Raw genomic sequence first — 136,392 nt, 5'->3', positions numbered from 1 at the left:
ATAATGCCACAGGCATTCCCACGGCAACCCCGATGAGCTTGTCTGTATGTGTGTGCGTGTGTGTATGTGTGTGTGTTGCTGTATTTCTAGGTGCTGCTGACGAGAAATACATGGAGAAAAGGAAGCAGAAAAAGCACAGGAAAATGAGAAGAGACAAATCCATGCACATACACACACATTCCACTCAGTCCCACTAGAGAAGCAGCTGCCCAAGTTGGCAGGCCATGTCCCTCTCATTATGCTGGCCAGTCACTCGTGTCTCGGCTCTCCCTCCCCTGCTGCTGCTGCTGGACAGGTAGCATCTGACACACATTAGCCTGCTATTAATGACTTCTGCTGCAGCCATTATCACACACTTAGGGAGAAACATCCCCGGGGTGCCATTTTTGCAGTGACATGCATTATATACTCAAAACCATCCGATTTTCTCAAAGTTTTGCAAGCAAAGCAATGTTTTTATAAAACACCGCTTTGGTGTCATTTCACTGACAACTCTTTCAGGGCTGCACTCCTTCGGTTGATCATCCTCCTGTTTCTCTTCTTCTTTGTCAGTTGTGGGTGATGGTACCTCAAGATAAGTCCAGGATTTCCGTGAGTTGCTCCCAGAGGTGACTCTTAAGGAATGTGGGCGGGTGTGGCCCATGGACCTCCCACATCAAATTGATTGTTTACCCATGATCCCCAAGGGAATACCACTGTGGTTAACATTAATCCTACAAGTCTGTGCACAAATAACATGCATACCAATATCAATATCTCCAACATCAACAGCAGGTGTTCAAAAGCCTTTCTCTGCTCCTTGCAATCTAGTTCAGTGTTTGACAATGTGTCTGTCCAGACTTAGGCATGAGTAGATCCATAGAATAGTATTGCTTACAAAGGTCATGGTCAGTTGACATTTCCCCCTCATTTTTTGTCTTTGCTGAAATCATGCTGTGGTCACAGCATCAGACACAGCATACACACGATTCCAGGGTTCACAGCATTTCATGAAAAGTGCATAGGAATCTCTTAGTGTATTTCATGCCATAAGTGAAATCAGTCTTAGAGTGTTGTTATCTTACTTAACAGATTATTCTAATCAGTAACTTGTCTTCATTAGACACCACGCAGGCACAGACTCACTAAGAAGATTAGAACAAAAACTAGTCTTCCATAGCTGTGTAAACAAGTCTAATAGGGAAATACAACAATATGAGGATTCAAATTAGATAGAAACTCTATCTGTCAGATTTAAGTAAAAATGCCAGATTTGGTCTATTCTAGGTAGTAAAGACTCTGTGCTAGTAGTAAAGACTCTGTGCTGTCAAGGTGTCCTTGACCAACCTGCTGAATCTCAAACTGCTAATTAATAGCTGAAAATGTTACGTTTTGCTAAATGCTACAGTATCGAGTAGAAAAAACAAGTTCCTTATAGAGGTGGCAAAACAATGGCGCTCTGCAGGACTGAAGAGGCATAAATTATTTAAATGTAATACAGATGCGACTTATTACATCAAACTTTTGGCTTATCTGAAATAGAATTAACTTGAAGAAATATTCACAGATTTTTCCCCAGACTTAAGGCAGCAGAACAAGCTGTAAACAGCTTATAAAATTGATATGGCGAACGTGTTAGCAGACAGTTGTCTGTAGAGAGTAGCATTAGCATGCATTTAGAGTCGTGTTATGTCCATCTGGTTTTATCTCCACCAACTCCTGAGGGATATCTGACTCTTTTAGCTGCTAAATACTCCACATTGTTCACCAGCAAGTTGCTAACTTTGTCTGTCTGCTGTTTGGTGGGGGGAGGTGTACAGTTGGTTTATCAAAGCTTTTATGAGGCGTGAGAGAGAACCGCAACAATAAAATTGCAAGCTGTAGACAATGTACTCAAAGATGACAAACAGTTGATGGTAACTACAGACCTGGGTGATAATTCTCTGTGGGTTTGTCACTACAGGAGACAACATTCATATTATAGGAAGTAATATTTACCTGCTCTCAATATAAAAACATTGATTCGTGCAGCTTTAAACATGAAGATGAAATCTAAATATTCCAGATTCTCTTTCTCCATTCCTGGACCTTTATATCTTCAATTTACTTTTGGGATTATGGTATTGATAACTCTAGAAATACAAATAGATTGTCTGCAGTTGAGTTTTATTGAAATATTTCTAATTAATTTCTGTTTAAACTGGACAGAAAGACAACCTAACATGGAGCCCACTATGCTCTCCTGTATAAACTGATCATTAAACCTCTGCTCAGTGGTTAGTTTCTGATAATGTCATATGAGCCAAAGATAAAACAAACCACAGACATCTATTTAACCTGTAAAACCTACATTCCAGTAATATATACTTATTAAGACAATAATAGTCATTGATAAGCAGAGCAGCGGGAAAATGGACCATTATCAGAGTACATCAGTGACTCAGAGACATGGTACCACACAGACAGAAATGCCATTACTGGTGTTCGGAGTGAAGCTCCATCCACCCTCACTGTGTATGCATGCATGTGCCTCTGTGTGTTTAGTGCATTCATCCATTTAATCCAATTTCAATATTTAGGCGAACCTCCAGCTCTGTGAGCCCCCAGGTTTGATAAACCTCTACAAAAGCACCAGGATGCATTTATTTTCCATTCCACCAAAATGTCATGTTAGTGAAAGCCTCACGAGAGAAAGAGAGACAGATTGTAATGAGTGATGGGAAAAGGGAAAGTTTTGTCCTTCATCAGCCCTCCGTTCCTCTATCCCTCCATCTCATTAAGGATGGATAGATGATCAATAGGAGAGAAGCAGTAGAGGGGGATTAGGATTAGAAATCGATGGCTTTGTTTTCTTCAGCCTGCCAAAGATAAACACTGCCTTAAGACACTGACAACGCAACACAGAGACTTTCACAGCTTTTCATCTGTGTGTGAGAGGGCATGACATTCCCTGTGTGTGGACAGACAGACATCTGTTTGCAGCTTCTCATGCTGAGTTAAAAAGAGACGCTTCGATCCCTTCACGAGATCGAGAGAAAGGGGGTTGGGCTCGGATCCAACTTTGTAGTAGTCTTCTACATAGAGATGCAACCAAGACTCTGTTGATATTTTGCAGACTTTTTGGTCAGTACACTGCAACGCCAGGACTGTTGAAACACACATGTTGAACTGCGTGTGGGAGGTGCAGGTTGTGAATGACAGATCAGAGACTGACTGTGAGTTCACACCAAGTCACCGTTTCAAGACTCTCTGAGAATAGCTGAGCCGGAGATGACTGATGAAGAGGTAGTAGGCTATCGTAATAGGCGCGCTGCAAAGAGGAGTGATGCTCCTGAAAACCTGAGTGGGCTGTAAGGAGTGAGGCAAGGCATTCTGGGTAGGTGAGGCTTCACCTCCCACACAGAGATTCAAAAACATACCCCCCTCTTTGATCTCTCTCCTTTCTCTCTCTCTCTCTCTCTCTCTCTCTCTCTCTCCCTCGTTCCTCTTCTGTCTCTCTCCTTTTCACGTGCTCAGGCTGGCACACACACACACACACACACACACACTGCACGCTCGCCCTGTTTGTTGTGGCTTTCGCCCCACTCTCCTTTGAAAGAACAAAGGCATTTGTTTGTGTTTCCTGCAGATGAAAGCGCAGCTTTGTGATGGCCCATTTCACCTCAGGTACAGACAATTTATAATTTTTCTTGAAATTCATCAAATCTTTTTCAAATGAGAACTTCAGAACTTGGTCTTTATGGTAATCTTTTCAGCTTCCTTTATTTTGATTGAGCTTTTTTGTGTGTGTTTTTATGAGAATCATGATGATATTGTCCCTATTCAGAGTCACAGGTGTCTGATGTGTCCCCAACCTGCACTTGGCAGAAAGCAGGGGTGAGCAGAAGCAGACAGAGAAAGACACTCATATCTATCATAGCTATAGCAATCCATTCAGATATGCATGAGTTTGGACTGTGGAAGACAACCAGAGCAACCTCATATGTGCTGGCTGGTCTGCCCATGACACCCTTATTTCCCATCGGAGCTTAAAGAATAAGTCTACTGATATTTTACATTTTGGTTATTGTCCACAAATCCCATGAAAAGGCAAAACCCAACAATGTGTTAGTCTCTCAGTACATTTTATTAATAAATTTTCCAGTCTATAACTCAGCCCCAAGTATTTTGTACCTATATGTAAATCATTAAAAATGAGTGAAGAACACTTGCTTTTGGTTTAAGAATGACAAAATATTTTTTTCAAAAAGCTGGGCACTGTAATTTTTTAGTAAACATCATTCTAAGAGGAGTAAATGGTGTATCTGTTGGGGACTATTTTTACTTGCAGATTAATACATATTTGGTGCTCTTGAGTAATGGCAGCAGGACAGTGTATGTGTGGGATCAGTTCAATATAATCTACAGTTGTAATAAAGGAACATGTCAGCCAGTGTACTTGTGTGGCTCATTAATGTATTAATAATGTATTATACTAGAAGAACAAACTTAAAGAAGCTTGTTCCTAATAATTCTTTACCTTAGTCAGTCAGTGTGTGTGTGTGTGTGTGTGTGTGTGTGTGTGTGTGTGTGTGTGTGTGTTGTGTGTGTGTGTGTGTGTATGTGTTCAGATGTAGAAGGACAAAAAGAAAGGGGAAAATCAAGGAGAGGGACAATTTCATTTCAGGACAATTGGGCAGATGGCTGCTGATACTTGTCCATCACACATTCCATCATGGCCTGACATGGCTGACTTGCCACCCTGAGTGACATTCACAACTCTGGCTTACGCATAGAGCACACACATGCAGAACCGGCCCAAAACTTTAATTTTGGCCAAATTTGATTTGGCCAAAGGTGTATGTTTGGTCTCAACAAACCAACCCCGACACCTCTCCAAAACAAAGAGATTGACCTTTTAATACTGTCAACCAAACATCTATTAACATAAAAGATCTGTATGAATTTACATTACGAAATCCCCATAGGCAAATGTAATATATGTACATGTGTTGAATTTCCATATATGAAATATATGCACATATTAAGTAAGATCATATATGTATATACAAAATAGCCTATATATGTATAAATTACATGTGAAACCTGTTACAAATTGTAATAATATCATACATTATGTCATGTTATAGTAAAGCATAAAATGTCATTGTATAGCAAGTCATACCTACATCATAGTATAGTAAGGCAGAAAAAATCATAGTATAGTGAGTCATAAAAAAGTCATAGTGTAGTAAGGCAGAAAAAGTCATAGTGTGATAGAGATATTATCTTTGGGATGCTGGCTTGATAGCTCCTTTGAAGACAGGGACTCCGATCAGAGAATAGGGCAGAGCAAGTTCAATTCCCAATAAACGTTAATGGCCACTGGTAAAGCACATACAAGTTATGAGGCACTGGTTAGTGGGTATATGTCGGGGTATATATGTGTGTGATCGTTTGTGCAAGAACGCGCGCAAAGGTACACAATACCGCCGACCCACGGAAAATGCATCGGGTGACAACAGACTGGACTCGAGGAAGTATGACATCATCAACTATGGCAAGTAGGTACGGACCAAACTCCCAAAAAATTATGTTAATGAAAACGAAAACGAAGAGACGTTCAGATACATAGTATAGTAAAGCATAAAATGTCATAGTATAGTAAAGCATAAAATGTCATAGTATAGTAAGTCATGAAGTCATAGTATAGTGACGCATAAAAATGTAATGTATAAAATGTAATGAAATATGATAGTATAGGACAGGATAAAAACGTAAGTAAATCTGAGGCATTAAAATTTCAAAAAACGTCATATTATAGTAAGGCATGAAAGTCTCATAAAACTTTATAACATAGAAAGGCATAAAAATGTCAACAAACATTATAAAAGAGTAAGGTATAAAGGAGTCATAGTATATTAAGGCCTAAAAAGTGAGAAAAAGGACATAGTATAGTGTGGCAAAAAGGTGAAAAAATGGATTAGTGTTTAAGGCATAAAAACAGAAAAAAAAACGATGGCTTAGTATGTTATGGAAAAAAAAATTTAAAAAATGAAATGGCAAAAAAGTGAAAAAACGGTATAGTGTGGTATGGCAAAAAAAGTGAAAAAACGACATGTGTAGTATGGAAAAAAAGTGAATAAACGACATAGTATAGTATGGCAAAAAAAAGTGAAAAAACGACATGTGTAGTATAGAAAAAAAGTGAAAAAATGACATAGTGTATTATTGCATAAAAACGTCAAAAAACGTCATTGTATAGTAAGTTATACAGAAGCCATTATATATTGAGGCCTTAAAAGTGATAAAAAGGATATAGTATAGTATGGCAAAAAAGTGAAAAAATGGCATAGTGTATTAATGCATAAAAACGTCAAGAAACGTCATAAAAGAGTAAGGTATAAAAAAGCCATAGTATATTAAGGCCTAAAAAGTGAGAAAAAGGACACAGTATAGTATGGCAAAAAAAGTGAAAAAACGACATAGTATAGTATGGCAAAAAAGTGAAAAAATGACATAGTGTATTAATGCATAAAAATGTGGAAAAAACGTCATTGAATAGTAAGTTATACAGAAGCCATTGTATATTGAGGCCTTAAAAGTGAGAAAATCGACATAGTATAGTATGGCAAAAAAAGTGAAAAAAACGACATAGTATAGTAAGGCAAAAAAGTGAAAAATAGGATAGTGTATTATTGCATAAACAGTCAAAAAACGTCATAATATAGTAAGTTATACAGAAGCCATTGTATATTGAGGCCTTAAAAGTGAGAAAAAGGATATGGTATAGTATGGCAAAAAAGTGAAAAAACAACATAGTATAGCATGGAAAAAAAGTGAAAAATAGCATATTGTATTAATGCATAAAAACATCAAAAAACATCATAATATAGTAAGGCATACAGAAGTTATAGTATATTAAGGCCTGAAAAGTGAAAAAAACGATATAGTATAGTATGGCAAAAAAGTGAAAAATAGCATAGTGTATTAATGCATAAAAATGTCAAAAAACGTCGTAATATAGTAAGTTATACACAAGCCATTTTATATTAAGGCCTGAAAAGTGAAAAAAAGGATATAGTACATTATGGCAAAAAATGTGAAAAAACGACATAGTGTATTAATGCATAAAAACGTCAAAAAAACGTCATAATATAGTAAGTTGAACAGAAGCCATAGTATATTGAGGCTTAAAAAGTGAGAAAAAGGACGTAGTATAGTATGGCAAAAAAAGTGAAAAAACGACATAGTATAGTATGGAAAAAAAGTGAAAAATAGCGTACTGTATTAATGCATAAAAACGTCAAAAAACGACATAATATAGTAAGTTTAACAGAAACCATAGTATATTAAGGCTTAAAAAGTGAGAAAAAGGACGTAGTATAGTATGGCAAAAAATTTGAAAAAACGACATAAAAATGTAAGGTATAAAGAAGCCATAGTATATTAAGGCCTAAAAAGTGAGAAAAAGGACGCAGTATAGTATGGCAAAAAAGTGAAAAAATGATATAGTGTATTAAGGCATAAAAATGTCAAAAAACGTCATTGTGTAGTAAGTTATACAGAAACGAATGTATATTGAGGCCTTAAAAGTGGATACAAAAGGATATAGTATAGTATGGCAAAAAAAAGTGAAAAACAACATAGTATAGTATGGCAAAAAAGTGAAAAAATGACATAGTGTATTAATGCATACAAATGTCAAAAAACGTCATTGTATAGAAGGTTATACAGAAGCCATTGTATATTGAGGCCTTAAAAGTGAGAAAAAGGATATAGTATAGTATGGCAAAAAAGTGAAAAATAGCATAGTGTATTAATGCATAAAAATGTCAAAAAACGTCATAATATAGTAAGTTATACACAAGCCATTTTATATTAAGGCCTGAAAAGTGAAAAAAAGGATATAGTACATTATGGCAAAAAATGTGAAAAAACGACATAGTGTATTAATGCATGAAAATGTCAAAAAAACGTCATAATATAGTAAGTTGAACAGAAGCCATAGTATATTGAGGCTTAAAAAGTGAGAAAAAGGACGTAGTATAGTATGGCAAAAAATGTGAAAAAACGACAGTATAGTATGGCAAAAAAGTGAAAAATAGCGTACTGTATTAATGCATAAAAACGTCAAAAAACGACATAATATAGTAAGTTTAACAGAAACCATAGTATATTAAGGCTTAAAAAGTGAGAAAAAGGACGTAGTATAGTATGGCAAAAAATTTGAAAAAACGACATAAAAATGTAAGGTATAAAGAAGCCATAGTATATTAAGGCCTTAAAAGTGAGAAAAAGGATATAGTATAGTATGGCAAAAAAAAGTGAAAAACAACATAGTATAGTATGGAAAAAAAGTGAAAAATAGCGTAGTGTATTAATGCATAAAAACGTCAAAAAACGACATAATATAGTAAGTTTAACAGAAACCATAGTATATTAAGGCTTAAAAAGTGAGAAAAAGGACATGGTATAGTATGGCAAAAAAAAGTGAAAAAACAACATAGTATAGTATGGCAAAAAAATGAAAAAATGGCATAGTGTATTACTGCATAAAAACGTCAAAAAACATCATAATATAGTAAGTTAAACAGAAGCCATAGCATATTGAGGCTTAAAAAGTGAGAAAAAGGACGTAGTATAGTATGGCAAAAAATGTGAAAAAACGACAGTATAGTATGGCAAAAAAGTGAAAAATAGCATAGTGTATTAATGCATAAAAATGTCAAAAAACTTCATAATATAGTAATTTATACACAAGCCATTGTATATTGAGGCCTTAAAAGTGAGAAAAAGGACGTAGTATAGTATGGCAAAAAATGTGAAAAAACGACATAGTATAGTTTGGCAAAAAAGTGAAAAATTACATAGTGTATTAATGCATACAAATGTCAAAAAACGTCATTGTTTAGTAAGTTATACAGAAGCGATTGTATATTGAGGCTTAAAAAGTGAGAAAAAGGACGTAGTATAGTATGGCAAAAAATGTGAAAAAACGACATAGTATAGTATGGCAAAAAAAAGTGAAAAAACAACATAGTATAGTATGGCAAAAAAATGAAAAAATGGCATAGTGTATTACTGCATAAAAACGTCAAAAAACGTCATAATATAGTAAGTTATACAGATGCCATAGTATATTGAGGCTTAAAAAGTGAGAAAAAGGACGTAGTATAGTATGGCAAAAAATGTGAAAAAACGACATAGTATAGTATGGCAAAAAATGTGAAAAAACGACATAGTATAGTATGGCAAAAAAGTGAAAAATAGCATAGTGTATTAATGCATAAAAACGTCAAAAAACGTCATAATATAGTAAGGCATACAGAAGTCATAGTATATTGAGGCCTGAAAAGTGAGAAAAAGGACGTAGTATAGTATGGCAAAAAATGTGAAAAAACGACATAGTATAGTATGGCAAAAAAGTGAAAAATTAAATTGTGTATTTATGCATAAAAATGTCAAAAAACTTCATAATGTAGTAAATTATACACAAGCCATTGTATACTGAGGCCTTAAAAGTGAGAAAAAGGAGGTAGTATAGTATGGCAAAAAATGTGAAAAAACAACATAGTATAGTATGGAAAAGAAAGTGAAAAATAGCGCACTGTATTAATGCATAAAAACGTCAAAAAACGACATAATATAGTAAGTTTAACAGAAACCATAGTATATAAAGGCCTGAAAAGTGAAAAAAAAGGATATAGTACATTATGGCAAAAAATGTGAAAAAACGACATAGTATAGTATGGCAAAAAAGTGAAAAAGTCGCATAGTGTATTAATGCATAAAAATGTCAAAAAAACATCATAAAAATGTAAGGTATAAAGAAGCCATAGTATATTAAGGCCTGAAAAGTGAGAAAAAGGACGTAGTATAGTATGGCAAAAAAAAGTGAAAAAACAACATAGTATAGTATGGCAAAAAAATGAAAAAATGGCATAGTGTATTACTGCATAAAAACGTCACAAAACGTCATAATATAGTAAGTTAAACAGAAGCCATACTATATTGAGGCTTAAAAAGTGAGAAAAAGGACGTAGTATAGTATGGCAAAAAATGTGAAAAAACGACATAGTATAGTATGGCAAAAAATTGAAAAATAGCATAGTGTATTAATGCATACAAATGTCAAAAAACGTCATTGTATAGAAAGTTATACAGAAGCCATTGTATATTGAGGCCTTAAAAGTGAGAAAAAGGATATAGTATAGTATTGCAAAAAAAAGTGAAAAAACAACATAGTATAGTATGGAAAAAAAGTGAAAAATAGCATAGTGTATTAATGCATAAAAACGTCAAAAAACATCATAATATAGTAAGGCATACAGAAGTCATAGTATATTAAGGCCTAAAAAGTGAGAAAAAGGACGTAGTATAGTATGGCAAAAAATGTGAAAAAACGACATAGTATAGTATGGCAAAAAAGTGAAAAATTACATAGTGTATTAATGCATACAAATGTCAAAAAACGTCATTGTTTAGTAAGTTATACAGAAGCGATTGTATACTGAGGCTTAAAAAGTGAGAAAAAGGACGTAGTATAGTATGGCAAAAAATGTGAAAAAACGACATAGTATAGTATGGCAAAAAATGTGAAAAAACGACATAGTATAGTATGGCAAAAAAGTGAAAAATAGCATAGTGTATTAATGCATAAAAACGTCAAAAAACGTCATAATATAGTAAGGCATACAGAAGTCATAGTATATTGAGGCCTGAAAAGTGAGAAAAAGGACGTAGTATAGTATGGCAAAAAATGTGAAAAAACGACATAGTATAGTATGGCAAAAAAGTGAAAAAATTAAATTGTGTATTTATGCATAAAAATGTCAAAAAACTTCATAATGTAGTAAATTATACACAAGCCATTGTATACTGAGGCCTTAAAAGTGAGAAAAAGGAGGTAGTATAGTATGGCAAAAAATGTGAAAAAACAACATAGTATAGTATGGAAAAGAAAGTGAAAAATAGCGTACTGTATTAATGCATAAAAACGTCAAAAAACGACATAATATAGTAAGTTTAACAGAAACCATAGTATATAAAGGCCTGAAAAGTGAAAAAAAAGGATATAGTACATTATGGCAAAAAATGTGAAAAAACGACATAGTATAGTATGGCAAAAAAGTGAAAAAGTCGCATAGTGTATTAATGCATAAAAATGTCAAAAAAACATCATAAAAATGTAAGGTATAAAGAAGCCATAGTATATTAAGGCCTGAAAAGTGAGAAAAAGGACGTAGTATAGTATGGCAAAAAAAAGTGAAAAAACAACATAGTATAGTATGGCAAAAAAATGAAAAAATGGCATAGTGTATTACTGCATAAAAACGTCAAAAAACATCATAATATAGTAAGTTAAACAGAAGCCATAGTATATTGAGGCTTAAAAAGTGAGAAAAAGGACGTAGTATAGTATGGCAAAAAATGTGAAAAAACGACAGTATAGTATGGCAAAAAAGTGAAAAATAGCATAGTGTATTAATGCATAAAAATGTCAAAAAACTTCATAATATAGTAATTTATACACAAGCCATTGTATATTGAGGCCTTAAAAGTGAGAAAAAGGATATAGTATAGTATGGCAAAAAAAAGTGAAAAAACAACATAGTATAGTATGGAAAGAAAGTGAAAAATAGCATAGTGTATTAATGCATAAAAACGTCAAAAAAATTCATAATATAGTAAGGCATACAGAAGTCATAGTATATTAAGGCCTAAAAAGTGAGAAAAAGGACGTAGTATAGTATGGCAAAAAATGTGAAAAAACGACATAGTATAGTATGGCAAAAAAGTGAAAAATTACATAGTGTATTAATGCATACAAATGTCAAAAAACGTCATTGTTTAGTAAGTTATACAGAAGCGATTGTATACTGAGGCTTAAAAAGTGAGAAAAAGGACGTAGTATAGTATGGCAAAAAATGTGAAAAAACGACATAGTATAGTATGGCAAAAAAAAGTGAAAAAACAACATAGTATAGTATGGCAAAAAAATGAAAAAATGGCATAGTGTATTACTGCATAAAAACGTCACAAAACGTCATAATATAGTAAGTTAAACAGAAGCCATAGTATATTGAGGCTTAAAAAGTGAGAAAAAGGACGTAGTATAGTATGGCAAAAAATTTGAAAAAACGACATAGTATAGTATGGCAAAAAATGTGAAAAAACGACATAGTATAGTATGGCAAAAAAGTGAAAAATAGCATAGTGTATTAATGCATAAAAACGTCAAAAAACGTCATAATATAGTAAGGCATACAGAAGTCATAGTATATTGAGGCCTGAAAAGTGAGAAAAAGGACGTAGTATAGTATGGCAAAAAATGTGAAAAAACGACATAGTATAGTATGGCAAAAAAGTGAAAAATTAAATTGTGTGTTTATGCATAAAAATGTCAAAAAACTTCATAATGTAGTAAATTATACACAAGCCATTGTATACTGAGGCCTTAAAAGTGAGAAAAAGGAGGTAGTATAGTATGGCAAAAAATGTGAAAAAACAACATAGTATAGTATGGAAAAGAAAGTGAAAAATAGCGTACTGTATTAATGCATAAAAACGTCAAAAAACGACATAATATAGTAAGTTTAACAGAAACCATAGTATATAAAGGCCTGAAAAGTGAAAAAAAAGGATATAGTACATTATGGCAAAAAATTTGAAAAAACGACATAGTATAGTATGGCAAAAAAATGAAAAAATGGCATAGTGTATTACTGCATAAAAACGTCACAAAACGTCATTGTATAGTAAGGCATACAGAAGTCATAGTATATTAAGGCCTAAAAAGTGAGAAAAAGGACGTAGTATAGTATGGCAAAAAATGTGAAAAAACGACATAGTATAGTATGGCAAAAAAGTGAAAAATAGCATAGTGTATTAATGCATACAAATGTCAAAAAACGTCATTGTATAGTAAGGCATACAGAAGTCATAGTATATTAAGGCCTAAAAAGTGAGAAAAAGGACGTAGTATAGTATGGTTAAAAATGTGAAAAAACGACATAGTATAGTATGGCAAAAAAGTGAAAAATTACATAGTGTATTAATGCATACAAATGTCAAAAAACATCATAATATAGTAAGTCATACAGAAGTCATAGTATATTAAGGCCTAAAAAGTGAGAAAAAGGATGTAGTATAGTATGGCAAAAAATGTGAAAAAACGACATAGTATAGTATGGCAAAAAAGTGAAAAATTACATAGTGTATTAATACATAAAAATGTCAAAAAACGTCATAATATAGTAAGGCATACAGAAGCCATTGTATATTGAGGCCTTAAAAGTGAGAAAAAGGACATAGTATAGTATGGCCAAAAAAAGTGAAAAAATGACATAGTGTATTAATGCATAAAAATGTCATAATATGGTAAGGTACACAGAAGTCATAGTATATCTAGGCCTAAAAGTGAGAAAAATGTGATAGTATAGTATTGTAAAAAAAGTGAAAAAACAACATAGTTTATTATGGCAAGAAAGTCATAAAATGGCATAGTTTATTAAGGCATAAAAATGTCAAAAAATATCATAATATAGTAAAGCATAAAGCTGGGCCTGCTATAGCCATTACAGCATGTTTCCCTCTTTGTTTGGTTTGTTGCGTTTTAAAACACACATTACATCATATTTTCACTCATCCACACACCTCTGACACGACTGATGACTCTCTTACTCACACACCCCATTTCTTAATTACCTTGTTTATTCATTTGAGTTAGATAAATCATTTCTCAAACCGCATAGTAAAATAAGGCAAAAACATGTCAAAAAATACCATAATATAGTAAGGCATAAAAACATTATAGTATAGTAAGGCATAGAAATGTAAAAAAAAACTTCATAGTGTAGTAACACATAACAACGTCATGGTATAGTAAGGCAAAAAACATCACAGTATAGTAAGGCAGAAAAACGTCAGACTTTAATAAAACTTAAAAATGGAAAAAAAGGTCACATTATATTAAATCCTAAACATGTTATAAAGAAACCATAGTATACTCAGGTTTAAACACCATAAAAATGTCAAATAATATCATAGGCGTTAAAGGCATAAAGGTGTCAAAAAACGTCATGGTATAGCACTGCATAAAAATGGGAAAAAATGTCATAGTATAAGTTATATTACAATAAGACATAGAAATGGCAAAAAAAAAATTGTACATTAATGCAAACGTCATAGTATAGCAAGGCACAGAAATGTCATACAATGTCACCGTATAGTAATGCGTGAAAAGTAATATTATAGTGAGTAATTAAAAAGTAAATGTATAGTCAGTCTTAAAAAGTCATACTATAGTAAGGCATAAAAGTCATAGTATAGTAAGTTATAAACACATCATAATATATTAGGGAACAACAAAGTCACTGTATAATAAAGCATAAAATGTCATAGTATAGTATAAAAATGTCAGACATAAAAAAGTCATAGTATAGTAAGGCAAAAAAAGTAATAGTATTGCAAGACATAAGAAACAAGGCACAAAAATATCATATTGTAGGAAGGCACAAAAATATTATAGAAAGGCATAAAAACATCATAGAATAGTAAGTAACAAAAAGTCATAGTACAGTAAGGCATTAGAATCACCAATTGACATATTGTGCATGTCATTGAATTGCATACATTTTACTTCAGTTTTCCCTTTATATATATCTATATATATGTATATGTATAGAGAGAGAGAGAGAGAGAGAGAGACTATGTATTAAAGGAGATAGCTAGATAAGATTCCAGTGAGATGTTTTGGTTGAAGCCATATTGATTCTTATCTGTTTTATTCCAATTTATTTTTAGCAGCAAAGCCTCTGCAGAGAAAATAAAAAAGCCAGCCCCAATAAAGCAATCAACATCTCATATCATTATGTTTGTGTGTGTTTGTGGAGGGTTGAGGTACGAGGCTTTAAATATGAGCTTCTATTTTACGATCCATCAAAGAACACAATAAAATTCATTATTGCCTATAGGTAGCTCATATACTGGCATGTCTTTGGGCAATTTAATTTTACAGTGCAAGGTAGAGTTTTGAATTTTCAAGTAGCCCAAAATACTGTATGGGATTCTACTCAACATGAGGCAGGATTGAGAATTGTATTTTCTGAGACATTGTGGTGCCATCTAGTGGGCTAATTTTGCAAATAACATTTTACAAATATATTCTCCTTGAAGCTTGTTCGTGAATGTGATCTCATCATAGAAAAACACTCAAATCAACCAAAAAATATTTATTACACAATATAATCTTTATTTTCTTTTACACAGTGATCAGCTACAAACACTGTTGCCTATAAACAGGCATTTTAACTGCAGCAGACTCGAATGATATGATAACTTATAGCAGTTCTTACTGACACGGACAGGAAGTTAGAGTATGCTTAGTCTTGTTTCAGCAAGTACAACCCTGTATGAAAGACAGTAGATACTGTCTGTCTTTTCTCACTAAACTGTATGGAAAAGCTCTGTTTGTTTAATTTGGTAAATTAGGATTAATCCAGCGTCATTAAAGACTGGGATACCTGTATTTCATATTTCTCACACAGCCAACATGCTTATAGCTGGTTCAGACCTTCATGGCTTATAACAACAACTGGACATTACAACTTTTGACGATATGACAAATAGGCAGGACAGAAAAATCTTGCACTTACATGTCTCCCAGTCACACATCATATGCATGCAAACACATGCACACAGAGACAAAAGGGCGTGTACATACTTACATGCATGTGCTTAAGCACGCAGAGTTTATCTACAATTTACAAAAGATAATTTGATTAATTTTTTTCCTTTGCTCTCTCTTGATATCTGTTATACTCCTGAAAAGGTGTAAATGCATGGCTGCTAAATTGTTTAAACTCTGCTTCAAAGATTTGGTATTTATGCACAATAAAATACTCTGTATGTTTATATTTTTATGTTGTTTTTTTTTTTTTAAATGATTACATGTGACCGAAATATCAAAAACAGTTATGAAAATGAGTTTGTCGATAAGGCATTTTGAATACAACCACTCATTGTCAGATCAAAGTTTCTTCAATGGACCACCAAACACCACTGGAAAAACAGGACGCTGTGCGTACACAGCACACAAAACATTAACTGTGTTTGAGTGTGTTTTCACACAATAACTGATGACAAACAACAAAACATATACAATGACAAAAGACCTCAGCCACATGTAGCCTCTTTGATAAAGTGCTAAAAATAAAATTATATACAGCTTTGACATGCCGCTAGTGAAAAATAAATGCATGAATAAACTCAAACTCAGTCAAAAAGAGGAATTGATATCACGTACTGTATGTCCATATTGCATAGCCAGAGCTTGCACAGTGCAGCGAAACTCATGAGCACTAAAAACCTCCATATCAGGCAGCAGGACTGCAAGGATACCTGACTTAACAGCCACCAGAGTCATTCACAATTGCTTTATTTCTCCACTTGATGTCGGTCAGATTGTCCATGAATTGATGATTTAACATTTTTGTTTATTTTTATGTTATGATTCTCCATGCATTTGTTTTAATGTATATTTGTGTTCGTGTTCTTGTATTCTTCAATGCTTCTAAATTCATTCCTGTAGTCTGTCACGGTTGGCAAAGCGAGCTTCCACATGCAGCTTGGGCATCCAGCATTAAGTCTTCATAGTGGCTTCCTGGTGGCTTTATTATTGAAACCTTGCAGCCTCTGTATATGGAGATGGCCTCTGGCTCCACCCATCACTGCTGTCTCCACTGTGAGAGAAGTAGAGCAAGAGAGAGAAACAGAGGATTAAATAAATAGATGCTAGAAGCAACAACTATATCCACTCATCTGCGTTGCATTAACTGTAAATCATGAATGAACTGTACACTTACCGCCTAACTCTCCCCATCTGAGCCCCTTCTGGACTCTGAGCCTGGGTGCAGAGGAGAGTACACCCAGCTCCTATCGTCCTGAGTCTGCTGATGTTAAATTCAACCAGCAAACGGCAGCAGCAGGGGAAAGAAGATGAGAGGAGAAGAATGAGAATTGAGTTGGAGAAAGATATTTATATTATAAATATAGATAAGAACATTCTCCAGACAATGAGTTGTTTAAAGCTGAACTGTGCAATTTAACATGTTGGGAGCGCCAAAGGACCCCCACATTCATGTTTCAACTGCATACAGTGTGCTCATGGTCAGTATGTGATTGGTTATTACTGTTCCGAGGACAATTTTCATTTTTGAATCTAAATCTGAAGACAGTTGTAGGGTTGTTTGCTTATGTTGCCAGCACTTTCAATCACATCTGATCTCTGAAACTATAGCCACACATACTTAATAAAACCAGGTTTTCAGGCGCTTTACAATGTGCCAAGTGCAGCTTTAATAAATAGGTAATTTTCACCGTCAGGCAGAGGATTTCATTCCAGCCAAGCACTGACAACATTAATCAGCTTGTCAGCTCCTCTGTGCTACCTGGGAGCTCGAGGGCAGAAGCGTGAGGGATCACTAAAAATACAAAGTCAATACAAGTGACAGTTAACTGACTGCAGGTCCATGATCCTCAAACATTTAATTTACTGTTTACCGGACCTGTGATACATACAGATGCAAACTCCATTTAAATGCACAAAATGGCCCTTCAGAAGCTGCAGTTTGTACATGTAGTATTTTTTTTTTGCAGACTTTAACACTAAATAAATCATGTGAAATCCACTGTAGTTATCCTTTAAGTACTTCTGAAGATCCATAAGCGGCTGTGCTTGTGACAGTCCCAGTGGAACAGTTACCAGCAATGCCTCTGCATGTGGGAACATCTTCTAGCATTACAAATGACTCGAACTACCTCGGTGGTGACTTACATTGTAACTCAAGCTAGAGTTTAGCTTACGACGGCCAAGAACTGGAGAGTACACCCAATATCTGCCATCTGCATACTGATGGATGGACACACACACACACACACACACACACACAGATGAACACACAGATGCTTGTAATGTGTCGACAGGAAAATAAATGGAATTGAATTATTATACAACAAAGGAGAAACATAAGGGATGGTGTGAAGCAGTTATTACAGAGGCTAGAAAGAAAAGAAAGTGAAAATGGAGTATGAATGCAATGATGTAGATTCATCAGCAAAAATTCACACAAAAGACTGAGTTATGGAGAGCTGTGCATGACATTGACAGGCGCATGAATGCAGATTGACAGATATAAATACATCATGCTGTGCAGGAAAGACAACCCCAGTGTTTTGTTGGTACATTCAAAAGCATGAACTATGACGGGTGGCAGCCTCGTGCTTCGGGAAAAAGCATTTTGAACAGCGAGAGCAACCCCATAGTACGTGCATACCGCAACACACACGCCCTGACCCCTCACCATCATAACTCTACCACGCTGTCCTGACTGGGCCACTGCAAAAGACCCAGTAGATCAAAGAAAAACAAGAAGAAAAAAATATCTTTACTCTCTGGAAGTGGATTCATCCATTAATGGTATAATGTATATGTAATTATACTGTATATTCTTTATTCTGTCGGTCTGGTAAGATAATGGCAGTTCACCTTTCACCTCACTTTTATTTTGTTTCAATTCTGCGACTGAAACTGGTTCATAATCTAACTTTGAACATAAAAAAAAAAACTAAAGCACTGAAACATGATTATGGGAACTTACAAAGTAGATGTCGGACACCTGCACCTCTCCATCCAGTGAGTTGTGGCTGCTGGACACAGATAGTTGATTGCATGATGTACGTGGTGCCCGCTGAGGCACCTGGGGGCTCGGAGGGACAGAGGAGAGAGGCGTTGAGGGGAGATGGTGAGAGGAGCTCTGGGTGGAATAGTGAGGAGATGCAGGGCAGATGGGAGTGAATGCTGAGGCAGGAGGGAGCGTGGAGGCGTTTGCTGAGGTGGGAGGTGTGGATTGTGTGGCTGAACGAGAGATCAGAGGAGAAAGAGTGGAAGACTTAGCAGCTGTGGGAGAGGTGAGTGGTTTGGTGGATGGACGGATGGATGAAGTAAGTGTGGCGGATGACTGCCCAGCTGATTGAGCAGTGGAGGAGGAGGAAGCAAAGGAAGGAGGAAGGGTAGAGGAGGAATATGCGGAGGATGGAGTAACAGAGGGAGGGGTGGATGAAGCAAAGACACGGGGCTGATGATCAGGTGACAGATGGCTGGGAGAGGTCATTCCTGTCATCTGTGTGAGCTCTGTGCTCTTTGGGATTTTACTGTATGAGGCAAGATAAAGAACAAAGTTAAAATACAGTTACACAGGCAGCTATGGACATTAGCCTAGTATTTTCATCCTTTATATGTGTGCACCTGAGCTCCACCTCCACTGTTATGGTGTCCTGCTTTTCCCCATGAATCTCAACTATCTCTTTTTGTGACCTGAAAATACATGAGAAAACAGAGGGTGTGAAAAGCGCAGAGCAGCACATATGAGGAGTGGCAAACTTAAACAATACTCATACAAGTATTCTGACCTGACCACACTCGGTGAGTGCATTTGTCTCCTGTAGCGTGGGTGCTCTGGTGTATCGAAGGGGGTGGTGGGTAAGGAGTTGTTAGAGGAAAGCGTGGTAGCGATAGATGCTGTGGTTGCATCTTCAAATGAAGGAGGAGTGCAGGGTGGTTCTCTCCCTGAGTGGCATGATTAAGTAAGAGATTGTGAGTCATGTGCAGGAGAGATGAAAATATAGAGAAACGAAAATGAGTAACAGAACTTAATTGCTTTAACATAAATCTGCAAACTAAAATTAGACATATACAGAAGCAGAAGTACTGTATGTGTGTTTGTACCACAGAGTGCCTCAATCATTCACTCAAAACTGTCATGTAGTTGTATAACACTACACCTGAGACAATTGCTGTCAGCTCTGAGAGTACTGCTGTCTGTGCAGTTTTGCTTGACACTATATTGGGGATGTTTACTGTAGTTCTATTATTTATGGTGTACCTGTGTACATTATGGTTTCCTAAAGTGTGGTGGTTTTCTCTGCACATCTAGTCTCAATTTCTTCTAGTTTTTTTTTTAGTTTTACTTGTTTTTGCTATTACTGTTATTCTGCTCCTGCACTTTTTTCTCCACAAGGATCAATACAGGTTCACTTAATTTCATTTAAAGAGAAAATGCAACACTCAAGTGCAGACAATTGAAGCTAATAGTGTGCCAAGTTCAGAAAGGGAACAAGGGAAAAACAGCAATCACTTGTTCATTCTATTTTGTAGTATTTTGTTCCAGCAGCACTCACATGTTGCTTAGACATTTCCTCACGACCTTAAATGAGGGCAGCTAGCCTTGATAAAAAATCCCAGACTAATTAGTTCAAGTCTTTTTTTCTTTGAAATTAATCATCCCATTTTCACTTGTAATGAAAAAAGACAACCTGGACCTTGTGGGAAACATGTTTCTGCTTATATCACCTGCACCTGCTCATTACATGTCAAAACTTAATACCACTGTGGACTAACAGAGTTTACAACAAGTCCTACCATTGTCCTCCAGCATGGGGAAGCTGCGAGCTCCTCGTAGGTTCTCCAAGTTGTCAAGGTTTTCCTGCCTCTCATCACTCAATGAGGGACGCTGTCCAGCTGAACTGGTACCGGCACTGGACTTGGACATGGAGAGAGCCCCACGGCCCCTTTTAGATGGAGAGGATCGCAATGCTGTGAAAGCAGGGGAAATTTTACTTGTACTCTCATTCCAGAATTCCAACAATTATTATGGAAGAAAACAAAAATAATTCCTTATTGGCATTGTTGTCATCAAACATAAGAAAGTAGAGGAGTGTACGGTTCATGCACATTTGTAGACTCACAGCAGCTCTTCTTGAAGACAATGGTGCTACAGAACTTGTAGAACCTCTCAGCATAGAAACCAGGTCTGTGAACTGACACCGTGTCCTGTTGGGGGGCAGGGACAGCAATGAAAAAAGGAAACCAGGCATTTTTAATGATGTTGATCTTTTCATTGACAATGGAAATGAAGGTACTCTCTTATTACATGAAAGACAAACATAGAGACAAAATACGGTTGTCCTTGGATACAGACTATTACACAACAGTTGTGTGAAAGCTACTCACCCCATCATGGATAAGGGACTTCCAAGAGTGCTCCAGCTTTTTAATCAGTCTGTCAGACAAGACAATTAAATTATTTAGCTCATTCAGTGACTTACTGTGGTTACCTGGCAACTCGGGGCTGAATCAGAGGCTACAGTGCCACTTGGAATGTCAATGTGAATTTTAAGATCTGTTTTAAAAGACTGGATTTCATGTTACGACCTTCACACCTCTGTATGTCCACACTTCACAGACCCCAGTTCTGTTTCCCCTCCATTTGTATTTATCTAAAAACATTGTGACATGCTTTGGACTGTTTTTTCTCCTTGATCTCTTGCCATCTTTTACTATTTCTTGCAGGGGCACCAAGCCCATCCACTAACCAGCTCCTGAATTTGAAGCCAGAGAGAAATCCAATATTTGTCATTTAACGCATCCTGAGGTGTCCAATAAAAGACTGCCTGAAATCAGTGCAACCTTGCAGAGGGCATATAAGTGTATATACAGTATGTACAGCACTTTCAAAATCAACAAATCATTAACACATTAATTATAATACTTTGGATTTATCACCCTTTCTTACCATTTTTTAAGTTAAGGGCCTCATTCATTTTTCTTTAGGTTTACTTAAGAATATAAAATGTTGGAGGCATGTAGAAGACATCTGGCATTATGGGAAACTCTAAAAGTTCTGTTTATGCTGGAAGAACAGCAACATTTTATGTATTCATTTCCTGAAATTACATTGCACAACTGTAAAACATCTTTAACCTCCTTAACCTTTAACCTTAACCTTTTTTGTTGCCTACCTGTAGGATTGCAGAATATCAATGATACCGATGAACAGCAGAAGGCGCTCTCCTTTACCACCAACAGCTGGAATACCTCCCATACTACAGTCAGAGAGGAGAACATTACCATCATTTGAATAATTTACTGTGATGATAACAGCAAACTTGATGAAATGGTGACATACGTGTCATCATGGTCCAGCGTATCCCTGCACGTGGAGCCTCCCTGTATGGACTCCATTGCAGTGGAATATAAGGCTCTCTGGGCTGCAGGTTTTTTCTCATCTCCACCACCTGCAGGTGAGCCCTGGGACTGAGACTCTCTCTCTGCTTGGGTCTTGTTGTGGACCCCGAGCAGCAAACTGTAGTCCATAATCTTAAAACTCTCCAGAACCTAAAATGAAACACACAGGAACACGACATTTCAAAACATTTCCCAAGCTTCCAAGAAAATGTATAGATATAATTTCACAGCCAAGGGCATGGCCAAAATTAACATGTACATTAAAAATACATAAGCCATATAATCTATTCTTTTATTCTACCTTTTAATTGCTCTATAATTCATCTAATAATAGATAAAAAATAGTTAGATACTTTATGTGTGGTTGGCTGTGCTGCTCTGTAGACTGTTAATCTACTTATGGCTCTCACCAGACAGTCTCTTTGCAGAGTTTTCACCAGAGCACTGTATGTGTCTTGGTCCAGAATGAGACCATCAGGAACGTCATTCAGAAAGTCCAGGTCTTTAAAAGTGGGTTTGGATTTCTCTCTTTCCTTCTTAGAAGCTCGTCTCTTGTATGTGGAGCCCTTCAGGTCAAACTTGAGGTGCATGCGTACAGAGCGTGGTAAAATATTGTTCATCACAACAACTCTGATGTTCTTGCCCCCACACTGGACACAGTAGAGGCCGAAAAACTTAGGCAGTAAAGTTCGGGGGTTCTGGTTCAAGTTCTGGAGCGGGGTTAGTGCAGTAGACATAGGAGAAGAGAGAGGGAGAAATAAAGAAATGTTATTTAGTAATAAGACATACAGTCCTTTGTGGTTTGGCCCTAGTACAGTGCACCTGCCGCACAGCGTGACCCACCCACAGGCCTCAGCCCTGTGTGTCTCTGCTGTGTGCATGCTTAACCTGTTAAGGAGTGCTTAGCCTGGGTCTCGGGCAGGTATAACCTCTCTGCTCTTATCTATCACAAAGTCACCTGCTGGCGTCACTGCTGACTGAGGCCGACACCAAGAGGTAGGATAAAGAGGATAAAGATAAGTACAAGTTTCAGCTGCTGCTTTGCTCTTAAGCATGCGCTCATGTATACAAACACCCTATACACCAAAAACTCTCAATAGACATACCATTAAAAAACCTATGGCAAGGATTTTAATTTTTAAAAAGTGCAAAATGCTAATTTTGTAAAAATTTTTCAAACTCTTTATACTAAATATTAACAGTGTGCAAATGAAATGATTCTAATGAGTGAAAGACTCAGTTTGACTTACCATATAGTATCCAGGAAGCAGTTTCTGTAGGAACTCAGCCTCCTTGTGCAGGACAGTTTTGATGATAAACTCGTCATCACGGGTTACGTAGAATATGGAGCCACTAGCTCCTGGATTTGTCAACTCGATGAGTGGCTCATTACATAGAGAATACTAGACAGAGCAGAGACACAGAGGAACAAACATATATTAAGATTTGAACTGGTGTCTTGCTTTAAGTCATATAATTTGACCAAAATTTTTTGAAAAGGCTGTTTCAGTATAGCCATAAAAGCAGACTTTATTTATTTTCAAGCTTGCTTTACTCGTTTAAAAGGAATAATCTGTCCCTCTGGCAAAGGAGGGCGTTAAAAATGTCATTAAATGTCACCCGAGTTTGTAATTTCATTTGGGTGCTGCAGGGTTGCACTGTTAATGTTGGATCAAATAGAGCTTTCAAATAGCCAACCAAAAGACTAATCTATCTACCCACTCACATGGCACAGCACATCGGCAGCAAAAAGAGAACTTTGTTTTAAAAGTGCAAGGGCGTACTCACTGCTGAGTAGAAAAAGGCGTTCTGAGTGTAGGTGGGAAGTATTACATCTAGATTATTAGAGTGAGTGTAATGTGACATTTATGCACTAACATAGTATTAGTAATCCCAGTGAAGTTTCTAAACTGACTGTGGTAATGCTGATTCAAGCTGGTGCTGAAGATATTGTTGATTATCAGGAATTTTGTTGAACTGAAGTGAACAATATTAAACTTCACATGTAGCAGCCCAACATCAACACTTCAATAGGATCAGCAGGCTTAAATTCACACTGGATATCTTACAGCCATTAAGACTTTGTAAACAAGAGACTTAAGATGACTTAAGGAAAATACAAGAAAGCACCCATTGCTTTTTGTTCATTTGGCTTACTAAGTAATTCAATGTTCTATGGCTTAGGCGAAACAATGCAATTATACCACTACTCGACCCCTCCACCACCAACACAAACACACGCAGACACAAACATAAACTACTTGCTGACTATCTGCTGCCACAACTTGGAGTTTAAAAAAGACATCTTTAGTCTACTAATCTCCCTCTGGCACAGGTAGAATATGAGCTTAGACATGCAGCTGAGCACACTGTATGTCACTGCGTGCGTGTGTGTGTGTGTGTGTGTGTGTGTGTGTGTGTGTGTGTGTGTGTGTGTGTGTGTGTCTGTGTGAGGGGGTGGTGGGTGTGTGTTTGTGTGTATGTACCATGACATGCAAAATATATGAGGGCATGTGCAACAGTCTTTTTTTGTGTTTGTTTGAGCACGATTTTCATTTTATATGTGAGGGCGTTTAATGATCATCCTCACATCAGCACAAGTCTGATGTGACAGGAAGCATGTTTTCTTTGATAACGCCATTGATCATCAGTCAAATACTGTCAGATGGATCCTCACACAAATCTATGTTTGGTTTATGTTTGCTTGTATCATACAGGGTTATCTTTTCCACTCTTACCAAATGAAATGTAACAAGCAAGAGAAAAAAAACTTTTTCAGAACTCTCATTTGACAAATTCCCAATTTAGACAATACAGATGTATGTTTTCGTTGGCTTTGTTATATTCAACAATCAAGTGTATTCAATACAATTTATATACAAAATAATATAATTTTTTTCTTTGTTTTTCTTTCTCAGTCAGTTGTGCAGCAAAACACCAGGAGTTATTTAACTATCAGGTGTTCTGAAGCAAATAATTATTGATGGTGTGCATATGCATTATTGGTGATGTTCTATGTAACAGAAAACATTTCACTTGCACAGCATGTTATAAAGCATTCAGATATTCTAAATGCATCACGAGTCATCCGAGAAAATTAATATCTCACCAAGTAGTCATCTGGTCGTATTCCAAACAGCTCTCGGAAGTAGCGGAAGGCCACAGGAGCGTAGGTTTTAAACCTGAAGTCTGGGAAGTGGTGGGCTGGTGTGAGGTTGCTGCCTTCACTGTGTGAAGCAAGGTGGGGCCATTAGGAAGAGTGAAAGAAGATGAAAGATTATATAAGATACTTCCCACACACATATGCTCATAAATACAAACTACACTCATACAAACGCACCTGGGGAAGAAGATGCTTTCGACCACATAGAAGTCCTGCATCAGCACATCTCTCTCAGGCTTGGAGCTGAGGTTGCCAACAGTATATCCAATGCCCAGCTGGATGGCCCCTTTCAAGGCAGAGGAGGTGGTCTGGAGGTGGAGAACAATGAAAAGAGCAACACACTAAGGTGTGGGTGGAAAGTAGTTGATGAAATCGTGACACCAAGCAAACCTACAAACAGTATATAAGCCAAAAGACAAAGAGAGAGACGGATGAAGAGGAAAGGTCTACCTTCTTGTACGTTGTCTCACCAGAGGCATCTACCCTCCTGTGGCCAATCTTTTTCTCATGGGCTGGGCCCACTCCGAATGGGGACGGCATCTGTCACAAGGAAAGAAACAGGGAGTGCAAATGTATATGTGATATAGGCATTGCATATATTGTACATAATCCAATCAGAAGTCATACACAGCAAACTAATACAGATGAAAGAAGGGAAAGAGAAATTCAAGTGAGTGGGTGTATAGTGTGAAGTCGCCTCTCACCTCTGTTATCTGAGCCTTCTTGGCTGAATCTGTGGACAAAAAAAGAGAGAAGGTGCAGGAGAAACAGGTTCAGAAGTGTCCACAGTGGTATATTATTTAGTGCGATTTAGCAATTAATGATGACTTTGTTTTTGTGATTGGTGATTCTTACCAAGATAAAATAAGTTTAAGGAACATCCACCAGCAACAAGGCAAATATAGATGCTATAGATACATTTCCTATGATGAAGAAATGTGGTAATGTGCAATCAGGTATAATATCTGATCTATACAATCATCTAAATATCCTGAAACACACAGAAAAATGAAAATTCAAACATATAGAATTCCATGACGACTGGAGAAACTTAATCTGCTGATCAAGATGGTGTGATACAATTGAAAGCTCCAGAACAGCTATTAATGGACCTTGTGGTGAGGTTATTGTATCAACATCCAGATCCACATTCTTTAGCTCATTCTAACTTTATTTTGTTTATTTAAAAGGAAGCATGCACAATACATTCGTTGCACTTGATCCAAGCTAATTCGGCAACTACAATACTACAAATTTGACTTCATCAACCTTGTTCCAAATAAATTGGTGGTTAACTCACCAGCAGAGGAATTCAGTGCCTACAGGTTACCAAATGTTTGATAATCCAGAAAGAAAAAAGTCATGCAGAAAAAAACCCTGACTAAACCAAAATCTGACATTCAGCGCTCAGACCACTACAGCATGCGGTCAGTTTTTTCTATTCCTGGATCAGTGAGATTTGCACCAAGAAGGTAAAAACTCTATTGGATTGACTTCCTCTCTAATCTGAGTGCTGCCATTGGCTGAGGTCTCCAGATAACACCACTGTCCAATCACGCACAAGGATTAGAAAGAATCTTTTTCGAACCGACATGAAGGACGCAACTGAACTGTGTCTGTATGTTTCTGTTTATTGAAAAGCATGAGTGAGCAGGAAGGGAGAAAATTAATGGGAAAAGAAACAGTACTTCACAGTACTACAAGTTACTTGGTTTAGTGTACATCATGATGTACATCATGATGTTGAATTTCAGGTCACATGAGGGTGAAGATTAAGTGTTGCTGATTGAGCAGGGATAATGAAACTTTAAACCATGTTAAAGCACACAGCACACACTAGTGTATGTTGCTATCACTGAGCCATGACAAAATACAATAATAGTTCAATTATGATTAATATATAATAATGATTTCTCATTGGTGGTTTGTTAGATACAAACAATATGAAACAATCATACAATCTGAACTGTCAAAATTCAAATTTGCATGCAGCATATTTGATTTAGTTTTCTAGAGCCATGTATATTTGTACCTCTACTCCTCTACTTACATGGCAACTGCATTAATAATAAGGCTTCAGCTATACTAGTGTCTGTGAGGCTTTACTTAGGCACAACAATGCTTAGAGCAAAGGCTAAGGCTAACATACTCACAGTGACAATGTTAACATGCTGATGTTTAGCAGGTATAAGTGTTACCATGGTCACAAACTTAGTTCAGCATTTTAGAATGCTAAAATTTGCACAAACACAAAGTACAGTTGGGGCTCATGGGAATGTCATTTGTTTTGCAGGTTTGCAAATTTAAATGTTGACCTCATAGTGGCGCTAGATGAAAAATCAGCGGCTCACCAAAGTTACTAAACTTCCTGTAGGGTGACATGAATGAATGTAATGAATTTCATTCAATTCAGTGGTTGCTGAGATATCTGGACCAAAAGTATTGGACCAACTGACCAGCATTGCCATGAGCATGTAAATTTAAGAGGTGAAAGGGAAAATGTTGAGCAATATTTTTGGTGCATGAAACAGGTTTAGGAAATTGCATCAAAAGGCATCCCGTAAAATCATGGTTACAAAATTCAGCATTCGACTGCTCAAACAAAAATTAGTGAATCCTCATACAGTAATTTCATTTATTTCTTCTTTAATGCCCTTTAGTGCAGTGACAGGCCGCACATGGCTGCCCGCACCTGTAACCTGATTAACGTTGCATCAAAGCCTGTAAGGCAGAACAATGAGAAGGAGTATCCTGGGACAGGCGCACACACAAAGAGTCTCCGTGGGATTAGGGTCATGCCAGAATAATGTGCCACTGAGCTGCAAACAACAAATGGGACTAACTCACTGTAGCATTTCTGATTATTATGTGAGTAACAGACAACATATAAGATGATGTGCTTTCAATGTCTTAAATTAAAACACTAAGGAAATGTACATGTACTGAAAGCTCACTCAGAAAGGTTATTCTTGTCATGAAATATTTCATGTCAATATTAAGAGAAGTATGCCTTAAGGCCTGTGTGTGTCATAGTTAAGAGGATTAGATTTCTCCCTTATCAACTGAGAAAATGGCGGCCTGTTGCTATGACATTAATGCGACACTAAACACAGGAGTAGATTTTGATGCCTTGAGACTCTCTGCACAGACGTCAAATCCAGTGGATTTAATAATAATCATGTGTACGCAAACATCCACTGTATGCATGTGCATGCACATGCAAAGATAACTTGTTGGGCCTGCTAAACTGATGATGATCAAATCTGCTCTCTTTCTTTCTTTCTGCACATTATATTTGCACATAAAACATCATAAACCTGTCATGCATATCCTGTTGTATTTGTAGCCATGACATCCACAGCGATGCCCACAAGGGATTAGTGTGTGGTTTATGTTATAATTCCATATCAGATTATGCAAGGCACTCTTCAGATTTAGCCAGGAAGAGGAAGAGAGATAGTAAAAGGACAGACAGAGGTTGAGGAGAGGAACAAAATGACACCTGAGAGACTACAGCATGTTTACTATAGTGGATGCTGAGCAGCAGCCCATCATGTGTAGGTGTCAAACAAAACTATAGCTCCTGCAGATACTGTACGTACAACTGTGTGTGTAAAACCTACATGCAATCTTATTATGATAATATGTACCATTTTTCTCATAGCAGCTTGTATTTATCAGGTTTTGTGGGACTGTGTGTGCATGCCATTGCACTTTGTGTTTGTGCCAACCTGCAGTGAGCCACTGACACTTTGGGCCATTTACAACTGAGCAGCAGTCACTTGAATCTTGACACTGTTATCTAACCATACAGTTAATTATTCAGTTCCACAGCTTAGATTCCCCTCACTACAATTTTCTGTATCTGCCTAAGTGGCATTTTCGTCTACATTCAAATATGACTGCATGGTAGGAAGCTGCTCACTTAGGTCCATATTCCTTTCCCCGGTGCACGTACTGCCACCGACAGCTGGGTTTGAATAAGCCCACCGCAGTGGTGGGAGTCTTTAACTATTTGTCGCTCTAACGCTAACTGAAAGACATACGAACCGGTGTCCCCCAGGTCAAGCTGTAAGCAAAGGCCGGCGGCCGCTGCCTCGCTCGTAGTCCCGTCATCCCCGGTTTCCGCAGTCCTCCCGTCCATCTCCCGGACGGTTCCTGACGACGACGCGCAGCCGTGTCCTTCCTCAAAGAGAACCAGATGCGTCGGTATGCGCTCCCAAACAACCTAGAAATGCTCTCATTTTACCTTCTTCTATGTTTACTGCTACGGTTACAGACTACATTGCACTGCACGAATGTGTATTTGCTGCTGTGTATTGCCAAACGCAGCGACACGTTCAGGGCCAGCGGTGCCGATCATCTCTGCCGCTGCTGTGCGTCATCACTCTCACGCAACGGCTGATGCGCGTGCCGCTACGGCATCATCATCATCCTGCTCAGCTCACAAGTGACCGTTTAACCGAGAGAGCGTCAACTCAGCATACACCGTGGCCTACCAATTAGAGGCTGTTCCTGACATTTAAATTTTATATTTCATAAGCTTATCAGCTGTTTAGTAATGAACCCGACACTACAGAAAATAATAAAAAATAGCTGAAAAATTATGCATGATACCAAAAAAATAGCTAGTTTTAAAACATACAGCAAAGTTGAATAAGTGGTGATCACTGAGCACGTTAACAGCAGCAGAGATGCTAATAAGCTGTTGCAGCACTAAGAAGAGTGTCTATGTGCCCTGGATGTGATCGAACGTGATGTGATCTTTTTTTGGTTCCAATCCTATTGACACTAGTTTCACTACTCAAAAGATTTCACATAGTTGGTATCAATACTTTAGGGATGGATCTGCCCACACCTACTACACGGTAACGCTTTATTTTATGGGCCTGCTTACTGTTTGATTGATACACTTTTGATTAATTAAAATCTATTAATTGCTTGGGTAAAAATATCAAATTCAATATCAAAAATATTAAGATTGTCTACAGGCAAACATATACAGAGAATATTCACGTATAAAATTATGAATCATAAAATTTTTGGACATACTGTAAATAAATTGCTAAAATCATTGATTAAATTGTGCTTTTGGATAATTCTACAAAGGAAATTAAAAATGTACTGAAGTGGGATTACTAGCACTTACAAGAAATATTAAAGCATTTCTAAGGAAGGAAACTACTACAAAGCATTACCAATGTAAAACCTTGCATTGTCAGTTATAAAATATCTAAACAAACCAGTTATTACAATAAACAATATATTATAATATTCAAATAACAGGCCACTATAGTAACCAGTCAGAAGCCAGTAGTTGAACTTTAGTGTGACTCAGATTAGAGTACTTTAATAAGTGAATCTAAATTGACAAATCAGTTTCCAAGACAGCATTTATTTTCCGATTTCAACACATGATAAGTCATGGTACAATAAAGGGCCCTTTGGCAAATTAAGTGCAAATAATACTATCAGTAGCACAATGGAAATCTGTGAGGTTTATGGCATCCTTTGTCCTTGCATAAAACATTGACACATGCACAAATGTGTCACTTATCGTTCATAATGAACTAAATGGTATTTGTATTAGAAAAAGGAATGGCTGTTTAGAGGCTGAAGTAAGGTGTGAAATGTCTCTACTTTGGACAACTAGTGATGTCCTCTCTCATGGTCTTCTAGGGATTGGTGTGTGTGTGGGCTCTGGCGGTTAGTTGCACGCTGGGAATCATCAGGCTTGTCCTCCCCAAAATTGGGTTTACAGACAGGCCGTCACTGGTCCAGAAACACATGCACACACAAATACACTGAACTCCATTGGAGAGGTCAGGAGTCAAAGTAACACATAGGACACAGTTGTATTAGAGGTATGTGGGTAGGTCCTTCTCCACCACCTGGGAAGAGAAACAAGCAGAAACTTTATTATGACAGAGATGGTTAATGACACCAGTCCAACACCATGGACAGAGATGAAATGTTCATTACAAAACAGATACATATTTCATATAAATAGCCTGAATAAACTTTTAATGGCTGAAATGAACAGTATTTTAACTTAATCAAAAATAGCAGGAAACTATAATATGCACCAACATTATATGAAAGATTTCATACTTCACAGCATGCACAGAAATATTATTAAAAACTAGAGCAAATGCCACTTACGCTGGGATCATCTGTTGGGCCATACCGCTTCACCACTTGTCCTTCTCTATTTATAAGAAACTGTTGAAGAATGAGACATCAAAATATTAGCACAAACATGGATTTTCATACAACTGTGGAAAGAAAATACAGCAAAATTTGACTGTGAATGATTCTTTTACAGGTATACTGCCAACAATATTAACAAATTACCTTAGTGAAGTTCCATTTGATGTTACTGTGGAGAGACAGCGAGAGAAAAAATGTTATTACAATACAACTTTAATCATTAACACCAATACTGCTGTTTCAGCCTTCATGGAGCACAGTGTGTAGTCCACTTGAATTTAAGTTGGCTGCAACAAAAGCGAGTACTTTGTATTTTTCTCCTTCTATCTTCTTTCTTTATTCTGTAGGTCTCACTCATATTTCAAGAATTCAAATTATATTGACCACACGTTGTTAGACAACCATTGTTGACTGTGTAACTTCTATTATGACTGATAGTGTCCAAGGTCCTACAGACAGGAATGAAGGGAGAAGGCTACCTTAGGACACTGCACAAACCCAGTTCCAGACAAGTGTAAGTGAAGAATGACAAAAAGCAAGATATGCATAACAATAGTTGGGTAAGAACATGCGACATCCTCAGAAATTGGTGTGGCACGATTCTGATTCACATGCTGGATTTGTACTGATCATCATTTTGTCCTAAGCCAAGCTTACAATAAACACTTCTGCCTGAGGTTTCTGAACTCCTGGTGATTCTCTTTCCCTTCAGCTCACATGATTTCAACCTCAGTATCAGAGAAAATTATGCAGAGAATATCTATCATGCAGAGAACAAATTCTCACCCCACTCCTGCAGCATAATCTACCCCTCACTATCCATTTATTTGTTCAGTGTAGATAGATACTCATTTTCACCAAAGTATGGCTAAAATGCGCTCCTTCAGTCTCAGTCCTAAAATGTTCTGAGCCTGTTAGGGGTTCAGGAAATTTGCATGTTACAGCTTGTAATGGCTTGATTTTTTGCATACTAGATGATGCCCCCTTTCCCGTTGCGTCTGAACAAAATATTAATCTTATTTCCTTAGCTCAATACACGTATATCATTTCACAATCTCAAACTTTTCTGAACTCATTTCTGGCATCAACTTCAATAGTTCCTTGTCTGTTCCCAACTCAGCCAAACTTGAAAGATCAACTTTTCCATTAGTGTAGTGTCTTGAGACAGTTGGCTTCTTCTTCTAGGCTATTTCCAGTAAAGCAGGGCTCCATGAAATCACTATCACTGGTTAATAAGGAAATGAATAATGATTACATTCCATTACATACTTCTGGGTATGTTGCAATCCATTTTGCAATTATCTGCCCAAACCTGTTTCACATGGGATTAGCCCAGACTTTCTTTATTGTTTTCTTATGCTACTAGTTGAAGACGTCTGAAATTATTTCAGAAAAGTATGAAATTGAAAAATGATGATGTTCTGAATCCTGGACGAGGTGGCATGAAATTACCCCAAAGAAAAATTGTTACTAATTTTGTGAATGTAATGTCATCAAACTTTTTGTTAAGTAAACAAAAAGTTATAGTAGGACAAGAACTCACTTTCCCAGGGTTCCTTTGCCTTTAGGCTGTGCCTTCATCCACTTCCACAAAGGGTGAGCATTGTCTCCATTCACATCAATTTTACTGAAGAGGTCAAACTCTGCATTGTAACCTCTAGCAAACTCTTTAATCTCTGCGTCAGTCCCCGGCTCCTGGACAACACACGCACACACACGCACGCACGAAAATTAGTAATTCAAATTTTGCAAATGAGCTAATACAGCTTTACATGGTATGAATACAATTATCTGAAATGTATCCAAAATATGCAAGAATTCAGGTTACATGCTTGTTTAAACTTAATGGTGTAAAATCATTTAACTTACTTCTATCCTGCCAGATAACATTATTCTAAACCAACAGTGAGATGCAGGAAAGGTTTAAGATGTAGTTTAACAGTTCAAGGGTCATGAATTGTATTAACAACAACATTGGCAATATTCTTGTGATAAAGCACAAAATAAAGAAAATAAAATAAACAAAAGCTGTGTTGTCATTAGGTTATGATTGTTACCTGTCCTCCAAACTGGTTGCATGGAAAGCCCAGGATGCGTAAACCTTTCTCAGCATAGGAGGCGTGCATTCCCGCTAGCTGAGTGTAGTTTACTTTGGTCTTTCCTCATTTAGAGGCTACATTTACAATGATGCACACATGCCCTCTGGCAGGAAAAACAGAAGAAATAAGAGGTTAAATTAAGAAAATAACTCACAAACAACTACTGTCAATTTGTAAATTCTATGCATGAAAACTGTAATATTCAAATCTATACGTATAAGGCATTAATTCCCTAGCCTGTGGAAGAGCATAAATATATATGATATTACGTTTAGATATACACATATATATTACCTGTATTTCTCAAGGGACACATCATTGCCATCAATATCCTTGGCAGAAAACTCGTAGATGGACTTGGCACTCTGCCAGTCTCCCACCTGAGCACACTGCATAAAGGTGAAGAATGAAGACAAAGGTTTGTCGGGGCTAAAGTCCACGAAAGCAAACCAAAGGGCAAACGTAAACTCAAGCCGATACACGCAAGATGAGTCAGACACATGGTAGGAGAAACAAGGAAGTTAACCTCTTCTCTTGATACTCAGTGCACTTTGGCCCATTTGTGTCATAATTAATATCCCTACACAGAACAGGTTTAGGCTGGAAAACCCAGTAGTGTGGCCTGTATGTCTGTCTTTTCAAGAGCTGGAAGTAACAGATTAAAAACTAAAATTTGACAGATTAAACAGCGGCCACGTTAAATCACGGGTTAACCGCTGATTTGAGTAAAAATTAGGAAATAAAAGGGATTACACAAACAGTGGATCTTCTCCTAGTCTGACGTTATGTTACATCAGATTATTACCATGGATTATTAGCTACTTCCACGGCATCTTTAAACCCATATATCTGCGTTAGCATTACAGCACAACAAGCTAATAACGCCAGTCATCTTATCATAACAGGAAAAACAATAAATGTGAGTTAAATTCATGAGACGTAGCTACTGAGTTTAGCCACAGGGTAAACCATTAATTAAACTTCGTCGTTGGACCTCCAAATGAATAACGGCCAAATGCCGACATTATGCTAGGAGCTAGCAGTTGTGACTGCATCAACATCGGACCCATTTGCTCGCTGCACCACATTTAAAAATAGATGTCCTAAATCTGCCCTAGCTTTACGTGTTGTTCAGCACGCAGGCAACGGCACATACATTACCTTTAGACCACATCTAAAAGGAAAAAAAAACGCATATTGTTGTGTCCTACGTACTTACCATGGTTCTTAGTACTCCTCTGCTCCCCACTATACCTAATAACACTGTCCGTGACAAGAGTCGCATGGCGGCGATAATAATGCCCCTTATCACGTGACCTATGGCGCCGCCTACTGGGTGACATGAATATCTTTTATTGACTCTAATTTCTTGGCCACTTGGGTCAAGTTAAGATGGCAAAGATATAAGAAAACAATTGCTTATTTACACATCCAGCAGTTACAGAGCAACATTATCTTTCGTTATCATTCATGTCCATCTGTGTCAGTCCAATAATCACTCTTATGCTCTGTTTTTGGTCTATACCAACTCCTGAGGGAAATATCTGTCTCTTTTGCCACTAAATGCTCCATTATGTTTAACTGTTAGTCTCTGACATTGTCTGCTGTTTTTTGCTGAGTTTGGTGCTGAGTCAAAAATTAGAGTAAAGTTGTGAGCTGGACAGATAAACAATGAGTTGAACCTGACTATAAAGCTCTGTAAAGCCAGGGGTGCTGCAGAATCAGGTGATAATTTTCTCTTTCAGAAGTGAATGTGAAAACAAACTGCAATAGTCTTCACAGTAAAGGTCAAACATCCAAGAGCCAAACACATTTTTGTATGGAACGGTACTTTATACCACTACTTTCAGCTTTTGAAGTGTTTTTTTTTTTGTTTGTTTGTTTTTTTTACATTTTATTTACCATTTTCTTTTAAATTTCCATGTTTCCTTTTAATTTTAATTCTGGTTTAAAATTAAAAAAGATCCTCCATCCTCTTGGATGCAGCACAAGAAGCTGTAAGCAAATCATTGACATATTGTCATCGTATAAAGTTGCTAAACTGTAGTAAGTATACGATAAGATGACATACAGCAAAATATGCATTGTATGCAATAAAAAGAAGATAAATTGCATATCTTAGGCAAGGTCAAAGTTATTCTACTAATGTAGTCAAAAGTAAGCTGCTGATCAGCCTGAGCTCAAAGCCAATTCTTCGAGGCAACCTTTCCCGTAGCTTAAAAACCTACAAAAGACGCACATTTAATATAGAAAAAACATATCAAAACTACACAGCTATTATTGGCTCTCACTCTCGGATCTCATCAAAGGATAAGAATGTATCTTTTATCTAAATAAGCTAACTGTCCTGGGTTAACAGCCAGTACCAAAAGGTAAAACTCTGAACTATAGCATCAAAAAAAAGGAGAAAGTAAAGTGAGTACCAACATACATGAGAAGAATAAGACAGACGTTCTTCCTTTCATAGCAGCCTGATGAGGTGAGGTCTCTGCTCACCCATCCACTGGGGAAGAACCATGTGATGAGATTACTTTGGGGAATATGACAGTTGATTTCTTGTCTAAACATGTTTCTGCAATGGAAAAGTGTTTGCTACCATGGCGACACAGGACAGCAACAGCAAGCAGGTGTATACACACTCATTTAGCGAAAGGCTCATGATGCACACTTATCTGCTCTGTATATTTGATAAGATAATTCTGAATGTTTGCACGCTGTCATCACTGACTACTGTCACACACCAGCTTAAAGTGTGTGACAGGTATGACAAGCCGAGTTTAAATTGGTTTTGTCCTGCATTCAGTCTGAAAATGGAAATGGAACAGAATGGGTATGTAAGGTACTAAAATACAGAAGTTGAGAAACTGTAATGGTACTTGCTTTGGCACATGTGAAACAAAATCAAACTGTATGAAAGCGGCAAGTTCATTTATAAACGGGAACTCAGCAATTGAAGCTGTAGTGTCATTGTTTTTCCAACAGAGGACACTATCTAACTGTAGGAAAGATCCCTGTGCAACGTTCAGAACTGTCATAATTTCATATGATGAGATTGAGATTACAGAGAGGTGTGTCTGAGATTGTATGAAGACTGAAGGCAGTTTTTTGCTACTGCTCAGTATACTACACTCACTGTTAACTAATACATAAATCTGTAAATGCTAACAGGGATCAGCTGACCCCTGCAACTTGTTTGGCTCATACGAGTTCTTTTTTACGGTTGAGTTTTTGTAGAGAGCTGATTTTTAAAGAGATGACAGTACAGATGCCTTCCTCTTATACACAAGTTCATTCGAAACCATAGCATCTCTTTCTTTTTACTGTACTCAAATTAGGCCAAGGACTTACTCTGTTTCACATCCCTGTTCTGGGACATTGCTTTGAAATAGACTCCAGTGGTCTGACATCAGACTGGTGCCACAATTAAAGTCCCCATGAAACAGCATTTTGCTTCTTTAATTGGATGTATTCCCTGTTGAAATTGGTTATTGGAGTGGGACATAACACACAAAGGAATCACTCAAACGTGTTAATCAACAGGTCATCAGTTAGAGAAAGGAGTTGATGTTCATTTATTGGTTGGAATTTTTACTTTGCAATTCTGGTGCATTCTTATTTCAGTTAAGGTTAGGTGTTAGTGTACCATTTAGCACAAATTGGTCTTCACAGAATGTCACATTTCATTTAATCAGAATTTGAAATTTACCATTCATTATTCATTATTGTTTGTCTGATGGTTGTGTGGTTATTGCTGATTGTATGACAAATTGCCCATTAGGGATAATAAGGATATCCTTGATCCTTGAATTTAAAATACACATTTCTGCTCACACTACTATAGTGTATGTTTTGCTGACAACATTATAATATTTTGTAGATTTTGTCAATTATAGAACTTAAGGCCTAAACTTACTCCCATTGTTGGCCCTGGGTTTTCACTGATTTAAGAAACATTAGAAATTACGAACTAAGGAGAAACCGGAATCATATGAACAAGGTACAAAAGTAGACAAGGTAAGAAGTATCCTAGACACCAAAACATTGTATGACGTAGCTCAATACTCAGACATCAATGTTTGAAATCATAAAACATAGAAAAATAATAAGATATCCACTGTGTAATAGAGAACGCTATGTAGCAGTCACTGCTGAGTCTTTGTCACGCCGAATCATAATGTTGTGTCAGATCACCAACATGACACTATTCTGAAACATGGCATTTTAGTAATTACAAGCGTGAAAACTGGCATGGTGACATTCCAGTCCGACACATCATCTATCTCTATTACACTGGGGACACATGAGAGGAAAATGTCTACCTACATTTCTAATTAAATATCACTTTGACTGATCAACAGTGATATGTTTTTTTGTTGTTGTTTTTTAAAGTATGAAATGACGCTAGACCTGTGATTCACATGGGTTTCTTCAATATCATCTTACATGTCATTAGACCATCATCCCTGGCTGAGGTTGATAAAAAAGTGTTTTGACCAGACTGGCATGTGCTGCCCAGCGCTGAACCGTTTGGATCATGAGGACAAACGGCTGCCTGAGGATAATTGAAGGGATTCTGCATGTGAACTCGCAGTTAGTGGTAGCAGTGGGTTGTCTGCCCTCTGACGCGCACACATGCATACGGATGTGCACAGTAAGCGTGTTTGGGTGACGTGGAGGTCATGTCTTCTGTGGAAGAGGCTTTTAATTGGGGTGCAACAAAACACAGGATCTGCCACAGGTTTCCACCTGAAACATCCAGTTCAAAGCTGCTAATTAAACACCTCACAGTTAGCCAATTAAAATTCAGTTCAAAGTGATTCTACTGTAAAAGACATCAGTACAATCAGTGCAGTGTGTGTATGTGTGGAGGAATATTGGGTAGATGCGGTAATTAGTTGCAGCTCTGCCTGTACTGTCAAAGTCTATGCCTCTGAAATAATACTGTAGGTTTGTTGCGCATGTGTTTTCTTTTCTTCTACTGAGCTGTATTAAAATAAATTATGGTGCAATAACCTCACATGAACTGCACAGAACAACTCCTCACTTATTAATTACATTCTGTAACTCAGAACATTTATGTAAAATGCATCATCTGAGGCAGGACAAACGTTAAAATGTATCTGCACCTGCTGCCTGCTGCACACACACACACACACACACACACACACACACACACACACACAAATACCCAGACTCACAAATCCAGCTTTAATTAAAATGATGAGGATAAAAAGGTTGCATGATGACACACATATGTCATCAACAACTGTGCAACAGGCTCACTATCACTTGGAAACTTGATTTAAAAAAAAAAAAAAGGTTTATTTGTTTTGTCTATTTATCTTACCACAGCTCACAGACAGCAATCAAGCAAGCTGCTCCCATCTGAGGCAAAACTGGGCAGCGCGCCAACAGCTGTCATAGGTCAAATATTCAAACATCACTTCATACAAGCTGCAGGCATGTGTATGGAAAGGCCAGGTGTGGGTGAACAAAATCAAGACATGTTGAAATAATTATCGCACCATTTCAGCATAAGCTTATGACAAAAACATGAGAAGACAGGAAACAAGACGACACAATTTTCCCCTTGTTGACGAAGTAAGCGCACACAAAATCTGGGGTTGAGAGTATGCATATTTTTATTTCATCCAAGCCTGAGGATGACATAATTATCTCTGATCTATATTACTGAAAACTAACTGCGCATATATCATGCTGTAATGAATGTTTGGGATGTTTTCCAAACAGCACAAAGCAGCTTTATTGCTGTCATTTGTTTTCATCGTAGATTACGCTGGGTCCTACACCAGAGAGCCGGTTAACCCTGCCTAAGTGATGAGATATCATATTTGTTGAAAAGTGTGGCATAATGAATTGGAAGAGACGGAAAACGCAGAAAAACAAACAAGTTTCATATAAAAAGAAAAAAAACTGTTGCCTAGAAACAACCTCTGCTAAACCTGACTCCCCTAATCACCACCCCCACCCCCCATGACACACACACACACACACACACACACACACACACACACACACACACAGACACACACACACACACACACACACACACACACACACACACACAAACACACAAACACACATACAGAGCTATGTGCACCATGGGAGATAAGATCAGATGCTTCAAGAAAAGTTAGGGTTATTTCTCACTGTTCCTAAGCAACAAGTTTGCTGTTTTCTTGCATTTGCCATATCTCTGCCGGCTCCACTGATTAAAAGTCAGAGACAGAAATTAAGTTGACTTCAAAACTTTAGCAGTTTCCTTTACATTGTAAAGCAGAGGTAAAATTGGCATCAAGCGGGCTGGATGACCGGGAGTTAAATAAAAAAGAAGAAAAGAATAGTGTTCCTACATGAACAAATTCAACACGTAATAAACTGTCAACACATATTTCAAATGTTATATTGACGTGCAGGGATGTCAATAAAAGGGCTACATGAGGAGTCTACACATGCTTGATACCATATCCCTGTGCCTTGAGAGGCATATGAATGGTCTTGCAAATACTATCCAGGTATGCTTGTTGTGCTCACATCAATAACCAAATTAGGATCGCGCAGAAAAGGATCACTGATCTGAACACCTACACGTATGTTGACACCACTTTCTTGCATATTTTAAAACTATGTAACAAAAGGAGTGTATTGAAAACAGATGGCAACCTATATTTGCATTGGCAGAGAATCTTTTACATTTAACCCTCACACTCCAAGGGGCTTGGTTGGCAAGGCAACAGATTCTGCAGTCTGTTTCCCATGACTGCATCTCAATAGTCCAGATCAGCCTCCTCATCCCTCCATCTTCCTTGGAAGAACACAAGTAAGACCAGGCAGGCGTGCCACGCGTCGAAACCTTCAGTGTTATGCTGACAGGCGATTGGCAGCCTGCTCACTACATCCTATAACCATACCTCTCAAATCCATCCGCAGGATCAATTTAATACTGACAGTTTCAACTGCCACTGCTAAACCTGCTTGTAGTCATATGAGCCTTAAATAAATCAAATATTTTATTAGAGATTAGTTAGAAATCTCACCCAACCTTTGAAGTGTTATGTTTGTATACTCCTCAAATATTATATTTCCAAAGATGTTGTTTTCTAAACCCTTACTTGAAATAATCAGTGGGATGAAAATATATTCATTGCAAAGTCCTTCTACACATGGAAACATGAAATGTTTTAAAATTCAGTCACATAGGTGATTTTGAATTTTTCACATAAATCATAGTATTAAGTATTTCTTTATGGGTTGGGTAAAACTTCTACTTCTTATGCTAAATAACAATTTAAAAACCCATTGGACAAATGCATTGTTTTAAAGCTGAGGACTGCACTGTTCTGGAGATATACTGTATATGATTCAATCTATTTATTATATGAGATATAATGTATTCATATCAGGGGAAGAAATACCAAATGCCCAATACAAACAGAGGGCATGCAGTGCATGTTATGTAATATCTCTTGATCATCTTTGAGATGTTTCTATACCATGGCTGTCTCAAAAATCACTCACTACTCCCTATATAGTCCACTATATAGTCCACTTGAGTGTAGAACGATAGGGGAAATAATGAATTTAGCATTAGGCTGCAACATAACAACATGTGAAATGTCAAGGGGTCTGAATACTATTATCTGGCAATAGGAGAGAGGGTGCCGTACATAACACATAACCATCTATTTAAAAACCACCTACTCTAAAAATTACACACGGCGAAGTCAAAAACAGGATAGAAAATGCAACAAATATGAAACTGCTAGGACATTTCCTGAAATAATTATTGGACCAAACAGGTCAGAAAGGTCAAAAAACTAAAAAGTATTCTACAGATTCACCTGCTTGTGATGGCAGATCTTTGTGGAAGAACAAAAGTTGGTGCACAACTTTGTAAATCTGTGCTAGATGGCAGAATGGCAATAACAAAAGACACTCAGCAGCAGCATGCCTGGAGTTGGCACAAAGACAGTAAAAAACTCTTAAGTGACAGACAAAAGATTTTGTGGTCTGATGAAACAAGAACTGAACTCTCAGCTGTAATTGAAAGTGCTATGTCTGGAAGAAAGCAAGCACAGCTCATTAACCATTTTACATGATCCCCGCTGTGAGGCAATGAAGTAGCAACGTCACGCTGGGAAAAAGCTGGTGTTGAGCAGCAGGGATTGGGACACTTGAATATGCGGTAAAAACCAAAAGGAAAATGAGAAAAATCTTAAGGAGAATCTAAATCGGAGCGGAAACACTTTGTTGTCCACCAGAACTTGATCCTGAGAACAGCAAACTCTATAGCTCTACTCTACAGCATGACTAGGCTGTCTCATTTCAAAGGTGCCTTCAAATGCAGCCGAGAAATGCGGCCTTCTTTTCCTGGGCAACGAAGTGTGGCCCAACCTGTACCAAGATTCATTGTGCGCTGGTGATGAAAATAATATGGCAGCAAACAGCACTGACAGAGCCTGAGGATGTTGGATTTCAGCTCAGTTCAAGTACTTCAGGAGCCACTTTACTTGTACCTGAATGACAGGAATGGCATTTCTAGAAGGCCATAGTGAAACAGATTTCATCATGCCCATAGCCACTTTTGAACTGTTATGTAATGACACAGAGCCATGTGACAGGACAGTAATGTCAAATTAACACCTCTTTAAAATTTTAAGTGTTTTACTTTTCTTTACCAAGATAAAAGGTTCCCTTTTGTGATCCTGATGAGGTTTTTGACAAAATGTCAAGCAGCCACCAACTGAACTGTTTTGGAAAAAAGCCAAATGAGCGAGGTTCCATTGTGAGAGATTATGGAGAAAAAACTTTTTGCCTTGATTGTCATGATTACCGTGCTGTAAAGGAGAGGGCAGGCTTGACACTAATTTTGGATCTCATCTGTTTGGCAGATCAATCTACAGGCTCCACTCCTCACATTCACAAAATGAGACCAATACAGCTGGAACAAGCTGCAGCAAAATAGTGGCTCTGCTAGAGATTGTTATGGAAAACTGACTTCAAGGAGGAGAGGCTGCATATATTTCCTACAAGTAAATGAACAGATAAATATAGCTACTCAACAAAGGTTTTGAAGAGAAACAGTATTATTGGGTCAGGAATAGAAAGAGGACATGAGTCATGTCAGATGAACAATGTCGATAAAGTGGCTCAGTTGGAAATGTACTTGTTAGAATTCATGTCATTTTAGACTATTAAGACACGTGATGTGCTGCTGGCTATCGCAGCACTGCACCTCTGCTCTAGATGTGCTTTCAAAAGGGGGATAAGTGCATCGGCAATATCACAAAGGGGAGAGTAATAGACTTGTGTTCACCTGCTGCCTCACAGCAAGATTGACCTCTGCTGCTGCTTTTGAAAGAGTTTTTCTCTTTCCTGTACATTTATTATTTTACTTTTTCTTTCCTTATTATTTGCCCCTCGTCTTTTTAAAAAAAAAATCTCCTTCTCTGCGTCTTGTCCTGTCTTCTCCCGGCTCCTTCCCATTTTATCTCTTTGCAGTCCACACCCTGCAGTGTTTCCCGTCTTTCCGTCAACCTCTCACACAAGTGCAAAAAGACATGTACAGAGAAGAGCTTAATTAGCCTTTGTGCAAGGCGAAGCCACAGCAACCCTGATGTGTGTTTGTGTGTCTGTGTGTTTACCTCACCCTGTAAGGCTGTGATATAAAACTGTGATATCCTCTTATGTTTTCATCTCTTTAATGTATTAAAACAAACTTGGCTGTATGGTTTGGATATTTATAAGACGAGTATAAGACATTTGTGCTTCCTAATTTTTTGTGTGGTTTGTTTGTTTGTTTTGTTGCTCCCCACCGCTGAGCCGACACACATAACAAAGCATGAATGTCGACTTCAGACGATATAGCTGATGAATATTAGAACAGAAGATCCCTACAGTCTAACTTAGATGATGAGATACTGACACATTGGGATAGTGGGAGAAAATAATCTCGATAATTTCCACCTCCTCTCCTCCACGCAAACTTCTCAGACCTTTCTAGAAAAGGAAAACAAGAAGAAGCAGAAGAAGCAGAAAACAAGCAAAGACCTTGAAAGTAACAGTGGTAGTATAATGTCACCATGTATTGTAATGCAATGGTGGACTGTATAATTATGAAGTAAGGTCATTACAAAATTAATTTGCTGTGCATTGAAAAAAAACTTACGCTGGTTTTGTGCTTAGAATTAAAAAAGCTTTTAAATCTTTGGGCTGTGTGTTAAACCAAACTGGAGACTAAGCAAGGTCTCACTTTAAATTAACAAAACCGATACCCGTGATAGCAATACCTGCGATACTCTCATATGATACATTAGTTTTTTATATGGGTTTTCATCTCAGCAGCTTAGAAGATAAAATAACTGCTGTACCTCTAGTTGACTAGAAAGTTTTCCTCTATTCCACCTTTGCTGTTACACCATCATTGTCATCACAACGACTCTGATACATAAGAGACTGAAGAAATTCAACAACTACAACTACATTATTTGAATTTAACACAATCTCAATTCTCCACTTCAGTGATCACAATCAGGCAATATTTCTTCACACCTTTATGTATCAGATGAGATACTTGTCAGCAGCTCAGGTTAGACTGAACTGAGGACTGCTGTGGCAGCTGTAAGACCCGTACCACAATGAGACATGAATAATTACACACTCCTGGGAGTGTACGAAGCAATCAAGTGACATGACATTTATTTATTACGTGCTATAAATAAAATTTGATCAAAAGGATCATTTTGTTGCGGGGAGTGAACAAACAGAAAAACAAGTTGAGTGCATTAAAACATGCCTTTGTATTTTTCAAACTTGGAAATGTGGCTTACTGATAAAATGCATTTTAATTTTACATCCTTTTTCCCTTTCTGTAACTGTCCGCTGCTGACACCACTTGTGTGTACAGACGTGGCTCTTTGACAGGTGGGGATGTCTGGTTTGAACAGACAGTAGATACGGTTGAAGGAAATGTGATCTTCCTCTCATTTTCCCCCAGTTTCAGTTCAGCAGGCTGCATATGGACATGACATTTCCTTGTTGCTTTAGCAACAGAGAAAAGAAAGCATCTCCCACCTTGTTTCTCTGGATTAAATATCCCTACATTTGCCTTTTTGGTTACGCTCTTCGTACATAAAAGCATGTGTGAAAAATAGCATGCACTATAAAGAGTATATATTAACATGTGTATTTGATTAGGTATCTTTTTGTGGTTAGTACTGAGAAGGCTATGTGGGTGGTCGACACCAGTTAAGTCCATTCTTTATTGGCTCATAACACTGATCATTTGCATAACAACAAGAATGATACAATAACAGATCCTTTGAATCACACTCTTGAATTTCCCTGCTTTCTTACCTTATTATATATTTTTTTCATGTTAAAGAGCATATAGAAAGGCAAAGTGCAGTTTTTTTCTGGTGGTAAATGACAATCCATTTAAATCATAACAATTGTTTCCTAATGACAACCAAGTGTGCTGGCACCTGTATCCAGCTAACTGGAGGCTGATAAGTCTCCAACTGTAGTTTGTGGGAGTGTTAACAGTATAAATAAACGCAGGCTCTGGGGTGTTAAGTGTGGCCTGTTATTGTCTCACCACCTTAGGTCCTCCTCCATTTCAAACACCCTTACCACTAGGTTGCCATTGTGAGCAACTTTGGGATGGGCTAAGAAATATAATTGACAAAGACAACAGGGATGCTGAACTTTTATATGAAAGACAATTTACAGTATAGCTGGGGCCATGTTGGTCATATTTACCAAGTGTGTATAGGCTTGTTTTGAGTCACAAATAATGGAAGGTGAGTCATGTACAACTAAGAAAACTAAAATTTAATGTGAATGAATCAGTGCACACAATGAGCCACAGAGTAACAAATACAATCTAACAATCAAAGCCCAGACTTTTGGTTAAGATTTGTCAAGTATATGTAAGTTTTTCTTTGTTCTCCAAGAGCCTTTCATCTTAGTGCTTATCTTATAATAAGACAGGTGTCACATTTCTCACAATTACATCACATACCCTGTAACAAGACGACCACTTGCGTTTTGACTTGGCCTGTCAGATGAAATGGTCCAGAGGATTTGAACGCTTGGGCTTTTCCACATCAAATAAAATGTAATTTTCTGACGGGATTCCTGACGGGAAGAAGATGAAATGATGTTCCAACTTCAACACTGAGAAAGTAAACGAGCTAACGCAAAATGAAAGGACTGAGCTTGATGCAGAAATACGACATAGGAGTGTGATAAAGGTCAAGGCCAGGAACACACTGGATGCGTGGCATGTGCGTGGCGGCTGCAGAACGTCTTGGTTTTCATTTTGAGGCACGTGTTAAGGGGTTAGAGTGGACACACTGGCTGCATGAGGCCCCGGCTGCATCGCGCGATCTAGCGATTCGGCATCTCACCTATTTTTTCATGCATGATGTGTGCATCTCACAGCAATATGTCTAGGCTGAATCTAAATATGTCACAGACATTCTGTCAAAAATGAATGAGAAATAAATAAATCAGAAAAGAAATCCAACATTCCGTTAACCTGCAAACTCCATGTAGAGAGATAGAGCTAGGCAGCAGCAGCAATGCAGCAAAGATGCAGCCAGTGTGAACACACACGCATGCTTCTCCGCCGCAGGTCAGTGACAGAAGCCTCCACACACGCAGCAAAGACACAGCCAGTGTGTACCCGGTGAAATTGAAGTTAGCGACTTGACAAGTCAACTGACTGTTCACTAAGCCCCGGCCTCCTTACTTGCTGTTGCTGCACCTCTTAAGCTTTCCCTTCTCTCTCTTCAGCAAGTAATGCAGTTTACAGTGATATTGGTAAAAGATTTACCTCTCCAAATTCAGAACAACGGGTCATTGATTTTAGATATTGGTAGTCAAAGAGGCTTCTCTTCTCTAGCCGGGGACTATCAATTCAATAGCTGTAGCTATAGCTTGCTAATTAAGTCAATGTTAACCCACAGTGAATTGTTTGAAACACTGTCTCTGGATGATGTTTTAATGTTTCAAGCTGTCTTCAAAATGAGAGTCCTGTAAAGCTGTATTATGATTTTCTGGAAAATTACAACGTGACAATTTCCATCCACAGCCATCAGTTTGCTTGTCCATCAGCTGTCACTGACTCCCAAACTGAAACTCTAAATACATGTCAAACACTGAGCCTTGGCAATGCTTATTTAACAGCCTTAAACACACAGCAAAAGTGTGAGCTGTCTCTCTGACCTTAAACCTGGCATTTATTCCTGCATTTTCAGTCAAAACTGGCATTTATTCCTGCAGCTTTAATTAAAACTGGTGTTTGTTCCTGCACTTTAAATTAAAACTGCGCTTTATTCCTGCAGCTTCAATTAAAAGTGGCGTTTATTCCTGCTGTTTCAATACAAAACCATCCACTTCCACACTTCATAACATCCAGAACTCTGACCAGATCACTGGAAATAGGTTTCTGTCTTGGTACAACATACTCCACTTCTTATTTTTGTGATTCATGCAGTTTTAAGCATAAAAACAACTTTTCATGTTGATCATAAGCTCTCAGTCATTTTGGGACATTTTCTGCCCCTTGCCTGCGCAAGCATTGCCCGTTTATAGAAAAAGAAGTCTTAATTAATCAATGAATTATTAGCAATAATCAGAGCTAATGAGGAAAAATAAGATCAGACTGTAAATTAATTCACAACCCTGTTTGGCTGCTTTTAAAAAAATCAACAATCAAGACACATTTTCAATTTCTGCTTAATTGTTTATATTTTTTAACAGTATGTTTCACTTCTAATGTTAGAAGAGTTAGAGAAAAAAAAGCCTTTAAGATTAGGACTAACCAATATGTGTGGCAAGCTTAATGCTATCTCGGGTAAGGTTGGCTAGGGTTGCTGGAGTGTAAACTTCCCCAAATCCAAGAGACAGCAGGGCAGAGCTGTGATAGCTCCCAGCACCAGCTTCCACACAGTGAGAGAATAATACACAGTAGAGTAAATGTGAAAAGTCTTTTTTTTACAGTTAACAGATGGTTAATGACGTTCTTCTTGGCCTGCTACATAACACGTTCTAACTATTGTAGGTATTGAACTAGTTAGCCAGACATGCGAAATAATACAGCTGATGTTAGAGAGGATTGACAATCTCATTCTTTACACTTTTGCTTGTTTTTCTGGTTATAAGGCTAAATTAAAAGCAATGTTGAAAAGTACATTCGCTCAGTTACTGCTATAAATACACTTCTGGTTCAGGTTCTTACTTTACTCGAGTATTTCCATTATCTGATACTTTATACTATTACTGCACTACATATCAGTATTTTACCGTTTAAGTACTCCTTACTTTGAAGACTAAGATTTTACATATAAAAACATTGTATAGGATTAAACCAGTATGTTTGTTTGACTTGTGAGCCCTTACAAAAAAAGCAGGTGGGGCCCCTTGTCACATAAAGACGGGCCAGGCTACAGTTGCTAAGCTGTTCAGGGAAGGGGTTTAATGAATGGTTATTTTTACAATATTCCACAACAAAGATGTATAATGATATACTTTTATGAACTGGACTCTGACAGCAGCTTTGAATCTGATCCGATATCAACTTGAATTTGAAATTCCGGTCACAAAGAGCAGCACAGTGCAAATAATCTGTAATTCATCAGAATTCTGCTCTTCACCTCATCAAACCATCTTTTCAAATATTCTTGGTCAATGTTTAGCTTCTTTTTGCTGTCAAGCCACATCCTGTTGATATTCATTGAATACACTATGAATTATATGGGTGGGTGATTGCTGTGTATATATGAAATAGTAACTATAGTAACTAATAGTAAATATGAAATGCCTGAAAATAAAACTCGGCATGAATTGCGGCATGTCATCAATGTCATCTTAACCAAACAGCAGCCATGGTCATGACTCATTTCTTCAACCACCAATTATGGATTTTAAGTGTTCTGGAGAACAGCAGTGTGTGTCTCCAGCCGCGCTCTTACCGTTTACCTTTCACTTACTTCTGTGCCGTATAATACATACCAGCAATCATTCACAATTACATGGTGAAGCAGGGCAATGAGTCATCCACATGTTGCCCTAATAAATGGAGCCTATATAAGGAAGCCTAAAGGGTCCTCGTTTCATTTAATTTTTCCTGTTAGCTGAGTACTTCGCTCCCACCATTTCCTCCTTCTCCCCTCAGGCTTTGTGTTGACACTGAGATACCAATACAGAGACAGCGGGATGGTTTTTTTTTTTCTGCTGCAGAAAAAGAATTACAAAAATAGGCTATATGCACAACAAAATATTTTCCAGTGAAAAACAACAGGAAAGGAAACTGTGGAGAGCTAGAGACAACCTGCTGTTCAAAAGCAGTGTGTTACCAGAGGTGTCAAAATCAAGTTACAGTGCTACACTACCACCATTTTTTATTTGTCTTTGATGTCCTGACTAAACTCTGTATTATGACTCACATGTTTTTGCTTTGACGCAATCTTAGAACTCAGTAGAGAGACAAGTCAAACTATCTTTGTGTTCTCGCTGCTTACAGGAGGTGACACGACACCAGGAAGAAAGAATAGAGAAGCTTCAACAAGTATTGACATCTGTTGATTGTGGAACCAATCAAGCTTCTCTTGTCCCTGAGCCAATGATGAGCCTCATGATTCATCATCGATTGATTTGTATTGGTGATGAACCCAGGCCATTATGTTCATCTTCTTGTCAAAAAATTTACTGTGTACCATTTGGTTGCCCCTTCTCCTTTCTCTGTCTGTTTGAGAGACACTGTTCATCGCCAGCATATTGTGTAAGGATGCATCATGCTGCCGTTGTTGACAGATTTGACTGTCACACACTTGTCAAAATGCCAAGCAGTCACAAGGGATGGTGAGAACACACTCACACACATAAGTATAATGGGGAGGAGATCCAAAGTAGCCAAGTAACTGAAGGATTTCATCTTGTCTGTCAAATAGAAGCTCTTGACGGAAAGCAGCAAACATCAAATAAAAATCATTTTTGACATTTAGAAACGTATGTTATATGATAACTGAGTCACAGTGAGGAAAATCTGTAAAATTATAGTAAAAGATGCATTGTTTTCTATGTAAAAAGAGGTGACATAGTTTTAATTTAATTCACATTTGACCTGCATAGTGCATCTTCTTTCCTCTGATTTCTTGTCGTCTCTCTCTCTCTTGGTTTTTGGGGGTGGGTGGGCATTTTTGGGGGCCAGTAAGTTCATACAATGATCTTTTTGAGGACACTTAATAAATAATGAAAATGGCATTTATCTTGATAAAGAGAAATTACAGCCTGCACCTCAAATCAGACATTTTTGCAATATAATACAATAAATTCAGATTTCCTCCACATTTTAAGTTCTTATCGGTGAGAAAGTATAGTTCAGAAATATTATTTATTATATATTGTACATCATTGCTTCATATGAAAAGGAAGCAAACGTGATTATAATTTACTGTGTACAGTAAGAACTGTGGGATGAGGGAAAACTGTGTGTATGAAGTCTTCCCACACACAGGATGTACACTCAGAGAAATAGCCTACAATTACTATACCACTATCTGGTGTTTACACCTACTCTATAGAATATTTTCTGAGGTGCAGGAAGCAGTTCACACATGTATCTTAAAAACAACAGATACTACACACTTGGCATTTACCCCTTAATTTTATACCATAAAACTAGGTAAAATATGCATGGAACAAATCACTTGAGTGTAAAAAACTGGATATGATCCATAGAAGACTAAAGATGTTCTATAGTAAGTTCTAACATTAATGATTAAGGTCTTTAATAACCCACTTTACAGTTGATTTAAGCTGTCTGTCCTCTTGTCTGAAAAAAGTAATGGCAATTATTAATCTTTTTACTATTTTTAACCTTTTTAGTGTTTAATGATCGTCTGCTATTGATGTAGATTTGGCATTTATTCCCAGCATTAATTCATCTATATTTCTGCTTTATTGTGCTGATTGAAGTTCTGCAGTCATGCCAGGTAAATGCGTTTAAGGTTTTAAAGGTTCCTTTTAATATTTTATGAACAATTTCATTGAAATTAGATGAATAAGCTGTTGCTGGAAGCTGTGCCTTCAGATACTGTTAACGATTTTAAACAGAGATGCTTTTGTATTCATTGCTCCAGGGAGATCTGAGAACATCTGCTTTATGTGATCACTGTGTTAAGTAACACATAAAATGAAATGACTTATTCCTTTTTGTGTCTTTTGTTGCTCCCTCTCTCCTGCAGGCTATTTCTCCCAACTGTTTTACAGATGGTACAGGTCCACTCTTCACTTTGTACATACTTCTTCTTAGACTGGTTTCACCCCCTCTCCATCTGTCTCCTCTTTTTTTCTGTTTGTCATGTTTACTTCCATGCACACTCATGGCTTCTGGTCCGTTGGTCTGTATATGTGATAATCCTCAAACAAATTTCTCGAAATAGCTCTGAAGATCAATGATGAGCAACACAGAAAACACTCTCTCTTTAGCTGTTCGTGCTTGGTGTTTGTTTACCTTGGTGCCCAGCGGCCTCTCACCAGATGGGTCGGCTGTCTCAGAGCCATAGAGAGGATATCAGTACAGCAGCAGCAGAATGAGCCAATCCACACTTATCCGACAGTGTGTATTCTCTGCTCACTGAGACACTTACAAATAGGTCTACAAGCGAGGTCCTCCGCACGAGCAGCACAAAGTAATGTCACATTAACCAAGAATTAAGGAAAGAATGTTACATAATAATATTCAGCTGACAACATAACATGGACTTCAATGCACTAGGTTCACTATATATGCTGTAACACTGCTGCAGTAAAACCAAACTGTTGATCGCTGTAGTTTTACAGACACTGATGCAGACACCAACAGTTCATAGGCATACATATAAAACAGCTCATAGTTTAAGCATAACCCATTAACTCTGTGAAGTGCAGTCTGGGTAGATAAAGTGTAAGATAATATTCACCACATTAATATTCACCACAATATTCTGCATTTCTACATACATGTGCTGAATATTGCTCTGCAGCAAAGGGAAGTGTTTGAATTCTTTCCAGACTCGATCTGATCCTCCTGTATCAACATGACTCAACTCACTACCATCCTCTCATCACAGCCTTAGTGGGGGCCATGACTCACACTGAAAGCTTTTGACTTTATTATGGGTTATTATCTTATCTGCTCTTATTACATTCTATATGATAGACCATAATTACTGTGGTCCAGCAATGTAACATTCCTAGTTTCCATCCAGTCGAGAAGGAAAACGTTGTAGGTTGGTAGAAACTTACAGATACAGACAACAAATATACTGAAATACACTGAATAACAACTGCTTAATGTGATAATAATAGGGCTTGTTAAAAGGACTAATACAAACTCAGCAGCTATACAGCATCAGATGAAAGATTTATTGAAGAAAAAAAGAAAATGTGCAAGAACTATGGCAGAAATTAACAGAATGATCAGCTACAGCTGAGAAAAACAAATCACTCTAATGTTAATAGAGTACTCCATTGATTTAGCATTACACTCCTGTCACACTGTTGGACTCATAAAGGACAATTAAAAAAAAAAAAAGTCCTAAATTTGATGCAGCAGAAACAGAGATCTTCTGCTTTTTACTCCATGCATTATTCTTCCAGCAGCAAGCCGCTCTGCTGAACTGACAGGCTCAGTGTGTGTCTCGTGGTGTATAATGAGCATATAATTCATCGGAGAAAATCATCAAACGTCTTGGCAGACATTCAGAAATATTGGTGGTGTTTCCCATCATCCCCAAGAGTATTTTTAGATATCAAATGGATCAGAGATCATAGCAACTCTGTTCCGTGTGTATAAGTCATATGTATAATAACAAAAAAAACATGGAGACAGACATTTTTATGTGAATCTGGATTGGAGGATTGCTATTAGAAGTGACACAATAACTACATTAAATCAACCTACCTGAGGAGTTAATGACCCTACCTCATAATAATTAATATTGATATTCAAAATATTAATATTAAAGACCAGAGTATGGACACCCTTTGCCTTCAGCGCAACTTTAATTCTTCTCAGATTAGAATCAACGTGTTGGATAATTATTGAGACCATTTCTTCGAGAAGGAACACACTCTCTTTCCTGAGGTATGAAGTGGGAGGAAAAATGGACCTCACCCTGCTTACTCATGGCCAATGCTTTGACTTCTCTGGATCAATTTGCTCAATTACAAAAGCTTTCAAGTCAAAGGGGTGAGTGGCTGCAAGAGCGGCAGCGGCAGAGAAACCATGAACAATACGTTATAACCTAGACCCTGTGACTGTGGCCGCGCTAGCAGCTCTGTGAGGTTGTACTTTGCACTGAACACAAAGTAGAGCTGAGGATGATGAGAATATCAGTCGTTTGGCCGTTATCTGGTCATAAACTAAAACATTGAACAAAATGAAATTTGAAACAAATTTATGAGACATTTCAATTAAAAGCCACAAATGTTTTACTTCATGGAGGCGCTAGACGAAAAGGGGGGGATCACCAATGTCAATAGTCTGTGCCATATCTCATCCAATAATCTCTTATCTTTCTATCCTTCTTTATACATTCAAAGCCATTCACAGAGATCAGTGACACCCTAATACATAAAACCGGTCCAAACAAGGGATGAAACAGTCAGCAACAGGTTGCAGCAGGTAGAACTAAAAAGCAAACCAGTCAATGAGGACATTTAGGAACGGCAGAGAAGAATGACACACTTGCAGCAGAAATAGACCACAATTTCCCCACTGTCACACACGATTGGTGATTATTTGGATCAGCCGGTGTTCAGCCGAAGTGACGTGCGCGGTTATGTGTGTGGAAACAGATAGTTACTGTAGGTCCTGAAAATAGCCTACAGCACAGACCTAATTGGAGCAAGAAATGGTGTGTTCGATCCTGTAGGCTGGGTTGGAGAAGTTGTTGGAAGAATCAGAAGAGTGTGGAAGGCCTCATTAAAAACAGAAGCACGCCAGCCTTTGTCCAATTAAAACGGACAGAGTCACATTACCTTGCTTTCTTGGATGTGTGTGACTGCATGCACACATGTTCCATACAGTACATGCGGTGGGTTTATTGATTATATGCTTGTGTTGGAGAGGGATATTACATGAAGAAATCATGATATAGGAGATTAATTCATTCATTATCCATTTCTCATATTTATACCATCACAGGAGAAGGTGTGATTCATACTGTGTGGCACTTTTTATATGTGACATTTTGATTCGCAGACTATGAATAAGCTATGATTAAATTATCAAGTAACAAATGACCAGTGAGTCGCACTCAACTCTGCTTACGTCGCTTTTTCACACACTTTGGCATCTGTCAGTTCTGGGTACGCACTGTCTGCACTAATGTGTGGTTACGTGGTTGCCAGTATTGATTCATTATACATAACTGAGTTGCAGTCTTTATTTAATTAATGAAGATATAACATTCATGTGAAGCCTTCAGTCTTCTCCAGTGGATGCAAGACAGTCAGGTCTAGATTAACCATGTGACACTGTCCAGGTCACATTAGGTATTGAATCTGCTTTGTTATTTTCTATATAATGTTACTTGTTGTGGCAAAGTTTGGATGCTTTTATGGTTTTAGTGAGCCTAAAAAATATAGAAATGTGAATACAATTACATGCACGCAGAAGATTTATATGCATGTTCACCTGAGCAAATTGTGAGGATGTGATAACTTTTTTCTAAATGAATTCCTTTTTGTGCCTTTTTTTCCTTCTCAGACAATTTATTTATTTTAATCTTCAACACCCCTGATTTTCCAGGTTTGCAAAAAAATTAAACCTGAAATGTCTGAAATGTGCCCTCATCATGCAGGGGATACGCACTTTCAGCTTCACCATTCTCTTTTCCTCTCCACATGGACTTTCAGTGTTGTTTTTATTGTGGTGTAATTTTAGCCAGTTGGTTTAGGGGCAACAGAGATATGCATTTCTCTATAGCAACAGTAAATAGTTGACTGGTTGAATGTCTAAATGGGCAGCTACACCAGTGGATGAATCATACCCCTGATGTTCTAATCTAATGTCTCACTAATCTATAATTCACTGCAGTCTATTATCAGAAAAATAGCATGAATGGAAACCATTTGCATAAGTATTTTGAACCCTTTATTCTTTGCACTTACAGCTCCAGGCGCACACACCTGCATTTCAGCCACTCAAGCTCAATTCGGTTGGTACATCAGTGAACTGGTATTTTCAGGTTTCTTCGATAATACAGATTTTTTTTGGTCACTATTTTGTATAGTGAATGGAAAATGCAAATCAGAAGGTAGATTATGAGACAAGTGAGTGGAGTGTTGTCTTTGTTTGCAGTGAACACAGTATCCACTCTTATTTTTGCAGCAACATATTCCCCAGTTGTTGAACTAAGAGCTAAGAACAGCTCTTTGACCAACAGCTCAGACTGCAGTTTAACCGGGCAGGTGCCAGCTATGAATGATACTAAAATGCAGAGTAAAACAGAGCAGTGCTCTCAGTTGAAGGTCCCCTGGTTAAATAAGGTTATAGAAAAATGCTATACTACTGAACTGAAAATGGGAGAAACACCTTTTAATAAAAAAGGAGAGAAAGGAGAACGGTAATGTAAAATACACAGATTACTCTTTCAAGACCAAAATACTGTGCGGCGTTACAGGCAGAAAGATTGTGCACATTCGTAGAGAGCTTGTGTGCACCAAGCAAAGCAGATCAGACTCTGACCGCAATGAGAAATAAGCAGGAGAATACCAGTTATGAAACAAACAAAAAGTAGCCACAGCGCCTGGGGATCAACAGTGTGTGAAAATACAATAAAACAAGTTTTATCCTGTCATATAATAAAGGCCCACAATCAAAAACAAAAACAAACTAGTAGTGTGTATCTGTTTTATGCAAATATGTGAACATACTATAGATGCAGAGGGGAAAAAAACAAAAGCACGGAGGAATCATGTTTGCAACCGGTCCAGTAAAATGGCCTCACATTTTGTTGGCCGTTTTAAAAACCCTGCAGAACATTGACTGGTCCAAATGACTCCTACGAGATGGCTGCTCATACCATGACAGATCCACCTCCATGTTTAACACCTGGCAAACGACACTGTGGGTTGAACGCATCTTTGGCTTTATCCAAACAGAAACTGGTCCAGATAAAAAACAAAGACAATTAATCAGTGCATATTACTTTTACTTTGCTCTGGTTTTTTGTCCTTACATTACATTACGCATCATTTTAAGCAGGACTTGTGCAGAAATTAATGGAAAGAATGTTTTTAATACAGTATCATGGATATGTTCAGTTTTTAATTTTGTAAAATGTAGCAGTTTGTGATCAGATCTGCTGTCCAGCCAGATTTGATCTGCCTTATGTTGTTTTGAAATATCCAATAAATAGTGACTGTCAGGCGTTATTTCACACAAGAGATACAGCTCAGAGTGATTAATAACAAGTCAAACAACTTAAAATAACTGGTGTAACTTCACTGTACATCTCATAATGTAGAATTTAATGAGTGGCTTATAAAACCAAAATGTATAAGGACATTTTGAATCTTTAATAATGTTCTATTAATCATTCAATTAATTATTTGGTCTATATATAAGAAATAGTGGGAAAAAAATTCAGCACTGATGTCTTCAGCTTGTTTAACAGTTCAAAACACAAAGATATTCAGTGTGCTGTTATGTAAGATACGGAAAAACAAAAAATCCTCACAGTTAAAAGGTTGGAACAAAGAAATGTTGGAATTTTTATTTCCGAGGAATGGGTTGAAAGGATGATCCATTATCAAAATACTTCATTTTCTGTTGATCAACTCATCAATTAAGCAACAAGTTGCTTCAGGTCTGAACTACGCATTAAAGATAAAAGGACATTTAAATTTAAGTTTTGTTTTATTTTAAAGTGAGTTTTCAGTAGGGCCTTAAACAGCTCATTTGAAGTTGCTGTCCTCAGATCAGCTGGGAGACTGTTCCAGAGTCTGAGTCCAAAACTGAAGACAGCAGCTTCACTGCAGGTCTTTGTCAGAGTTTCTGGCACAGCGAGCAGCAGAGAGTCTGAGGGCTCTGTGATGGAAACATCATGGCAGCACATCACAGTCGGTGGCAAACACTGGGATTTGAAGAAACTATCCAAACTATTCAAAGACGACTTATTTGGGAGAGCTGTCAACAACAGATGCATAATGCTACTTCAACTTCATATAACTAACTCCAGCTTTAGATTGTGGTGGCAGTTCTTTTGCAGTCCATTTGTCATGGTGTTAATATTAATTTGTCGTTGTGGCATAAAGACAAAAGCTTTCATTAGTTTACCACCGGGAAGTCCAATTAAGGTCTCTCTGTGTTTGTATCAGGCAGAGATGCGCTATCTGGCAACGAACAGATCTCACGTGAGCGCTAAATGAAATCACAGTGACGCTCTCTTTAAAAATCAATGAGGCGTGAGATATGAAACCCACATAATCTGAAGCACACTGTGGCTGATGAAACAACAGCCTTTAAATGGGATTCATCCCCACCAACACCCCCACACCCTCACCCCACACACACTCCCTCTCGTGCCTGCTCAGGGAATAGTTTTATGGTAAATATCATGGGAAGGTTTCACAACCTTCTCATTGGCTCAGAAGTCACAGACTCCATCATATAAAGCGAGTGTGCTCGATCCAGCAGCCTTTTCCCGCTGGCAACCGTTTTGGATCACACTTGGACTTCGCCGGACTGGAAAACACCTTTTACGCACAGAGTGCGCACGCCGGCGATCAGTTTTTCAGAAAAGGAAAAGAGTTACACAGCCAACAGGTAGGTTTGTTTGATTGCTTTTGATTGACTGATTGTTGCATCGCAACCGTAGTTTATGCGGCTTTGTTTGAGAGAACAAAGTTATTTGGACTCACTTATTTAAATGATTTCATTGCGTAATTAAAATTTTAGCGAGTTAAAGTAATTTTATTTGAAAAAAATAGCATAAGTTGGATTTGCTAAAAATGCAGAATTCAATAGCAACTCGTTTCAGTCGTTTAGAGGACAATTACACGGCTATTTTAATCACCCTATGTTGCGCAATATTTTTTCATAGATTTAAAGTGCTCTTAGGAGGCGCGTGGCCACAGGCAGTGTATGAATTGTGAAAGAAATGTGAGCCTCTTAACTCTTCATTCCTTTACTTGACTAAACTGTTTTGGACTAACATTTAGACTAATGTTTGTGTCTTATGGGGAGAAAAGTAAATCTCAACAAATGGATGTTGTGTCAGTTTGTTCTCATTGGATGTGATGTCTTCTCTTCATGCATCACTTTTCTGTTCGCAGACAAACTGTGAGCGGAGGCATCTGAGTGGGCATGTGGCTACTGGAGAAGCTCCGTAGCTCTGTGGAGAGTAGTGGGACAAAATCCCAGCCCCCGCAGACGGCTGAGGCCATTCCTGTCTCTGTTTATGCCAATGTCCTCACTCCAGATAAGATCCCTGATTTCTTCATCCCCCCTAAACTTATCTGTTGTCCACCAGAAGAGTCTCTTCCCTCAGAACCTCAGCTCTGCTCCACCGTGCGACCCTCCTCCTCTGATCATGCCATCTGTAGCCAGAGCCCCAGAGCTCGGAGCAGCAAGAACCCCTGCAGCCCTCGTCTCTTTTCCCGCCTGGGGGGAGAAACACGCAATCTGCAGAAGTCAGCCAACCGTCACATCATCCAAATAGAGAGTGCTGATGAGCCAGGTGCCGGATCTGTGGACAGGGTCAGTGTTGAAGTCAACACTAATGCAGACCCCCAGTCACAGACTGCAATGTCCCTGCCGTATGTCCCCAAGGCTCAGACCTCCTATGGGTTTTCAACCTTGGTGGAGTCTCCTCACACCCGGCGCAAGGAGAGCCTGTTCCACAGCGACCCCAGCAGCCCACTCACCTCCCCGAACTCACAGAGGCGCTCCCAAGGGGGAACTCTACTGGCCCCGGCTGACTCCAACCCCTACCGCTACTTCAGTGGTGGAGAGAGTGACACCTGCTCCTCTGCAGAGTCATCACCTTTTAACTCCCCGCTCCTGTCCCGCTCTGCCTCTCTCCTACGCTCCATTACCCAGGAGACACAAGCCAAGGTGAGGATTTCTGTTTCTATATGTCTGAGTATATGAATTAGCTGTTAGAAAGTTATCAGTGAAGGTGTTATAAAAGTGTTTTCCTTGTTTGATTCGCTGTTGGCCTTCTTTTTGTATGTTTACTAGTTGCCTTTTTCTCTCTCCCTCCAGGTGTCTCGTGCCAAGCGCTCCCTGGCGCGCCACAGTTCCCTCTCCACTGATGAATGCAGCTCAGCAGACAACAGCCCCAACATGCAGCGCCGCCGCATGCGCTGCCCTCCCTCTCCTGCCTTCCGTGGATGTAAAAGCAGTGGCTCAAGGGGCGCTGCGACGCACCTCCTGCAGCGCGAGCACACCGTCAACCTCCACAAGGGGGGGACACTGAGGCTGAGCACTCACTACGACCCGGAGGCAGCTCGGCTGAGGGTGCGCGTGCTCACAGCTGAGGCCCTTTATGACAGGCAGACGGATCTTAAAAGCATTAACTGCTGTGTAGCACTCTACCTGAACCCTGGCAAGCAGCAGAAACAGAGGAGCACCATCATCAAGAACAGCAGGAATCCAGTGTTCAACGAGGACTTTTTTTTTGACGCACTGCCCCAGGCACAAATAAAGAGTCTGGCCATGAAGATAAAGGTAGTGAACAAAGGAACCAGTCTGAAGAGAGACGTGCTTCTAGGAGAAAGGGAGGTGCTGCTCAGTGAGCTGCTGGAAGGCCTCTAGGGAGCTCCTGTCAAGACTTCGGTGAAAACAAGCAGCTCCACATCTTGAAGTCCCTTTCTTCTCTGGCTACCTTTTTATCCCTCTTCACCGATCTGATAAAAACTGGACAGGCGAAAGCATGCTGATGACAAGGGAGTTATATCTTGCACACTGTGTTATGTACATCAGTGGACACAAAACCTGAGCATTCTGTAGAATTAAAAGTCCCACTTTATCAAGTTGCCAGCACCAGAAGTCAGTCCAGGTCAAACACACCACCGTTATTTACGTGCTTACCAGTAAATTAGCAATGTGAACAGTGGATCTGCAATCCATGTTTGTGTATTTTTGAGTAAGTATTGAGTTACAAAAGGTTTTGCCTTCTCCAATGAGCATTGTGATGTGGCACAATATCATATCAGCTGTGATGCACTAATGGTCCTGTTTAAGCTGGAGCTGTATTTTTGTAATGATGCAGTAAGATTACATGTGAGTTTTTGCACGTTCCTGTGGAAATTAATGATGCCTCTGTGTACTTGAAAGAATTTATATTTGGGAATTAGATTTTAATTGCTAATGGATGTAACATTAATATGACTGCCGTTACGTGATATGCTTTTGAACTTACAAATAAAAACACTAAACTCACACACCCTGCAGCTTTGTCCCAGTGATTTTACCCTCTAATAATTCCTTGGGATCAAGAGCAAGCCCTGGGAAATGATTTTGAACCCTCCTATGCCCGCCTCGAGCCCTCCATTTTTGCAAACAAGTCTGAGGCAGGGTCCTCTGAGACAAGCACGGGCTGGGTGTCATTTGTGAGGCTTTTAATCCTGGTTCTCTGCATGCAGTATTGTCTCTGTGTGCATTCAAACTCCCTGTTTAATTTTAAAAACACGTTTCCTATTCAGGCTGTCCTCTAATGAGTTTCAAATAGTTATTACGGATGGCAGGAGGTACAATCATGGCAAAATCGCTCTCCTGAAACAAATGTTGGCACAAGCTCTCCTGCATACAGTGAGGTTATATCTTGATTTATGTGTTCAATCTTTGGGTTGATAAATGGATATTTGTGCTGAGGTTATGGAAATAGGGAGATGCACAAGAAATACAAAACACCCTGTAGTCAATATTAATACATTTCTCAGGCGTACAGGCATGGTCCCACTGCTTAATACAGAGAAATATCTGAGTGTGGATCCTATGCCTCCTCTACTGGTGAAGTACCAGAATGACACTTCACTAAAGCCTAAAAAAATAGCCACTCTACCTTGTTTATGGCATATTTTAATCAACTACTGACCTGCCCTGGGTGACGCCATTCTTAGCTGTGCCCATATACCCCAGGACTTGTGCTGCCATGACCCTGAAAAAGAAAGAAAAATATATTTCATTAAAAAATGCAAACACTCTGAGAACACTCGCAGGCTTATAAGCCCTCGGCTGATCTGCAGCCAGCTGCATTTGATTATAAAGTACTGAAATAAGTCACAACAAGCCCCCACATGGGACACATTCATCTGTGAGCTTAAAGAAGATTAATTTCCCACTAACTTAAGAGCAAAGAGATAAACTGGTGAAGGAAAGTTAAGTAATTTTTTTGTCTCTGCAGACTTGGTGAGGAAAATTATTTGAAAAGTGACTGTCTAATAATCTTTGAATTAAGCAAATCATTAAGTAAAAGGTCAGCCTATAGTCATAATCAACAGATTCATATGAAAGTGATTTTTCTTTTCTTTCTTTTTGTCTTCCATTGCTATTTAAAGGCCCTGAAAACATACCTTAAAACAACATTTTCTGCCAAAGTTAGAGCAGTTTTTGTTATTTCACCACAAGAGATTTCTGTCTGTGCTGTTTTATCTGTGCTCTTCTCAGTGATTTGAAGTGGGCATGCTCGGTTGGGGAAAAAAAAGCTAATATCACATATTTTTGTACACCAATCAGGATCTAGCATGTATTATAATCAAAACCCTGATGACAGTTTTTGAGTTATTTGCTCACAGCTCAAGCACAGCCCAAGCATCCTACAGATTACAACTGGTGATTGATCAAACTTTAATTCTGGCACAGTAGTTTGACACTTCCTGAATTTCCTTTGCACCTGACCACTTTTACACTTTAAAATCAAACAGTGCTGTGTATTCACAATATAGGCTAATGTATATTCATATATAATTGAACATTACACAAAAAGTCAATTTATTCCAGGTTCAATTTTGTTTCCACTCCATTTTTTTATAGAGAGGAATGACAAATCTTATGCTTTGGGATGACTGCTATCGTGATCTCTGTGATTCAATCGGCAAGCAAAGGTGTCATGTCATTACACCAGTATTCAAATCCCCAGAAGTAAACGTATTCTATGAATTTATAAAATATTCTAATCCTTCACTGCTCCACTCTCATCAAAAGCTTCAATGCTGCACACCACGCTGATCTTATGCATAGAAAAGCAAGTAGATGACTTTTCATACTGTGGAGAGATGTAGACGGTAAAGTCAATCTACATTCCAGTGAATGTAAGGTCTCGGTGCTCATGTACAGCATTGTGCATGTCGATATTCAAGTCAATATTCTGACCTCTGTCTTTGTGTAGGACGATAGAGTCATGTGATCTCCTCAAGACTCTTTAAGATGTTCAGATCAGTCATGCGTGTTTCCAGCTTAACTCCTAGTTGCAAAAATATTCTGTAACAAACACAAGGTCACCTACAAGCTGTTATCCTCCCAACATTTACAGCTAATCTGCCCAAGAAAATGCTCCTAAACATTATGAACAGTACTGCTGTAATGGTGGTGTATGGTTTACCTCAGCCACCTTGTTTTTTCACCAATGTGATTTACTGTACTGCAGAAGGATTAACCACCTACTGATGCTGGTAGTAGTGGATGATGGAGGATGTTTGCTCAGAAGGCAGACCTCCCTGTGTGTGAGATTCAGGTTACTGTCAGTTGAATGTGTTGTTTTAGCTGTCTGCAGCCTGTATATCATTACATAAAAGACTGACTGAAACTTACTCTCTGAAATCACCGCTGCAGGTTAGGCTAGCTCGTAGTTTGTTTGTTTTTAATATCTCTTTTTCTGTGTGTTACTCAGTATGTCAAGCAAAAGAATAGCTTCGTGTTCACCATCATTGGGATAACACAACTCTATAGGCTACAGTCGATAAAACAATATCTTTAAAAATAGACGAAAATAGTTGTGTGTTCATTTCCAAGTAGCCACACATTGTAGGATTATATCAACATCATTTTCGGGGCTATCCATAAGAATTCTCCTTTCTAATGCGCATTTTTTACCTTTTCACAGTGATGAGATGCAACTTACCATTTAAACTGAGCACTCTTTGAAAGGGTGTATTTGGTTTGTGAGCCGGGCACCAACCGGCTATTTCTGTCTCCACTATCTGTAGTGGTGGCCCTCGTTGATCCGAGCAACCATAACAAACGAACCCATCAGCTGGTATGCCACTCAATTCACCTGCACCATGGGAAATGTAGTTTTTTTAATAAAGTGGCAAGCGGCTCGGTCTTGGAACTGGGAATTCCATCAAAACTACGTCACCCAGAATGCCTCGCTGAAATCGTAAACATAGACCTGTCAAACAACACACGCCATCTTGACAGCACCCTCAAAATGGCAGAAAGATGTGAGCTAGAAACCGAGTCCAAACTAAGACTCCTGCTCTCTGTTATTTAAAACCAGACTCGCCAGTTTTGACAGAAACGAGTGGTAATGGGGTTGGTGTCCAGCTCGGCAGGACACAGCGTGTAAAATGGACATTACGACGGCGGTTTTCAACGCGGCCAGAGATGGTAAGCTAAAACTTATCCAGAAGTTGCTGAGCAACAAAACTCCTGAGGAGCTGGAGGCTTTAGCCGAGGAGAAAACACAGGGAGGAACTCCTCTGTTGATAGCCTCTCGATATGGACATTTAGAGGTTGTAGATTACCTCCTTGAACACTGCAAAGCTAATGTTGAACTCGGGGGTTCCGTCAACTTTGACGGCGAGACCATCGAGGGGGCTCCGCCGCTGTGGGCGGCTTCGGCAGCCGGTCACCTCCCTGTGGTCAAGACTCTACTGAAACACGGTGCCTCAGTGAACAACGCAACACTAACTAACTCAACGCCGCTCCGAGCTGCCTGTTTTGACGGTCACCTGGAGATCGTCCGCTACCTGGTGGAGCACAGAGCTGACATGGAGGTCGCCAACCGCCACGGCCACACCTGCCTCATGATCTCCTGTTACAAGGGCCACAAGGAGATAGCCAAGTTCCTTCTGGACCGGGGTGCTGATGTCAACCGCAAGAGTGTGAAAGGAAACACCGCCCTTCACGACTGTGCTGAGTCAGGTAGTCTGGACATTATGAAGATGCTGCTGAAGTGCAATGCCCGCATGGAGAGAGACGGATACGGAATGACCCCACTCCTCGCTGCAAGTGTAACAGGTCACACCAACATTGTGGAGTACCTGGCCCACCAGCCTCGCACCTCCAGAGAGGAACGCATTGATGCACTTGAACTTCTTGGGGCTACTTTTGTGGACAAAAAGCGAGACCTCTTGGGGGCGATGAGGTACTGGAGAAGGGCTATGGAGCTGAGGCAGCCAGGGGACAAAGCTGGATCCCTGGCCAAGCCTCCACCTGGTCCCCCAATCCCTGCCTATGGCTGTGCGCAGGAGGTGAGCACAGCAGAGGAACTGGAAGCGTTGATCACAGACCCAGATGAAATGAGGATGCAGGCTTTGTTAGTTCGAGAACGCATCCTCGGGCCATCCCACCCAGACACCTCTTATTACATCCGTTACAGAGGAGCTGTGTATGCTGACTCAGGCAACTTTGAGCGCTGCATCAGCCTGTGGAAATATGCATTAGACATGCAGCAGAGCAACCTGGACCCTCTCAGTCCCATGACAGCCTCCAGTTTCCTGTCCTTTGCAGAGCTCTTCTCTTTTGTTCTTCAAGACCGGGCCAAAGGCACCTTGTCAACGCGCATCACCTTCCATGATCTGATGACCGTGCTGGGGAAAAGCGTGAGGGAGGTAGAAAGAGCTGTGGCGCAGAAGGACAATCCTCCAGAAGCTCCTCAGTTCACCAAGGCCCTTTCCATCATCCTCCATCTAATCTTTCTGCTGGAGAAGCTTGAATGCAGCCCAGAGCAGGAGCACCAGAAGAAGCACACAGTGTACCGTCTGCTGAAGCTGAACCCTCGAGGTCGGAGCAGCTTTACTCCTCTCCACATGGCTGTAGACAAGGAAACCACATCTGTTGGCCGCTACCCGGTTGGCCGCTTCCCCTCCCAGGCGGTGGCAGCGCTACTCCTAGAGTGCGGTGCAGATGTCGATTCACGTGACTGTGAGAACAACACGCCACTGCACATTGCTGCTAACAACGGTTGTCCAGAGATTATGGCACTACTTATGAAGGCTGGGGCTCACTTTGATGCTACAAATGCACAGAGGAAGACAGCCTACGAGCTGTTGGATGAGCAGAGCAGCGGGCACCCGGCCCTCTACCCGCTGAACTACGTCACCCTTCAGTGCCTGGCAGCGCGTGCAATTGAAAAGCACAGACTGCCCTACAGGGGACTTATCTCTGAGGAGATGGAGGCTTTCATTGAGCTGCACTGACTTCCACTCCACACTCTCCCCTGATGAGGAACCCCTGCACTACTCTTCCTGTTGTCCCTCATACTTTACTATGACCTGCCACAAACATGTCATTCTCTTCATCTTTGTCTCTTTTGGCTTTGACTGCTTTGCTCCTGGCCCCACCAGCCTTGTGTCAGACCAAACCATAGCAATAAACATCCAGCCTCTGGGCTTAAATCTCTGTCTGAAATCTGGTCAGTTATCGCTTTATTCTAACTTTAAGTCACGTGGACTTTTAAAGTGATTGTTGGCTTCCACTGCTATTTAAATCTGGGAGAAACATCAACTTGATACAGGCTTGAATGCATTTTTTCCTACGTTTCTCCCACTAAAAAGGAGAGTTACAGTATGATGGTGCTTGTGTGTGTTTGATGGCGGCTATACTGATTGAGAGATGGGCTTTAGTGTTACTGATAGGAAGCATCTGATCAAACTAGCCAGATAACATGCATGAAAATGAAGAGTGGATACGATAGCTCACGTGTTGTTTTTGCAAATTCATTCAGAAAGGATGTGTTTGAACAAACTCACAACCCAAACTCGCCTGCTGGAAATTTTTGCCTGGCTCTACGTGTTCACATATACCATCTGCCATGCTTCTTTGGTATGAGAAGGTGTTGAATTTACTGTGCCAAATGTCAGCCATGGAGCTATGTTCTGTTACAGACTGTAAACGGGTGGCAAAATGAAAAGAAACTAACTTATCTTCCAAATGATTAGCAGATGTAATAAACTGAAGTGGGGACATTCGTGAAAAACATAGTTCCAGAAGATCAGCAGCTCGAGTTGTTTGATATTTCAGACTGTGACATGAATTGACAGCCTGCAGAACCATCATTTGAAAGACTTTTACTGAGGATGAGTGGTGACATTGTTTTTCTAACACTCCCTGGTCTCCACACAGACGTTTAAAACCTATGCAGTTTGTGAATCCTCCAATCAGAGGCAACGTTTTTTCAAGCAAAAATTCACTACATACACTACAGATTTTACATTATTCTTCAATTTTACATGCTTATCTTAACATGATAATGAGTCGAATCTGGGGCTGCTTCACTGATAATGAAGTAGTATCTTCTGAATTTATAAACTAAGAATGTTTTCTTAAAATTTCTGCCTATGTCCAAATGAACAGGAAAGAGCCTAAACTGTGCCTACATGCCTTTACTTCTGGGTAATGTCACCATTAACAAAGATATTCAATTCATTGTCAAAGAAGCAGCTTCAGTAGTTGGACTTAGGTGGTGATAACAACAGAGCTCACACTCTGCTGTTTGTATCCACGAAGAAAGTCACAAGTTAAATGTCCAAAATCATGTTTTAATTCTGTTTTGGAGTGGATTTTCCCTTTACCCTCAGATGCAGTTTGCAGAAACAGAACAGATGGCTCTCCGGCCATTCCTGCATCTTAGTCTTATTTTTAATAGTCTCTCTTTTGTTTATCTTGTGTTATCATGAATGTTTTATTTGTCTGTCTGTGCTAAGCACCACCAAGTCGAATGCACACTGAGAGGCTCTATAAATCCTAAATAGACAACTTACATTCAGGCTATGAATTGTTGCTGCCTTTATCTTTCTCAACTGATTCGTTTAACTGATGATAACTCAAGAACAAAAGTGTGTTGGAGATACTTGAATAAAATTCAGTATCACAACAGGATCTGTGTGATTGTGTGTGGCTGATCTCAGTTTTGTTGTGTCTTTTCCACATGCAGATTCTTACTTGAAATTTATGTGATTTAAAAAAAAAAAAAAAAAAAAAAAAAAGGAATCTGAAGTATCTTTAAGTATCTGAAAAAGAATCTCGTTCTGTGCTCTTATTCGTCACTAGTTCTTTAGCTTGAGTGCTGCTGCTTACGAATGCAGCATTTGCATTAAGAGCATCATTACATATTTAGATGGATTGAAATGGTTGCAATAGCAGGACAAGAAAACCCCGCCACTTCATCAGGGCAGCCAGGTCTATAAAATGACTCTATTTAGAGAGTGGAGGACACATTATTTCCATCTGTATACTAAGTGTTACATTAGCACATTATTAAAAATAATCAGTGCCCACTTAATTCAGCTCTTTACACCAAACAGGCTTTCCGCTGCTCTGCTCACATAAACTTAAGGACACAGAAATAAAGCATAACAGAAACTTGATCTTTCTGAGTCCTGCACTCTTCAAGTATAAATAGAGTGCAATTAACGTCACTGCTGCAGGGCAGTGGTAGAGACAGGGCACTTACCCTGCTAATTTTAGGGGTCTTTTGCCCTAGCTTCAACTCTGAAAATGGGAATACTGTAATGCTATACAGTCAGGCAGGTCAGAGGGTGACTGGCAGAGACAGTGCACAGACAACAGAGACTGCATTATCCAGACAGGAAACAGAAACAATCCGAGCTAATTAATTTATAGATGACAGTTGCTGGAACGTTATCCCAACCTAAAATGTTAATTAAATGCTTTTGTTACTGTTCATTGTTTCGGTGAATGTGACAGGAGTCATGTTGGCAGAGTTAATTGAGAAACTCCAGCTATTAAATGGGGGCTGAAGTGCTTGTGACACCATGTTTTCAATCTGCTAAAATGTCATTGTAGACAAAACACAAACAAACAAAACAGGAGGCCTTCTACGGCTGACTTGACCTCTGATGTCTCTGCAGGAGGAGCCTAGTGGTTGTAGTAATCATATTTAGACTTAAAATATTAACATTTGAAGCAGATATCAAAGAGAACTACAATTGTTGATGTTGGGATGAACAAAGAGAGCGTGTCTCATGTACTCCATATAGGCAGGAAGTGCATCCCTTCACATGTAAAAATGTATATTATATGTAATATTTTTGATATAAAGTTAAAATGATTTATGGAGCGTTTCCTCTGCCAACAAAAGAGACATACAACAGACATACTGGTATACCTCATCCTGGATTCAGGAATCTTTTGTGTTAATGCTTTCCACCTCAAGTAAATGAAACATCACATAATGGTAACTTCCCACTAGATGTCAGTAGCAACAAAGAAAATCAATCAGACTGGTAGCCTTTGTCCCTTGAGGACCGTGTGATAGACTCAAAAACTGTAGCTTCCAATTACCGTCAGAAGTGATGGCAGTTGGTTAATTTTCCTGTCTCTTTCTCCCACTCTGTCAAGCAGTCTTTGTGTCAGAGAGTGGTGGAGAAAGAGAGAATGAGCTGTTGACAATGACTTTTACCAAGCCATTAGGCAAGACTGAATATGCAATTGTAATGTATCTGGATGAAAAAAAAAATATATATATATCTTGGTAGGCAGAGTTGCTGACACTGAGTCCGTGTGCAGGGAGCTGCAGGGGGGTCAGCAAAAAGGTCGGAGTAAAGCCTCCTTTGTACAAACCTGGAGCATCATGCCAACCTCAAACACCACACTCCAACACTTCAGACTTCGCCCTTGTGGCGGTGGTTTATGTCATGTTGTGTGACCTAAATATGACCAAATCTTTAAATAAAAAACAAAGGCCAGTGTTAGTCTATGTAGCATCTTTAAAGATCAAAACCATGAGGCTGATTTTTATTTATTTATTTATTTTTTATAGTTTCATTTTTATTGATATTTTTCAGCAAAATTAGTGTTGACATGGGGAACACAATAACTGCACTGGAACACAATCTTTTACATATGCCCATTTATAGGCTACAAACTGTTCTTATTGTAAGGTAAGAGTCAGGTACATACCATTCATTCAGTCCAGTTATTCTTTGTTGGATGGTTTGCCCGCAGCCATTTCCATCCGATGCCTTTCAAAAAATAATTTAAATAGATAGGCTACTCATCCTTTATCAGGGATTTTTGCCCTGGCATAGTGGATTAAAATTAAATTAATCTCTTTTTTTTTTCCAACAGATTTTTGGAAAAAGAATCAGCTTGATACAAAAGTGCATTTGGGGATGACATTCAGTTTATCTCACTGATATGAATGATTGATTTATAACATTGAGTTTAACATTATTTACCATCAGTTTCAACAATATCTGAGCATCATTACCCTCATTAAGGCAGGTTTTGTTGCAGGGCTGTTGGATTAGACTGGATTGGCTTTGACAGGCGAACATATTAAACTGGCAACTTAGTGTAGGTTTTCCACAGAACAAATAAGGTGAATAACTCCTTGCATCCGTTGTCCTTAACAATAAGTATGTTGTTACCTTATTCTATCTTATTGTATTATTTACCCCCTCTGGTGTTATTAATATATTCCAATAACACCCCACAGCAAGTTATGTTTGACCTGCAATATTTTAGAGTGTCCAGCTATAATTATAGAGGGAGTTCTGCACTGTAGGAGCTGATATGGGGCTCTGACTCTGTATTCATGCCAGCAGCTATGATTAGACACTATATTATGGGAATCTACGGGGTTTCAAGGTGCTTATCTTCATTTGAGCCCCTGGGGAGCAGAATGGAAAAATCAGTCACCTATACACAAGACCGACCTACCTCAGCAGCCACCTCGTTTGCACCAGTCAGCGATCCGGCCAGAGGTGGAGGTGGTGGTGGTGGTGGGGGATGTGGGGTGGTAATGGGGGTAATAGAGGTGATGGGGGATACGGTTGCTATTGGAGATCTTGCCTGCATCACGTCATGTATGTGAGGGGGGAGGGACAGAGCACCGGTGGATGTTTGATAGAAAGAGAGAGAGAGAGAGAGAGAGAGCGGGGAGGGGGAGGAGAGGAGAGAAGAGGGAGGGAAGGAAGGAGGAGGGCATTGAGGAAGAAGGCAGGGAGTATCAATGACATCAACCAGCAGTATCTGAGGCCGCCCGACCAGCAATGCTCTCCCGACAAAAGGGCTGAGGAGCAGCCGTGACCCGCTGCGCTCCCGAGAGGTCGGTCGACATCCAGGACGGTGGAACGGGGGCACCGGCGATGTGTGCATGCATCCTCCACAAAGACAGACCTTTTTCTGAGTGGAGCCCTGCTGCCACTGGATTACATTTATCCTTGCTGTTTCCGGAGAAGCTTCCAGCTGCAAATCCACCCACATGAATCTACCAGACAGAAAAGAAGACGGAGCACTTCCTACCAAGGTAACTAGCTTCCTACATCCTTGTACAGTTGATGTTTGCAGCCGTGCACCCCACCCAGACGGTTTATTTTCACTTGTCGAATAGCCTTTCGGAAACTAATGAGGTAAGAGTATATCCCAGCCGGGGTGAAATTTCACCGTTTAGCCTTTTTCAAGGGCCGAGTGTCTTCTTTGTATTTTTCTCTTTCATCCCAGCATCACTTGAGAGTTTGTTTATACCGTTTGGCTGAAACGCAGACCGCGGGGCTGTGCAGATCAGGCTGGTTGGCAACAGCACTGTGAGTGCGCGTCCCCCTTCACCCCCTCCCTCCCTCCCCCTCCTTCATTGTTGGCTGGGCAGCATGAGGGACCCGGGCACACTGGCAAAGCCTTTGTTCCTCATCCACTCTCATTTAAAGTGGCTTCTTTCTGATGGCCCTTTAAAGCTCTCTCAAGGTAAAATGAGTCTTGTGTTAAGTCAGATTTTTTTAAGTCTCAAAAAAAGACAGAGAGAGAGGTAAAAATATAGACAATAACATTGCAGAATAAAATGCTAAACCTTATGAAAAAATAAATAGAGCACATGATTCTGATAGATTTGTCAAGGATATTTAAAAAGAAGTCAGAGGAAGCTCTAAGTCTGAGTGATATTTCAATGATTCCACAGCAAAGTGAAATCCCTTTATGATAATGTCATTCTGATCACTTTTTAGGAAGCCATCACAGACAGTATAAATCCATATGGGCTATTATACTATTACTAATATTAGAGTTATTTTCTGTTTGTATTGTAGACACCAGGTGGCAAAACGGATGGACTTATTAAGCAAGACTGTTTTCTAGACAATAGAGTGGCGGCTGCATCTGCTACTCTCAAGCGATACTTAAAACAATCCCATCTGCACATATAGGCAGTGTTTTGTTGCCCATAGACCTCTCATATGACTATAAATATACGCAGCAGGATTTGCTGTTAATGCAGCCACTCACGCGTGCAGGCAGAGTGTAGTTTAATGATACATCGATTCATCCTGACACATTTTCCGAGGGCTATTGCTTGTTTGGGATTTAATCATGTACACTTCAAATGCCTGTTTAGGTTTTCTGTATTTCTGCTGTGTGGCCTGTGTAAACTGGAAAATTGCACTGTTGTGGTGAATCCGAGGGAGGTCTTCCTCCTCACACACAGATGGGGAAATTTTCCCCGGGGCACCGTGCGTTTGCTGGTTATTGTTCCAGACCATTTCCACATCCCTAATTATTTGAATCAGTCATTTTTACACATGGATTCCTCTCTTTAGTAGACCCCCAGATTTTTTTTTTATCCTGTCTTTTCAGCTCCACTCCCTGCCTAACAGAAGAATACACAAGGCACACCAGCTGCATGAAAGGGACAGGGATCTAGATATTTGCATTATTTTAACAGGGAAAAGTCATTATGTGGAAGCAGAATAATTCAACTGGCAAATTTTCTCTTTCTGTCTCTGGGAAACAGATCAAATAGTCTCCTCCATGAGCCGAGAGATGCTCGGCCCCACAGGTATTCATCCAGGCACTGTTCAGAGCAGCAGCTTATGAAATCAGTGATGGCATGTACTCCCTTAAATAGCATTTCACAGGGTTCAACCATAGGTCTCAATGGTTTTCTGCTCCTTCCAAGTGGATACCACTGTAAGATCCATCCAGACTTGAATATGCCAGATGACGTGTGCTCCCACTGGTGCAGCTTTGGTTTCACGTCAAAGGCCTCATTGAAGTCTTATTCCCACATTCTCACAGCAGCCTCACCCTACCTGCACCGCTCTCTGCTTTCCCTCTTTGTGTAACATGTTCTGCCCATCCATGGATTTTGTCAGAATCTCTGTGAACGCTCTGCATTGGTTTTGCTGCGCCCGTCAGCTGGAAGGAGGGAGAACATCAAGGCGTGCAACTTTGATGCTGGGAGCATAGCCACCTGTATTACAAGCAGACAGAAACTTTGTTGTTGTCTAGGCATTGATATTAATTGACCTTTTCAAAGCTTTCCAAACACAGAGCTTTTGCTTGTCTTCTTGTTTATTCAGAGGCTGCTGAAAACATTGCATACAGCATGCAGAATGAAGTCATTAGGGCTGGGCATAGTTGAAATTATTGTAACAGTTTTAGGAACAGTACTTTTTCTGATGTTGTTTTATATATTTCTTGACAAAAATTAAAATATTGAAACTGATGTCAAGTAAGGCAATATTAACTATACAGATCAAAATAGCAAATTATTCTCGAAAGGCTTTAAAAAACACATGATACCTTCTATCCTTATGCTTTAAAAAACATATGTTTTTAAAAAACATGTTTTTTAAAGCCTTTGGGATACGGATAGCAATTGTAATACGGAAAATCCCCCAGATGAAACCCTTTAATGGGAAAACCTCAGGAATATTTCTCTTCCTGGACTACACTTACAGGCTGCACAATACACAACACAAACAAAATTATAATTTTTTATTTGTTAATTTAACCTTTGTTAAACCAGAGAGTCTCTTGAGATATGTTATCTTTAGTAAGGCTGGGCAATAAATCAGCATTATTGTTTATGGGCTTTCGGTGGAAGCACATTATGATATATGATCATACTGTAATATTGTTTTACAAAATTCTGGTGGCCAGTTTATAGCTCTGAGCAATTTTTAATTTATTAATGTTAAAAATAAGGAACTGAGAAGTTTTGTCTGATGTAATACTGAGCACAGTTCATTGCACTTGATTCCAACCATATCAGTCAACCCTAAACTCTGTGGTGAGAACACACATACAGTAGAAAACATGTCTGTATGGAATTCATATTCTGCCACAAGTAAGAATGAGTTTGTGCATCATCAAATATCAATTGCATTAGACAAAAATTTTTCCACACGACTGTATAAAACAAAAATTGCTCTTGCCACTGAAATAATTTAGACAGATGTAAGAATAAGAATTATATAAGATTATAAGAATAGAGCACTACATGGTCATATATCATGATCAGTAAATCAGTAAATGATCATCCAGTTAAATTCCATGCAATTTTTACTGCCATTATATTTATCTTGTCATTTCAAGGTAGTGTAACTTGCAAATATACAATAAATAACTGTAAAAGTCATGTGCAAAATTATTTAGGAAATCTAATTGAATTATCACTCAGATCTGGCACCTATGGTTTGCCTACCTTTTAGCCTTATTTCAACTTTCAACTGTATTGTAGTGTCTGATCACTGTTGTAACTACTTGGCTGGAGGTGAACTACAGTATTTTAATTACATAGATACATAGACAGGTCATTTCTATGTACATAAACGAGTACTGGAAAGTACCTCCACTAGAGCCTGGTGGTGCAGACCCACCTCAGTCTGTTGTTGAGGATTTCTATAGTGAGCCAGACCCATAATTATCCTTTCTTCAGCCAGGAGGTCATCCGCAATTATGTGTGTGTGTTCATCATGTGTCTGTGTTTCCGTGTGTGCATATGAGTGAAGGCTAAGAGATAGGTTGTGACTTGACTGATGCCCTTCTCCAGATGAATCAGAGATTCTGATGTGTCAGCATGGATGAATAATGCACACTCCTCCACTACCTCTCTTCTCTTCCTCTCTTCTCCACCTCTTGTCTTCAGTCATTCGCCTCTCTTTTCATCACAACTGCCACATCTGAAGACATCTTCACCTTCCTTCTCACCCCTCCCCCTCCCCCTTTCCTCCCTCATGCAAAAGAGGGCAATCTTTCCCCGCCGCTGTCCTCTGGTCAACCCTCCTCTCTCTTCTTCAGCAGCTAATTCATTCTTCTCCTCCTGAATGAGATTTCGCCGTTGTCTTTTTTCAGCCAAAGTTTCTTTCCTCTGCAGACGTCGCTGCACATTACATGACGAGAAACATGTTTCCTGAGGTTTTCCTTCTGCTGACATTTGCACTGAAAATGGTTAAATGTGCACAGCTCATTATCCAATCATGGGAGGAGGAAGTGCAGCTATTGACTGGGTTCGACAGTTACATCCCTGACTGACAGGAGTCATTATGAGGGTAGGGCTGACTGACAAGATGGCTGACAAAGCAGAAGACAAACTACCTAATCAGAACTTGGAGAAAGTGTGGGCACCATCCACTTTGAAGTGTACAGTTAGCTGCCAATAATTATTCAAACACCAGAATATTCTATGCACCTTGCTTCTAGCTCTTGACAAGTTCTCAAGAGTATTTTTGATTCTTGGAGTGAAAAACTCCTCTTTGGTGCATACATAGAGAGCTGGATGAATTAATTTGGGCTGGATTGGTGCCAAAATAGTATTGAGACCTTGCAAGACATGAAATGAGAAGATTTTTGCTTGGCATTGCTTAATTTGTGTGATGAATATGAATATGAATGCTATAGAGGATAGCAAATTGTATCTATGTACCTTTTCTTACTAAGGGCCATTATATCAGTGTGTTATACACTGTGTGGCAAAAGACAGCATATAATTAGCTTAATTTAGGTTTCATAGCCCTGTGTGTTAATATGTCTTAGTTTTTAGCCATGCTAGCGGCATGGCTGTAGGGATGGCAGTGTCCGTCTGTCAGTCCGCCTCTTGGGTCCAGATTTAAATGTCTCAACAGCTCTTGAACTGTTGAATCCTAGTGACTTTGGTGATTCTCTGACTTTTATCTAGCCCCATTACGGCAGCAAAATGTCAATTTGTCCAGTACTCTGAAATATAGCCAAAACCCCATAAAACTAATGGCATTCCATCAGCATAAATTGTACTTCTGTTCAATGCTAATTAGTAAATGTAAGCATTCTAGCATGCTAAAGTAAAGTGGTACACTAACATGGTAAACATAGCAAACATTATACCTGCTTAAGCATTGTAATTTTGAGAATATTAGCATACTGATATTATCATGTAGCTCAAAACACTATTGTGTAGCACAGGCTCTCAGCATTCCTGAGACTGTAAGCCTCACTTAACATTTCTTTATCTGAGTAATTCTACATTCTAGTAACTAACTACAATTAAGTTTTTTCCTCTCTGAACAAGTAGATCTGATGCCTTTAATTGCCACCTGTCTAAAACAACTGTGCCCTGTTGTAGTCAGCTCTACAGACCCAAGAAAAGAAAAGGTTTTGGCGTGCCTCCATATACCTGTTAGTGAAAGAACATCTTTATTGCATCAGTGAAACAGCTCTGCTCCACCAAAAGACCTTTACTGTGCAGGATGGAAAAGGGACAACTTCCAGGAAACTTACAGCTCTGTTTCATCATCACAACTCACAGATAGAAAACTTAAAAGCTAGAAGATTGGAGTCCCTGCGGGGTCAGCGGGAAATATTCTGCAGGCTGTGTGTGTGTGTTTGTGTGTGTGTGTGTGTGTGTGTGTGTGTGTGTGCAGGTACATAGCTCTCGAATACAGCCTCACATTTCTTTTGTGGCATTTTAGTATTACTCTGTCTCCAAAGCACACAGGATGCCACGTTAGATGAAGTATTTGTTTGACGGAGGTGAGAGTAATGGCTAGTCACTGGTGGAAAACATCCGTGCAGAAGTCTGTTACCGCTTGACAAGCATTTCATCTCTTCACTTACCGAGACACACTCTCCGTCTGATTTCAGCAATGAGACGGAGGACAAATGCATTTTTTCTACCCCATTACTCCTGTTTTCAATTCTATTCACAACTTTATCGTCCCTCAAGGAGAAATTCATTTGGCGTCACAAATCTCATCTCCATCAGGAAGTCATGCAATGGCTGGTTAGTGAGAGAGCTGCGAAGACTGGTCGCCTGTGTTGCACGTAAATAGGATTTGTTCACGAGCATACAGAGCCCCAGAGATCAGTCCTGCTATTGAATGGTGAATTCCTTAAGTGAAAAGCCATGTGCCAAGTTGCCAGTGATCAGCATCTCTGGCCATATTTTTGTGCTATAAATTTACCTTTAACAAAATGCCAAACAGTAAGACTGTGAAAGAGTGTGAAACGTGTGTTAATTTTCTATAGATGATCTCACTGTTGTTGCAGAACTGTGTTGCAGTTGTGAGATAATGAGCTCTCAGTGGACGCCATGTCATGTGACCAAGGTAGACAGGTGATACCATGGCAGCACAAATACACAGGAGAGACTTGGATCCTGGGCAAACACAACAGTGTGTCTCCAGAAAATTTACAAACACCTCCCAAAGGGACTGGAGATATTTTACATAAGCAAAGAATGAGTAAAGGGTTGCTTCAAGATTACAGTGAACTGGAATGATTGTAAAACTGTGTAGATTTGTGCGAGGTGTGTGTTTGTGTTTGTTATGCATGTTGATCGCTCACAAAGGATGATATTCACTCAATAAATCAATATAAAGCCGAATCCATTTGAAGATGTCTATGGAGCTTACGTTAATGACATCCCCATTGGATAATTGTATATGACTGATCTATCAATATGAGGTTATTAAAACAGAGCACAGTGTTTCTCTAGGCTACTGTTATCACTCTCATGATAAGCTTATCAACAAGCTCTCCAATCTGCTTTACACAACACGACTTTGTCTGCTGACTGGTGCTGGTGTGTAGGTTGTGCTAAACAGCCGAAACAGGGAGGCAAAAATGGCTGGCATGTCTCATTAATGAAGCACAATTGAAATATGATGATGGCCGGGATGATGACAGTGACGTCCAGGAAGATGAAGGTGTTCTCTGTTGTCAGGGAGCTTTAGTCCTGCTCCAGGAGAAGCTCACTAATTGGCTGCGGTGTGTCTTGGCTGGCAGTGTCTTTCTTCCATATGTGTGCGTGTGTGCGTGTGTGTGTGTGCGTGTGTGTGTGTGTCTGTGTGTGTGTCACCCAATGGACGTTTAATCATTCATTTTATTAAGAAATGATGGTATAGATGGATGGATAGAAAGTGAGCCAGTGATAATTTATTCAGAATACATTTATTAACAGTGTTTTAGATTTATTTAAAGAAGCAACTGTTTGTCTCAGATTGTGATTAGGGATTGGACCTGTAATCGGATGATTTACATAATGCTTCTCCTCTCATATGTCAGAGCTGTTTAACAATTAGGGATGTACATGTAAGTGCATAACTATGTGGACATCAGTATGTATATACAGTTCTCTCTCCCGCTAGGATAAGAGTCTGTGCCAGCCTTAGATATGCTAATTGGACAGTGAGTTGACAAGGACTCAACCATCAGCCTGCGTAATGAGCCGCTGCACAGAAGATCGGCTGCCTCTTGGGTGGGGGGGTGGGGGGTGTCGCTGGTAGAAATTACGAAATATGTTGGTGTTTGGGAGCTCTGTGTTTTGTCGTTTCAGTTGAGTGAGTGTGGTGGAGGTGTGTGTATGTGGACGTGTACGCATCTTGTTCCTCTGCTGTTGTTAGGTGAAAACCTTCACCTGTCGGGTGAAGCTCTATCTGTAGAATGTCAGTTTTGTTTGCAAGAAAGAAAAAAAAAAAAAAACAGCCATGTTTTAGCTGGATGACAACGCATTTTTGGCATTACCCTAAGGGCTTTGAAAGAGGTTTATGAGCCTAAGGGGTTGAAAAATTGACTCAGCTCACGGAGGAGCAAGTAATCCTTCAACTTATTTGAAAGCATGAAAATTGTCGAAATTGAAGCTGTAAGGTTTTCACAACATTGTTATGCATAGATCCTCTTTTAAACCAAATTTGGGACATGTTACAGCATCTACATTGTGGGCACATTCCCAGTAATCTTATGCTATGACTTGTATGTTAAACATTATAAAATGTACATAACATTCAGCTGTTATTGCAGCTGAGAAGCAGGTCTATTTGGCCCTGTGTTTTCAAAGTAATATATTAAAGATTTGAAAGGCTTTATAGCTTTGTAATTCTTTTCTATCCGATCATAATATATCCCTCAAATCCCTTTTTTACGCTTGGCATCTATCCGTTTGAAAACAAACTTTCCTCATTTTGTTAAAGTGAGCGTGGGTGAAAGTAGCACCGCAGAAAACAGGTGGCACTACATTAGCGCTTGATTAAAGCACCATTAGTTGCTGGAATAAAGGTTAAAGAATAATGTCCTGTTATTTAATGTAATGTAAACTAATGTTGAGCAACATAGTTGCATTTAACAGATGTATGATAATATGCCTCTTTATCTCATTTAAAAGAAATATTAGATTTACTCAGGCGGACTCCTCATTCCAGCAGCACTAACTCTTAACTTCCTGTGACCGAACCAGCTTAACTTAGCCTATAAACACTTTTACTGTATTTCCCCTGTTCTGACTCCCTTCGATAATCTGCTCTATATATACTTTTATACCATTTGGTAATACATTTCCTGCTTAGCAGGAGCCAGTCCATCTGTTGCGGTGCTCTTCTGAGGCAGATGCATCCATTACTGGATGCCTCCTTCTAGTTGTTTTGGTTTGTCTGACCTTGGAGCCCCTTTAAAATGCGTGGGTGTACATTTGCCGCACCATTGTTGGGCTGCTGCAGCTTTGCTATGTCCTAGACATGCAGAGATTGAGGTCAAAGGGAAACTTAGTTTGGTTATTTTAGCATATTAGTATTGGGGCGGGAGAGGGTTTCAGTCACGCTTCTCTCTCTACGCCTCCCTCCATGTGTTGTCCTGGCTATGAAATGGAGTTGTGATGAACAAAAACTGAAGCACATCCAGAATTTTAAAATGGGGAACAGTGATCTAACAGCTGAAATAGTCATAAATAAAATTTATGCTGGTTTGTAATTTATGCATTTATATTTGATATACTGATTTTGTGCAGTGTGACTATAGCCCCTTCACTTGGAGGAAAGTGTAGAGCTGAGGAAATTATACTCTCTTACATAAGCGGAAGTTTGTCATTCTAGTATCTTATGTCTTCTCCCCCTGGTAGCTGCAGGTGATCAGTTAATTAAATTATGACCTCGAGCAAAACTCATGCTCCCTGCCAGAGAAAGCCATGCAGAGAAGATGTGGGTGGATACAGTTTTTAAAATTCAGTTTTTTCATGATCCCAAGAAAGCTATTATTATGAGTTGGATATCATTATTTCATGATAATGAGAAAATCATGCTGGTTTTCTGAAGATCACATGATAAATGAGTATAAAAGGAAACTTGCCACTGGAGACATATAAAAGAGAGATTTGAAAGCACTCATACGGAGAACACACTCGACAGCTAAATACCTACTGCACACACACTCTGATCAAAAGGAGAGACAGAAAGTGTGCACACATACGTCTTTAGAATATGGAAATTAAAAATCTTCAGATTGTCAATACAAATACAGACCTGGTGTCATCTACCACTTACTGCAGCCTGTAACACAGAGGCTGAAAGAACAGAAAAAAAAAAGTAATAAGAAAAAATGATATTTGGGGAACTCAAAAAAGCAGCAGATAATTTCCACATGATTATTAATAATTTATTTAACCTTTATTTAACCTAGCAAGAGCACTGGAGACCTGGAGAAGATGGCTGTATAGAAAAAAAACGGTTAAGAATGGAGTGATTTATGATTTACGAGAAAACTGTTTGTTCAAATAATTTCATTATCAATTAAGCTATTGTTTAATTAATACTTTGATGTGCAATTAGTAATTTCATCCATAATTTAGTTTGGTCATTAATAATTTAATACTGAAAAATGCAAATCTCAATCTAGCAGAACTCAGAATGATGTCTTCAGATTGCCTTTTTGTCTAATTAACAGTCAACCCCATAAAATATTATATTTAAAGTGGCATGAACTGAAAAAATAAAAACAGTGATAGTTAATTGAATGGATGGATTAATATAACAGTCAGAGTCTATGTCAGCAACTGAATTTTCTGATCAAATATTCGATGAATGAGAATTTATTTCAGCAGTACACAGCTTGAAAAAAACCCCCACACATAATAAATAATGACTTATATGGGTTTTCCCTCTGTGCCCACAGGTTTGGTGTGATTTTGCTGTGTTCATGAGTCATATTGGCTCTCAGCAGTGTGATTTGAAACTCCAGTGGAAACCTTGTTTATGGCTTTACACCAGTGATGAAAATTGTAGCTTGTGGTCGGGAATGTTATTGGTACTCGTCAATATTTCCCATCATTTCCCACTGTTTGGACGTGTGTTGTATGGGGCATCCACAGTCAGCATCCTGTAGCATTAAGCAAGTCTCCCAGAGATTTAGTTGAAGCACCCAAGTCTCCAGATTCATTTATATTCAGGGCAAAGAATCGCTGTATTTGAGTGACAGGTGTGTTTTCTTGTTAGAGAGGAGTCTCAGATATTTTATTTCCACTGCTAAAAATGTAACCAGGGCGGTGCAGCTCATGCCTGCAGTAAGCCGTGCTTCATCCTGTGCCTCTGATCCTCAACGTGTGTGCCTATGTGTGCTCATGCATGTGTGTGTGTGCGCCTGTATATTTGTGTGTCTGTGGGCTGTGTGTTTAAAAGAGAGAGAAGGGAAGTGTGAGAGAGTGAGTGCCAATCTCCCCCATGATGCTTTGCCATCTGTCATTTTTTTTTTGTGTGTGTGTGTGTGTGTGTGTGTTTGTGTGTGTGTGTGTTTGTATGTGTGTGTCTCTGTGCTTTTGTGTACGCATGGCCCTGTGGGTGTGCATGCATTTGTGAGTCTCGTTTGCCTGCAGGGTCCAGGGTCATAGGAAACATGAAGTAATATCAGCCTCAACCCCTCCTTGCATCTGACTAATACACAGTTCCTACCCCAAACTTTTCCACTCCAAGCACACAAAGCCATGCATTATTCAAGATAGGGTTATTTTTGTTCTGAAAAAATCCTAAGTGTCAGAATCGCTGGTAAAAATGTGAATGAGGACAAATGACAGTGCATGCAATCTTACCATTCAACCCTGAAAAAAAGTTTTTCCTCCCATTCTTTTCCCTAAAATATAACAAAAAAAGAAAGCTGAACCAAATCCTCCAAGCTTCACAACTCACATGAAATGCTTGCTCACAGCACTGGATCAAAATTAAAGCTAAAAGAAATAAATGGGGGAGAAAAAAAAAAGAAAATAGGCACACTTCCTATCAGGTGTGCTATCTCACAGCTAGCATGGTGCTGCAGGAAACATATCTGGTTTTCCTATGAGCGCTCCTAGCTGGTTGTCATGGAGACAGGCCTTGTGAGACCATCTCAACCCACTTGTCGCAAAAGGCATCATGGGTAAAAGTGGGGGAGGGTGGGTGGAGGTAAGGATGGGGGGGGGGGGGGGGGTTGCAGGGTGGGGACGAGGTGAGAAAAACAAAACATGTCAACTTCTGAGGGGCCCCAGCGGAGCGGGTGCAGGTTGGATGCCACCTAAACAATGTTATTTCATCAGCCTGATGGAGCACAATAACCGGTGTACATTTCACCACCTGAGCTGTGGTGTCATTATCTGCTTCCCTGCAATAAATAGCACATGTATCCCCATCAATCTATCTGTCTGGCTGACCATCTGTGTTGTCACGCTGAAAAGGTAATAAGACCATCCCCTGCTGTCTTCTCTCTGGATGCTGAGCCAGATGATTAGGAAGAGCAGGTTGTGATATCTGTGAGGGGGCTGCAGAGACTGTAGGTAAGCCTGAGTCATGAGAATATTCGTGCTCGCAATGGTCACACCTTTTAATTTTGCTTCTCCCCAACAAGCACGGCTGAGTCTACATGTAAGGAGAGGAAGAGTGTTGTATGCCATTATCGCACAGGCACAAACATGCCCAGACTGGCATGGTGTGCTTCTGCGTCTGTGTATCTGTTTTGGCTCGCTCCCTCAACATCCACAGCTGTAGGATGCTCTAAGCCCCTTTGTTTGAATTGTGTCAATGGACCAGCAACAGCTGGAGCAGCCGGTGCAGGGCAGCTGGGGAGAGGAGGAGGATTTGGATACAAGCAGGGTTTAGAGTGTGTATAGAAGGGGAAGGAGATGAATGATTGGGTGCCACGGAGGAGATGGCATCAAGAGAGGAGAGGTTAACAGGGGAGTCGAGGAGGAAAGTAGAGAGGAGACGGGAGGAAGGAGATGAAAGGAGATGGGAGAAGAGGAGATTTCATGGAATACGGAGACTAATGCAGGAGTGAGATGAGGGTAAAATTAAGGATTAGGTGGACGGTGAGGGACTATAGTGGAGGTAGAGCAGAGAGGGCTCTGTCAGCAGGTGAAAACAACAGGTAGGGCTGGATGAACTGATAATGATAGATAGGGTTAGACTGAGGTCACAGACAGATATAAAGGCCTCGGTAAATCCAGCTCACAGGACAAAGGAAGCAGACACTGCAACATACGAGGAGTACCTAATGTTTCAGTGGCCGTGTGGCTCCATGCAGAGCAGTAGCTCTAGTTAGATTAACGGTGGCAAATTGAGTTTCCGTAAGAGGAGAATTTACTTAACATGCTGCCAATGGTGCTTGAATGAGCTCTGATCTGATTTTTCTTATCACATTGTTCAATTGAAAAGGGGACGCTGAAAGCTTTTCTATTCAACGTCTATTAACGCAGCGTTAGATAAGACGAGGGCAGAGCGGCGAGAAAAAGAGCCTGGATCAGATAGACAGCCATGTTTTCAGATGAGCTATTTTTAGTGTAGGGACTGGCAGGCAGTAATGTGTTTGAGCAGGTCATTAGCTCAATAAGTGGTTGGAGGAGTCTTTGAATATGTAACTCACCAGAAATGCCTCTTTCATTTAGTAAAGGCGAGTAAGGGTTGGCCTAATCTCTGCTAGTCCATTTCTGCCAGTGTATCAGACATGTCAGGGTGAAAGTGCGCTCATGGGTGTTTGCGCATATTTATGTGCCGATCACAGTGTGGCCTGTCACCTGTGAATACATGCTGCGTCTCCCTGAGAGCATATATGTTATCCCGTAATGGCGCTTGAAGGGAGACGCGTATGTGTGTGATATATGACAGGTTAACAAAGGCCCCTTTCTCATTTGGCCTCCCCACCTGCGTTCTGACACATCGGGCAGAGGGGTGGGGGTCGGGAGAGCTCGATAGGACTGAGGAGTTATTGACTCCCAGACAGGGAGCTTCTGCACAGCTTGTCTAAATCTCTGTAAGCAGACAGAGCTGAATTATGTTCAGACTTAAAGATGTGCGCGACTGCATGTGTTTACGTGAGGAAAGAGCAAAAATACTCATGGAGATCCCCCACCTCACCCCCCCCCACCCCAAGGCGAGGGATTAACTAGAGGGGGAATGTCTATTAAAGCAGCAGTTTCTGATACATTTGCTGTTATTGAATTTTGCTGCATTCTTACTGACCCCTCAATCCTCTTTGTTTTAGTGTTTTTCATTACTGTGGCACACTCCAAATGTATTATTGCATTAACACTTTTATGTGCCACCAGAGCAGTAAAATACTGAACGCTAAAAAGGAATTAGGCCAGAGCTAAAATGAAATTATTGGGATGTCTGAGGGGAAAAAAAAAAAAACCCTTAAAAATGTATCATTGCAGCTCATTTCACGGCTCACTAGAAAAGGAGACTTATTAATACAGAAGCAGTACGCTGGAAACTATTTCGGTCTGTTTCTTGTCTTAGTTGTTGAACAGTGGCTCTATTGTTCTGGTATTAGTTCAGTCATTGCTGGCCTGCTTGCGCTGTTAATCCCAAATCAGAAGTGCTCTTGCTAAATCAAAAGACCTAATCCTGCATTAGCATGAATTTTTCTTTAATTTCTTTTCATGAGGTTTTCTCTGCGTCTGTATGAATTATTGTATGTTTTCCATCTCTTCCCTTATGGTGCATTGACATTTCACTCTGAAAGCAGAACGATGAATCAGAGGTGGAGGAAATATGCCTGTCGTTTGTAACCGCTGACCTTCATGTTTTTTTTCCCCTATGTCTCTGCAGAGTGCCTATCCCTGTTGAGTGAAGCCCTTCCCGTATCTCTGTCGTCTCCAACCGGCCCACGGTGGTGCCTGCCATGCCTCTGCCCAGGACAGGTGGGGCTCTAGCCCAGTCCAGGAGGCCTATCCTGGGGCTCAGCCTTAGCCCCTCTCCCTTGTGTATGCTGCTACCGTTGATTATCCTGCTAACAGGCCCTTTGAGCAGCCTGTGTGGAGCATTAGGTATGGCTATCAATCAATCAATCAATTTGTCTGTCTGTCTGTCTGTCTGTCTGTCTAGCTATCTAGCTAACTAGCTAACTAGCTATCTACACACACAAAAGGCAAGCCAGCTAGCTGCTAGCTAGTGGTGAAAACTTATTTTGTACATTCTGTGCAGTGACGATATATTCTTCAATATATTTGTATCTGTCCATCTACCAGCTAGGTATCCATTTGTTTCTCTCTCTCTTTCTCTCTTTCTCAGTTGGATGACAGCTGGTTTATTGTCAGCAGTAAATGTGATGTACAAAGGTGTGAATATATGTCAGTGTGTGTGTGTGTGTGTGTGCACCAGAGGAGTGAACCCAGGCTCGTCACTACATCAGCTTTGGACTGTGGCATTGTTAATGTGTTTTGATAAGCCGGGAGGTCCCATCAGCATGTTTCTCATCATCTCCTTGATAACAACATTTCCACAGATTTCCTGCCTCAGTGGTCCACACACATGCACGCAGACACCCACACACACACATGCTCAGACACACTCAGATGTCACTTCTGAATATATTTTTGAAAGCTGATACAAGCTAAAGATGGAGATAGCACTTCTCACTGTGAGGAATGGGAATTGTCTAATGTATTTTTCATTTTCCATTTATATAACCAATTTGAGGCCACAGGCTTTTGAGAAGGCTGACGTCATGTTTGAAGCATTTTTATATTCAGTAAAGAGGTAGAATTACACAACAACTTTCTGTTGAAATGTTGTGGGATTGACGATCTCTGCCTCTGGACCACCTACAGTGTTTTTCTGTAGAACAGATAGTACTTCCCTTCCTGTGTCTCTCTAGCTTCTTCAGAAAAGAAAAACAGATTAAAAAAAAAAAACATCAAACTGAGTTGTTGCCATCTCTTCCATTAACAGTATGTTTTGCAAAACTTGTAAACTAGAGTGGGGAATTGTAGAAGAAAGTTTTCAGATCAAATCCAAAAAATACTAATTGGCAGCAGGGAACTTTGTGCTTTGCTCAAGAATCCAATGAAATGTGATGCTTTGAATCCAAATTTTCCTTCACTCAAGATGAATACACTATGGTAATATTTGCCCAAATAGTAGTTGTGCCATTTTTATTTTATTTTTTTATTTTATTTTTTGCAAATCTTCACCATATTCTTCACTGCTTCTCCTGTAAAGCTGAAAGTGCTTAATGATTTTTGTACACAGAAAATGGGAACACCCTGGGTTGCAGGTGTGTACAGACAACTCTGTCTGGCTGTTGTATAGAAATGAAGATGACTGCAAAGTCACACAGAGACAGAATTCCTAATTACCCAAAGGTATCACCATTATTTGTGAATACTTATCTGCACATCAGAGGAGTACCATCAGGCCTAACAGGAAAGATAAGTTATTCTTAAAAACCTCTACATATTTGACTCAGTTGACTCAGTGTCCAGATTTCACATTCTTGTTTTAGATGGGCCGACAAATCATCTTTACAATAACATTTTTCTTTTTCTGCAACTACACAGCGCACCCCGACTGTCTCATTATCTTTGTAAAACAGATTTCTTTTTGTTGCACACATTTGGCTGTGAGACGTAAACAGATTTGACAGCAAAGACACACAAACAGGAAGAGATGCATTATTAAAAGTGGCTTAAAGGCTTGTCAGACCACAGCTGGTTACACTTAATACCTTTGCCCTAAGTAAAGTCTTTTAAGGCAGAATGTAATGCAGCTGTTTCTCCAGCAGTTACACTAATTTCCCTAAAAGAACTTTTCTAAAATTACAAATTAAACTCGCATTTCTTCAGTCTGACCTGAAATAAACTTCAAACTTCAGAATTACTAACTTCAATATTATACTCTGCCTGCTGGTCCCTGTTTTATCTGGACACAGCAGTTGTCAGTCAGTCAGTCATTCAGAGAATTACAGGTTACAAAGGTGTTTCATTAAAAACAGACCAGTGGTGGATCAGTGGTAGAGCTCACTGGTCCAGTGCAGTGGAGTGAAACCTACTATTAAAGAGACAGAGCTCCTCATTAGTCCCTCATTTTCCAGCAGCTTTCTAGAGCCTTCCAGTCATAACAAGTTTCTGTTCAGTGCAAATCCAGAGTCCAGAGTCAGTGCCTTGCAGGGCTTTTCCGTGGCTTTCGGAAGAGGCTTAAGTGGTAACAGTGCCAGTGGGGTCAGTTTTGCACGAGGATTGGTGCTGAAGCGCATTTAAGAGACCACAGAAAACATTTTAGACTCAACATAAAGCCACTGAAACCCATGTTCAAGCCCTAAGAAGCACATGAAATTCATTCATAATCCCATAGCCAGGAGAAGACAGCTTTCTGCCGTGACATTTTTTTTTTGGGGGGGGGGATTTTTGATAGTTCACATTCTTATATCGTCGCTGGGGGGAAAGGGCTATTTGCTCAATAGTCTATATGCCTTTCTAAGAGTCCAGCTGGCAGGAAATATGCTGCTCTCGAGGCCTAAAATGGTGGGCATAAATTTGTTCTGATTGACTATACTGTACCAGCTTTTTGCTTCCTGAGGATTATGACAAGCATAAAATGAAACTACTTTATTTCTGACATTCAGAGGGGGTCTTTAAGAGGCGCACCACAGTACAGCAGGCACAGGAGCAGTCTTTTGGCATGGCGTTATTCCAGTTACTGTTATGGCATGGTAGTGAAACTGGAGAGTGATCGGTGTGTTAGCCAGTGAAGTGAGCGGGGATGGGAAGATGTGTAAACAGCATCTGCTAGTGATAGGTTTTTTCGTTTTTTGGTTTCGGTGGGGTTTTTTTTGTGTCTGTTCCGTCTTCAGAGCAGAAGTGAATCAACACAGCAGGACCTCACTCACCCAGACATAGGGGAAGTGAGAGGAGGGATTCAGGTTGCCATGGTAAGGGTCATCCTGACTTCACCCTGATGGATAGCAGTGATTCTGTAGCTGAGGAGGAGTTAAGCTCGGCACCATGGCAACAGGCCACAGACAGATAGCAAGGGTGGGTGCATGAAGTTGTTTGATTGATCTGACTCAGCCACTGTGAAAAATATAGGTTCAGTACTGTTGGCTCAATATTGGACTTGGAAATTGCTATTTTCTTACAGGGGCCAACTGCTGCACTTATACATCCTGCGTCAGATGCATCATAACACTCTGAACTGTTCTGCTCACATTTTTCCCTGAGGCAATGACGGAAATTAACACAATGTTGGTATAATAATCTTAAATAAAAAATCTTCCATGCGGTAGTGTGCTGGGGCAGCACAGTGAAAGGCAGCTGATGCCAACAGACTTAACAAGCTCATTAAGAAGGCTAGTGTGTCCTGGGAGTCAAACCAAAGACTCCGGTGGATGTGTCTGAGAGGAGGATGCTGCAGAAACCTCTCAGCATCGTGGACAACCCCTCTCACCCCTTGCATGCTTTCCTAGAAAAACATCAGAGCACACGCAGCAGGAGACTCATTGTCCCTCGGTGCAGGACTGGACATGCAGGAGATCCTTTCTGCTGGAGCCAATCAGACTCTATAACTCCTCCCTTTACAGGGAGATCACCTACAAATAACACGTAACATTATGTCGTGTGACATTCAAAGGGCTTAAACCAAATGTGTGCAATGAGTAATTCACTATCCACATTAACTGCAATATCTGTAAAGGGTGCGGTATCTTCACTCCATCTATTTTGCTTCTGTTCTCAGTACGGTGTTCATCATTTCATCATTTAAATATTAATTCAATTGACTGACAACTACATTGTTCTATTTTGCACATCCATGTTTATAGCTGCACTGTGTAAATATTTTTATGTTGTTTTCTGTCTTGTCTTATTGTTGTCTTCTTACATTCGTTGCATTCAATGCAAAGATCGCCAGAATCTGCAAGTGCAGATCCCATATAGGTGTTAGAATGTGCAGGCAGAAAATGACACCTCTGGTATTAATACATTTAAACCAATTATATGCTGTGAATTTTTAGCCAACACTTCTCCTACCTGTGAAACAGTCATGTGTCATGACAGTCTGTGCTGCGTGCTGTAGCTACGAGGGTAGTCTGCCCTGGAGGAATCGAAGAGAGTGAGAGAGACAGACATAGGGAGAGGGAGAGAGATGTTCCTCTGAAGCCCAACCCCATCTTTTATTTATGACCCACAGGAAGTCCTTCAGCATGTCCTCTAGATGATACCCAGGAAGTAAGCACAACAAGCAGCCATCAGAACACAAGTCAGCCTGACCAGTCACTGACAGTAAAATGGGGCGTGGTCAGCAGGGGGTTGCTGCTGGTTATGGAGTCTGTTTGATGTCCTCTGGATGTAAGAGTATCAGTTTTCATGCTTGTGTTTTGATTTTTCTTTTTTTTTTCTTTTTCGTCCACCACCCCAACCCCCATCACCCCCCCCACCCCTCCCTCCCTCTCTCTGTCTCTCAGCCCCTCCAAAGTTCACCAAGATTCCCACAGACCAGATCGGAGTGTCAGGGGGCGTGGCATCATTTGTGTGCCAGGCCACTGGAAATCCCAAGCCTGCCGTCTACTGGAACAAGAAGGGCAAGAAGGTCAACTCCCAGCGTATCGAGGTGGTTGTCACAGTGCACAATGGTCAACTCCTACTGTAGCAGCATGACAAATACAGATATGTGTATCTAGTAATACAGATATTTCAATATATTAATCTGTGTGATAGTAATTATTATGTTTAATCTCGCTAAATTTAACATTATTTTTAATATAAATAGTAAAAATTCTGTTCTTTATCCTGGATATGCTACAACCTTGTTTCTTAAATGACGAATTAAACATTTGAATTTTGCTAAATATGTGTGGAAATTAGCTAAGAATATTGATACTACTCTCTTTCCAACACCTCTAAAGATCACTAATTAACACCACGCATTAGATAAATGAATGAGGTATCACTTGTTAATAATTCAGCTTTAAAAATGCTTTGAGGATTTTTTTTTTAAACTTTGGACAGAGCTAATTCTATTTAAAGACTTGAAAGGTATCAGTCTTTCCAGCTCTGGGTAAAAATGCGAATAAATTTTATGTCCCACAAATTTCTTGAAGATATTGATTTGACAACAGCACACATTTCAAACATAGATTGTATAATGTCTAAAATGTTATTATGCAAGATGAAAGAATTTCACAACGTTTCTCAAAACTGACACATAAAAAGTATTATTGCATTGCACTTGACTTTCTATTGAATGCACATGCAGTATCATTGTCCAAAAGCTGAATGCTATCAAGCAGGCAAGAGTTGTTAATTCCTACAGCTCAGTAGAAGCCTGACTATATATTGATGCAGTAATGTTACCTAATGCTTAGAGATACTGCATTTCAACCAGAGGACCCAGATCCGACCCCCAATGCTGGTAAGTTTCTACCCTGCTGAAGTGTCTTTGTGAAAGACACTGACTCCCTGCCAGCTCCAGGATCGTGTGTACAGGTACATGTTCTGTGTCTGTGCCTGACCTCGAACATTTCTGTAGAGGAGATCAAGTGAAACAGGCATTTTCTTAAAGAGGTCAATAAAGTATTTCACCGTAATCGTTGTTATATAATTGCAGTAAAAGTGACATGCAGCATTATAGTTTACTGTTCTAGTAGATATCCATGTGTTAACTGTGCTGTGACTGATATGTACTTTCCTGTGGTTCTGTGGCTCTCCAGACCATAGAGTTTGATGAGGGTGCAGGTGCTGTGCTGAGGATCCAACCACTCAGAGCACCCCGAGATGAGAACATCTACGAGTGTGTGGCACGCAACAGTGAAGGAGAGGTGTCTGTCACTGCAAAGCTGGCCATTATCAGAGGTGAGGCACAAAATCACACATGCATACACACCCCATCTCTACCCTTTTCCACTTGAGTGGTGCTTGCTTTTCACGTGCACACTCACCTGGCTTCAGACATCGTCCCCGGTTTCCCGGGCTGTCAGTTGTAGATGTGACAATAGAGCCACGCCACACCCTGCCGCCACAGCAGGCTGCAGCGAACTGTTCTTTTTATAGTCCCTCTGAGTGCAACAGAGCGTGATCTGGCCACAGAGAGGGCTAGCTAGCGTGCTAGCTAACGGGTATTTCAGCAAATCAGCTTGCTGTAATCACTGCGCCTCCTGGCCAGAGTGAGGGTGTTAATCTAATGTACACTGTCTCCATGGAGGGAAACGTATCTAATGTGGTGCTCCAACATGCTATCAACTAAAGTTGCAGTGTATGGCTGCAAGCCTGGGATCTGAGCACTGGCCATTTGCCCAGCACAGCAGGAAAGGATGAAGAAATAGAGGGCTGGCTGTTTGGGCTGTTACAAGATGAAGAAAAATCAGGGGATTAGGACTGGGTTTGGCACACAACCCTTTTCTGCTGGGGAAAGTGAGGAGGAGAAGGAGAGAGGGAGGAATAGGTCGAGGAGAGGTGAGAAGGAGTATGATGGACGGTGAGGAGGCGGGAGTAAGTTGAGTAACACAACAGGATGGCATGAAACAATAGAGATGAAATGGGATGTCGGAGGAGTGGCGGAGGGGGTGTAGAAGTGCAGGAGATGGATGAGGATTGTGGAGTTGGCAGGGCTGTGTGGTAAGCAGAAGGCTGGTAGCCCAGGGAATAGACTCCTGTCCATCTGTTACCCCGCCCATCATCTCTGCACACACAGCCCCAATCTAAAGCACATTACCACATAAACTGCACCTCGAGGGCGAGCCTCTCACTGTGTGCGGCTGTGTGTGTCTGTTCCTGTTTGTGTAAACTTTTCTCCTACTGAGATCTGTGTACCGTGACGCCCCCGTCCCCTCGGTGACAATAGAATCAGCTGTGTTTGATTCCTTCCTAATCAGCTGATGTAGTCTGTGCAGTAAACAGATTATTGGGCTGTCATGAATGACAGCAATATCTGACCCAAAGAATCAGCCACTTTCAGAACATTGCTGGCTGTAATAGTTTAATGTGTCAGACATAAGGATAGATAAGGATGCACAGGCAGGCTGCAGACAGATAGCAGCAGAGACAATGCATCTTGAAGTATTTTTCCCTCTGATGTTTACTGTTTGCATTGTATGAATTTGCAACCATCAGATTTTGCCATACGGTGTTAGCTGTTCCTTTAATATCTCTGGGTATTGCGTATTATTTTTACATAATTTTAATAGAATACCTTTCATGCTTACATGCCTCTTTTTGACTGTTTTCTCCTTGGATTCTACTATAGGCTTAGTGATACATCGTGTCATCCAAGAATGCTGTTCTCGGATGCACAAAACTCTGCACAAATTGTGTTTGGTCAGTCTTTTCAAAATACGGATCATCAGAGAAAAGGTCCACCAACCTCTGAAGCAGAAAGGAGGCTTTCCATTACTGACCAAACCCCTCCACTGAAAAAGTCTTTTCATCCCCTGATGTGTTCCATCTCATCATTTTGTATAATGGTTGACCGACGCTAATAGCAGTGTTGTACAGTGCGAGGGGCTTGTGGTTGGCCACAGGATATGGGCTGCTGCTCTATAGGCTGCCTAATGGATGGAGCTGTGGCAGGTTATGGTCAGGGAGATCTTTCTTTCTTTCTTTTTTTTTTTTTGTGCCTTCACCATCACCCTCCCTATCCCATTACCTACTTCCTCTTCTCCTCACTATATCTTTCTGTCTTTGACTCTGGCAGCCTCCTCTTTGGCCCACAGCGATGTCCGTTTCTAATTTCTTCTCTCTTGTTTTATTCATTCTTTCATTTTCTCAGCCATCTATTCTCCCTGACCCTCGCTGTCTATTTGGACTCTCTCTCCTCTCCTCCCTTTGCATTTTTACAGGCTCTCGGCTGCTCCACCCCACCTCCAAACCAACCCCGTCCCCTTTCCACCCAAACTGCTCTTTTCTATGGACACTGCAGTTGTGTTGTTCCGCCTTCAGGAGACGTGAATATCTGCAGTTCTGCATGTTTGAAAACCTCTGGTGGGCGAGAGATTCTCATCACTGCAGTAGTGTGTGTGTGTGTGTGTGTGTGTGTGTGTGTGTGTGTGTGTGTGTGTGTGTGTGTGTGTGTGTGTGCGCGTGTCTGCACAACCTTCATGACTGTGTATGTGTGTGAATGCATGCACGTGGATTTCTTCGTTTAAGGGTGTGTGGTTGTGTTAGTGCATATCTTTATGTGTATGTGGCTGGTTTGTGCAGAGTAATCCTGATTATACTCACCTCCCAGTGTCCCATTTTAGGAGAAAGGGAGACGAGGGATGGGGGAGGAAGAGAGTGAGAGAGAGAAAGGGGAGGAGAGATGTTCTGCCACCATGGCAAACACTCTTCATATGAACAACAGAGTCAGATCAGTGATTCCCCCCAGGCGTCTGCTGCATTGGCAGACCGGCCAATATCAACTCAGCCTGCAAGAGGATTACACTCCTTGAGTGGAGAACCGGCTCTTTCATCACATATACCCCCTCATCCTCTCTGTTTTTATTCCATCCTTCCTTTTTTTCTTTTCCTTACAGTTCATTCTTCATGCATGTTTTAATGTAATAGAGTGTTTTATGTGGGATTATCATGTTTTGTGTATTTGGGCCCCAGCTGTTAGATCTGTGAGGAGAGGCAAAATCGGGTTTAGGATGGTGGGGACTCGATGGTGGGATTGATCTATGATGCAAAGTCTGATTGTGCATTGTATTGTGATCTATTATCATAAAGGTCCATTAGCATTTAAAGTGCTCCCCCTCAGCCCTCCTGCAGTCTATAGGAGTCAAAGCATTACAGCCTCTGAAGACTGCTGAGCGCTGGCAGATTAATCCTGAATCAGGCTCCCTGAGATCACCTTTTATTCAGGCGTCTCTCATGCACATGGGCCATTCCCCACTGAAATGAACTGAAAGATGAATAGGCAACCTGTTTCTTAACCAGGACAAATGACGATTTTCCGTATGGAGGGGAGTGTTTGAGTGTGTGTGAGTGCATCTGTGTTTGAGTAACTGCGCGTGTGAGAGGGAAATACAAAGAAGGACTGGGAGAGAAACCCTGGATTCATGTTTGTTTGTTTGCATCATATGCATTATGTGTTTGACTCTGTGTGTGTGTGTGTGTGTGTGTGTGTGTGTGTGTGTGTGTGCGGACGCATGAATTGTATATTTGCCCAGATCTGGTTGGCTCCACTGACTGGTTTTGGGCACCAGGCCTGATTGCCCTTCTGCAAACATAACCAGGCCAAAATGTACGCGCTCAACCTCTTGATACACACAAATACGCACAAACACAAAGCTCCGGGGAACAATGCTGCTCGGTCTTTGCCAATGTTCCCTCAAACGCTGTTGACACACACAGTGTTTGTATACACATGGCACATTTTTCCATAGGCTGTCTTATCAATTTAACCAGGAGATGAAAAATAAGCGGTACTCTTGCACAGCAGTGTGTGTTTTTGATAAATGATTCATTTGGTGAAAAGTGTGATCAAGGCCATGCCCACAGTATCTATTTCAAGCAGCCGCTGACTCATCCTCAGGCCTGGCTGAATACCTGTAGCCCTATATTCTCCTCTCCAGTGAACTGTGCTTCACTCTCCAGTGCCACTATCTGTCCGCAGGTTAATGTGCAGGACAGAGTATCTATCTATCTATCTATCTATCTATCTATCTATCTATCTATCTATCTATCTATCTATCTATCTATCTATCTATCTATCTATCTATCTATCTATCTATCTATCCTTGTTTCTCCTACCTCTCCCTAATGATTCAGTTCAAGGTCCACCTACACTCTATATTTGCAGCATTGATAAAGACCTGACTGGAATGCAGAGCCAGACCCCCTACACATACACGCACAGACACACACACACCTATACACACAGACACACACACAGGCATGCACACGCCCCGAGCCCGCTGCAGTGCCGTGCTGTAATTAACAGCCAGGGAGTCCGTGTAGCGGTAGCCAGCGGTGTGATAAAAAGACCATCTGAACCCTCTCAGGAGAGGGGGGGGGGTTAGGGGAGGGCAGAGGGGAGCAGATGTAGGCCTAGCATATTCCTCACCCAGGGGAGCTCGCCTCCTGACCTGCCTATCGATCCCCCCCCCCCCTTTCTTTTCTCTTCCTCCGTGTTTCATCAATGGCCGTACCACTGGCTTCCATTCAAGTAGCTCATTAGCGCTGATCGTTTGGGAATGGTGTGAGGGAGGAGGCGGGGTGGGTGGGGGGGTGGGGGAGGGGTCAAGGTGGTCCCCCTCCCTTAACTCAGGTCTCAATCGGATGATGTCAGAGGGATGGTATGAGGCCTGATCGCCACCTGAGCTCTAACTGTGGCACTGAGACTAAACATCGTCCCCAGACGCTCTTCTCAGCTTTGATTACTCTCTTTCCCTTCGTGGCATCTCTCCTCTCCGTCCTCCTCTTAGGAGCAGCTTGACATTCCTATCTGACGGGGTCTCTCAGAAAGGTGATGAGTGTGGAAAGAGAGAAAAGGGAGCAATAGATCCTATCTCCACTCAGCCTCTCATCCCCATCGCAGAGCGTGTGGAAACAGATGGTGCACGTCTGTCATGTGGTTAGGTAGCGGGGGGGCTCGGAGGAGGAGAGGAGCGGAGGAAAAACACACAGACAGTTGACGTGGCCGCGGTCTGCTTCTCGGACTGTGTTTGGCTTCAGATTTTGTCAGTGATGCCGGGCTCAAGCTAGCAAACTTTCAGCGGGTCCTGTTTTGCTTGACAATCAAGATGCTCCTGTGGGTTTGATTTATCAGCCAAGCAAATTGCCATCTTGGTAATTGCTTTGCTGCTGTTGGAAAGTGGAATATGTAATTATTGGCCCAGGTATGGGGGAGGTGTATGTGTGTATGTAGAGAGAGATAGAGTGGTTAAAAGGGTAAGGAGAGCAGGAAGCAGGAGGGCTGATGGATGCTTGATTACGTGTCTGGCCATCTGGACTGTTGTCACCGAGATGCTTAATCCCAATCACCAGAGAAAGTGCATGTGAATGTGTTTGTGTGTGTTTTCCTGGATATGTGTGAACGTGTGTCCGTACATTGTTCCACACATCGCACAAAATCTGTGAACATGCTAATAAGAACATAGCTATAGAGACAAGTACGTACACGCACGGGCAACACACGCGCACTCATCCACTGCCCCCCCCCCCCAACATAATCAGACATATCCAGACACATGCAGACACATCCCAGATCGGCCTCTCTAATCGTTGGTACATTTTAACAATTACTGCTAACAAGTCCTTATTACCCCCAGTGCCCTGCCCCTCCTCTTGATCCCAGCTCCTAATTGCGGCTGCTGTTTCTGAGTAGCTCTCTGCATAGTTATTAGACAGGAATCATTACCAGCTCATAACACAGAGCCACACCATGGAAGAAAACTCACAGTTCACTGCCACTGTCACCAAACACCTGTGGTTCCAGGTTAAAAATGTTGTGCGAGCGCGCTAGTGTGTGTGTGTGTGTGTGTGTGTGTGTGTGTGTGTGTGTGTGTGTGTGTGTGTGTGTGTGTGTGTGTGTGTGTGTGTGTGTGTGTGTGTGTGTGTGTGTGTGTGTGTGTGTGTGTGTGTGTGTATGACCTGGTTTTCTGCATTAGCTGGTCGTAAAATGTGATCTGATTTTCACCTAATTCACAAGTGTAGACAAACACAGTGTCCCTAAGTTAATATCACACAAACAATTATAATCTTTTGTGTCCTTATTAAACACAGCCGTTAAACATTGACAGTGCTGGTGTAAAAGAGTGAGTGAACCCTTGGATTTAATAACTGGTAGAACCTCCTGTGGCACCACAAACCTCAAGCAAACTCTTCCAGTTGTTGCTGATCAGACCTGCACAATGTTCAGGAGGAATCTTGGACCATTCTTCCTACAGATCTGCTTCAGCTCAGACATACTCTTAGGATGTCTGGGGCGAGCATCTGATTGGGCCCCTCCGACAGGTGCAATTTCTCTGTCTGAAGTCATTAGGTAGGACATTTATTTCAATGTTTAGGGTCATTGTGCTGCTGCATCACTCACCTTCTATTGAGCTTCAGCCCACACCTCCAAACTGGTTTCAATGGCTGGACTCCAGGTTTGACAACTCCTCCTTTGTTGATGCCATTAGATGAGGCGTTCACAAGCTTCTTTTTCCAACCTACACTGTGATTTCTTTTTTTTTTATTGTGTGTTCAGTATGGACAAGGACAATACAATGGTTTATGTGTTATTAAATAAAATAGTGTCTTTGTTCATTATTGTAACTTGGATGACGATCTGAAGCTATTTGAAGACTAATTTATACATAAATGCAGGTGATTTCAAAGGGTTTTCTCTTTCTTTTTCTCACCACTGTAACTCCTGCTGATTGGGCGGTGTGTTTATACTCCTGTAGAAACGGCTTGTCACACACACACTAAAAGCTAACTGTGTTACTGCCCGCCTACTAGATCACCTAATGAGTACCTAAAGCTGTAGGAAGGACATGCTGCTTTGATGCAGAGGGATGTAGTGGCTCCAATGTCCTCTCCGGTATCTCCACTTCCCAATGCCCTGCAGATGTTAATGGGGGGGGGGGTCTTACATCACTGTGTGTGTGAGTGAATCTTAGGTTTCATCCCAGAGGAAGGAGAGGAAGGATTCAGTCCTTAGTAGGGCAGACTCTGGCTCTGTGATAGACCAGATAGACAAGATAAACCAGTCATTTGTATTGAGAGCAACTGTCCCAGAAATAAGGAGTGAACACATTCGTACATTACTGTCCTCCTCGATTTTTTCTCCAAAATAAAATATGAGTAATCCCTTTAATTTTCTATATATTTTCTCTTGTCTTTCCAGAGGACCTGTTGCCATTCGGTTTCCCCAGTATAGACATGGGTCCCCAGCTGAAGGTGGTGGAGCGGACGAGGACGGCAACCATGCTGTGCGCTGCCAGCGGCATCCCCGACCCAGAGATCTCCTGGTTCAAAGACTTCCTGCCCGTCGACCCCAGCACCAGCCAGGGTCGCATCAAACAGCTCCGATCAGGTGAGATAGCTGAGGGTCAGATTATTTCATTTGCCAATAAGTAAGCAAACGGTGCATCTCCAGCTTAACACCGCTATCAGGTAGAATCTCTGTTGCTCTAAATTGGGTGATTATCATGTTTAATTATGATTGAGGGATTACATGCTCCTCTCTGTGTTTATCTACATCCTTTGGGGGTGTAAAACCTTTTTAAAGCCAATTTCATAAATGGATAATTGCGCCATCCTTAAGCCAAGAAAAAAAAAAAAGCTTTTTATTAACATTTGGGAGAAAAGATTAGAAAAAGATGACACTTTAAAGGCACAAATGTATTTCCATTGTTGATCATAAATATTGAAAAACATGGCGGCAAGTAATTAAAAAAGAAAATGCCAAGTCTCGCTTATTAAAAGTGATATGAAAAAGTTTACACACAGTTATGAAGTAAATCCATTTCTAAATAAATACTTAATATAATAATCAATCTACCTCAAAGCAACCATAATTCTCTTTTCTCAGATCTCAAAATCAATAGAAACAGAGAGAGGAGTTTCTTCACATTAGGCATTTAACTGATGCTCCTCTTATCTTCTGACCCGCCCAGCCTGAAATTGTGTGAAATGAGCTCTGTGGCTTAAAATGTGAATGTAAAATTACATTGCTTGAGACAGTAAGAGGTGAAGAGGGAGGGAAGCTTTTGGCTGCTCGGGAGAGGAGGAAAAGTGTGTCTGTGCAAACAGACAGATCGAGGGATGAATACAGAAGAATCACATCTTGCGCTTTAGACAGTTTGTTCAGCTTTGTTTATGCTCTTCTGTATAGATGATACAGTGTCTCCCGGAGTAGCCAGACACGTATTTTCTCAGCCATTCTCACTCAGCCGTCCTCAGGGGGAATGAAAGTGATGGTGAGGCGAAACCATTTTGTTGTTGCTTCATCCATATTCTCTGCGCTCCTCTGTCCTGCCAGCTCTGATATCTCCCTGCTGTCAGCCAATATCTTTCACTGATCACTACTGCCCTCTGTCAACATTGTGTCTCCATCGGCAGAGTTTGCCATTATATGCTGTTTAAACACATTTATATATTTGCACACGGTGAAATTTTAGGATCTTCACGAGCTGACAGTTCACTGAGGCTCACCCCTTAGTTGCAGTTGTCACGCCTGTCAGGCTTTACCTTCTCACACAGTGCATGTATGGTTGCCAGAGGTAACAGCGGCAGATTTATCACATGAAAATTTTCGATGAACAGGTCTCTGATTTCACACGGTGGTAGACAAAAGCAACTACTCCTTTCTAGCCAGCCACTGATTTTGCCAGCAGAAATGACAACTGCAAGTAGCAGATTTCAACAACTACCGCTAGCTTGCTAATTAACGCAAACACTGTCTTCAGCCAACTCAAAACCAGAAACAACTGAGAGGGTGTTAAATCTGCAGCTGATGGCTTCGTATGATATGTTATGCAAAGCTACAGTATGTGTCCCAGGCAAAAAGGAAAACACAGAGGACATGAAAATAAGAGGTGCTGCATTTGCCTTGCATTGCAAGCTAGCGCTATTTGCCATAGTATTATAGTACAGTATGAAAAGGAAAAGGTAAGAACAAGTTATGTTGTTCTAACAAAATCCTGTTTGGATGTTGGGCTTACTGTAGAAACATGAGATACTGAAACAAGAGATTATAATGCTGCTTTATTGTTGGTAATTTCACATTTACAAGAGAAAAGGAATTTAGAATGTGAGAGTTTTTTTTCTAATGTAACCCTGACAAAATAATGTTATATTAGCTAATGTAGTTTGTAGCTTTGGAAATAACACTGCAATAGCATTACTGTAGGTAGTAAGCTAGTTAGCCAGACATGCTAATACTTGCAGCTTAGAAAGATAGTTTTGGAAACGGGATGAGAAGGACCGAACCTATCAAATTAGGGTTAAAAAGATTATGAGCTTGTAAAGTGATTTTCACAAGTAATTCCAAAGTGTGTAGTTTCAAATCAAAATTTCTAAATCTATGAAATAAATCTGCATGACAAATTCAAGTCTGTAAAGATTTGTATTTGTAAAAAAATAAATAAAAAAAATAAAAATTAGACTGTGTGAATTAAATCTGTGAATAAATGATATCAGTGGTGAGGTTAGACAAAGACCCTGTTTACAGAAACAGAGCATGTAGAACTCAGTGACACTGAGTGAAGCTGAAGAAATAAGTACAAATTTTGACTCTGTTTTTACACCTGAATCTGATTGGACAATGACGGTCCAATCAGAGTCCAACCAAACTACTACGCCTTTCAGGACCTGCAGCCGGGATGAAGGCAACAGAACCATGTGTCCTATGACTGGACTCTGTTTTGTGATTGGATTGCCATTGTCCAATCAGAGTTACCAAACCACGTCTCTCTTTTAAACTAAATACAAATAGTTTCTATACATGTACAAACTTGAATTTCAGTGATATACAGCAAAGCGAAAACTTATTTTTGTAGCCCCAAAATAGGTTTTTCTAGGTCTGCTCTGTAGGGTGTCTCACACACACACACACACACACACACATGACACTGATTCACCAGTACAGTATGTTTGTCCACATATCACATCAATGAAACAGCAGCAAGACAAATGTTCTCAGTGAGATTCCCTGCAGGGATTAATAGGATTTTGAATCACAAAAAGCATCACAAAGCTGAACAACAAAATGCACACTATAATGAACCAAACACTGCAGTGAAATGACTTGGAGGAAATCAATTACAAGTGAGCTGGGCACAAAATAGCGCCGAGATGTGTTATGGATGAAACACTCCTTTAAGATCTCTTTAATGGGGGCACCTTCCAAGCAGTGCCTCTGATTTAGTGGACGTCTTCCAGCTCTCATTGGCCCGCAGCCAGTGGGCCACAACCACTGTTTTCTCTCTGTCTCTTCTTTTCTTTCTGTGTTGGGTCTTGGAAATATTTTTTATGGCCCATGTGGGTCAGAATGAAAAATGATATTGAGAAAGACTACGCTCAGATCCCACGAAAGATGACTCTTAGCCACTTCATAGCCCATAAGTATCCATCATCTGTAGTGTCTTCCCACTGCAGGTAACTAGGCATCAACAGTCGTGAACTCCATGTGTATACACCTACATAAAACCTGCACACACACGCCATCGGTTTCCTGAGGGTAGAAACATATGGTGCAGTATAAAGTTGAACTTTTCCTGACATCCTCGTACCTCCACCAAGGCATCCATCTATTTTTCCATGCCATCTGCTGCACTAGTTTATATGTGCGTGAGGAGAACTATGACAAGCTATCCGTCTATCTCTGACATTTGGGACTGAGATCTGGAGAGTTTACCTAAGCACTTAACAGCCTCCGTAGACCTACTCTCTAACAGATGGCATGCAATATGGACCCCGGAGGTGGACTACTGAGTAATGGATGGACCTGTCTTGGCAAAGAACAGTGATGTGATCAAAGGTTGTAGTTATGGTAATGCCCACAGATTAGGTCACTTGTATCTAAAGCAAAACAGGGTAATGATCAAAAGATAAAGACATGGTTTAGTTTCTTTAAATCAGCTGTAAAGACACGGGCGATATTTCGACTAACTGCACAAATACAGAAGATTTCTGTCAAAATTTACACTTCACAGGCATCTCTCGAAAATTAGTTCTGACTGTGTTTTTTTTTATTCAAGGCTCTCATCAGGAATAACTCAGTGTAGCTTGGGCATCATTGATTGTTTGTTTGTCTGTTAAACAGCAGGATATGCCAAAAACAGAATTCAGTGAAATTTGGGGGAAATAAGAACACGCCGGACCAAAAAACAAATGATTAGTTTTTAGTGAAAGGCTTTTTAGTTTTTTTTAAAAAAGACTTAAATGATAATTAATTTTCGGACGAGTGAATAATAGATTCACACTTTATAATCATGATCTAACTTGCTTAAAAAATCTTGTCTCATCATGCCTTTAATATTTTTGACTCCACATTTTAGGAACATGTAGAAATAAATGTTCCACTTATAACCATGGTGAAAATGAAGCCGCTTCATACTTAGACTTTATTTGATCCCTAAAGTCTAATTTTAACTCGGTGACGTTAATGTGCTGTGATGAAAATAGAGACCATTTGTCTCGATTGTTGGTAGTGTTACAAGTTAATGTCTCACCTCGTGGGAGACTGGAGTCCAGGTGATCTGTTTGACCTAGAAGTTCTGGCCCAGCTATCGGGTTAGCGGTATCTGTTGTCATCTGATCGGCTGAGTCTCAGTCCAGCAGACACAATACACCGTCCGCGATTTCACAGTGGTTCAATTTACTGAAGTCACATCTCATTCTGGGGCTGTCAGCAGCCTCCAGACTCACTAACAAACTGCTCTGCTTCTCCCCCTTCTTCTCTGTTATCTTTCACTTTCCCTCCTTACTGCTGTTTGTCCTGCTTTTCCACATTGACTTTCATCATGTTTGCTCATTGCCAATTATATGTCTACCTTGCGCTTTTATGGATGTGTGTCCTGACCTTTTTATGTGCCTATATACAGAACACCTGTCTTTTTCCATATATGGTAACGCCATGTTTTGCATAAGAGAAGATTTCAATTGCCGACTTCAGATTTGTGCTGATGGTTAGCCATATGAGCTGCTTCCAGCTGTCAGATGAGTTCTTGTTTGCAGAGCTCCACCTGTCCAGCTCCATCTCTCCTCAGCTCCGTCTTTCTCCCACTTCTCCTTCTGCCTCCACCTCCTTCTGAAGGAGAGGCTCGGCTTGTAGAGAAGATAATTTATTCCTGTTTATCTCCCAACTCTGCCCTGTACTGCGGGGAAATGAGAGATGGAAAAATAGAGAGACAGAGGAGGGCACGAGCTGTTTTCCTTTCACGTAACTGCAGAAGACAGAAGCAAATGGATGACAGCTTCAGCTTGCTGGGCCTCCTCAGCTCACTAAACACACTCAAAAACACAAAACACATACTGCGCCCCAGCTCGCTGTAACAAGTCAAACTTTCACTCCTCTGAGTCTCCAAGAACACGGTGTTTAAACTTCTGCATTTACTGATCACATATTGTAGAATTTGGAGAATCACACACACACAAACTGCCTGTCCCTGTGGAGTCTTTTAGTGCTTAACTGGTCGTGTTTTAAAGCTTTCACACACAAAAGCTTTCTTCGCCATCAAGATAAGACAACATATGTATGCGTTTGCAGTAGTGGAAAGTAATTTGTGAGTACATTCACTCCAGTATTAGGTTTAATTTTGTGGTACGTCTGCTTTCTTTGAGTGGAGGGCCTGCAACTTGTGATTATTTTCACTTTTGATTCTTCTCCGCATTCTTTTGTTGATTAATCAATATGAATGTTTGGTCTTCGAAATAATTTTAATAATAATTTTTTCTGTTTCATTGGAAACAGTAATTTGGGCTCATATGGGTCTTATTATTTGCTTTTTTCTTTTTGCAAATGCTTCAGAATAAGCTCACTAATGGACCAGCAGTGTTTCACTTGAATTACAAAAACAAACAACCATATTTTCTCACTTATTTCTCGTGCTGTCCTCTACCTCTGCAGATAGTTTTATAGTTTCACGTGTTGACGTTTTGAGGGATAAATGATCCTAAGATTTCTACTGGCACCTTAATACAGTATACACAGTCCTACCACACACACCGAGCTGAAACTAACATAGTCTAGAATAGCAGTCCTCCAATAAATCATAACATCAAAATGTTCAGATTATAGTAGTTTGTGGTGTTTTTGCCATTTAGCCTACCCTTATTGATATAAATGGTAGACAAAATAATAGCAACACCAGACACAATAACGAAATATAATTCAACCCCACCACAAGCTACATCCTCCAAAATGACCACATCAACACCTCTAAGCAGTTTCAACAAAAACTGCACATTATAACCTTCATGAAGGTGGGATTTATTACAGGATTGTTGTTTTAGAGTGCATTAGTTTTAGCTGGGTGTACCTAATAAACTGGCAACCAATGGTACATGAATAGAATTTTGTTGCTGTTGCTTACAGCAGTGATAATGTGATAATATTAATGTTTTTGGTTTATTCTGGGTAAAATTACCCTTTAAATTTGGCACCTACATCAACCAGCTAAAACATTAAAATGCTGCTGGGATGTTAATGCATCATTAATAATAATGCAGTTATATAATATATGCACAATAATTTAACTTTAAAGGGAGCATTCTGCATAATTATGTAACGTACATTTAAAAAATATTTTGATATGTTTTGAATGCTGGACTTTAACTTGTGACCGAGTATTTTTACTTTTACGTGTGTAAAGATTCTGAACACCATTTCCACCACTGTGTGTATGTGAAAGAATTGGTGTAAGTTATGAGCATAGTATATCTTCTGTTTTACTACATATCTCCATGAATTGCTTACAAGCCAGATGCCTCTTATCAGTCTCACAGAACATATGTTACAAAACATGGTACTTTATAACGACTTAAACTAGGTGTGTGTGTGCGCGTGTATGTGCGTGTGTGTGTGTGTGTGTCCCCTCCTCAAAACGTTTGTCCTGTGTGTGTTTTGAGTTTTGTCTTTTTCCTCTCTGTGCAGTACAGCAGAGTGTAATCCATGGTTTTGTGCTTCTTCCTCAGGCTCCATGTCAAAGTCAGTTTCAGAAGAGATGAATGTGACAGAACAGGCTGAAAGAGCAAAAAAACAACCCCTATGCTGGTAATTCAAAAGGCTGTTAGCAAAAAAAAAAAAAGAAAAGAAAAGAAAAAAAAAAGCAGTAAGAATAGCACCCTGTGAAACAAAAAAAACAAAAGAATACCTGACGAGCGCCGTGTGTAATTATAGCACGTTTAGGGAGACACTGTTTATCACGGTGAGATCAGGGTAGGAAGATAAAAAACTGAGGAAGTAAAAGAAACAAGTTGAGGCGCTAAAGAGCATCGTCGGGTCGTTGCTGTGGGGTAGAGCTGTGTAGCTGCTGCCAGTTAACTGCCAAGATAGAAACAGGCTTTCTTCATGGCAGCAGTGAGTCTGCTGCAGAAGAGGAATCACTAGCTTGTAAAGAGGTACACAACAAAAGGCCCCTAAAGTGTCATCTAAGTTTATAAAAAGTAATCTTAAGACTTGTTTTTGGCTTACAAACTTTTTGGAAGGAATCTCTGAGTTTTGACTGTGTTGCCATTTCTGTAGGAGAAGGAAGGTAGAGGGAGGGGAGGGGAGAAAACGTGTCTCTTATAAAGTACAACTACTGGTATATGAAAGCGTGGCACTTTCAGAGGCTGCCTCACAGAAATAACAACAAAGCTGACTTTATTGGATGTTTTAGTAATAGAGGAGAGGATACCGCTGGGTCAGAATGTAACAGAGAAATACCAACAAATACATATCTCAGGATAAAAAGCAGAGGATGCAAAGGCAGGCTCCTACATTTTCTACAAACTCAACTGAACATCTGTCTGTGTTTCTGTTTTCTTCTGCAGGAGCGTTACAGATTGAGAACAGCGAGGAAACGGACCAAGGGAAGTACGAGTGCGTGGCCACCAATTCTCAAGGCGTGCGCTACTCCTCCCCCGCAAACCTATATGTGCGAGGTAGGACGTCCACACAGAACACACGCGCACATGGACACACATGCACAGAGACAACACACAAGAAATCACTACTGTTAAGGTGCTCTTGGGATTAATGAAGTTATTTCTTCTCTGTTACTGTGCTCTTAAACAAGTTTTACTAACCCATCCATTGTCTACAATATATGTTGACCCTGTTGTTTGGTATTCTCACAACCACCTTTAACAAGTCCACCTTAAACCTTGGTGTGAGCTCCCACAGCTGAATCAAACTGAACATAAATTCGGGAACACACCTTGGTTTAACTGCATGGAAACATCACTGATCTGTCTACTAAAATGGTTTCTGTATTAGAGGCAGATTAAGAGGAAAATGTTGCACAAAAGATGCACAGATATGATTGACGATTTGGATGAAATTAATTAAATTCAGAATCAGGATATAATTAATTCTTAAATATGTTTGCATTATTGGCATCTGTGCACCCACATGATCCCTGTTTAACTGATTCGAGCCTCTGGACTGTGGGTGCTGGCGTGTCACTGGCTTACTGCTGGAAGACCACGACCAATGTTCAGATTCACAAGTTCTAGTTTCTATGTTAAGTGGGATATCGGGAAAGTGTGTGTGTGTGTGTATGTGTGTGTGTTTGTGTTTGTGTGTGTGTGTGTGTGTGTGTGTGTGTGTGTGTGTGTGTGTGTGTGTGTGTGTGTGTGTGTGTGTGTGTGTGTGTGTGTGTGCGCGCGTATGTGCGTGTGTGTGTGTGTTTCAGTGGAGCGGGTGGCTTTGCGCTGGCCGTTTTTATTCTCTCTGTGTTTCCCCGTTCTCTCTCTCCCCCCTCACGTCATTGTGTTCTGCATCAACCCCCTTCCATCCCTCAGAGCTTCGAGAAGGTTGGTGTGCTCTTTCTTTTCTTTTGTTACTCCTTTGTTTCAGAAAGCTTCACTTATTGAAACAGAGAGAAACAAAAAAGAAAAAAAAAAAAACCTTTAAAGGACACCGGAGTAGACTTGAAGTGAAATGGTTTTGTCTCCAAAATGGAGAGAGTTGATTTCTCTAAAGCTGCTACGATGATGAAGTGGTCTGCCTACGCAGCAGAGTGCATTGACTGCATTGTGAGGCCTTGTGTGCAGAACCCTTGGTATTGCCTTCACTCCCCGATCAATGTTTTCTGCATGGAATGATCTTGTTGTCATGGAGACCCAAGAATTGGAAGATTAAAAAGAGGCGATGTTTGCATGGAAGGAGTGAGAGAGAAAGAGAAAGGAGCACCGCTTGCATGTCTGTTGACTGACGGACTGACACAAGAGCATGGCACAGTGTGTGTTCACGCCTGTTGATATGCTCGGAATATGATATTATTGAACTTGCTGTCTTGTCATGTCTTGCTACTGTTATCTTTTGTTTTGTTTTTTCCTTCCTTTTGTATCATCATGTGCAACGTTGTGTCCCAGCTCCCATGTCATCACATCTGCTCCAATTCTGCACTTGTTGCATTGAGTGGGAATCTTGCACTCGCTGTCACGCTTGTACATGCTGTTCTGTTCTGAAGTTATTCGTGCTGTGCAGGTTTGTAGGAGACGCATCAGTTATTTGACCAAATTCATGACAAAAACTCAAGATGGCAAGAAATCCATGACATCACCTGCAATGTAAAGTAGTAGGCGTACATTTACTTAAGTGCTGTATTTAAGTACAAATTTGACCTACTTGTATTTTACTTCTGTATTTACAATTCATACAGGACATGACATACAATATAATTCATACTTTTTCTACTTCTTCAACTGCAAATTCAGAGGGAAATGTCATACTTTGACTCAATTACATTTATCTGACAGATGTAGTTAGTAGTTACTTTACAAATTAGGATTTTATATAAAAAGTACAGGAAGATGTTCTAAAATATGTCACATTGTTATAGATTAGGCACAACAGTTTACAAAATATTGAAACATTAAATATTTAAAATTATCACCAATTGCAAAAATAAAATAACATAAACATGGATGATTACGCAGTAATACATAACACTCACAGGGGGCATTTTTTCTGCATTGAATGCTTTTGATACTTTAAAGCTATACAATATAAAATATGGCACACCCTTCCTTTTTAATTATTAAGCAGTAAAATTCACCCTCACTCAATTCAATACTGTCAGAGATTTCAACACTACAGCCTGACTTGTTCTGGTATGACCAGTAGCTTATAGCGATATAGCTAATGTTAGCTAGTGTTAGCACCCTTTAGCTAGATATTACTATGTAACATACATTACCGAATTAGTTCAACAATTTTATGACTGTTTTTTCTTGTGCTAATGTTACGCTATGTTTTACCATTTAGCATTACTCCATTACTGCCACTTAAAGTTTAGTCTCACTTTAAGTCAATTTTTTGCTAGTATGCTAATAAGTACTTTTACTTAGGGCCTAAGTGATATTCAGTGCAGGACCCCTGCTTGTAATGCGGTAATATTTACTTTATGTTCTTGCTGAAGTAGCCTATAATACTTCTTCCACCACAGCACTTTCCCAATATTCATACTAACAATTCAATTCAATTCAATTCAATTCAATTCAATTCAATTCATTTTTATTTGTATAGTGCCAAATCACTACACTAGTATATTTGCAAGTATATGCTGTATGCTATATGCTAATTCTACTGTAACACAGCCTGTGCTGTGTCACTTCTCCAGGCTGTTGCTATCTACACCAGACAGTCCCATACATACGCCTTTTGACTGACACTTAAATTAATCACATCCATTCATATTTTTAGATATCCAGACGATATTAATGATTCCCTCTTATTACAGTGGTTTATGAAAGCCGTGTCCTTGAGACAGACAGGATGGTGCTGCCTAAATGTCAGCTCAGTGACGTGTCTGAACGGGTATTCAGCTGTGCTGAGATGCAGCGGTAATCCTTATGGCTGTGCCAAGGTTTCCCCAGTCTGTAGCCTCCAGACTCCCTGCAGAGGAGGGAACTAATGATAGCTCCACTAATAAAGATTGAAGCTCGTGGCTCTCACAAACTGTATAGAAAATGGAGGGGAATCATGCAGCCTGGCTCGATTAACTTTAAGCTGGAGGCTCTGTGAGCATGTGAAGGATTATCCCTTGTTATGAGCTCACTTTATTGTAAAGTCCTCAGCTATGTCTCAATGGTGGATTCTTCGGTCCTTTGTCTCTGGTCCTGATTGATATTTTTTCTAGAAAAACTCATATCTCTCATGTTTCAGATCACGTAACATCATCTTGAGGCTTCACCTTCATCTTGTTGTTGCTCATATTACCAAACTAATCCATACGCTTAATTAACTGTGTTTTTCTAGTTTGTTTTGTTGTATTAATAGGTCTAAAATAACTAATGACTGACTGAATTAAACTGATTACTTTTGTCATGCTGCATTGCACCTGCAGTGTCTGTCTTCTGCATGTAGCTGTCATGGGTGCAGTCTGTCTGTCTCTCTGTCTGTCTCTCTGTCGGTCTGTCTGTCTCCAGCATGCTCAGATGAGGAGATGCCTGCATAATCATGTCTGTTTCTAACAGATCTACCTGTTTTTGTCTCTTTGTCTCTTTCTTGTCTTCAACTTCTGTATCCAATTCTGGGTATCTTCCGGCTTTTTTTTTTTTTCTACAAGTATTCCAAATGCTTCGCACTTTATCTGTTATTCATGAAATGATAGTCACGTCACGGCAACTTTTTTTTTTTTTTTTAATTTGTTGAAATCATGCAAAAATGTTAACTTCTATCCAACTGTCTCTAGATTCTTTGAGTAGGGGGATGTGGCCCATGAAGAATCCAAGTAATGATGTTACACATTAAGGATTGGAGGTTATGCAGCAAATCTATCAATATTTATTTTATTTCATTTTGCTTTTTATTTTATATATTCTATTAGAATTACTGCTGGATTTGCAAATCATCTAAATAAGCCTTGCACTTTCTTTTTTTTGCTACTGTAGCGTTTGACAGTAACTTTTTATTTTAATCTATTTTCAGTACATTTGCTATATCTCACACGAATGAGCTTCCTAGTGTTGAGTTTAGTTTTGTTTTAAGACAATGTTTCTGCTTTCTGTCTGCCTTCCCTTTCATTCTCTCCTGTCATCCAGAGATGTTTGTCCGTTACTCTCTCTGTCTCTTTCTGTTTCCTGTGTTGTGACCCTGGGGTATCCTCTTTTTCTCTGTTCCTTCAACATACGATCGCTACTAGTCTTTTATTCTTTCTTTTTTTTTTTTTCTTCTCTGAATGGGCCTGACTCTGGTATATAGCCGTGTTTTTAAATAGATCCATGTGTTTTCTTCTTCCTCGCTCCTCTTTTCTTCCCCCTTTTCCCTTCTTCCCCAAAACCCTCTTCTAATCCTCTCTTTATCTCCACTTCCCTGTCTTTTCCCCTCCTGTCCCTGCCCCTTTTTTCTCTTCTTCTTCTGCATTCTGTCTGCACCCTGATGTGTAGGAGCGACAGACACATGTACATAAGTTTATTAACTTATAAACATGCACATACTACCTCACATATCTCTCTTTTTGCTCGCACTCGTTCTTTCCCGTTCTGCCTCTGTCATGCTGTCTTGGTGTTCTTTACTTAATGTGTCCAATGATCACTCTGTAATTGCCACAACACCTTATTAGAACCCTCGATCCACTCCTGTCCACATTTCCAATTCATTTGACTACACACTGTATCAGTTATGAATCCTATGTATTGTACAGTATCTTGATGTACAATGTGGCTGTCCTTTGCTACATTGCCTGTCATTGTCTGGAAGAGAAGCAGAGCTGCCTCTCTCTTTCTCTCTGTCTCTATCTTTCTTTCTTTACCACTTGCTCTATCCCTCTATCTGTCTCTCCAGTGTCTCGGCTCTTGTCTTGCTTCTCTCTGTCTCCCTCTCAGTTCTTCGTTCTCTTCTTTGTGTTTTTCTCCACCATTTTATCCCTCTTGAGTCGCCCAGGCATGCAAGTGACCTATGAGTTCAGTCTCTCGATGCATCTCTCCCTAATATATAGTCAATCAAGCTCCAACAAATGCAAAATTGGATATAACTCGCCAGGTTACTTGTTCTTCTCGTGGAGACAAAGCAGTCTGGGCTTATTGATCCGCCCCCATGATGCATATACACGATCTAAAAAAAAAAAATCTACTGCAGAAGCACCTCAAGGCACAGAAATCTCAATGAAGTAAAGTTTCTTACTCAAGTTTCTGGTAAGGTTTAGTCATTGCTTAGAGGGGGGAAATATGAAAAACAAAAAATACAATTATAATCAGAAACTTGAATCACAAAGTCAGATTTTTCTGTCTTAGATGAGAAAAACATTTTCTTACAAAGAGAAACTGATTATAGGTGTCATGTCCTGGTTGAAATGGTACTCAAGAGTTTGTCACTATATTATTTTGAGTAGGCAGCTCACTCTGATTGGTTGAGCTCAACACAAGATTTTTGTCTTTCTGTTGGATTCATCAGTACCATAAAGTAATTGGGACTAAACTTGAAATATCCCTTTGTAATTTTCTGTAAAAACCCTGAAGTTCATTCTCCCCCTTCCTGTTACCTCTCCTCTCTTTCTCTCTCTTTTTCTTTCTTTTTGTCTTTCTTGCCCTCACTTTCTCTCTCAACCTCTATCTTGCTTTGTCTTGCTCCCTCTCTCTCTCTCTCTCTCTCTCTCTCTCTCTCTCTCTCTCTCTCTCTCTTTCTCTCTGATTCTCTCCCCCTTACTCCCTCCCCTCCTCCTTCTCTTTCCCCGCCTTTCTTCTCCTCACTCCCTTCCCCACTTTTCTCCTCTCCGGCCTTACCCCTCAACCCCAATCCCCGACCCCCCTCCTTTTCTACCCCAACTCTCCTCCTTTCCCAGTGCGCCGTGTGCCCCCTCGTTTCTCCATCCTCCCCTCCAACCACGAGATCATGCCGGGAGGGAGCGTCAACATCACCTGTGTGGCTGTGGGTTCACCCATGCCCTACGTCAAGTGGATGCTGGGCAGCGAGGACCTGACCCCCGAGGATGAAATGCCAATTGGCCGGAACGTGCTGGAACTCAACGGCGTCCGGGAGTCTGCGAACTACACCTGTGTGGCCATGAGTAGCCTGGGTATCATCGAGGCCACTGCTCAGGTCTTAGTCAAGAGTAAGGGACGCTATGATAACATGATTAATCATTTTGCCTCCTAGAGAGAGAAAAGGATGCTGAAAAGTGCCTCAGTTGTAGCTTCATAATGAATAAATTCAGTTTTATTAGAGACTCAGATTACCAATGGAGTTGTATTTGGCTTCTATCAAGCAAATTTGCTCCGTAAATTTTAATAGTTTGTCCTCAATTTTCTTTATTTAAGATTTTTAGAGTCAGCTTAATTTTTAATTTCATGCAGTGAGTACAAGTGCAACAAAATGCTGTTTAGCATCTAAACAGGTGATGCAAACAGTGGCAGAAGTGCATATAGTTATATATTAAATAAACCAATGAACAGTAGGATAATGATAGTATGAAGGGTTTTACTAAATATTTACAAAACAAACAAAACAATATACAAAATTTCCAGTACAAATGCATCTATAATGTGTCATTAACCTAACTATAATATATTCAGTATGGACAGAAAGTATAATTCTCTTCATCTCCCCTCTCTCTAATTCAAAGCTTTGCCAAAGCCTCCTGGTACACCCATCGTCACGGAGACCACCGCCACTAGTGTGACCATCACCTGGGACTCCGGCAACCCCGACCCCGTCTCCTACTACATCATCCAGTACCGAGCCAAAGGGCCGGACAGCAAGTACGAGACTGTGGACAGCATCACCACCACACGCTACAGCATCGGAGGACTGTATCCCAACACCGAGTATGAAATCCGAGTGTCGGCCTTCAACAGCATCGGCCAGGGGCCCCCATCTACGCGTGTGGAGGCTCGGACTGGAGAGCAGGCCCCGGCCAGCCCTCCCCGAAACGTCCAGGCTCACATTATCTCTCAGAACACTGTGATGGTCCGCTGGGAGGAGCCGGAGGAACCCAATGGACAGGTGGGATGAGGACAGAAACAGCTCTTTATGATCTGCTGTCACTAGTAAAAGTGTTACATACATTTTATTTTATCTGTTGGTCTTATTCTTTTGCAGACAGAAGAAGTGTTTGCAGTAAAGCCACTTGTGCTCAACAGAAAAGCATGTCTCTTCTGTATAAACAAACAATTGATAAATAAGAGTCCATTCAGTGTGACAGCTTCCAACCCCTGAATCCGATGTTTCAGGTTTTTCCTTCTGATTTCACTTTCAGCCAAAACTTGCAGATATAAAAAACAGTTTCATACTGTACCCTCTGTCATCTCCCAGCTTAACTCTGTGAGGAAAACATGAGCACATATACATGTTCACTACCCAAATTCTAAACATCTCATCTGATTAATTCAACTTGTTATTGTTAAGAGCTTTTACACTTTTATAAGTGTTCGTGTGCGTTGAGTTTTTGTCTTCTGTTTTCTGTTTCATCGGTCAATAAGTTGCACTGTGGGGACACTTACAATGATTGAATTGATTAAAAGTAGCATATTAAATAATTAAAATCATAAACAGATATATGAAAGCATGCATATTCCTCACATTTGAGATTTTGGCAACACTTTACTATTTATTATTTAGAGGCTCTATATTAATATTTAATAAACGGTTTCTAATGCACGATAAGGTTGTTTTAAGAAGATACAAGTGATCTTTAATGTATTTGTGTAACTGTAAGGAGGAGTTATAATTTCTAACAAATACTGTAAATCAATCTGCTTCAACTACATCATAGTTTGTTGCACACCACTTATTAAATGTATTGCTTATTAATTCTTAATACTTAAAGTAAAGTGACTGAAATTTCATTTGCCCTCACTTACTACAGACTGACAATATTTCAAAATTGCTCAAAGAGCCTCATGAGGTTAAAACGATAAAGCCTTCATAAAAGTCACCACTGGGAGCTTTATTCCAGTATGCAGGTTCATGTCCTTTGCAGGGATTGTGTCTTGCCAGAGATTTCCGTTCTGTAATTCCCTTGCTACTTTCCCCACTCACTAAAGAAAGAAAAGGTAATTGGACTGTCCGCTCTAAGTTAAGAGCAGTCCCATGAGACCTATTTCCTTTTTCTAGTCTACCTGACTGTACAGTAGGTTCATAAAAGTGCAAGACTGAATTGAGAGCATATGGGGATTATAGATATTAAAGAGTAATAACAGGAGAGGTGGTAGAGGTGGAGGGCAAGGGCAATGGGATAGCAGCAGGATTACATACACTCTGAACGTCCCATAAACAAATCCCATAGGAGAGGGTGTAGTGATTATATCTTACGCACTACAATCTGAGGGCATTCAGCTTGTATTAGAACTGGTTTTGTCAACCTTAAAGTGAGGCTTGTTTATCGGGGTCAAATGCATAACAGCCCCAGAGACGTGAGGACATGAATTTGTAACAGTGACCTCTAACAAACACTAAACTAGCAAATCCACGGGGCCATCTGGACTAAAGTAAAACAATAATTCATAGCTGATGAAAGTGTTGGAATGAGGTATTATGGCTTACCGTGCATGGAGGACAGCGAGATTAAATGGAAGATCACTTAATAAAGCCCGGTCACTGATGACTTTAAAAGCCCAGAGTCCAGAAAACTCTCTGTCTCCCTCTATCTAACGGCTTGTCTGTCGCTCTCTGCTTCTCCGCAGGTGAAAGGCTACCGTGTGTACTACACCATGGACCCGTCCCGGCCTATGAATGAGTGGCAGATTCATAACGTCCAGGACAGCGTGATCACCACCATTCAGAGCCTCGTAACCTCAGAGACATACACCATCCAAGTCCTGGCCTTCACCTCTGTAGGGGACGGACCCTTCTCAGACCCTGTCCATGTTAAAGTCATGCCTGGAGGTGTGTGTGTGTGTGTGTACAGTACAAACAAAATCATTGTTGGATGTAAATTTATCTTGCACGCTGGTGAATAGATATCAGCTAAGTAGTGTTCTTCAGTTTTTCATTTGCAGGAGAGCAGTGGTTGTTTTTCACGAGTCAGTGTCTGTGTGTGTGTGTGTGCGTGTGTGTGTGTGTGTGTGTGTGTGTCTGCGTGCGTGCATGCGTGAGCGTAAAAAACTGTTAAGTAGCTTATTCGAGTGACTTATGTAAAGTTTGAGAAGTAGTCCACTGTGGAACGCTTTGCAAATAAGCTTGACCTGTCAGAAAATGAAGGCGTCTTCAGAATGAATAAATTCTACCTGCTGGGACGGAAGTGTGGAGATTTAAGAAAAGGAAACAGGGATTAACAGCCAAAAATGTCCCTCGTACCTCTGTGTGGCTCTTATCGCTGCGGCAGCTGCTGAGAAGTTGCGGGTTTTACGTACTACAAAGAGATGATTACTCAAAAATCTGTGATGGCATTAGTGGTTTAAATTTCTGTGTGGGTTGAGCTACGCCATGAGATGTCTCGAAAAAGTCTGCCGTTTTCTAGCACATAAAGGAATGAGATCACAGAATATAGGAAATGCTAGAAAATACAAGGGTTTAGGGACTTATGGGTCAGTAGTTGTACATTATGAGGCTAATGTTGGCTAGAATTACATGGGAAAATAAATTTTTGATTCCGGTATGACTCTAAACAACCTGAAAAATTCGGTTAAGATAAAAGTGATTGGTTTCAAACCTAGTTAATTAAGTGTTTCTCATTTATTAAGAAACATTTACAGCTAGAGTTAGAAAAAAGTCTTCCTTAGTAATAAGTTAATCATACTGTAACACTCAAGAACAAAACACTGGCATTTCCCTGGTAACATTTTACCCCTTATTCTATTAATAATATTAGTGAAGATGTATTGTTGCTAAATTCTGATCGGTGGATGTAAATGATTTCGTTTTGTGAAATAACCAGTATCGTTCTAACTTTAGCAAAGGCTGTAATAGTGTGTTCATGTGCTGCGGGATCCCAACATTTATAGTAAGAAGCTGTTTACGAAAGCAGGTTTTCAAGGCCTTTAACTACAAACACAGGAATGTGAAAGACTGAAGAAAAATATTGGAAATTTTTTTTTTTTTAGAATAAGACAGGGCCCTGACTCACTGTGTTGTCCTGTGCCCTTCAGTCCCAGGCCAGCCAGGGAAGTTTAAAGTCGGTAAGGTGACAGACACCAGCATAGAGCTGACCTGGGAACCTGCTTACACCAAGGAGGGAATTGTCAACTATGAGCTGCTCTACAAACCTGTCAAGTTTGGCAGTTTGGTAAGACCTCTCATTCTCTTTTTATAAATCTGTCTGCCGAGTGGATTTCTTAACAAGACAGAGGGATAAGAGGACAGATAAAAGAAGAAGTTTAAAAGATTAACCTCGGCATCCTGCACCACTGTGTCTGGTGGAGAGGGTTTCATCTCTTCTCTCTTTCCAACTCCTCTTTAATGTTTTCTTTTTCCCTGCCCTCATGCAACCTTTCATCCTGTCCTCCGCTCCCATCTCTCTCTCGTAGGAGAAGCTGACCTTCGGGCCCAGGAATTCTTACACGGTGGAGGGGCTGAAAGCGAACACAGAGTACTCCTTCTCCCTGGCTGCCATCTCAAACAAAGGCATCGGCGCGTTCACTAATGAACTGGTGCAGAGGACGTCACAAGCCAGTACGTCTCCATTTGACTGGGTTCACACAGTGTACCTGCAGGCACACACACACACAAATTTTAATAGTATTATGTTTCAGTCTTGTACACAAATTTGCTAATATTTTTGTCCTCTACACACACACACACACACACACACACACACACACACACACACACACACATGCACAGCTCAAAGTGCATTGTCCTCAGCTCCTGACCTGGTAAAACCTGGGAACCATCTCCGCATCTCTCCATCTCTCTCGTTTATCAACCCATCTGTCCAACCCCCCCTCCCACCCATCCATCTACGTTTGACTGTGCCTTTCTTCCTCCGCTCAGCCTCTCGCTTTCTTACACAGCCAAAACATCATGACAGATGGAGATGGAGCACCGATTAATGTTTCACTCTTACTTTTCTTCGCCCTCCTTTCACTTTTTCCACTCTATCAGTGTCTAATGTCTTTGAAAGGGCGAAACTGTCTGCCACTTATTGGCTACAAGCCAGTGGTGAGGAGCATTAAAGGATGGTGGCTGGCCCGCTATGTTGACAGGTAAGTGCCGGCCAGTCTGTATTTTATCCACGTTGAACTTAGATTCTCTCCCTTGTGTCCTTCTCTCTCTTTTTTTTCTGCACAATCACTGATAGCCGATAAGAGTCAAATAAGTTCCACTATTTTGCTCTGGCATATCAAGTCATTTCATATCTGCTCTCAAGAAGAAAATGCAGAGATAACAGAGAGAACGGTGCAAGGGAAAGAATTATTAAAGTAGTTGTAGTCGAGAAAAAAGGCCTCAAGTCCCGCGGTTGATGGTGCCGTATCTCCTCAGTGGTAAGTTTTTGTTTACACTCACTCGACAGACACGAAGTTTCATTCTGTGTGTTTCACAATCAGATCGTTTTTAGACCTGAGCTCAGAATGTGCTAAACGTTTTTAGCTGGTCTCATTTCACTCTCTACTTCCAAAAAGAAAGCGAGACCAAGGTGGTACATCGGAGGAGGTGGCAAGGGGATGGGTTCAGGAAAGGGAAGGTGCCAGATAAGCAGACTATTTCATGCAGCAGAATTCATTTCCCAGGGAGGTTATGTGCGCTTTGTTATCGCCAGGCTTTGGTGCACATCTAGATTGTCCCCCGAGGCCAACAGAACAGTGGCTGTACGGCTGAGTGGATAGATACTTGAACCTGTCAGCTATGACTATTACACTCGCACCAAACACACATGCAGTACACTCGTGAACTTGCGCATAAGCCCTGACGCCTCCGCCATGCTCGTCGCTGTGTGTGTGCACGCTCTTTAAGGAACATTTTATAGGGTGAGTGATACCCAGGGTTCAGAAATCATCTCTGGTGTGTGAGTGTGAGTTTGGGTCTGTGTCTGTTTCTGTACTCGTGTTTGTTACAGTAAATATCTCGGCCTACTTGTGATTCAGTTCTTGTCTACAATTCATCTTTCTAGCCTGACTTTCAATATCCATCTGAGTGCCTTTCCTCCCTTTCTTTTTATTTTCTTTTTATTTTTTTTAACCTGCCTCCTAAATCCTTTCGACACTGTGTGAGATCTGTTTTAGTTTGTTTTTTCCTCCCTCTGTGAAGCCCAAGACCTTCTCCTAGTCAGCAGTGGAAAGTCTGAGACCACTCTATTATCCCGAGGACTCAAGGATTATGCCACCATGGGGGCTGGTGTTGTGAAATGTGTATATTTGTCTGTGCTCCTGTGCAGTGAGCTGTACATCTCTGCTTTAGAAAGAAAGACTTTCATTCATAAACCTGGATCCTTTCATGCCACTAGCTACGGCCAAAGGATAAAATATAATCATTGGGTATCAGATGCACATTCTCCTTGGGTATAATTAAGTTGTCCACTCAGGGTCGATACTCTTGTCTCTGGTTTATTTCATTAAGCTCTAAGCCTAACATTATGCTTTTACATTATGTGGTTGCTCCCCTTTTTTGCCTGAGTCATGTTTGTCCTGGTGTTATCTCTTTCGGTTCAGTTTACCGTAGTCTCTTATTGTTTCCTTTTTTTCATCCTTATCTCCTATCCTTTTACTTGTATTTTTCCCTTCTCTTGCTTTTTCAACCCCATTCTCGTGGGTCTCTTCCTTAACTCTTTGCCAATTGCCCTCCTTGCTCCTTGTCCAATCAGAGCCCTCAGCTGCACCCGAGGGTGTGTCCTGCGAGAGTGCCAGCTCCACCTCGCTGAAAGTAAGTTGGAGGCCGCCTCCAATGGAGGGCCAGAATGGCGAGTTGGCAGGTTATGAGCTCAGATACCAGAGAGTTTCTGGGGCAGGAGGCGGAGGTCAGGGCCAGGAGGTGAAGGGGCTTCCTATCCCGGCCCAGCAGGGGCAGACAGTGGTAGAGGGGCTGGAGAAGTGGAGCTGGTACAACATCACCATGACAGCCTCCACCACAGAGGGGACTGGACCCAACAGCCCAGCTGTGCTGTGCAGAACTGATGAGGATGGTAAGAATGAGAGCTGTAGATCAGACCTAAACGGTATTGAATGTTTAGTTGATTATTTACTGGCTGGGCTGCTGGTCACTTAATTAATTCTGCATTTGTGTGTGTGTGTGTGTGTGTGTGTGTGTGTGTGGTGTGTGTGTGTGTGTGTGTGTGTGTGTGTGTGTGTGTGTGTGTGTGTGCATGCGCGCACTCAGTTCCCAGTGCAGCCCCTCGTCTGGTGGATGTCCAGCCGCTGAACTCCTCAGCACTTCGTGTCACCTGGCGGTCAGTGTTGCCACGGTTACGGCAAGGCCAGATCCGAGGCTACCAGGTGCATTTCAGCCGTGCAGAGAGCGGCGAATCCCGCAACCTTCCCCGCATCAAAGACCTCTTATTGGATGAGTCACAGGTGACATCATATCTGAATATTTACATTTTAAATGATAAAATGATGTTAATTTATCTTATCATTAAACCTCCTCCCTCTCCTCTTTGGTCCTTTGACTCACTCCTTCTCTCATCTGTCCCGGCTGCCTGCGGGGTGTGACATGTCTGTGGCATAAGATGGAGGACGATGATTCGACTCAGTATGTGAGTGCAGATCACCCATCCTTTTCTCATTATAAATGAAGCTACTATTAATACATACAGCGCAATGCAGGCAAAACGTTACACAAAGAAATCCTTATTGTCTATCCACCAGAGATTTGATTAGCTGCTGTGTAACGTTTAGATCATTTTTACTAACGCAAAACGGTAAAGACAGGTTGAATAGATCTGTTCATTGTCTAAAATGGAGAGGAATGAGTTAGCAGTATTTGCTGGTGTTATGTGTTTCTCCCACAGGAGCTGATTTTGGGAGGTCTGAAAGCAGAGACGTTGTACTCTGTCTCAGTGGCAGCGTACACCACCAAAGGGGATGGAGCGCACAGCAAAGCCAAGCTGGTGCAGACCCCAGGGATTGGTAAGCACATGCCAAGTATACAATTCAGTTCACTGGATTTAGTAACATAGTCAAGCATTGATCTTACAATAAGCTGCACCAGGAGCCAGCAGTAAATAAACTGCCAAATCAATTCTAATTCTTCTACAAGATTTTCATGATATATGTTATATATATATATATATTACGATTGATTTTCTCCTGCCTACACTGTCGTTTGCAGTGCCCGGCCCCCCCTCCCTTTGGCTGCGTCCAGGATCGGGTCCATCAGTGGTGGTGCGGTGGGCTCCTCCGCTGGAGTGCTTTGAGTCAGGCTCTGATAGCCGGGGGGCCCCAGTGGAAATCCAGGGCTACCGCCTACAGTTTGGCCTGAAAAATACCACTTTAGACACCACAGTGGATTTCACGAGCCGGGAGAAAAACTTCACCGCCAGAAACCTCTCCCCGGGCTCCTCCTACGTCTTTATCCTCTCTGCGAAGAGCCGAGCAGGCTACGGTGATGTAGTGCAGCAGGAAATAACAGTTCCCATGTTCCCACCCTTGGGATACCCCAAAATATCTGACTTTGTTAATGCCACTTGCTGCTCCCTTCAGTTCTCCTGGCTGCCCCTTGCCCTGGAGGAGTCCAACGGTGTCATTACAGAGTACACCATAGCTTACAAAGAGGCTGCAGGCCCCAAACCCTCTATTGACCCTGGCCCCTCTCCCTCACCAGCCCTCCCTGCTCCCCCGTGGCTGATCACGCTACCGGCGAGTGATTCCAGCTACACCATCCTCGGCCTCAATCACAGCAGAGCCTACGAGTTGCAGCTCAGAGCCCACAACAAGGCAGGGCCAGGCCCCTTCAGCCCACCTCTGGTGTGCCAAACCCTGGCCCTCGAAACAGGTAGGGCTGGCCTCAGGCCTCGGGAACACCCTTCACCTTCTAAGCACTGGTTCAGCTTCACAACTCTGCTCCCCTTACTGGGGATTTCACTCCAAAACACTAAATTAAATGAAGTCTGGGCCAGTTCTTACAGGTCAGCCTTTCACCCATGTACCTCAGAGAAGCTGAGAACTGCAAAGTCCAGGGGAACACGACTACTCCCCTCAATCTCCTCCACTCACTCACTTATACCTTCATCACCTACCCTTCACCACAAGTGGGAGCAGGCTGAATGTTAATGGATGTTTGCTTCAAGAGCACTGCTTATCACAAACCCTCAGGTAAAAGTCAATACAGGGCTTGGATATACAGTATCTAATACAGAAGGTAAGTGTTCAGTCTGAATTCAAGTAAAAACCGGCATCTGGTGCTGTATCTGCAGGTAAGCTTTTTTTATCTGATAGACCTCCACTGCCACCTTTTCCAAAGCCTTTGCTGACATGCTGAATTCTGAGTCGAACAAACACAACTTTACACTCTGTGAATGTGGCATGTCACATTCCTGCAGCCGGTCTGTCTGTTATTTGTTCTTATTACTCTTGCCATCCACTCTCCTCATCACCTGCCCATCCTCGTAACCATCATGTATTCTCCCCCCGTAACAGATCTGACTGACGTTCCCTCCATTTTTACAGGTTCGCAGTGGGAAACCAGAGGAGGCTGTGATGTGAATAGAATGCTTCATCATGAGCGACTCTGTTTATTTTTTTTTTTATTTGTTTGCTTCCCAGATGTGCCGAGGAATTTTTCTGTTAATCTGGCCACTAGAACCAGTGTTCTTCTGACGTGGGAGTTTCCAGAGAGCAGCAATCCCTATCGCTTCACTGTATGTGCATCAGTAACAATACAAAATATTTAGGGGATGGTTTTAGTTCTAATACTTAACATAACCATAGATTAGATTTCTGTATTTTTAGGATGTATCGCCCCAAGCTGAATTATACTCGCATGTGTGGAAGAGTTAACCTTTAAGGACCTACTGTTCCACCCGCAGGATGTTGGCCTCATGTAGAATTTCTTGAACTAATTCTATGAAAATTAAAATTTCATATGTGTTACAAAATCTGCCTACCAGCAGCTCTAAAGCCCACTAATTAACTAATTAACAAGTATCTAGTTTGTTTAATGTAGACAACGTTTCGAAGGGGGTTTATCTACCCTACTATTTCTTGGCCTGGAGTCTCTACTGGTTGCCTGGCAACTGGTCCTGGCCAAGAAATAGTTTTACACATAATCCCCAGTAAAACAACAAATTTTTATTTTTACACTTTTTTTTTTTTTTTTAATGGATTTAACAAAGGAGATGTATTTTGTTAATTAGTGAGTTTCCCAGGTTCTGGTAGGCGGATTATGTTCACCGAGTGAGAGCTAGAGCTGTTTCCCCCTGCTTCCAGTCTTTATGCTAAGCTAGTTTAGCCAGCAGCTGGTGGTAGCTTCATAGATTTACCATACAGACATGAGAGTGGTATCAATCGTCTCATCTAAGTCTTGGCAAGAAAGCAAATAACAGCATGTCCCAAAATCTTGAACATTTTCTTTCAAATGTGGCATAAATTGGGGAGGTGTGGCAGTACAACAGTGTAATAAACCCTGAAGCTTATAATTCAGTGTTTTCATGTAGACAGCCCCAGAAAGGATGCTGAGGGTTAATGTACAATAGAATATCATCAGCATATAGAATATGAATAAGCATCTTGACCTATTTTTTTTAACACCAACCCTGTCCCGTCCCCCAGGTGGAGTATAACCGCCAGAAGATGGAGGTGGACGCTCGTCTGAAAAAGGCAGTCATCCCAAACCTTCAGGCCGACACCAGCTACGACTTCAAGATCACCGCTCCCGAGGGCAACATGGGAGGCCTTCGCCACCGCATCACCGCCAAGACCTCACCGCCAATCACTATCCGACGCCCTGAGATCGATCACACCCGTGACACCGAGACCACTGTCACCATAATCCTGCCATCGCTGGAGAATCGCACTCCTGTCAAGTAAGACTGAGAGTTGCAGTTGTAGATATTGTTATGGTTTTTGAATTAGTCGTCGTGGCTTTCATAGACTTGCTGCAATGCCAAAGGTGTGGGGCATGATGATAGCATTACCAACCTATCAAAATGTCTAAGATACAATCTCAAGTTGGCAAGGAAACATGAAAATAGTTTGAGACATGTTTGCTATTGCACGAGTGCAGCTGGTGTTATGCTGTTTGTCCTCCTCTGCCCCCACAGGAATGTTTATGTTGTTGTGGTTCCGCTGAGGAGAGCCCGCGGCGTCATCAGACACCTCAAGAGCCCAGATGAAATGGACCTAGAGGAGGTGAGAACCACAACAATGACAGCACCCACTGATGTCTGTGCCTGGAAGGAGGAAAGGACCTATAAACACACACACGCACACACATACACACACAATCCCATCGCTAAGAACTCCTGGCAACACTTAATTTTTAATTCAATATCAGTGTTGAAACATTAGTCATAGCTACTGGAACGTCTCGTTTCTCTTATCTGTGTGTCTTCCCTCTCTCTTTTTCTTTATTTGTCTTCTCTCTCCATCTCTCAGCTGTTAAAAGACATCAGTCAAAGGCAGAGGGATTCTCGGCAGCAGAAGCAGGTGGACTTGCGCCGGGCTTACATCACAGCCCGTTTCACACCTGCCACCCTACCGGCCTTCTTCACCCTGGGGGACCAGCTGGACTACGGAGGTTTTGAGAATCGAGCTCTAGAGCCGGGGCAGGAGTACGTCTTCTTCATCCTGGCTGAGCTCAACTCCACAACTGGGGTATGAACGCCACCGTGTCACATCTCTTTTCTCTCTGCGTTTATAACCGCTACCTCTGCCTGTGTTTCTCTCCTGCAGGCTGTCAGTATACATTGTAATCAATATGGCCTCGCTGCTAAAACAATAAAATTCACATCAGTCAAAGTGTTGTAAGCAAAAGGCAATAACCTTCACGTACTTCCATCACCGCTGCTAATAAAGAGTGAGTGTACCTACTGTGGCAGTGGAAGAGATATTGCCTTGTGCACTGCTGGTATATGTATGTGCATTTGAATTGGAGTAGATGTAAATATACAGGTTGAATTAGGATAGATTTTATTTTCTATTAGATGTTTTTTTTTTATTATTAGAAACGCTTTTAGCCCTGGGGACGGTCTTCAAAAGTCCCTCAGAACTAATAAAAAAGGGAACTTCAGTTCACTTCTATTTACATTAATTATGAAAACACTACAAACATCAATAAGGTTAGGTACTTTCTTTCAAATATAATCTCATACACATATGCACATAAAATCAGTCATGTGCAACTTGGACACAATTACAGAAATGCCTGTTCAGTCTAATGAAATCCAGTGCAACAGCTCTGCAATACTTCAAGTACTACTACTACTACCTTTTTTCTTTCTTACAGAGAGCAGTGGATTCTCCTCTGTTGTTATTTTTTTGGCTCACTGTTTGTAGATTTATTGCACTGAATTGGAATTAAGTGTCAGGTTCATGTTATTTCATCCACTGAGACAAAAAAATACTGAGATAAATGTAAAATACTATGGAACACCTTTTTTATAATCATACCTTTATTGTCACACTGCTAAAACGGTTCATTTAGTCCTGGTTATCTCTACAATAGAGATATAAAAACAACACCACCACCAGTGTCTTGCACAGTTTTGCTGATTGTCTGTCTTTATATTTGCCTGCAGAAAATGTACGTGGCCAGCCCTTACACAGACCCAGTGATTGCCCCAGATTCAGACCCTCAGCCCCTCGACGCAGGTGATGGTCTGATCTGGGTAGTGGGACCTGTCCTGGCTGTGGTCTTCATCATCTGCATTGTCATCGCCATCCTCCTTTACAAAAAGTGAGTGGGGTGAACTCCATAAAAACAAAAGGTCAAATTTATAACCATGGGACAAACTCAGACTGATGGTCAGACCAGGCAAATGCCAAAGGAGCTTTGATTATTACTCTCAAGGGATGAAACTGGCTTTACTCTATATATTTCTTAATGTCAACAAATTCCATCAAAAGGACCAGTGCAGTGCACCAGTCTCTCAGTACATTTCAACAAGTGTGTTTGGGGCTCACACATGCATCCTTACCGAACATGTAAATCTTTGAAAATGCCTCACAAATGTATAGTTTCATTTTTAAAAAGACTCCGTAATTTCCTGAAACAGCTGGGCGCTGTAGTTTGTAGAAAACATTAGTGAAATAGGAGTAAATTGTGCATTAGTTAGGGACCATTTTTAGTACTGGATTAATATACTGTTTGCTCTAGTGTATATTTACAGCATTAGGATGGTGTATGTGGGACTGAGTCAAATTAAACACGGCAGCCACAGCAACAGTGTGGCTCAATGATCTGTTTTTAGTTGTTTTTCTCATCAATGGAGGTCTATGCTAGATATCAGGCTTCAGCTACACAGCACCTCTTAGTAAGACCAATTTGTTGCTGTTTTTTGTTTTTTAGGATTTGTTGACAGTAAGAAAAACTCAGAGTATTACCAGCCTCATTCTTCAAGGATATATTAAGTTTGTGTCTCTCAGGCTCTGTGCTTAAACTCTGCTCGCAGCTCCAGCTGATATTCCTTCTACCAGAATTGTTTAATGTCCAGCAATCCTCACACGAACGCTCAACTTTCAGTCTGATATTCATCAAATTTGTTCCAATTTAGAAGTTTGTTCTCCCCTCAGGCGTCTATCAAACAGCCTAACCCTGCTGTAGGCCTGTGATATCTGCTGCAAGCCATCAAGCTTTTGAATACTAATGCAAACTATTGATTTTCCTTTCTAACAATCTGTCTGTTTCCTTCCTTTTCTTCCTCTAATTATTCCTTCCCTGCTCTTGTTTCACTGGAAGCAGCAAACCTGACAGGTAAGATTAAACCAATGTCAAGCTCTTTGTTCGTTTTAACCCGCAGCAATTACATGATACCAGAGAACTTGTACAAAGCAGTAAAACACCATATCTGTAAATGCACTATTTACTTGATTCGAGTAGCCATGCTAATGATGAGTCAGTACTGAGTCTGCATGTGCTAATTGCTCTTTTGACTCACTGGTATCTGAGCAGCAAGCGCAAGGACTCTGAACCCGGAACCAAGAGCCTTTTGAGTAACGCAGAGATGATGGCCCATCACCCAACAGACCCTGTGGAGATGAGACGCATCAACTTCCAGACTCCCGGTATGAAGCGCGTGCCCACACAGGCACCCAAACACACGCTTTGTATCTGCATAATAAAGTATACTTACGATTGCTCATCATTTGATAATGAAAGATTCATGCAGCTAATTTTAACCTCGGTAAGATTATGCAGACAAGATTGTGAAAGTGCTCCTCCGCATCTCAACCAACATGTACCTGGCAGCTTCCAGTCGTTTCCCTGATCAAAATGGCCGCTGCCCAAGTAGTACAGTCATTGCTTAGTCACAGCTGAGTCATAACGGTGTGACAAAATTTGATCATCTCCGCTCGCCCACATTCCACATGCCACGCTGCAGTTATCACATCAGAACAGACAGATTTACAGCGACCAGTCTTATCACACTTAAATGTCTCCGAGTCAAGTTTAATGGCGACAATGATATATCAAAAGTTGTGTTGCGGGTTATGTGATCATTTGTTAAGGAACGGACTCTGTTCTCGCCAGCATAACCAAGTAATACCCCACTGTGAAGTAACTACATGGATTTTGCGGCTCCCAAACCCCCTGCTGAGTAAGATCTAATAACACAGCTGCTTTGGTTGTGGCATCATGCCAATGATGCTTCGCTTTCACTTCTTCTATTCAATTAACAGCATCCAAAAAACACACGGCCTGAAGGAATTTAATCACTGTTTTCACTATATTTTTGTGGCTGCAGTTTATAGAAGCGTCCTTGTTAAAAAGGTGGTAAGATGTGTCACCGCTTCAACGCTGTGGCATGATGTACCACAGTAAAAAGGTTTAGACTTTACTTGCCAGGATATATAAAGTCAAATGATGTTGTTTTTTTTTTTTTTAATCCATAGATAGAGGTCTTTTTTTTTTTACTTGTTTCTTGGAAGCAAAGTAAAACCCACAGAATAAAACACTTCAGCTCCTCTTTTCTAACATAAGATTTTTTTTTTTTTTTTTACTCTCTTGTGGCAGCAACATTGAGGCTCCCTCCTCACCCACTTCTCCTCCCCTGAGATTTTTGCTTTTGAGATGCTCGGCAAAGATGAAATTTGTTTCCAACAAAACCGGCTGATGCTATTTGAGGTCATTTTGGTCGTGACAGGAGCATTTTGTCGTGATTACCTGTGGGTGCTGCAGCACCAGGCTGCAGAAGAAAATAACAGTTGATATGAGCCTTGTTTTTTATAGCTGTAGCAGCAGAATGACTTAAATGCTTTTCATAGTGCATCCAGATGCATTACAATCCAAGAGACATCGAGAAAGGATTCTGACATTGGCGTTAAATGGATTGTGTTTATTGCATGCACAGTAGTGTTACTTTGATTTATTGTTGTCGCTACTTGCTTTTTGAATGGAGAATGGATCTATAGCATCTCCTCTCTTGCTCCAGCTGTGAAAACAAACGACTGCACGAGGCATAGGTTGCTTCCTTTTCGTGTGTGTGTGTGTGTGTGCACTCAACCCTACTAATTAGTGTTCTGTCTGTGTTTGTTTTCTCTGAGTCGTTGCTCCTCTGATCACACAGAAAGCAATTTATCAAAGAAAAACAATTTACAAACAAACAAGACTCGCCTCACTTTGTCCTCGCACATGGATCAAAATTGATTTTCTGCCTCAGCGTGTTCCTTAATGATATGTGATGTTCTGTGATTGTATAATTATCTTCACATCTTCGCATATGAGTGATGTCAGCCTGCAGTAATTTCAGTTTTTCAGCCGGAGTTTGCTTCACCTCTGACCCTTGTCGCGCAGGAATGATGAGCCATCCTCCCATCCCCATCAGCGAGCTGGCTGAGCACATAGAGCTGCTGAAAGCAAACGACAACCTCAGACTCTCCCAGGAGTACGAGGTGAGAAATAACTTATTATTCATATGAATAAATAGATAACATCCTTATTGTTTAGAGATGTTAAGCCTGTTAAGCCTCTGCTTCATAAAGCAAATCTTATTTAACATTTGCATCTCGGTGTGCAGACTATATGTTCATGATTTATTCAGTAGTGCAATTGATTGCTGTAACTTGTCAGCGTTATAGTGCACTCTCTTTCCATTATCCTCAAATACACCACTAAATATGCCACCACTGCTAATGTGTCTATTTGCTGCTTCTTCCCAGTCCATCGACCCAAGTCAGCAGTTCACCTGGGAACATTCAAACCTTGAGGTCAACAAGCCCAAAAACCGCTACGCTAATGTGATAGCGTACGACCACACCAGAGTCATCCTGGCTCCCATAGAAGGTAAAAGAAGAGCAGGTTAAAGAAGATGTTTAGAGATTCTAATGGGAGAGTCTGAGTGTATTTGTGCATGGGGGGGGGGGGGTTGAACACATAGAAGGGGAGACAGAGCGAGAGGGGGCTGGGGGGGTGGGGGATTGCATGATGAATGAAATCTGAAATTGCAAACAGTGCTCAAGACAGGCTGTGTGCAGTGGCATGAGACTGACAAACAGCGCGAGTGCATTCAAGTGCAGCCAGCAGTCCTCCAGAACAAGAAGGGGGAGAATGGATTTGATCTGGAGCTCATGAATTTACACCGACAGAGTCTTGTTTGTTTGTTGTCGTCCGCTAGTCATCCAGCAGCCGTCTGTTGGAAGCCACGGCTGCCTGAAACAAACAGTTTGTTAGGCTGTTTGATGTCATACATGGAGGTTAATTTATTATGTCGCTCATGAAGATGGCAGTTTAGCAGGAGCTTCACAAGTGTCTCATTTTGCAGGTATCCTGGGGAGCGACTACATCAACGCCAACTACATTGATGGCTACAGGAAGCAGAATGCCTACATTGCTACCCAGGGGCCCCTGGCAGAGACGTTTGGGGACTTCTGGAGGATGGTGTGGGAGCAGCGGGCCGCCTCTGTCGTCATGATGACACGCCTGGAGGAGAAGTCACGGGTAAGAAACCAGGCCTTTACCTACTGACCTGTATGCTCTTACATAGTAGTTGTAGGGGCTGTGTGGTTTACAAATCTGATGAAATTATGGACTCATCAGTCCAGTCTGAGCACAATATTTTTCCTCCGTCTGTGCAGATAAAGTGTGATCAGTACTGGCCGAGCCGCGGCACAGAGACATACGGGATGATTCAGGTCACCCTGTTGGACACAATGGAGCTGGCCACTTTCTGTGTTCGCACCTTTTCCCTGCATAAGGTAAATTATTTCACTCTTTGCCTCCTGTGTTCACCCTTGACTCACCGCTGTGCCCTCACCTCCATTAAATTTACTGTCACACCCACTGAAAACTGCTTTGATCTCTGGAGTTTTACACTTAGGAACCAGGAGCAACTGGAGTAATCATGAATTTCTGCCGTCACTGCATGAGTAGTGCATGCAGACGCTCGGAGGGTAATAGATTAGTCTGTGCTTCATGGAGTGTTCAAACCAGGCCAGCCTCCCTGTGTCAGGCGCTGAGATTTGATCACTGTTGGAGGCAAAGCACTTTCTTATAGCACAGGGCTAATCTAGGACTGTCAGACTGGCGTGTCTCTGTGGCCTACTTACAAACACAGAAACTAGGCCAACTGTAGCTTCCAAGAGTTGCACTGCTTCTTTAAATTTTTGTTTGTGAAACGTCAAGTTGGGAGACACGTCTTACAGTAGAGAGTAATGCACATGAAATAGTCAGCGATGCTATTGTTTTTTAGTTTTTTTTCCTCTTTGTAGCTGATGTGTAGTGTAGGAATATTTATGATGTATGCAGTGTGAACAGTGGAGACACTGGAGATATTTCTGTGAATGTAATATTAATAATATTCAGTAATGCAATGAGGATAAAGTTTAGACATGTACATGTACAGACAATTATGATTTCAGGAATAGTGAAGACAGTCTTTTTTTCTGCCTGTTTCTTACGTCAGAGTGGCAGCAGTGAGCGACGAGAGGTGCGTCAGTTCCAGTTCACAGCCTGGCCAGATCACGGTGTGCCAGAGTATCCCACCCCCTTCCTCAACTTCCTCCGCAGGGTCAAAGCCTGTAACCCTCCTGATGCTGGACCCATCATCGCTCACTGCAGGTACACACACACACACACACACAGTTTATCTTAAATAAAAAGTTTGACATTTGGGGAAATCGACTTTGCTTTTCGAATTTGCTTTCTTTCCAAGAGTTAAATGAGATGTTTAAATGTATGATGCTTAAAAAAAAAGACTTAAAGGATTAATCAATAATCAGAATTACCAATGATTTTTCTAGGGGCCAACAACAAATTTTTTTCCCCAGCGTCCCCGAAGAAGGCTGGTCCAGCTCAACTTTCTCATCCGTGTGACATATGGCTTTGTGTGAATGTTAGCAGAAAGAAGTGTACATGTTGGGAACACGATTCTTTTCTGTTCCTGAATTTTTGAGGGCACTATATAGTGAATATATTTACACACTTAATAAATAAACTTTAATCTTATCCTTCTCAAGAAAGCGAGGGAAGTGCATTTCCCAAAATGACAAACTATTCCTTTCAATAGAATGCCAAAAACAAAATTCAGTAAAAAATAAAAACTCACATCCCACTTACCCTCCTCCTCTTCAGTGCTGGGGTCGGGCGCACTGGCTGTTTCATCGTCATCGATGCCATGCTGGAGCGCATTCGACACGAGCGCACCGTGGACATCTACGGTCACGTGACCCTGATGCGCTCACAGAGGAACTACATGGTGCAGACGGAGGACCAGTACAGCTTCATCCACGAGGCCCTGCTGGAGGCCGTGGCCTGCGGGAACACCGAGGTGGCCGCCAGGAGTCTGTACTCCTACATGCAGAAGCTGTCCAAGGTGGAGAGTGGAGAGCACGTCACCGGCATGGAGCTGGAGTTTAAGGTGAGGGAGAGTCCAGGGGAAAGTGTTTAAATTAAAGGCCTGGCAAATTTTCTGCATGGTGTATAAAATTAAATTCTGAGATTTTGTCTGGAAAGAGAAGAATTGAGCAGTGACTCTAAAAGGTTTTGGCCATGTCTACTTCCGATACCTCATTACAGTCTGCATGTGTCTCAGCTCTGGGCAGTTCAACATGAGATTGATTTTTAATTCCAAAAATGTGTTTGACCTGAATAATTTTTAGAGGCCTGAGGAAGTAAACCTCCCGAGGACATGTCAAGAAAAAAGTATAGACTAAAGAGAATCTTTAACAATAGTTAGTACAACCCCCTAGTTGGGAAACACTAGAATATAGAATACAGTTGTAGCTTTGTATATTAGCTAACCAGGCAAATAATCCTGCTCTAGATAATAGTTTAAAGTTTAAAAACCTCTGTAGTCACACATGCACCTTTCCTCTCTCTCTGTCCAGCGACTTGCTAACACCAAAGCCCACACGTCCCGGTTCGTCACAGCCAACCTGCCTTGCAACAAATTCAAGAACCGACTGGTGAACATCATGCCCTATGAAACCACCCGCGTCTGCCTCCAGCCAATCAGAGGCCTGGAGGGCTCCGACTACATCAACGCCAGTTACATAGATGGATACAGGTGTGTTTTCCTCCCGCAAACACTAATATGACCTGACCCCCCCATCCTCATATGACGGCTTGATGAGTGAGTGGATTGGATAGGTTTTCACCACAGTGCTCTCACCTGTCATGTCCTGTCACATCTGTCATTACTGTATACATGTTCCCCCTATTTGTCTCGCTGCGCCGCTCTCGCTTCAGTGCCAGTGAAGGGGGACGGACGCTGAGGAGCTTCTGATGATTCAGGCATTCAGAGTGGTTGCACACACATGTTTTGACTGTTCCTCCTCTTTGCCTGAAGCCTGACCCCCTTTTCAGTCTGATGTTTGACAGAGGAAGAAACAAGGAAAATGAAGGGAGGAGGTGGCTTCATATTGTGTGTGTGTTTGTGTGTGCGTTTGCAGGCAGCAGAGAGGCTACATCGCCACCCAGGGTCCACTGGCTGAGACTACGGAGGACTTCTGGAGGATGCTGTGGGAGCACAACTCCACCATAGTGGTCATGCTCACTAAACTGAGAGAAATGGGGCGGGTAGGAACGAAATATTTACACATAGAAATCACAGCCAATTCCAGCCACGTACACCAGATCATCCCCTCAATACTTTTTCCTCTGATCTGCTCCCTCAGGAGAAGTGTCACCAGTACTGGCCTGCCGAGCGCTCAGCCAGGTACCAGTACTTCGTGGTGGACCCCATGGCAGAGTACAACATGCCTCAATACATCCTGCGGGAGTTCAAAGTTACAGATGCCAGGGTGGGTTCATGTCTAAAGACTTGTTCTCCTGTTGTATTCAGACAGCAGTGTGACATCACACTCTTTGACTTTTCTGCTCTATTCCCAATCCATCAGTGCTGTCAGGAAGCAGTGGCGCCAAGCATGTCCTATCGACCTGTAGTGTGTGTTTTTGTATGCGAATGTGTGTAACACAGCAGGTTAGCACTATCGACAAGCCGGCCTGGATTACTCATTCAACCATGCTGTCTCCAGATTATCGAGAGAGAGAGAGAGAGAGAGACTGTGTGTGTGTGTGTGTGTGTGTGTGTGTGTGTGTGTGTGTGTGTGTGTGTGTGTGTGTGTGTCCGCTCGTGCACATGTGCCAGTCATAGATAACTCCAGTTAAGCCTGTCCTGCACTGACGCCACATCGACAGATGCTCTATTGATCTCCATTAAAGGGGAGTCAGAAAGGCTGAGCAGAGGAGAAAAGATGTAATTGCGTAGAGTGGCTGACAATAGCAGACGGACTGACATTACAGCTTGAAGTTAACCACAGCCACTGATCCAGGGTCAGATAACAGTAATCATTAGGAGGTAAAAAGGATGTTGCCTGATAGAGTCTCAGTCCTCAGTCATAAACATGTTGATAGTGTTGAAAAGACAACAGACACTTTCAGATCAACCCAGCATGCAGATTTTCAGTAAATATTTATGAGCCGTTGTTCTTATCACTTCCTCACCCCTTCAGGACGGCCAGTCTCGGACAGTGCGTCAGTTCCAGTTCACCGATTGGCCAGAGCAAGGCGTGCCCAAATCGGGAGAGGGCTTCATTGATTTCATTGGCCAAGTGCACAAAACCAAGGAGCAGTTTGGTCAGGATGGACCAATCAGCGTTCACTGCAGGTATGCAGCAGGCTTCATCATGGTTACTACACTAGGCCTGTCAGAATGCAGCACATTGATGTCAGTGCTCTTCACTGTAAACTATAGCAGAATGTTTTCCTGTATGCCTGTAGTGCTGGCGTGGGACGGACAGGTGTCTTCATCACTCTGAGTATTGTGCTGGAGAGGATGCGTTATGAAGGGGCAGTGGACATCTTCCAGACTGTCAAAATGCTGCGGACACAGAGACCAGCCATGGTGCAGACTGAGGTAAACACTGATTCATTAAACATGGCAGAGTAACAAGATTCATTAAGCATGGCAGAGACACGAGCAGGGAGAGCACTGGTACTGCACACTATTAGGAATGGTTAAAGCAATATTGATATCAGTCCAATATTACATCCAATATTATTTTTACTGTTATTTCTGTCTGTTATTCATCATTTTAAGCCAATTGTTTTTAACTCTTTGATTTCCTTAAAGTATGCCTATACTTTTATATTTTTGATCATCCTTAAACAGTTTTTCCAGTTTGACAGTTTTACATTTGAAAAAACTAAAAATACTACATATACTCATTTTGTTTTGCATTCCTGGATATAATTATTACTTATGTCCAGGAATGGATAATACATAAAACATTATTTGTATTCTTTATTGAGTTCATCAAAACAGGTTTGTTTTCACTGTGTGACAATCCCAGGCTTTTAATTTGTTTGTTTATCTGGGTTTATTGTATTTACATTATGTATATGTATTTACTTTAATTTCATTATTTGTGTTAATAGAATTTTATAAACTCACAATTCAATTCCATTTCAACATTATCCACGCAAAGTAAACGCTTTTCATTGGGCAGACATTGCAAATTTAAAAACCAGAAAACACATGTTTACAATTACATACTTTTTAGATATGACAATGTTCCCAACATGCAGTAAAGTCAGATTTTAGTAAAGCCTCTTTTACAATACAATTGTCATGATATCAGCTACTAAATGAGATTGGATTAGTGTTGTGAGCAGCCAGCTGAAAATAGTACCTGTGTGTTTATAACACTTACACATTTCTTTTGTCTGTGTCTCCCCCAGGACGAGTACCAGTTCTGCTACCAGGCTGCTCTGGAGTACCTGGGTAGCTTTGACCACTATGCAACGTAAGTGAAGAGACAACTTATCCATCCATCTTTCTGCTTCGAGGTCCACAAACAAACCAACAAGTGAAACAAGAGAACGACAGTCTGAAATTACATGAACATTGAACCTTTTCCGGGAGAGAGATTCTACACCAACAAGGACAAAAAGCAAAAACAAAAACAGCAACAAGAAATCTGTGTCTAACAGCACCCACACCCATCAGACCCTCCCCCGAGGAGCTGGTGGGTGTGGAGACTATCCATGTGTAATCCATATACTTACCTCAGTGTTCCAGTGTGAAGGACGTATAATACATGTGTGTTGTGGTCAGCTATCTCCAATATGAACCAGTGAAATACAAATGGCTTCTGAACAGGAATTATGATACTATATGTGTATAAAATATAAAAACATTTAAAAAAAAAAACATTTAAAAAAAAAAAAAAACATTTAAAAACACAAAGAGCCTGGATATTTGCTGCACCCTAAATGGGCTTTTTATCCTCAACTTTGTATCTATTGGTTTGGTGTACTAAGGGGTTACAAAGTGCAAAGGTGAACATTTCTATGTGTCTGTCCACTGCTACCACAGGTAGTCCTGACTATAGTTTAAAGCAGATGACTAGGTTATGCCTCAGCAGAAGCCTACAGTGCGGACTCACCACCCTGAGGACTGTTGGAGAAGCATGTGGATGCTCATTTACCCAACGCACAGTGCCAAGAGAAACCATGCAGCGTGAACATGAACTGTGGCCTACAGGGAGAGATGGCTCCGTCTTTCATCCAGCATTAACATGAAGTCAGACTAGAGACCGCTCTTAAACGCTGGCCAAGGATCAGTTCACACTCACCCAGTTGTGTCCTCACTGCATAACAGCTGGCCTCAGAACAGTGATTAGAGTCCATCATAGCCTCAGCTGGGCTTAGATTTGTAGCCCAGTGCATTCTTCATTCAACAAAGCTTGCTTGCTATTTGCTGTAGTCCTTGTTCATCCTCTAGCTCAGATTCTCTTGATGTCAGTCCCATTGTGTCAGTTCAACAGTGGCTTATTGAAGGAGATGCTAATGAAAGAATTGAGCTCCAGTCCCTTTCTTTCTTGAATTCTCGGCCCATTTTTGCAGATTTTTCTGTGTTTTTACTGTATGTCTTTGCCTTATGCCGACTTATTTCTTGTGTTTTAACATGCTGCCTAATACTCATGCATTGTGTGCTAAACTTTTATTGTCAAACAGTATCTTAACTTGAGGATGAAAGTTGTTTCCTGATCATCTTCCTCTGAAGCTTACCTACTTGAATTGCACCACTTTGCGGTTAAATCACTGATATTTTGCTATTTCAAGCAATGAAAGATAACGAGAGAAATCCAAAAAACATTCATAGCAAGTGGTGAATTGTTCACAATCAACAATCCTTTCCCCTTCCCCACCTCCATATAAACTCCATTAAAACTCTCTGTCCCTAAATGACACTGTACAGAACATCCCAACTTAACTAATTGATGTTTTCCCCTCCGTCTAACTCCAGTACAGCTGCACAAGTCCTTGATATCGATATATATCTTTTCTTGATTTGACATATAATCATAATTGGTCCCACGTGGTGATTGAAGAGCACAGCAATGTTCCAGTGTATCAGACATCTCGGACGATTTCACAATTTTGTACATACAGTCTTATCACTGGAGTCCTATACAGTACAGTTACATACGTCTGAGCACAAGATATAACATGGGATTGGATGTGATGTAGTTTTATTGTCGCAAAAAAAAGCCTTATTGTTATCGTTCACTTTGTCATATTTATTTCATATGATTTTTTAAAATATTTATTATTCTATTTTGTTACTTTTTATGTTTGTTTTTATTTACTTATTTGGGATATCTAGCAACTATAACCTATAAAATGTTGTTTACTTGTTTCTTTGGCGAGCCAATGTTAAAGTATGATATTGTCACTGTTTGTTTTTTATTTTTAATGGTCAGTTTTGGTGCTTTTTTATTTGCTTTATTATTATAAAGTATGCCCTCTGTGTAGGGTGCTATTTGATACTGATTACTGATGTCCGATTAGTTAGCTAGAGATGTACATTAGAGGCAGACATAGTTTAAGTTTACAGTGATGCCCTTTTAATGCCCTCCCCTGCTCGACCTCCATAGCAACAACAACAACGGTGTGATCATAGTATGATCCACCCCACCGTGATAGGTTTAAGGGCATCAGAGAAATTAGATTTATAGAGCAGACTTATTGGTGAAAACCTCTGACAAGCTGTTGGTATTTAGTTTGCTGGAGAGCACATGGTAGCAAGTGTATTTTTGACAGAGAATGGGTAAGAGCCGCCCAGCTACACACACCTTCAAAGTTATTGTTTAAATCTGAAATTATTCTGATATGAACTTTATGTGTGGTACAGAAGTCTTGACAATGTGTGACATATATGAAATATGTTATTCCTTCAATTTCTAATGATTATTGTGTCAAGAGAAATGTAAAAGGCACACACATGAAGCATAATATGAGATGTGTTGAGGGCCAGCTCTGATGATGCCATCCCCCTCACTTATGTACCTGTTCTTTCCTTTCAAACCATGGATGTAGATATTGTATCTTGACTTTGTATTAAAAGCAGGATGATTGGATATACAGCACAATGAACTGCTTGGTTCCTGTCGGTTTTTTGTCCTTTTTTGTTATTCACTCCACGTCCACTAGATGGGGCCAAAGGAACCTTAAAGGAAAATGCACTCCTGTCACTGCACCCACTTTTTACTCGATGCCTTGCACATAAAATTACACCTGGAAAATGTTTGGCAATTTCTTTCGTCAAACTTGGGTATAATTACATTGAACAGACGTTCATATTCATCTGATTTTCATGCATTTCACATTAAATGCCAAGACTGATATATTGAATTTGGAAAAACACAAATTAATTATGACATAGATGTTGACATGAACGCTATAAACTGGGTCATGATTATGATAATTCCAACATGACTCGAACCTGGCATTTAAAACAATTTACAATTGCACAATGAGGACATAATTTTGGAAAAAAATAATGATAAAGAAATAATTTGACAATTGACAGATGAGAAGCTCGATACTCTCATATCTGTATGTTAACAGCTAACAGCTGACTAGTTTGGTGTAACCCAGCTGGAAATAATGGGTTAAAGAAAAACAAACTAATTTCAAAACTACTAATGTTATAAATATTTGAATTATTGATTTGTTTTAAGTTAATTTTTTATTTCTGTTATTTGATATTATTATTATTATTGTGACAATTTAGTTAAAATCAGTAATCCTTATCAGCTCCACCCTTACCTGCCTTGATTGATTGTTTGATTAAGTCCAGGAGAGAGAGTGCTCGTGCGTGGGGGAAAGGGGGAGGGGCTGTGACACAGAGATGAGAGAGAAGAGTCCACCGGGCGCCCTGTTGAGCTAGAGGTAATTGCTCCGCATCACTGTGTTGAGCCTTTTAAAAATGTTTGGGGAGAGTGAAAACAAAGACATAACACTTGTGAAGTTCTGTATGTGTTGAGAAAAGTGGAGCAGCACGAGGCACGAATAGTGAGTTGTGCCGTTTTGTCCTGGTTCAG

At 40.4% G+C, this 136,392-nt stretch overlaps 5 protein-coding genes across 9 annotated transcripts; 3 read left to right on the top strand and 2 right to left on the bottom strand.

Annotated features, from left to right (window-relative positions):
- Positions 1–15,191: 15,191 nt before the first annotated feature.
- On the bottom strand, positions 15,192–29,649 carry LOC130179474 (phosphatidylinositol 4-phosphate 5-kinase type-1 gamma-like). Of its 5 annotated transcripts, none has more exons than XM_056392471.1 (18): positions 29,259–29,649; positions 25,913–25,941; positions 25,659–25,748; positions 25,386–25,516; positions 25,155–25,272; positions 23,296–23,448; positions 22,456–22,755; positions 21,987–22,195; positions 21,820–21,903; positions 21,032–21,080; positions 20,767–20,851; positions 20,441–20,614; positions 19,432–19,588; positions 19,268–19,336; positions 18,621–19,173; positions 17,798–17,872; positions 16,827–16,910; positions 15,192–16,703 (listed from the first exon to the last, which is right to left on the bottom strand). In XM_056392471.1, the coding sequence occupies exons 1-17, from the start codon at positions 29,350–29,352 to the stop codon at positions 16,830–16,832; spliced, it is 2,451 nt and encodes an 816-aa protein (XP_056248446.1). In that variant the 5' UTR covers positions 29,353–29,649; the 3' UTR covers positions 15,192–16,703; positions 16,827–16,829. The 5 variants fall into 5 exon arrangements, with proteins under 5 accessions (XP_056248446.1, XP_056248451.1, XP_056248449.1 ...); XM_056392476.1 differs by lacking the exon at positions 17,798–17,872 and adding an exon at positions 18,324–18,358 and having other exon boundaries at positions 16,827–16,913; positions 29,259–29,648; XM_056392474.1 differs by lacking the exon at positions 17,798–17,872 and adding an exon at positions 18,324–18,358 and having other exon boundaries at positions 29,259–29,648.
- Positions 29,650–30,525: 876 nt separating this feature from the next.
- Positions 30,526–34,858, bottom strand: LOC130179506 (phospholipid hydroperoxide glutathione peroxidase-like). The gene is made up of 7 exons (XM_056392535.1): positions 34,737–34,858; positions 33,812–33,906; positions 33,476–33,620; positions 32,962–33,113; positions 31,563–31,587; positions 31,371–31,430; positions 30,526–31,099 (listed from the first exon to the last, which is right to left on the bottom strand). Exons 1-7 carry the CDS (start codon positions 34,800–34,802, stop codon positions 31,067–31,069), a joined length of 576 nt encoding a protein of 191 aa, XP_056248510.1. The 5' UTR covers positions 34,803–34,858; the 3' UTR covers positions 30,526–31,066.
- A 22,162-nt stretch (positions 34,859–57,020) lies between these two features.
- Positions 57,021–59,983, top strand: LOC130178328 (C2 calcium-dependent domain-containing protein 4C-like). The gene is made up of 3 exons (XM_056390443.1): positions 57,021–57,362; positions 57,872–58,652; positions 58,803–59,983. The coding sequence occupies exons 2-3, from the start codon at positions 57,903–57,905 to the stop codon at positions 59,352–59,354; spliced, it is 1,302 nt and encodes a 433-aa protein (XP_056246418.1). The 5' UTR covers positions 57,021–57,362; positions 57,872–57,902; the 3' UTR covers positions 59,355–59,983.
- Positions 59,984–62,926: 2,943 nt separating this feature from the next.
- fem1a (fem-1 homolog a) lies at positions 62,927–66,644 on the top strand. Its single transcript, XM_056392078.1, has one exon. It carries the CDS (start codon positions 63,110–63,112, stop codon positions 64,961–64,963), a length of 1,854 nt encoding a protein of 617 aa, XP_056248053.1. The 5' UTR covers positions 62,927–63,109; the 3' UTR covers positions 64,964–66,644.
- Positions 66,645–69,696: 3,052 nt separating this feature from the next.
- On the top strand, positions 69,697–135,442 carry LOC130178821 (receptor-type tyrosine-protein phosphatase S-like). Its single transcript, XM_056391325.1, has 36 exons — positions 69,697–70,038; positions 83,816–84,033; positions 88,446–88,594; positions 89,691–89,832; positions 96,791–96,979; positions 104,425–104,535; positions 108,988–109,002; positions 110,382–110,651; positions 111,162–111,541; positions 113,221–113,422; positions 114,625–114,761; positions 115,003–115,147; positions 117,276–117,593; positions 117,788–117,981; positions 118,137–118,163; positions 118,419–118,536; positions 118,739–119,401; positions 120,172–120,266; positions 121,177–121,430; positions 121,668–121,755; positions 122,002–122,220; positions 123,144–123,301; positions 124,304–124,318; positions 124,517–124,629; positions 126,359–126,456; positions 126,724–126,847; positions 127,326–127,501; positions 127,639–127,758; positions 128,466–128,620; positions 129,134–129,419; positions 129,889–130,067; positions 130,453–130,579; positions 130,678–130,803; positions 131,515–131,669; positions 131,783–131,918; positions 132,743–135,442. The coding sequence occupies exons 2-36, from the start codon at positions 83,889–83,891 to the stop codon at positions 132,809–132,811; spliced, it is 5,898 nt and encodes a 1,965-aa protein (XP_056247300.1). The 5' UTR covers positions 69,697–70,038; positions 83,816–83,888; the 3' UTR covers positions 132,812–135,442.
- The last annotated feature ends 950 nt before the right edge of the window (positions 135,443–136,392 follow it).

Source organism: Seriola aureovittata, chromosome 12 (assembly GCF_021018895.1).
Source record: "Seriola aureovittata isolate HTS-2021-v1 ecotype China chromosome 12, ASM2101889v1, whole genome shotgun sequence".
In the NCBI taxonomy this organism is placed as follows: domain Eukaryota; kingdom Metazoa; phylum Chordata; class Actinopteri; order Carangiformes; family Carangidae; genus Seriola; species Seriola aureovittata.
Note: the sequence above shows the minus strand (reverse complement) of the source record. Positions and strands in the feature narration are given on the sequence as shown.

Bases quoted from the DNA above. Each gene is read 5' to 3' on its own strand.
- LOC130178328 (XM_056390443.1), top strand. From the start codon at position 57,903: ATGTGGCTACTGGAGAAGCTCCGTAGCTCTGTGGAGAGTAGTGGGACA. The intron at 58,653-58,802 runs GTGAGGATTTCT...CTCTCCCTCCAG, and splicing joins CCCAGGAGACACAAGCCAAG to GTGTCTCGTGCCAAGCGCTC.
- LOC130179474 (XM_056392471.1), bottom strand. From the start codon at position 29,352: ATGGACGGGAGGACTGCGGAAACCGGGGATGACGGGACTACGAGCGAG. The intron at 25,273-25,385 runs GTGCGTTTGTAT...TGCTTCACACAG, and splicing joins GAAAGCATCTTCTTCCCCAG to TGAAGGCAGCAACCTCACAC. The intron at 21,904-21,986 runs GTATGTCACCAT...CTCTGACTGTAG, and splicing joins ACGCTGGACCATGATGACAC to TATGGGAGGTATTCCAGCTG.
- fem1a (XM_056392078.1), top strand. From the start codon at position 63,110: ATGGACATTACGACGGCGGTTTTCAACGCGGCCAGAGATGGTAAGCTA.
- LOC130178821 (XM_056391325.1), top strand. From the start codon at position 83,889: ATGCCTCTGCCCAGGACAGGTGGGGCTCTAGCCCAGTCCAGGAGGCCT. The intron at 111,542-113,220 runs GTGGGATGAGGA...GCTTCTCCGCAG, and splicing joins CGGAGGAACCCAATGGACAG to GTGAAAGGCTACCGTGTGTA. The intron at 113,423-114,624 runs GTGTGTGTGTGT...TGTGCCCTTCAG, and splicing joins TGTTAAAGTCATGCCTGGAG to TCCCAGGCCAGCCAGGGAAG.